This window comes from Chenopodium album, chromosome 5 (genome assembly GCF_948465745.1).
Source record: "Chenopodium album chromosome 5, dcCheAlbu1.1, whole genome shotgun sequence".
Classification (NCBI taxonomy): domain Eukaryota; kingdom Viridiplantae; phylum Streptophyta; class Magnoliopsida; order Caryophyllales; family Amaranthaceae; genus Chenopodium; species Chenopodium album.
Genome location: NC_137838.1, coordinates 3,673,796 through 3,817,974, shown reverse-complemented (window position 1 = coordinate 3,817,974; position 144,179 = coordinate 3,673,796). Strand labels below are relative to the sequence as shown.

At 34.3% G+C, this 144,179-nt stretch overlaps 12 protein-coding genes, 2 long non-coding RNA genes, 2 other non-coding genes and 5 pseudogenes across 17 annotated transcripts in view; 12 read left to right on the top strand and 9 right to left on the bottom strand.

The window, feature by feature from the left end:
- Positions 1 to 330: 330 nt before the first annotated feature.
- On the top strand, positions 331 to 1,807 carry LOC145630101 (membrane-associated kinase regulator 5-like). Its single transcript, XM_081682342.1, has 2 exons — positions 331 to 1,235; positions 1,361 to 1,807. The coding sequence occupies exons 1-2, from the start codon at positions 338 to 340 to the stop codon at positions 1,432 to 1,434; spliced, it is 972 nt and encodes a 323-aa protein (XP_081538468.1). The 5' UTR covers positions 331 to 337; the 3' UTR covers positions 1,435 to 1,807.
- A 10,073-nt stretch (positions 1,808 to 11,880) lies between these two features.
- LOC145631337 (receptor-like protein EIX2) lies at positions 11,881 to 15,488 on the bottom strand. Its single transcript, XM_081683411.1, has 2 exons — positions 12,453 to 15,488; positions 11,881 to 12,196 (listed from the first exon to the last, which is right to left on the bottom strand). Exon 1 carries the CDS (start codon positions 15,486 to 15,488, stop codon positions 12,456 to 12,458), a length of 3,033 nt encoding a protein of 1,010 aa, XP_081539537.1. The 3' UTR covers positions 11,881 to 12,196; positions 12,453 to 12,455.
- Positions 15,489 to 26,018: 10,530 nt separating this feature from the next.
- LOC145630100 (receptor-like protein EIX2) lies at positions 26,019 to 29,488 on the bottom strand. The gene is made up of 2 exons (XM_081682341.1): positions 26,307 to 29,488; positions 26,019 to 26,151 (listed from the first exon to the last, which is right to left on the bottom strand). Exon 1 carries the CDS (start codon positions 29,373 to 29,375, stop codon positions 26,316 to 26,318), a length of 3,060 nt encoding a protein of 1,019 aa, XP_081538467.1. The 5' UTR covers positions 29,376 to 29,488; the 3' UTR covers positions 26,019 to 26,151; positions 26,307 to 26,315.
- Positions 29,489 to 36,774: 7,286 nt separating this feature from the next.
- On the top strand, positions 36,775 to 38,783 carry LOC145630099 (ABC transporter G family member 8 pseudogene; annotated as a pseudogene).
- Positions 38,784 to 43,255: 4,472 nt separating this feature from the next.
- On the top strand, positions 43,256 to 43,328 carry TRNAA-UGC (transfer RNA alanine (anticodon UGC)). The gene has a single exon. It is a non-coding gene; the product is annotated as a tRNA-Ala (tRNA).
- Positions 43,329 to 45,290: 1,962 nt separating this feature from the next.
- On the top strand, positions 45,291 to 45,363 carry TRNAA-UGC (transfer RNA alanine (anticodon UGC)). Its single transcript has one exon. It is a non-coding gene; the product is annotated as a tRNA-Ala (tRNA).
- A 718-nt stretch (positions 45,364 to 46,081) lies between these two features.
- Positions 46,082 to 47,906, bottom strand: LOC145630098 (UDP-glycosyltransferase 88B1 pseudogene; annotated as a pseudogene).
- Positions 47,907 to 64,632: 16,726 nt separating this feature from the next.
- LOC145631336 (UDP-glycosyltransferase 88A1 pseudogene) lies at positions 64,633 to 66,554 on the bottom strand (annotated as a pseudogene).
- A 1,539-nt stretch (positions 66,555 to 68,093) lies between these two features.
- Positions 68,094 to 70,789, bottom strand: LOC145631566 (UDP-glycosyltransferase 88A1 pseudogene; annotated as a pseudogene).
- Positions 70,790 to 70,864: 75 nt separating this feature from the next.
- On the bottom strand, positions 70,865 to 73,503 carry LOC145631564 (UDP-glycosyltransferase 88A1 pseudogene; annotated as a pseudogene).
- A 149-nt stretch (positions 73,504 to 73,652) lies between these two features.
- LOC145631565 (protein SGT1 homolog B-like) lies at positions 73,653 to 78,286 on the bottom strand. Its single transcript, XM_081683674.1, has 10 exons — positions 78,025 to 78,286; positions 77,365 to 77,434; positions 76,799 to 76,923; positions 76,152 to 76,278; positions 75,916 to 76,012; positions 75,765 to 75,830; positions 75,390 to 75,528; positions 74,816 to 74,895; positions 74,151 to 74,255; positions 73,653 to 74,035 (listed from the first exon to the last, which is right to left on the bottom strand). The coding sequence occupies exons 1-10, from the start codon at positions 78,182 to 78,184 to the stop codon at positions 73,928 to 73,930; spliced, it is 1,077 nt and encodes a 358-aa protein (XP_081539800.1). The 5' UTR covers positions 78,185 to 78,286; the 3' UTR covers positions 73,653 to 73,927.
- A 3,223-nt stretch (positions 78,287 to 81,509) lies between these two features.
- LOC145631563 (4-hydroxy-tetrahydrodipicolinate synthase, chloroplastic-like) lies at positions 81,510 to 85,765 on the top strand. The gene is made up of 4 exons (XM_081683673.1): positions 81,510 to 81,718; positions 81,850 to 81,987; positions 82,995 to 83,078; positions 84,601 to 85,765. The coding sequence occupies exons 2-4, from the start codon at positions 81,899 to 81,901 to the stop codon at positions 85,526 to 85,528; spliced, it is 1,101 nt and encodes a 366-aa protein (XP_081539799.1). The 5' UTR covers positions 81,510 to 81,718; positions 81,850 to 81,898; the 3' UTR covers positions 85,529 to 85,765.
- A 651-nt stretch (positions 85,766 to 86,416) lies between these two features.
- On the bottom strand, positions 86,417 to 91,208 carry LOC145631562 (alpha-glucosidase-like). The gene is made up of 6 exons (XM_081683672.1): positions 90,540 to 91,208; positions 89,470 to 90,164; positions 89,044 to 89,274; positions 88,270 to 88,916; positions 87,525 to 87,948; positions 86,417 to 87,279 (listed from the first exon to the last, which is right to left on the bottom strand). The coding sequence occupies exons 1-6, from the start codon at positions 90,791 to 90,793 to the stop codon at positions 86,789 to 86,791; spliced, it is 2,742 nt and encodes a 913-aa protein (XP_081539798.1). The 5' UTR covers positions 90,794 to 91,208; the 3' UTR covers positions 86,417 to 86,788.
- Positions 91,209 to 101,958: 10,750 nt separating this feature from the next.
- Positions 101,959 to 105,551, top strand: LOC145630097 (receptor-like protein EIX2). Of its 2 annotated transcripts, XM_081682339.1 has the most exons (4): positions 101,959 to 102,338; positions 104,160 to 104,934; positions 105,061 to 105,117; positions 105,207 to 105,551. In XM_081682339.1, exons 1-2 carry the CDS (start codon positions 102,023 to 102,025, stop codon positions 104,930 to 104,932), a joined length of 1,089 nt encoding a protein of 362 aa, XP_081538465.1. In that variant the 5' UTR covers positions 101,959 to 102,022; the 3' UTR covers positions 104,933 to 104,934; positions 105,061 to 105,117; positions 105,207 to 105,551. The 2 variants fall into 2 exon arrangements, with proteins under 2 accessions (XP_081538465.1, XP_081538464.1); XM_081682338.1 differs by lacking the exon at positions 101,959 to 102,338 and having other exon boundaries at positions 103,344 to 104,934.
- Positions 105,552 to 110,678: 5,127 nt separating this feature from the next.
- Positions 110,679 to 115,236, top strand: LOC145631335 (receptor-like protein EIX1). Its single transcript, XM_081683410.1, has 3 exons — positions 110,679 to 113,595; positions 113,698 to 113,768; positions 113,909 to 115,236. The coding sequence occupies exon 1, from the start codon at positions 110,679 to 110,681 to the stop codon at positions 112,995 to 112,997; it is 2,319 nt and encodes a 772-aa protein (XP_081539536.1). The 3' UTR covers positions 112,998 to 113,595; positions 113,698 to 113,768; positions 113,909 to 115,236.
- A 3,747-nt stretch (positions 115,237 to 118,983) lies between these two features.
- On the top strand, positions 118,984 to 125,587 carry LOC145631334 (receptor-like protein EIX2). The gene is made up of 4 exons (XM_081683409.1): positions 118,984 to 119,058; positions 120,646 to 120,650; positions 122,900 to 125,504; positions 125,567 to 125,587. The coding sequence occupies exons 1-4, from the start codon at positions 118,984 to 118,986 to the stop codon at positions 125,585 to 125,587; spliced, it is 2,706 nt and encodes a 901-aa protein (XP_081539535.1).
- Positions 125,588 to 125,648: 61 nt separating this feature from the next.
- LOC145630096 (uncharacterized) lies at positions 125,649 to 126,366 on the top strand. The gene is made up of 3 exons (XR_014112007.1): positions 125,649 to 125,890; positions 125,991 to 126,047; positions 126,141 to 126,366. It is a non-coding gene; the product is annotated as an uncharacterized LOC145630096 (long non-coding RNA).
- A 2,847-nt stretch (positions 126,367 to 129,213) lies between these two features.
- On the top strand, positions 129,214 to 131,051 carry LOC145631333 (receptor-like protein EIX2). Its single transcript, XM_081683408.1, has 3 exons — positions 129,214 to 129,290; positions 129,376 to 130,931; positions 131,044 to 131,051. The coding sequence occupies exons 1-3, from the start codon at positions 129,214 to 129,216 to the stop codon at positions 131,049 to 131,051; spliced, it is 1,641 nt and encodes a 546-aa protein (XP_081539534.1).
- On the top strand, positions 131,052 to 132,308 carry LOC145630094 (uncharacterized). Its single transcript, XR_014112005.1, has 3 exons — positions 131,052 to 131,829; positions 131,924 to 131,988; positions 132,079 to 132,308. It is a non-coding gene; the product is annotated as an uncharacterized LOC145630094 (long non-coding RNA).
- Positions 132,309 to 134,496: 2,188 nt separating this feature from the next.
- On the top strand, positions 134,497 to 140,052 carry LOC145630093 (receptor-like protein EIX2). The gene is made up of 5 exons (XM_081682337.1): positions 134,497 to 134,665; positions 135,669 to 135,807; positions 136,966 to 137,219; positions 139,214 to 139,897; positions 139,986 to 140,052. The coding sequence occupies exons 2-4, from the start codon at positions 135,671 to 135,673 to the stop codon at positions 139,492 to 139,494; spliced, it is 672 nt and encodes a 223-aa protein (XP_081538463.1). The 5' UTR covers positions 134,497 to 134,665; positions 135,669 to 135,670; the 3' UTR covers positions 139,495 to 139,897; positions 139,986 to 140,052.
- Positions 140,053 to 143,044: 2,992 nt separating this feature from the next.
- Positions 143,045 to 144,179, bottom strand: part of LOC145631332 (alpha-glucosidase-like) — a 4,785-nt gene continuing 3,650 nt past the window's right edge. Inside the window, exon 6 of the mRNA XM_081683407.1 lies at positions 143,045 to 143,526. Coding sequence (XP_081539533.1) covers positions 143,045 to 143,526 — 482 coding nt within the window. The remainder of the gene's footprint in view (positions 143,527 to 144,179) is intronic.

Here is a 144,179-nt window from a genome sequence, read left to right as displayed (position 1 = left end):
GTGAAACATAACTCTGATGGCACGGTTGAGCGGTTAAAAGCTCGTCTTGTTATATTTGGCAATCATCAGGTTGAAGGTATTGACTACAATGAGACATTTGCCCCGGTTGCTAAAATGGTCACGGTTCGTGCATTCTTAGCTATTGCTGCGGCAAAGAATTGGGAACTCCATCAAATGGACGTTCATAATGCCTTTCTCCATGGTGATCTTGATGAGGAAGTCTATATGAAACCACCCCCGGGCTTCCATACTTCTAGTTCATACCTTGTGAATATCGTAATACATACAGAAAACATTTACTCTAAACTTCTTCTCTAAAGTTTGACAAAAACCTAAAATGGAGGTTTTAACAATGCTCAAATTCTGGAAATCAAACACTTCTAAAGTCGCCGCCGGAACCACCGCTAGCGACGGCGATAGCGCTGAAACAATCGCCGATTCCACCATTTCCGACCATCTCACCGAGCTAAGCGACGACGATGACGACGACTCTTTCTTCGAATTAGAGCTCACTCTACCTTCTTCTGACTCCAAATTTTCTCTCTCCACTCCTTGCTCCAAAGATTCACCAGAAAACTTCTATAATTGTGTAGAAGAGAAGGAATCTGAGAAGAAAGTTAAGTCCAAACCTCAATCTCCGATTTCGATTCTACGCTCAGCTTCTCCGAAGCTTCGAGTGTTTATGTTCGGAAAATTCAATAAGAAATCGAAGCGTGTTGAGGATGTGTTCGAAACGGAGAGTGTTTCTTCGATTTCTTCTCCAAAACGCAGCAATTCAAGCTTATTAACTGTGAAATTCCGAATTGAAGACGGTTCAATCGTTCCGAAGTTCACTCGGAGTGGAAGCAACAACTCAAGCGTTTCCAGCAGTCCGAAGATCGAGAAACAGAGCTCCGACGCTTTCGTAGAAACGTCGAAACGTTTCTCAAAAGACGTCGTTCTAAAATACCTAAATCTGATTAAGCCTAAAACCTCGAAAAAGGTTAGCGACGCCGAGAAATTCGTCGCTTCTCCGACTAGACCGTCGACAACGACGCCAATTCCTTTGATTAAAAAGGAAGAAAAGCAAACCAGTCGATTCAAAGCAAAGAGTAAGCATCTAGGAAAGAGTAAATCATCTTCAGCGATGATCGGAGTTCCGTCGCCGGCGAGTTTTCCGGCGAAAAACGACCATCCTTGCGACGGCATTGAAGGCGCTATTCAACACTGCAAACGATCTCTCACCACTTCTAAAGGTAGGATAGTTTTAATGTAATTTTGAAAATACAATTGTTGATAAAATTAAATTAAGATTAATTAAATGTAATTAGAGTGAGTAATTTGAATTTGAAACTTATGAAATTTGTTAATAATATTGCAGGACATTCGTCGTTATCGAGATGTAGCAGTGATCCATCACATGAGAAGTCAATTCAAGTGTCAGAAAAAATCTGAAGAACAAAAAAAAAAGCTGATGAAATGATTAGATTAGTGGTGATGCCTGTAAACTTTTGTTTGTTTGTTTGTTTGGTTTGAGAGTGAGAAAGAGGCGGGAAAATCTTTCTCCCAAAACATAATTAATTAATTAATTAGGGTTTAATTTAAAATGATAATTAGGAAATACAGTTTGGTGAATTATCTCTGTATTTGAGGGAGAAATTTACAAGGTTTTGTTTGGTGAAATTAGAGAATAGAAGAGTAGTTTGTTAGGAGTGATGATGATGATGACCAGTGGATGAGTGACGAGTGAGCTTAGGTCACTTGAGTCGTCTTGTAAAGCTTTTAACTCTGTTTTGTTAATGATGATCATAATGAGCTTTTGTATATACGAATTATCTCTTATTTTGTTTTGGAAATGGAGCGTCAACTATTCTTTCAAGTCCGTGATACAGCATTGCATTTTAATGAGACATATGACTTGAGTCACAAACTCACACTGCCGAGTACCTTGTATTCATCATACATAAAGATGGGCACGGGCCGTGCCGGCACGCGGGCGGCACGGGCCCGGCACGACTCCGGCACGGCCCGGCACGGGCACGGTGGCCGGCACGGCACGGCACGGCGGCACGCCGGCGTGCCGTGGGCCGTGCCGTGAACAACTTTTTTGGGACCGGCACGGGCACGGCCCGTGGCACGGCGGGCGGCACGGTGGCCGGCACGTGGGCCGGCACGCCGGCACGACCCGCCGGCACGGCACGTGGCACGGCCCGGCACGGCCAGGCACGGCCCGGCACGGCCAGGCACGGCACGGCACGGCACGGCCCGTGCCACTAGCCGTTGGAATATGGCCGTTTATGGCCGTTTTCCAACAGCTATAAACGGCCATATTTTCCACCCCATTTCCCACCCAAATCCCCTATAAATACCTCATATTTTCCTCCAAAATTTTCACAATTCATCAACTCATCTCTTCTCTCTTATTCTCTAATTTTCTTACTCCCAAATTCTCAATTCTCAAATTCCTAAAAAACATACAATCTTCCTCTCTTTTGTGAAAAGAAAAAAAAATTCCTACTCTCTTATAAATTTTACATTTTTACTATTATTACTTGTACTAGTCTACTACAAAAAAAAAAAAAAAAAAAAAAAAAAAATTGTTATATTTACATTCGGGAAATTAAAAATTCGGGAAATTATAAATTTGGGAAAGCATTGAAGCGTCATTGTAAGATCTAACTCAACTTTATTTTAATTTGTTATTGTTATTGTTACTATTATTGTTATTATTATTAATTTATTATCATTATTATTATTATTATTATTATTATTATTATTATTATTATTATTATTATTATTATTATTATTATTATTATTATTGGAACTACTTAATTATATAAAAACTACTTTCTATTTTAATTGTGGGTTATTTGGATTGTTGAAATCTGTCTAAGGCGGGATTTGGGCTCTGGACAACGTCGCTCCTAACCTCTCCTACCTGGGATCTCATTGATCCAAGTAATCTACTATTATTATAATTATTTTTGAAAATTTAATTTATATAAAAACTACTTACTAATTTATTCTCATTGATCTCATTGTTGTTAATTGTTACTTTGTTATTGTTAGTTGTGTTATTATTATTAATTAATCATGGCATCAAACCCGAACGTTTCCTCCTCCTCTAGAAAAGCCAAGTCAACACGTAGGGAATCACCAAACCCAAACACTTCAATGTCCCCCCCTAACATGCCCTTTCCCTCTCCTAACATGCCCTTTCCAAACACTTCCACCCCTTTCTTTCATCCCCAAAACACGGGAGGGCAAGAACAAATGGATGATATGGCTCCTTGGACCCAATTTCAACAAACCCAATTTCAACAATATGAATTTCCTCCTCCTCCTCCTTCCCAAGGTAGCCAAACACAAGCTTGCGGGTCGAGTGAACCATCCACCCATAATCCTAACATATTAGAGTGGTGTACCGAAGAGGATTTTGCTCAAACCAAAAGAAAGAGTGGATGTTGGGTACATTATCAATTAAGTAAAGATGGAAAAAAATGCAAGTGTCGGACTTGTGGTAAAATTTTCTCGGCCGATACCAAGGGAGGGACGGGACACCTTACTAGGCATACAAAAAAATGTGGTGGACCATCTAGTGATCCAACCCAACCTAAAATTTCTCAATTCCACCCACAAGGTTTCATTTACAATTACGAGAGAGATAGGGATGAACTTGGGAGAATGATTGTACATGCAGAACAACCTTTTCTTTTCGCCGAAAATGATGCCTTCAACAACTATATTAACCGAGCACTACAACCAAAACACAAAAAAATCTCCCGAAAAACCGTTCGATCTGCTGCCATGAAGACTTATCTAGAGTACAAATTAAGATTAGTAAATGAATTAGCTAATCTTCCTAGTAGAGTTTCTTTAACCGCCGATGCATGGGATAGTGGGTACCAACTTCATTATTTATGTGTTACTTGTCATTGGTTAGATAATGAGTGGATGTTACAAAAACGCATCATTCATTTCAAAATGCTTGAATACCCTCATACCGGTCTTAACATTTCACATCATTTAATGGAAGCTATTGATGCATATAGTCTTAGGGATAAAATCATGTCTATGACTTTCGATAACGCAACTTCTATGACATATAGTGCGAATTTGGTTAAACCCCAATTAACCGATTTAGTATTAGATGGAGAAGCACTTCATGTTAGATGCATTTGTCATGTTCTTAACTTGTGTGTGAAGGATGGAACACAAGCAATTGGTCCATTTTATCACAAAATACGGAGTGCTATTTGCACTATTAATAGCTCTAACATGAGATGGCAAGAATGGAAAGGTTTTTGCAGGCAACAACGGATTAAAACCATAAAAATAGCACCGGATTGTCCAACTAGGTGGAACTCCACCTATGAAATGTTGAGTCGGGCAATCGAGTACAAGGTTCATTTAACACTTTTTTATAATATGAAATATCCACAAAATGCTTTACTTGAAGATGATTGGGTTAATTGTGAAAAATATATGCAGTTTTTACAATTACTATATGGTATGACACATTGTTTTTCTTCTGTATATAATCCTTGTGCTCATTCTTTTCTTAGCAATGCATGTTTACTTGCACAACTTTTTGCGGAACACCGATCAGAACATGCTTATCGTGGATATCTTCCATCCATGGAGGATAAATGGCGTAAATATTACACCGATATTCCTATGATTTATATTTTTGCTTCCATTTTAGATCCTAGACAAAAATATGATGGCACCTTTTTATTAATTGATATTTATTATAGTAACATGAATTTTGAAGGTGATGTTGAAACTTTTAAGACTAAGGTGACGGATGAGTTTTTTAATTTATATAATGTTTATGAAAGTAAATATGGAACCGTGTCTCGATTTGCCCCTTCTCAAACATCCAAAAATGTAAGTAAACGGGCCAAAGGTTTATTTGCACAAGCTGCTAACTTGATGTCTAAGTATTCAGGTACAGAATCATCATCATCTAGGAGAACTCAAAGCGATGTTTCGGAGTTGCAAATGTACTTAAGTTACGACTTCATGAAAGGCATGGACGATGAAGAGAAGTTTGGCCTCGACATCCTCGATTGGTGGAAATCACAAGTCGTGAAACATCCAATTTTATCGGCAATGGCTCGTGATATTTTTGCTATCCAAGTCTCCTCCGTTGCTTCCGAAAGAGCTTTTAGTGCGTCGGGAAGAGTTCTAGACGATAGAAGAACAAGACTAAAACCCGAAACACTTGAAATGTGTGTTTGCTTCAAGGATTGGTTGGATGCCGAAACTCGTTCTCAAGATCGTACTTATGCACAAAACGACGACGATGAAGGAACGTCGACTTCTTTTAGTTCTCAATCCACTCAATTGGCGGATGAACTTGAACCTCTAGGAGACGAAGACGAAGACGAAGATGAAGACGAAGGCGAAGACGAAGACGACCAATAATAATTACATGATTACATATTTACATTATACACTATTGTATTCTTTTTGTATTATCGAACTTCGTATTCCGTATAATAAATGAAGTTATTCAATATTCATACACTATTGTACGATTTTTAATTATCATTACTTATTTTGTAATTTTGTATTATTGAATTATCGTATATTCGTACCGGCTAGTCGGCTACCGTCATATAATAAAATAAGTTATTCTTCAATTTTTTGTGTTTTCGGATTATCGCACTAGTATTTTTTTTTTATTATATGCATTTTTGTTTTTAATTCGTTTTTTTTTAACATTTATTTTTTTTTTTAAGAAAAAAAAAAAAAAAAAAAAAAATAAAAACGGCACGGTTTGGCCCGCGGCCCGGCACGGCACGGCCCGCTAGGCACGTGGGCCGTGCCGTGCCGTGGGCTGGGGTGTGCCAATCCCAGGCACGGCACGGCACGGCACGCCGCGGAGCCGGCACGGCACGGCACGGCACGGGCACCACCCCGGCACGGCCAGGCACGGCCCGCGGCGGCACGGGCACGGCCCGTGCCCATCTCTGATCATACATGTAGAGTAAATATTTTGAAATTATATCACGAGATACATTAAACAAAATCCACGAGTACAAGTTATAATATACGATCAAAGGAGAACGTGAATGCTATTAAAGTCAAAATGTATTATATAAAAAAATTGAAATACGTATCCTAGTAAATAAATAAGGAAGAATTACGAGCAAGTGAAGAAAGTATAGATAAATTAGTTATGAGTTGAGTTGATGACCACAAGTGATAAAAAGTGGGAGCAACAAACAAATTACCACAAATTGCAAACAAGGCATTAGTTATAATAGTAATACGTGGTCCTCCGTGATATATTCCTTTCTCCATGAGCCTTATTTTGGGTGAATGCCAAGTTATGTATGGGAATTGGGAATGGCAAGCTAAGTTCGTTCAAATGCTTTTCATTATGATTGTTTTTATGCATTTGATGCTTCCATTTATGGATTTTAACTTTACTACTGAACTGAGCTGAGCTGAACTGAACTGAGCTGAGCTGAACTGAACTGAGCTGAGCTGAACTAAACTGAACTGAACTGAACTGAATTGAACTGAAATGAATATTTTATAAGAGAAGGAAATTAGGAGCTGAACTGAAGTGAACTGAACTGAGCTGAGCTGAACTGAACTGAATTGAATTGAATTTCAATGTAAGAGAACAGACCCTTAATATACGAAGGTTATTTAATAGGGAATAATTCATATAAAAATAGTGCAGTTACTCCTTTTAGGATATAATACATGTGTATACTCTTAAGTACTCCGAAAAATATAACACTAAGGGCCTGTTCTCATTGCTTGAACTCTGCTGAACTGAACTGAACTGAATTGAGCTGAACTGAACCGAATTGAACTGAATATTTTATAAGAGAAGGAAATTAGGAGCTGAGTTGAACTTAACTGAACTGAACTGAACTGAGCTGAGCTGAACTGAACTGAACTGAATTTCAACGTAAGAGAACATGCCCTAAGTCGCTAACATAACATGGTATAAGATATATTAATTTTTTCCATTCTTCTTATTGCGTACTATAGTAAGAAGATTTAATATGATTATACAACTTGATTGATATAAATCAGTAAATCACCAATTAAGGTCAATTTGCAATTTATGAATAGTATTATGACTCATAGTGTAATTTTCTTCTTGAAATAGTTTGTACTCTGTACTAAATAATGGTTTTCTTTCTTTTATTTTGTACAATTAATATATGTATTGATTAAATAAAAAGAGGAAATTCCCCAAGTTCTATTGCTGAAATACATTCAATTGTTAAAATAGAACAGATAATTCTTCTTGTATCAATTCTATTACTCCTAATTTCTTTATTGAGCATATATGCCTAAAATAACTTTAAGGGAAAAGCAAATTTTAATTTTTTGGCATGAAAAACAAAAGAAGAGAAAGGGTAAAAGAAAAAGAAAAAGAAAAAAAATAAAGAAACTTGGTCAATCTTTTGGAAACCCACTTTCTAAAGCTCAAAACTCACTCGTTCCAACTTACATCAAATCCTTAATTTTTCCCGTAATATATATATATTTTTTTTCTTTTTCTAAAATATGATAAAATTCTTATTCTTTTTCTCTTTCTTTTACCTTTTCTTTTCCTCCACCATACTTATATTTTAATTGATTTTATTTTTAACGTCAAGCTGGGGTAAAACAACGAAAAAGAAAACATAAAGAAGAGAAAGAATAAATTGAATTTGTTGAAAGTCATACTGTACTCCTGTAGCCTGTTCATGCTTCATGGTCATATCACTCATATGCATAGGCTACATTGCCTACATAGCTAGCCTTGAACTTTCTGATGTAATTGAATCAACTCACTTATGCAAATTTCAATTAATACCGTTTATGTACTCACGTCTCAATATTACGGAGTAATTTTTATGTACTCTACAGAGTTGATTCAATTCCCTCTTATTTGAATTAGGACGTATCTTGCATGATGATATTGTAGAGGTGTTGCCACATTTAATTTCTATTTAGTTTGTTTTGTTTTGTTTACCGAGGCCTAGCCCCTCATTTGCACAAAAAAAGAGTAATTTTTATACTCCATGATATTTATGCTAGGTAATTAATCGGAAAATTTGTGCATTAACAAAAACGTAATACTAGAGAAATGTGTCATTAAAAAGATATTCATATTATTACAAAAAAAAATAAAAAAAAAAAATAAAAAGTTGGTGAATTTTATTGGGCAAGACAAATTTACTCGTAAAGTAGTGTATGTAGCTGTAGATTAAAAAGAGTTAACTGTTAACGGTAACATTATTTAATACGGAGTACGAGTAGCATGGTAAAAAAAAAAAGGGTACATATACGGTAAAATGAAGGTGAGCAGTGGCGGTCAAAGGAGTATTGTATAGTATGTCAGAAGTTCTGAAGAACAGAGTCATGCTGATTGCTGATGGCGTGTAAAGCACGTAATAGCCTTTGATCTCTCTGTGTAATTTCCTGCGCCTACTACACGTACTACCTGCATGCCTACTTAGCTAACTTCATCACTTCCTTGATTCCAATTTTATCACAATCAACCCAGGTTACTACCTCTCCCTTTATCCTTCAACTTTTAATTTTAACATAACAATCATTTTACAAGTACATAGTATTTTTTTAAAAAATTACTTTGGTTTCATTTTATGTTACTCTATTAGGGGTTAGATTCATTGTATACTTATGATCTGTTCTGATTAACTGAACTGTGTTGAATTAAAGCCAACTTATTTGAGCTGGACTGAGCTGAATTGAACTAAATATTTTATGAGAGAAGGAAATTAAGAACTGAACTGAACTGAAAATAAGTTGAAGAGAATAGGACCTTAATTAATTAATACTTCCTTTGTTTAGAAGATTTGGAGATGTTATTAGTAGTTGTTAAAGCAAGATGAAACACAAACTTGTTAACTACTACGAGTACGTTAAATTGTTGATGAACATGAATATTAATGCCAAATTAGATTTGTCTCCTAAGACTTCATCATAAGTGGCATGAATATTTATACAAGGACCATGAAAGTTAGTGAATTCATTTTATATATTGGAGTACTTTGCATCATACATTTTCATACCTTAATTAAGCCATACTTATAGATTTAAAGGAAGTCAATGATAGAATAAAATCTTATGAAAAATTAATGGTAGAAGCTTTAATTTTTGTTTTAAGTGTCCATTAACTCTTAATCAATATACTTCGTTTTATTTCTTCCGTTTTTCAATAAGTGTATCACTGGCACACTCTGCACACATGTCAAACGACTTTCAATATCAAAAGCTTGTGTTGTCTATTACTCCGTAGTAAAAGAATATAAAAGGCTGATATTATAAATACGTAGTATATGAGTTAAGGGCATGTTCTGATTTACTGAATTGACGTGAGCTGAACTGAACTGATTATGAGAAAAGAAAATTAGGAATTGAACTTAACTGAATTGAAATAAAGATGAAGAGATTAGACCCTAAGACTAATGCTATGATATTTTACATAATCAATATTGCATCTATATAAATCAATATTACATAGAAATTTGAATTGGGTTTTATCCAGGTCAGATCGGGTTAGGTTTTCGAGTCAGTTTTTGTCACCTCTAATACTTTGTAATTTTGTATTATGTAGTCAAAGTTAGTATATGCATAATACAAAAGTCAAAATAATGTACTCTGTACACTCCCTCATTTTTAAAGTGATTCACCCATTGAGATTTTTGCACTATTCACCTTACGTCTTTTGACCAATATTAGACAAATACGGAATACAGAGTACATAAGATTTTGACAATTAGTAGATACTTGTTAGAATTGTCTCAATGAATGATTTATGTATCAATATAGATATCCAGTCAAAGTAGAGCGCTCCAATAAAAAAATAGGGATTACTCCATATTAAAAGTACAAGGAGTTTACACACCTATTTTGTGTCAGTGATAATGAGATCACTTTTGCATTCTTAAGCTTAAACATAGTTACTAATTAAAAATTATAAACACAAAATTGAGAGCTTGAGCAAGTAACATGATAATTAAACCAAGTGTCTCACTTAAAGAGGAAAGAAAAAGAATTCTAATTAGATTATTAATCCAAACTATAAGGAAATAGCCAAACATTGAAGAAACTTGGTAGACAACCTCATCATAAAATAAACAATTGATAATAAATTTCTAGTGTATAATGCTATGCATTTAGACAACACATTAATCAAAGACCCAACAAGTGAACAAACCATTATTTTTTTTTACATAAATCAATAGATTTGCTCTGTTTCTTTGATGATTTTGTGTCTACATTTACTACTTAATATATTGTTTAACTAGATTAATATATTGTTTAACTAGATAACAACATTACTATAATTGAATTTGACATTAAATGTAGCCTAACCAACTTTTGACATTAACGAAGTAAAGATGATGATAATCTTGTTAATACTTGGATTAGTGATTACTGATCATAGTAACTTAGGATAAGTTTATATGTCCGAGTCCAATGGATCGATGAAAAGATGATTAATTAATTAAGCTGACTTCCTACTCGAGGTATAATTCAGTTTCGAAAACAACGCAATAGTGTAATGGTATGGCTACCACAAACTAAAAGACGGGTATATTGGATCAAGAGATGTCTGACGATTATAATAAACATTACATATAGTACTTAGGTTTTATTAGTACACTTTCATAATTTTAATAGAGTTGAATACCTTGGTTGTCTGAATTGAGACTATGTTTGACAATACTATGTAAAAAGTGTTTAAAATGTTAACTGCAAAGATCATAATTCAATTGAAACGATGTTTATTAGCAATCATATTTTATTAGTTAGCTGATTGTATGAATCTACTAGCTTTGTTTCAAATTATTCGTTTTATTTTGACTTTTTTTTTGGTAATTTTTTATTTCTCTATTAACATTCATTTAACCAATATAAATAATTTACAGATAAGAAAAAAAACATATAATCATAGAAATGTATTAGTGTATAGTTTTCAACATTTTGTAATTTATAATACTCTGTTAACTTTTAACAATTATTTTTGTAATGTTAAACATCGGTCTGTCATGTGTCATCCTCATTAATCTAATGGCATTCCGTTTTCATCAATATAATACATGAAAAGTATAATACAATAATATATAATGTATGACCTGGGATATCACCCGGGTTAAACACTAATTTTATTGACGCAAAGCTAAACACTAGCTAATCATTAAACTCATGGTCTCTTAATGTTATTTGTAATGTACTTCGTATTTATTAACCATTACATTAATCCAATTAAATTATAAAGTATTTGACGATCTCTAATCTAATATATTATTATATATATAAAGGGGATTTTTTTCCCGAGTTTTTAGAGATTCACGTAGGATTTAATTTTTTCAGTGCGCCACGTAGGATTATAAATTTTAGTGGTAGCCAATTAAATAAGAGATTATTAATTTCTTTTAGAATTAATTAATTCAAATGCTACGTAAGAAAAATTGGCGAATGATATTTTTAAGTTTAAATTAATTAAATATAAAATATTATCTTTTGATATTAGAAATTTTATCTAAATATGTAACAAATTAGCACATAAATACAAAAAAAAAATATTTTAAAAAATTCAAATAAACCGTAAATCGCACGGGCTTCATCGAGTGTAAATCAATAATCAAGATTCAAGAGTCAAGCCACTCAGCCTACACCCACATGATACTAGATATATACCAGCACACACTGCAGTCAGCCCAGCCCAAAGCTGCCTCTTAGATGGAACGAAGGCCAGAAGATTTCCACCTTTGATGATGGAAAATCCTCAAAATATTCTACTGAAATTTCCTGCTTTTGACAAATCTAACATTCTAACTGCTCTCAAGAACAATCAATTTGGCAAAGTGTATAGAATTATAAGTTTATAACAGTAAGATACTAGTAGTATGCAAGTGCAAGTACGATTGATCGATAACTTAAATATTAAAGTATTACAATGGCACCAAAAATTTGATATCGAATACCATCTACATCACTACTCCGTGTGCCTCCTTTATGAAGAAGAAAAACCTGTGTAATTTTGATAAAGTATTATCCTTGCAGTAATATACTTCTAAGAAGCTAGTAAAACTAAAATTAACTACTCTTTATCAAATATTACACTGCTGATTTGCAGATTTAGGCAAGAGTCCAGGTTGCTAAGGCCAATATCTGCTCTACTCATGTACCGGGTCATTTGTGCAATATACACACACCGTATAAGCTGCAAAAGAAAAGGAAATAGCAGAAGATAAGTTAATGCCTCCAATATTAGATACAATCACACAAATATTAGCATATAATTAGATTGTAAGCGGAAATAAGTAATTTACACTTAAGATTATCTATAACAAAAGTAAGCTACACAATATTAATAGAACAGTTCTTGTTAAGCTGAGGACAGAGCTTATGAAGTAATGAGCTCCAAATAATTGATAGTGATTATATAAAATTGAACTTGTAAAAGATAAAAGCCTTACCAATTAACTTCTAAAGTTCCTCAAAACTTTGATTTTGATCAGAGCAACAACTACATAGAGCCTATCTTTCATGTTATCAAAGAACCGGAAATAGGCATGCCTCCACGATGTCTTGATCACCAAACTCCCACAAACTCCCCAAAACCCTACGATAAAGCCAAGCACCACACTGACGTACAGTCCAGGAAAAATATCACTGCTCTCCTTGTGTTGAGTGGTATCTTCATCCATTGCACTATTAGGTGGAACATCGCCAGGGCATTTGGGGAGTGGATCACCACAAAGTCCGGGGTTCCCCATGTATGCTGAAGCATTAAACGATTGTAACTGAGTACCAATTGGAATTCTTCCGCCTAGTTTATTGTTTGACAAATCCAAGATTGCCAAAGAACTTACTTCGGCAAGGCTTGCAGGTATTTTGCCAGACAGTCGGTTGTTTGATAAATCAAGCATCTCTAAAGATGTTAACTCTCCGATTTTAGGAGGAATAATTCCACTCAAATTGTTTCTTGAGAAGTCTAAAGAAAACAGACCTGTTAGAAGTGAAATTCCAGAGGGGATTTGGCCTTCCAGCTTATTGTTCGAAATATCTATGGATTTGACAAGACCCAGAGAGTTGCTAAAGCTTTGTTCTGCTCTTTTCCACATAAGCTTTGCAGAATCCGATGAACCATATATGCCCGCCTTACCAATAACTGGCAAGAGATCTGTTGTGTTGCTCATTGCTGTAAGGTTGTGTATGCATGTTGGAATGGTTCCAGAAATACGATTACTAGAAAGATCCAAGATTTGGAGATGAGAAAGTTTACAAAGACTAGAAGGTAGACCCCCAACAAATTTATTGCTTCTTAGGATCAGAACACCGAGATTTCTTAAACTATTCCCAATCCCACGGGGTATGTATCCTCTCAATGAATTTACAGCTAAATCCAGAATAACCAAAGATGAACAATTCTCTAAAGGCATAGATATTTCTCCAGAAAGCTTATTGTTGCGCAAGTGCAACGCCTGCAGGTTTTTCAGTTCACCAATGGATGCAGGCAAGTTTCCTGATAGACTATTGTTATCCAAGTAAAGAGATGTTAATTGGTCAAAATATGTCCAACAATCTGGAAGCTTCTCTGAAATCATGTTGTTTGAAAGGTCTAAAAAGGTTATATTAGTTTTGGCTTTTGGACACAAGAAAGGTATCAGCTTAGAAAACATATTGTTGTCTAGGTACAACATCGAAGCATTTACCAGAAAGGATGGTACTGCACCACTGAAGTGGTTTGTACTCAAGTTTATTCGAGGGAGGAAATCAAAGGTAATTGATACTTCTGGAAGTGTCCCATAAAGGCTATTGCGAGACATATCCAACAGTTGTAGATTGGATGGCAATGACTCCCAAAAGGAAGCAGGAATAGTGCCTGAAATCCCAGCATTAGATATGTCAAGCCAGGAGAATTTGGTTTGAGTCTGAAGCCACTTTGGGAAATGAGGTCCCAACTTGCAGGAACCCAGGGTTAGGGAGTCGAGTTGAAATGGAGGGATCCAGTTATCACTGACATTCACCACAAGTTCAGCATTTTCTGACAGATACAATGTACGTAATCTTGACAGATTCGACAAGTGGTGTTGAGAAAGAGTGTCTGACAAGGTATTCGAAGAAAGATCTAACTGCTCAAGCTTAGACAATCTTCCAATAGCTGGACTAATGGTGCCATTAAGTTGATTACCATACAGAAGTAACTCCCTTAGCGAAGAGAATGAACTGATCGTATCAGGAATGGAACCCCAAACCATGTTGTTACTCAAATCTAAAGACTCGAGTGTGTGGAGTGCACATACAGATAAGGATTGCATGATGGCAGAGAACTCAAAGGGGAGGTTTTGGCTACTTAAGGCAAGTTCTCGTATGCTGCATAAGTGACCAAGAGATTTTAAAAGAGTAGGGCTGACTTGAAAATAATTCCCAGAGAGATCAAGATGAGTGAGGTTATGACTTGAAATTTTATCAGGTAATGAAATAGAGCCAACGAGTGCATTCCAACTTAACGAGAGATATGAAAGATTAGGCATATCCCAAATCGAGCTTGGAATTTGACCTACTAGCATATTTAATCTCAAATCAAGATATGAAAGAGAGCTCATTCCACCAAAATTAGTTGGAATTTCAGCCAAAATTAAGCAATAAGAGAGGTCAAGGTATACCAAGGTTGTATTAATTTCACTCAAACTAAACAACCACGTGAATATATTAGCACCACCAAAATCATTGCTAGAAAGGCTGATAACGCTAAGTGTGGTAGAGGAATTAGCATATGAAAGTGAGGGAGGATATGTTACAGAAAGCTGACACTCACTCATTCTAAGGACACTTAGATAAGGAAGGTTGTTAACAATATGGAACCAATCAGTGACATTACTAAGATCAATACCACTCAAATTGATGTCATTCAACAATGTTAAATGAGAAAGCCACGACAAGCTTTTCACATAAGGTCGATCATGGGGACTCAGTTCAGAACGACAATTAAGATCAAGAGATCTTAATCCGGAGAGATTCCCAAGCTGATGAGGAACCTCTCCCTTAAAATTAGCATTGGAGAGATTAAGATGCTTTAAATTGGTAAGGGAACCAATAAAGCCGGGTATGGATTGGCGGACAAAGTTATTGAAACTAAGGTCCAAGTACCTCAGATACTTAAGGTCAAGTAAGGAAGCACCAACCGTACCTTTCAGACAACGATCATTAAGGGAATTTGTATGCACCCCACGAAGATTGAGCTCTACGACATGGCCTGTCTGGTTGCTGCAGCGAACACCTTTCCACTGACAGCAATCTTGGTGGAGTTCTTCATGGTCTCCCCAAGAAGACAGCAACCCACAAAGATCAACTTGAATACCGCGTTTAAATTGGAGCAAGGCTCTCCTCTCCTTTTCTAAACATTGGACAGCAGTATTGTCATTCTTAATAATCCCTGCAGCAGCAGGGAATACAAAACATGGTAGCAAAAGCCAAGATAGAACACACAAAAATCGATGGTAAGGCATTTCTGTTTATGGATGGCAGCAGATGATGGATGAAAATCAAAAGGGTTCAATTTGTAAATGAAGACCAGTTAAACTATTGTGTTGGATATATATAGAAACAACAAAATTGTGTAAACACTGTCAATAAGTCAATATGGTTATGCTGTAATAAAAACCATCATTGTGTCAGCACTAATGCACTAGTAATTTAGTAAATCTGGTCCAACTCTAAACTGCATCATCATTCACTAGGTTACTTTGTGGAGATTGAAAAAGTCAGAGAACAAGAATCTCACCAAACCAAATTTAAGTTTTGGAGAACACAACATTGAGGAATCTTCGTGTTATGTACGACTACGCAAATTATCTTTCATTTACCAAATCGCACTTTTCATACTACTCCCTCCGTACCATAATGGACTACTAAAATAAATTAGAGTACTACCTCCGTCTCTAAATTACATTCCTATTTCTTAATTGAGTTAAAATATTGTAACTATTAATTTAAACTTAATACAGTACAAAGTTCAAAATAGAAGTGTGACATATTATTCATTTATTTGGGAACACGACCCTGGGAAGTTAGAAGACTTTGAACCAACTAACACGGTCATAATTCATCATCAACTTGCATAACTTTCCAAATTTAACCATCATATATAATTCACGGACCAACAACATATAATCCAGAAATGTAATTGGAAATTTCCGACCAATTCCCATTGATTTTATTTTATACCAAGTATAATCAAGTTATCTTGATAACAAGAATGGATAGAAAAATGCCAAAAAAAAAAATTTTGAAATTGATCACTGTAATTCAATCAAATTGTTTTGTTTTGAGAATTAATCGAATTAATAAAAGGGGTAAATTAGAATTCCTGACCTGCTGCTGCTATGCATGAACAAATTAACTTCCGTACATCAGAATTGGCAAAAACAGCAACTTTACTGGCCAAATTGGATCTTCAAAATAGCGGTGCAGAACGAAAAACATAAGGATGCCCTTTGAAGCACTAATACCAATAATTGTTACTCACTATCTGTACTTTTTTTAATATGTTGCAAATTAAGTTGATCTAACACTAGATTCCACAAATTCTTATACGAGTAGGTGAGTGTTACCTTGTTAGCGTTACATGGGTTACTTTGTTAATGTTATAAAAATTATTTGGTAAATATAACAGAGTTATTCGGTCTATGTTATTAGGGCTACCTTATTATTTTAGGAGGTATCTACATTCTCCGGTTAGTTTCAAGGATCTACTTGTAATTTCTATTAATTTTATAGCTGTAGCTCAATCGTTGATGAGGAAATATCTCAACCTGCTTGCAAACAGGTGTAGCTTTTTTTTTTAGGGGAAACGTTACTAGGATTATTATTTTATATCAAGTTCCGCTAAGTTTAGTAGACCTTGCGGGAAAACTAGAGTTAAGGCATACAAATTCCGAACAATTACGTGTGTCCCATCTCGCAACAAGATGAGCAAGCGTATTTCCTGCTCTAAAATATATTTATTAAAAATTAATTTATTGCTAGCTTAATTAGGTGGTTAAACTATGTTGAAAAATAAAAGTAGTGGGGTCCATGCAACCTACTCTTGGTAAAACTTGTAGCCTAAAATCATTGTATGTAGAATATATGTTATATATTATACACTTGTACCTTCTCATCATATATTCATATCAAGATACAAATTCTAGTAGCCCATGTCGATGGTCTAATAATTTTCCAATCGATAAGTAGAAAAATAAAACCACCTACGATACGAGTAGTTTAGATAGCTTGTATGAAACAATGAATGTGATGAGCAGGTTAGTCAAGTCTTAAGCGTGTTATTACTAATTCAATGAAAGTGGTGTGTGTGATTTTGATTCTTGCTAAACTATCTCTATCGTAATTGACTACTACTGGGGTAGAGGTGGACTAGAGTCTTCAAAGAATCATAGTACGAGTATTGCATTAATTTCCAATTCAGCCATCATATGAGTCATATCATACGACTAGAATATAATGGTACGGAGATTTGTCAAGGCTGGACTTCAATGGACCCATTTTGAAAATTTTGGCGTAACTTCTACTTGTCCCATATATTTGTCTATTACGTGGTAATGTGGTATGCTAAATAGCTTTAGTTTATACGTCCTCCATTTATAAAATATTGCGTGCCTTATATGTTAAAAATAAATATTTACTTTGTATAAAAGCTTGGTTGATTAAGGGTATGTTCACATTTACTTAATTTCAGTTCAGTTCAGCTTTAATCACTTCAGTTCAGTTCAGCTCTAATCAGTTCAGTTCAATTCAGTAAATGTGAACAGACCCTAAGTTATCCTTACAACCCCACTTCTCTAAGCTATGTCTCTTATAATCAATAATTGTGCACAAATTTGATTTTGTATCTTGAAAAATTGTAGTTATATGAAGGATGAGTATTGTATTATACACTAATACACTTAAGAGTTGGTTTATTTATTTGAAAGCATGAATTTTTCCTATTTGTAATTGCACACAGATAATTGAAAGAATAGATATGTTACTAGAGGATTGAAATAAGTGAAATACTGAAATATCTTTATTAATTTATTATTAGATTATTTCAGTGGCTCAAAGTGAGTACCTTCTTTTGAAGGTAAACAAAGGACCGAAGGAGTCAAGGACTTTAAATTATTTAGTTACGTTTAGAGAAAGACTGCAGTGGTCTTTGGCAGTACGGCAGCATATGTGAAATTTATAAAGGATAAAGATGATTATATTATCATCATTAGCAGTTATTGTTTAGATTAGAGCTGTTAGAAGTTGACCCGATCCGAAATATTGACTCAAATTCGATAATTAATCGACCCATCTAAACCCGAAAAAATGGTGATCCAAACCCGAGTTGAAACTAACCTTAGACCCGAGTTGATCCGAGTATGTGAGACCTGAACTTGAACATGAACTGACCTGGAGATGACCCGACTAGAATGTAACCCGTAAATTATTAACCTGAACCGAACCTGACTTAAACCGAAATTGACCTAAAACTCGTTTTAACCCGTCAAAACCCGAATTTAAGCCGACTTGTTACTAACCTGACCTGAATTTAACTCGACCCGTTCCTAACCTGACCCGAATTTAACCCAACCTATTACAAACTCGACCCGAAATCAACCCGACTTGTTATTGGCCTGACCCAAATTCAACCGGACTTGTTATTGACTCGACCCGAATTTTACAAGACCTATTACTAACCCGACCCAAAAATTCAACCCAATCTGTTACTAACCCGACTCGAAATAAACACGACTTGTTATTGACCCGACCTAAATTCAACCCAAATCGTTCCAGACCCGAATTCAAATCACCTTAAATGCAATTTAGACCACCTTATTATTGTTGATCAAAGCATTTTGTTTAGGGAGACCAAGTCGGTCTAGTCCAGCAAAAGAAAGAAACATCATCCTCAAATTTAAGAGTTAAGTATATATAGTATATATTTGTTGTATGGTCAAACGAGATAATTATCTTCCTAAATTATAGACTATAGTTCTCAAGTATATTGTCATATATTGTTGTAGTCAAAGGAAATATTAGCTTGATAAAAATGATAATTATCTATTTATAGTTAGTTGAACCCGAATATGGCCTGACTTATAAATGACCCGACCTGATTGTAACCTTCGAATTATTGACTTGAACATAGCCCGACTTGAATCCGAGAATGACCCGACTTGGAAATGACCCAACCTAATTATAACCCGCAAATTATTGACTTGAACCAAACCCGACTTGAACCCGAGAATAACCCAACCTAATTATAATCCACAAATTATTGACTTGAACCGAACCCCACTCAAACCCGAGAATGACCTGACCTGATTCTAACTCGCAAATTATGGACTTGAACCAAACCCGAGAATTACCCTAACCCGTTTTAACCCGCGAAAACTCGAATTAAACCCGACTTATTGTTCACCCGACCCGAATGTAACCCGACTTGTTATTAACCCGACCCAAACCCAATATGAAGTATGACCCAACGTGACCTGACTAAAGCGTGACCCAACCCAAACCCGATTCGCATAGGTTATGGAATTACTCCGAATTGACCCAAACCGACCCGAGTTGACCTGATCCACTCTTACCGACCCAAACCCGACCCGTTTACAAGAATTGACATCTCTACCTGAAACCTCCAAAATTTCTCGAAAAGCGTGGATATTAGTCTTCAATTTTGGAAGTTTTTGACTTTGTTTCACCCGGAAATAAAAATTGACGAAATGTTTACCATGGTCCCTAATACCCTTCGGGAGCCTAATTGGCTGGGTGGAACCATCCCATTTGCCTTTAAACGACCAATTTACCGGCTTACAACTTGCACCGATTTCATTAACTCAAGCCTACCACGAACATTTATGACAACATATAATGATCATCATATATGGTTCCAAACGACATCATATGACCCCGAAATTTACCACCTAAAATCACAATGCTTTTCGACACTGGGCCACAAAACATTCGAAATTTCTCAAAAAACGTGGATATTAGCCTTCAATTTTGGAAATTTTCGACTTTTTTTCGCCCAGATACAAAAATTGCCAAAATTTTTACCACGGTCTCTAATACCCTCCGAGAGTCCAACTAGGTGGGTGGAACCATCCAATTTGCTTTTAAACGGCCAATTTATCGGTTTACAACTTGTGCCAGTTTCATTAACTCAAGTCTACCACAAATATTTATGACAACATTTAATGAACATATATGATTCCAAATGACATTATATGACCCCATGATGTATCCCCTATGATCTAAAAACTTTTCGACACCGGGTCCCGAAACCTCCAAAATTTTCTCAAAAAGCATAGATATTAGACTTCAATTTTGGAATTTTTTGATTTTTTTTTTCGTCCGGAAATAAAAATTACCGAAATGTTTACCATTGTCACTAATACCCCCTGGGAGTCCAATAAGGTGGGTGGAAACATCCTATTTGCCTTTAAACGGCCAATTTATCGGTTTACAATTTAGATTGATTTAATTAACTCAAGACTACTACGAACATTTATGACAACAATAATGATCATATATGGTTCCAAACGACATTAGATGACCCCGAGATGTATCCTATAAAATCTCAAAACTTTTCGACACCGGGTCTCGAAACATCCCAAATTTCTCAAAAATCGTGGATTTCAATTTCGGATTTTTTTGAGTTTTTTTCACCCATAAAAAATAATTGCCGAAATGTTTACCATGGTCCCTAATACTCTCCGGGAGTCCAATTGGGTGGCTGGACCCATCCAATTTGCATTTAAATGACCAATTTACCTGTTTACAACTTGCACCGATTTCATTAACTCAAGCTTACCGCAAACATTTATGACAAATAAAAATTTCCGAAATGAACACCACGGTACCTTATATCCTATGGCAGTCCAATTGGGTGGGTGGAACCATCCAATTTGCCTTTAAACGGCCAATTTATCGGTTTACAAATTGCGCCGATTTCATTAACTTAAGTTTACCACAAATATTTATGACAACATTTAATGATCATATATGGTTCCAAACGGCATTATATGACCCCGAGATTTATCCCCTATGATCTAAAGTCTTTTCGATACCGGGCCCCGAAACCTCCAAAATTTCTCAAAAAGCATGGATATTAGACTTCAATTTTGGAATTTTTTGATTTTTTTCGCCCAGAAATAAAAATTGCCGAAATGTTTACCATTGTCACTAGAGCCTACCACGAACATTTACGACAACATATAATGATCATTTTCCAAATGACATTATATGACACCGAAATGTATCTCTAAAATCTTATTTCTTTTCGACACCGGGACCAGAAACTTTCGAAATTTCTAAAAAAGCATGGATATTAGCCTTCAATTTTGGAATTAAAAATTGCCGAAATGTTTACCATGGTCCCTTATACCCCCCGGGAGTCCAATTGGATGGGTGGAATCATCTAATTTTCCTTTAAACGACCAATTTACCTATTTACAACTTGCACCGATTTCATTAACTCAAGCCTACCACGAACATTTATGACAACAAATAATGATCATATATGGGTTCAAACGACATTATATGACCACGAGATATATTCCCTAGAATTTCTAGACTCTTAGACACCAGCCTCGAATACTCCAAAATTTCTGAAAAAGCGTTGATATTAGCCTTCAATTTTTGAGTTATTTTTACTTTTTTTCGCCCGGAAATTAAAATTGCCGAAATGTTTACCATGGTTTCTAATATCCTTTGGGAGTCCAATTGAGAAGCTGGAACCAACCAATTTGCCTTTCAACGGCCAATTTACCGATTCACAACTTGCACCGATTTCATTAATTCAATCCTACCACAAATATTTATGACAACATATAATGATTATATATGGTTTCAAATGTCATTATATGACCGCGAGATGTATCCCCTAAAATCTCGAGTCATTTCGTCAACTGGTTCCGAAACCTCCAAATTTTTCCAAAAAGCAATTTTGGAATTTTTTGATTTTTTTTCACCCGAAAATAAAAATTGATAAAACGTTTACCATAGTCCCTAATACCCTCTGTGAGTCCAATTTGGTGGGTGGAACCATCTAATTTGCCTTTAAAAGGCCAATTTACGGATTTACAACTTCCACCGATTTCATTAACTTAAGCATACCACGATCATTTATGACAACATATAATTATCATATATGGTTCCAAACGTCATTATATGACTTCAAGAAGCATTCCCTAAAATCTCAAGTCTTTTTGACACCGTGACCCGAAACCTTCAAAATTTTCTGAAAAAGCGTGGATAAGCCTTCAATTTTTTACTTTTTGACTTTTTTTCGCCCGCAAATAAAAATGGCTGAAATTTTTTCCATGGTTCCTAATACCCTCCGGGAGTCCAATTGGGTGGGTTGAAATATACAATTTGCCTTTAAACGACCAATTTACCGGTTTACAACTTGCACCGATTTCATTAAATGAAGCCTACCACGAAAATTTTTGACAATATATAATGATCATAAATGGTTCCAAACGACATTATATGACCCCGAGATGTATCCCCCAATTTAAAAGTTTTTCGACACCGGGCCTCGAAACCAGCAAAATTTCTTTAAAACGTGGATCTTAGCCTTCAATTTTGAATTTTTTTTGACTTTCTTCGCCCGAAAAAAAAATCCTCGAAATGTTTACCATGGTCCCTAAAAACCTCCGGGAGTCCAATTGAGTGGGTGGAACCATCCAATTGGCCTTGAAACAGCCAATTTACCGGTATACAACTTGCATCGATTTCATTAACTCAAGCTTACCACGAACATTTATGACAATGTATAATGATTATATATGATTCCAAACGGAATTATATGACTCTGAGATATATTCCTTAAATTTTCGAGGCTTTTCAACACCGGGTCTGAAATCTGCAAAATTTCTCAAAAAGCGTGGATATTAGCCTTTAATTTTGGAATTTTTCGACTTTTTCTCTCCCTGAAATAAATATTGCTGAAATGTTTACAATGGTCACTAACATCCTCCGGGAGTCCAATTGGGTGGGTGGAACCATCCAATTTGCCTTTAAAAGGCCAATTTACGGATTTACAATTTGCACCGATTTCATTAAATAAAGACTACTACGAACATTTATGACTACATATAATGATCACATGTTGTTCCAAACATCATTATATGACTCTGAGATGTATTCCCTAAAATCTCAAGGCTTTTCGATACTGTGCCCCAAAACCTCCAAAATTTCTCAAATGCAAAAAACGTAGATATAAGCCTTCAATTTCGGAATTTTTTTGACTTTTTTCGCCCGCAAATAAAAATTGCCAAATTTTTTTTTTGTGGTCCCTTATACCCTCCGGGAGTCCAATTGGGTGGGTTGAACAATCCAATTTGCCTTTAAATGACCAATTTACCGGTTTACAACTTGCACTGATTTCGTTAAATCAAGCCTACCACGAACATTTATGACAACATATAATGATCATAAATGACTTCAAACAGTATTATATGATCCCGAGATGTATCCCCTAAATTTTCAAGACTTTTCGACACCGGGCCCCGAAATCTCCTAAATTTCTTAAAAAATGTGGATATTAGTCTTCAATTTTGGAATTTTATGATTTTTTTTTCGCTTGGAAATAAAAATTGCCGAAATATTTACCATGGTCCCTAATATCCTTCGGGAGTCCAATTGGGTTGGTGAAACTATCCAATTTCCCTTTAAACGACCAATTTACCGGATTACAACTTGCACTGATTTCATTAATTCAAGCATACTACAAACATTTATGACAACATTTAATGATCATATATGATATGTTTCCAAACGGCATTATATGACCCCAAGATGTATCCCCTAAAATATCAACACTTTTCCATGTCCCCGAAACCTCCAAAAATTTTCAAAAAACGTGGATATTAGCCTTAATTTTGGAATTTTTTGACTTTTTTTTCGTCCAGAATTAGAAATTGCCGAAATGTTTACCATGGTCCGTAATACATTTCGAGAGTCTAATTGGGTGGGTGCAACCATCCAATTTATCTTTAAACGACCTATTTACCGGTTTATAACTTGCACCGATTTCATTAAATCAAGCTTACCACGAACATTTATGATAACATATAATGATCATATATGATTCCAAACTTCATTATATGACCCCGAGATGTATTCCATAAAATCTCCAGGATTTTCGACACCAGGCCCCGAAACCTCCAAAATTTCTCAAAAAGCGGTGCTTTCAATTTTGGAATTTTTTGACTTTTTTTTGTCCGGAAATAAAAATTGCCAAAATGTTTACCATGATCCTTACTACCCTACGGGAGTCCAATTGGGTGTGTGGAACCGTCCAATTTGCTTTTAAGCGGCCAATATACTTGTTTACAACTTGCACCGATTTACTGGTTTACGACGGCCAATTTAATTAACTTGCACCGAACCCGACTTGAACCGAAATTGACCCTAACCCGTTTTAACCCGTCAAAACCTGAATTTAACCTGACTTGTTACTAAACTTACCTGAATTTAGGCCGACCTGTTCCTAACCCGACTCGAATTTAACCCAACCTGTTACAAAGCCGACCCGAAATCAACCCGATTTTTTATTGACTTGGCCCAAATTCAACCTCATTTGTTATTGACCCAACTCGAATTTTACCAGACCTATTACTTACCTGACCCAAAAATTCAACCCGATCTGTTTCTCACCCGACGCGAAATTAACACGACTTGTTATTGACCTGACCTAAATTCAACCCAAATTGTTCCTGACCCGATTTCAAATCACCTTAAATGCAATTTAGACCACCTTATTATTGTTGATCAAAGCATTTTGTCTAGGGAGACCAAGTCGGTCAAGTCTAGCAAAAGAAAGGAACTTCATCCTCAAATTTAAGAGTTAAATATAGTATATATTTGTTGTATGGTCAAAGGAGATAATTATCTTACTAAATTATAGACTATAGTTCCCTATTTTTTTTTTTTTTTTGAGGATAGACTATAGTTCCCTATTATATTGTCATATATGTTATTGTCAAAGAAAATAATTAGCTTGATAAAAATGATAATTATCTATTTATAGTTAGTTGTACCCGAATATGGCCTGACTTATAAATGACCCGACCTAATTGTAACCTGCAAATTACTGACTTGAACATAACCCGACTTGAATCCGAGATTGACCCGACTTGGAAATGACCCAACCTGATTATAATCCACAAATTATTGACTTGAACCGAACCCGACTTAAACCCGAGAATGACCTGACCTGATTCTAACCCGTAAATTATTGACTTGAACCGAACCCGACTCAATTGATACGTACCCAAAAATCCGTAATCAAATTGTAGGTTAGCATTGATATGACTTTTAGTCTTGCAAACTTATTTGATACAAACTCCGTGATAAAACTTTAAATTAGCATTGACATGACTTACTATTAGTCTTGAAAACTTAGTTGATACGAAAGGATAACACCTTAGAAAATGATCCACGAAACATTGATATGGATTGAGAGTTTGAGATCCAAATCCAAACCAACTACCATTCACCCAACTTGAAGAATATACTACCTCGTTCTTATTATGTGCAATAAAGGAATATTTTACGTCACAAAAAAAATATCCATTTGTTGCACATAGTAAGAAACGGAGGTTGTATATAATTTGAAAACCAACCACATTGCTAGGGGCCTTTATTTGCAACCAGATTTAACCCACTATGAAATGCCCATAAACTCTAAAAAAATTAGTCAAATATGCAAAATACGGAGTACATAATAAACGAATTTAAAAAATCACACTTTTTTTTAATAATAAAAAAAGAATAGTTGATTATTTTTTCTAAATGAAATAAATTGGAAATCTGTAAAATATGGAATACATCACACTTTTCAATTCAACTAAAGTTAAAGTTTAGTAAATTAAATCAGACCATCAAATTGATGACCCGAATTTTAAAATTTAGATCAATTCACACTAGATTTTCCAACTACCATATTACTGTATAATAATCAATAATCATACTGCATTACTCTTCATTCCAAAGTATTATTGCAACAAGTTGAAAGGTTTAATGGTCCATATTACATTATAAAGGAAAAGTAATGTATACAACAGCTGATTTTTTATAAAGGTATTATTGTATCAGCTTCTCCTTGACTCTCGAACAGTACACTTCTGCAAATTCCTGCATAAATCACCCAAAATATTATTACATTTTTGCAAATTAACAAATAGAGTTATATGATTATAGCTATAAACAAGTATCATTGCATAGACTTAGTCATTAATACTTTTTTGTACAATGAAATTAAGGTTGATCCTTGACAGTAAAGGCCTTACCTTGGCTATTCAACGACGATGTATCATTACATAGACTCGGTCTCTCATGTAATCTAAGGTTCGGAAAAAGGCAAGTCTCCAAGATTTTTTGATCACTAGAGTTCCACAAACTCCCCAAAAGCCTATAATAAAACCAAGTACCACACTTATATACAATCCTGGATATATATCATCATTATGATCATTCACATCTTGTTGAGCGACATCATCATTTCCGTTCCATGTATTATTGCTAGGTGGTTCATCTCCAGGGCATATCGCGAGTGGAGCTCCACAAAGCCCGGGGTTTCCCATGTATGCTGAGGCATCAAAGCCTTGCAGTAGAGTGCCTGTTGGAATTCTTCCGGACAAGTGGTTGTATGACAAGTTGAGCATTCCTAGAAAATTTAGATTAGCAAAAGTTGCTGGGATCGCGCCAGAAAGATTGTTGCTGGACAAATCAAGCAATTCTAATGCTGTCAAAAGTCCTATCTTGGGAGTAATACTTCCATTCAACTTGTTGCTTGACAAGTCCAATGAAACAAGACCGATGAGACTAGAAATGCCTTCAGGGATACCGCCTTCAAGCATATTGTTAGACATATGAATGAACTTCACTTGTCCTAGAGAATTCCTGAAGATTTGGTCCTTTCCTTTCCACATGACAAATTCTGAATCAAAGTATGTGACGTACTGATATAATATATCAGGCAGGAGATCTGCTGTGCTAGTCATGGCCGTTAAATTGTATATGCATCTTGGGATCTTTCCTGAGAAGTGGTTATGTGAAAGATCCAAGATTTGTAGATGTGAAAGTTGACAAAGGCTTGAAGGCAGAACCCCTGAAAAGCTATTACTTCGAAGGCTGAGAATACCGAGATTTGTTAGATTGTTCCCAATCCTCTGAGGTAGACTGCCAGTAAATGAGTTGTATGCAACGTCTAGGAGAACCAAAGATGTGCAATTCTGTAAGGACATGGGCAGTTCACCCGAAAAGAAGTTGTTTCGCAAGTGCAATGCTTGGAGCTTCTTCAGGGCACCTATAGATGCTGATAACTTTCCAGTTAAGTTATTGTTTTCTAAGCTCAGGATTGATAGCTTGTCGAAGTACATCCAACAATCAGGAAGCTCACCCGATAACAAGTTATTTGAGAGGTCAAGATTAGAGAGGACCATCTTATTTTTTGGACACAAAAAAGAAGATGCATCAGAAAACTTGTTATTATTCAAGGACAATGAGGAAATATTTCCAAGAAATGAAGGGATTGCACCCTCCAAGGAATTTGAGCTCAAGTCTATCTGAGGGAGTTCGCTAAGGGTGATCGACAAATTACTAGGGAGTACCCCATGAATGTTATTGTGAGACATATTTAGGTACTCTAGTTTGGATGACAATGAGCTCCAAAATGAAGCAGGAACAATGTCTGAAATTCCGGCTATTGATATGTCAATCCATGAGATTTGGGTTTGGGTTTGTAACCATTTTGGGAAATGAGGGCCTAATTTGCAAGAGCTTAAGTATATGGTGTCTAGCTGAAATGGGGGAAGCCAATCAACACTAATGTTAACTAACAATCTAGGATTTTCTGACAAGTACAAATTGCGCAAACTTGATAAGTTTGCAAAATGGCTGTCAAAGATAGTACCTATCAAAGAGTTTGTAGAAAGGCGCAAGGTCTCAAGCATAGAAAGTTTTGCAATCCCTTGGCTAATTGTTCCGTTTAGCTGGTTGCCATCGAGATAAAGTTGCCTCAACAAAGAAAATGTTTCGATAGTGTTAGGAATTGACCCCCAAAAATGGTTGTTTTCCAAGCTAAAAAACCTCAGTGACTTGTGAGAACACACAGATAAGATTTGGATGACATCAGTAAGATCTCCTGTGAGATTGTTGTAGCTTAGCTCCAAGAATTGTAAGCTACATAACTTACCAATGGTTTTTGGAACGCGTCCATGAAAGTTATTCCAAGACAAATCGAGGTGAATGAGATGTTTTAGGCTCGAAATCATTTCAGGAATTTGACCTCCAAGTGAGTTACCAGAGACATCGAGGTATGATAAGGATTGCATATTTTTAAAACAACTTGAAATGGAACCACTCAAGTTATTAGCAGAGAGATCAAGATGTGAAAGGGAATGCATATCTCCAAAGTAATTTGGAATATGGCCTTCAAATGCATTAGAAGAGAGGTCAAGATATGAAAGCGAATGCATTTTTCGAAAACCACTTGGGATGGAACCAGGAAGTGAGTTATCACAGAGGTCAAGATGGACTAGGTGAGTACTGACTCCACTCGAGTTGAACAACCATTGAAATATCGAAGGATCACCAAAGCTATTATAAGCAAGACTAAGGAAACGAAGGGTGGATGATGAATTTTTATATGAAAGTGAAGATGGAATTGTTGAAGGAAGATAACAACTATCCATCTTTAAGACCTCTAAGAAAGGGAGGTTTGTAACTATTTGTAACCAGTCTTTTACTTCACTAAGATCGATGTCACTTAAGTTTACGACACTCAATGAAGTAAGACGGGAGAGCCAACCTAAACTTTTGACAACAAGTTTATTATTACTGAGATCAAGAGATGTTAAGTGGGAAAGATTACCAAATTCATGAGGAATCTTCCCTGTAAAGCCGGAATTTGAGAGATTAAGGTGCTCTAAATTGGCAAGGGAACTGATAAATTTAGGGATAGGTTGGCCTAAGAAGTTGTTGAAGCTAAGATCCAAATATTTCAAATGCTTCAATTTAAGGAGGGAAGTAGTCACTCTACCTTCTAGACAATGATGGTCATTACCAGCTTCGACGCCACCAAGATTGATGGCCATGACATGCCCTGTGAAGTTGTTGCAAATAATGCCGCGCCATTTGCAACAACCTCCATCGTCTTCATGCCCTCCCCATGAAGAAAGTATTCCACAATGGTCCTCTTGAATTCCTCGTTTGAACTGAAGTAAGGCTTCTCTTTCCTCACGGATGCACTCGATGTTGTATTGGGTGGCATGACTCAAAATGGCTAGGAAAAGCCACAAAATTGACACAAAACAAAGGTGATGTTGAGATATTTTGATGGGAAGATGGATGATCATGTTGATTTTAGCTAGTTTCAATCTGCTTGATTATGTGGATGAAACTCAATAAGACTTTCTGTTTGAAGAACAATATATATAATGTTTGATCTGTTTATTTGTAGAACACCAAAATCAATGACAAGAGACTTAGAGTACTATATGATGACTTATAGTTTGACTAAAACAGACTAATATGTTTGGGTCTAAAAATTTGAAAAATTCAAAACCTTAAGCACATCTAGAACAGGTGTATTGGTCTTTATTTGATCGAAGTAGGTAAAATTAGAAATTGAATTATATCTACGACACATTAAATTCGACTCACATATACTTTGATAACGTAACGATTAGCTAGCTATGATCTATACATTCGGTCTCCTATAGCTATAGTATTTATGAAACTAGCTAGTGTGAAAGGAATACCATTGCTTTTGACTTGAATATGTAATTAAGGAAATGTCTGAATCTTGAAAATTAATCAAGATGCTGTTTGTATACCTGTTCCTAGTGCTACATTGTACTTGTGTCACATAAAACAGGGGAATAAAACAGGGGAATGTTCAGATTACCAATTACCAACAACATAAAGTCCTAATACAATTGAAACTAGCTAGGAGTCCTGCTCATTGCTGTTTGACCAAGTTGACAATGAATATTTTAGTAATATCAATCTACATACATAAATTTTTTTACTAAAAATATACCATAAAAGATATGTTTACATTGACATGGGTGTTATTAGTCAAAGTGATATACATATTTAAAAATGACGCATTCATGGGAGAGTATGTTGAAGTCTTAGACTCTTTAGTGAAATTAAAATATGTAGAAAACCTTAATTAACATATGTAGAAAAGTACTTCGTATCTAAGAAAAACTAAATCGGTTGACTGTTGAAGTCTTTGTTAGAATTGCCTGTAAGACTTTAACTCTTGGAACGATAAACGTACTAATAAAGCAACTCGTTACTAATAGAGTAAATACTAAGGAAATATGTGTACAATATATATTCCCTTTCTTTGAAGGAATCTTGTACTCTTTAACTCTTAACTAGGACTTTAATATGAGCCTTTTTATTAGTTAGAGTCCTAATTTGAAGGAATCTTGTACTCTTTAAGTCTTATGTCAACGTAGCATTGAAGATGTAACACAAACGTAAATTTGATACGATATTTTGGAAACAAGAAAATTCAAATTCCTACATCAAAGTAAGATATTTATGTGCTACTGAATATTCAGATCAAAATTTTAAGCTGATATGAGTCTTTTACGAGTTACGTGTTACAACACATAAATGTATCGTATTTAATCTATTTTGATGCACAATATGATTCATATTATGAAAGTTATATGGAGTTTAAGTGCTTTTCGACGACAAGCTAAGCGTGTTAAACGATGGACATACATACCGTTTTAAATTAGTTATTTCTAATTGTTACTTGTTAGTGTTGGGTGGGTGAAACCATCCAATTTGTCTTTAAACGACCAATTTACCGATTTACAACTTACACTGATTTCATTAACTCAAGCCCACCACCAACATTTATGACAACTAATAATGATCATATATTGTTCCAAACGACAATATATGACCCCGAGATGTATCCCCTATAATTTCAAGACTTTTCGTCATCGGGACCCGAAACCTCCAAATTTTCTCAAAAAGTGTGGATATTTACCTTCAATTTTGGAATTTTTTTGACTTTTTCCGTCTGGAAATAAAAATTGACGAAAGGTTTACCACGGTCCCTTATACCCTCTAGGAGTCCAACTGGGTGGGTGGCCTGGAACCATCCAATTTACCTTTAAACGACCAATTTACTGAATTACAACTTGCACCGATTTCATAAATATATTCAAACCTACCATGAACATTTTTGATAACATATAATAATCATATATGGTTCCAAACGGCATTATATGACCCCGAGATAATCCCCTAAAATCTAAAGTCTTTTCAACACCGAGTTCTGAAACCTCAAAAATTTGTCAAAAAGCGTGGATATTCGCCTTTAATTTTGGAATTTTTTGTCTTTTATTCCCCTTAATAAAAATTGCCGAAATGTTTACCATGTTCCCTAATACCCTCCGGTAGTCCAATTGGGTAGGTGGAATCATCCAATTTGTCTTTAAACGACCAATTTATCGGTTTACAACTTGCACCACCGATTACATTTACTAGAGTCTACCACAAACATTTATGACAACATATAATAGTCATTTGTGGTTCCAAACATCATTATATGACACTGAAATGTATCTCTAAAATAATCTTATTTCTTTCTGACACCGGTACCCGAAACCTTCAAAGTTTCTAAAAAAGCATGGATATTAGCCTTCAATTTCGGAATTAAAAATTGCCGAAATGTTTACCATGGTCCCTAATACCCCCCGGGAGTCCAATTGAGTGGGAGGAACCATCCAATATTCCCTTAAACGACCAGTTTACCGGTTTACAACTTGCACCGATTTCATTAACTCAAGCCTACAACGAACATTTATGACAACAAATAATGATCATATATGAGTCCAAACGACATTATAGGACCATGAGATATATTCCCTAGAATTTCTAGACTTTTAGACACCGGCCCTCTGAAAACTCCAAAATTTCTGAAAAAACGTATCATTAGCCTTCAATTTTTGAATTTTTTGACTTTTTTCGCTCGGAAATAAAAATTTCCAAAATGTTTACCATAGTCCCTAATACCCTCCGAGAGTCCAATTGGGTAGTTGGAACAAATCAATTTGCCTTTAAACGACCAATTTACCGATTTATAACTTGCACCAATTTCATTAATTCAAGAATACCACGAACATTTATGACAACATATAATGATTATATTTGGTTCCAAACGACATTATATGACCCCGAGATGTGCCCTCTAAAATCTGAGTCTTTACGTCAATGGGTTTCGAAACCTCCAAAATTTCTCAAAAAGCGTGGATATTAGACTTTAATTTTGGAATTTTTTGGTTTTTTTCGCTCAGAAATAAAAATTGACAAAACATTTACCATGGTCCCTAATACTTTCCGACGGTCCAATTGGGTGAGTGGAACTTTCCAATTTGCCTTTACACGATCAATTTACCGGTATAAAAGTTGCACCGATTTCATTAACTCAAGCCTACCACCAACATTTATGACAACGAATAATGATCATATATTGTTCCAAACGGCATTATATGACCCCGAGATATATCCCCTAGAATTTCAAGACTTTTCGACACCAAGCCCCAAAACCTCCAAAATTTCTCAATAGTGTGGATATTAGACTTTAATTTTGGAATTTTTTTTACTTTTTTCCGCCCGGAAATAAAAATTGCCGAATCGCTTACCATGGTCCCTAATACCCACCAGGAGTCCAATTGGGTGGATGGAACCATCCAATTTGCCTTTAAATGGCCAATTTACCGGTATACAACTTGCATCGATTTTATTAACTCAAGCCTACCACAAACATTTATGACAACATAATGATTATATATGATTCCAAAATAGCATTATATGACCCCGAGATGTATTCCTTAAATTTTCAAGGCTTTTCGACACCGTGTCTCGTAATCTCCAAAATTTCTCAAAAAGCGTGGATATTAGCCTTCAATTTTGGACTATTTTGACTTTTTTTCACCCGAAAGTAAATGTTGCCGAAATGTTTACCATGGTCACTAATACCTTCTGGGAGTCTAATTGGGTGGGTGGAACAATCCAATTTACCTTTAAAAGGCCAATTTACTGATTTACAACTTGCACTGATTTCATTAACTCAAGCCTACCACGAATATTTATGACCACATATAATGATCATATATGGTACCAAACGTCATTATATGACGCCGATATGTATTTCCTGAAATATCAAGGCTTTTCGACATCGTGACCCGAAAGCTCCAAAATTTCTCAAAAAGAGTGGATATAAGCCTTCAATTTTTGAATTTTTTGACTTTTTTTGGCCCTCATAAAAAAATTTCCGAAATTCATACCATGATTCCTAATACCCTCCGGGAGTCTAATTGAGTGGGTTAAAATATCCAATTTGCCTTTAAATGACCAATTTACCGGTTTACAATTTGCACCGATTTCATTAACTCAAGCCTACCACGAACATTTATGACAACAAATAATGATCATATATGGTTCCAAACGACATTATATGACCACGAGATATATTCCCTAGAATTTCTAGACTTTTATACACCGGCCCGTAAAACTCTAAAATTTCTGAAAAAGCGTGGATATTAGCCTTTAATTTTTGAATTTTTTGACTTTTTTTCGTCCGGAAATAAAAATTGCCGAAATTTTTACCATTGTCCCTAATACCCTCCGAGAGTCCAATTTGGTAGGTGGAACAAACCAATTTGCTTTTAAACGACCAATTTACCGATTTACAACTTGCACCGATTTCATTAATTCAAGAATACCACGAACATTTATGACAACATATAATGATTATATATGGTTCTAAACGGCATTATATGATCCCAAGATGTGTCTCTAAAATCTCGAGTTTTTACGTCAACGGGTCTCGAAACCTCCAAAATTTCTCAAAAATCGTGGAAATTAGACTTCAATTTTGGAATTTTTGATTTTTTTTTCTCGGAATTAAAAATTGACGAAACGTTTACCATGGTCCCTAATACTTTCCGACAATCCAATTGGGTGGGTGGAACTATCCAATTTGCCTTTAAACGACCAATTTATCGGTTTACAACTTGCACAGATTTCATTAACTCAAGCCTACCACCAACATTTATGACAACGAATAATGATCATATATTGTTCCAAATGGCACTATATGACCCCGAGATATATCCTCTAGAATTATATGACCACGAGATGTATTCCTCTAGATCATATTAGAAAGTTATCAACAACAAAAGATAAAAAAAATATAGAAAAATTATTAAAACCACCGTACAACGCACGGGTACTAATCTAGTTTGTTATATAAAAAAAATGGTAAATTACTTATTTCACCTAATATGAATTAGAAAAAAATTAATTATCACCACTGTAAACGCACATGTACTTATCTAGTAATTTAATACGGAGTATGTGTCAATGATGTGAAATATAATATATGTGTGGTTTAACGTAATTTGTTATTTTATGAATAATTTTAATGTAATTTTTTAAATTTTGTTGGAACTAATGTATAAAATAAAAAAAAATACGAACCCATTTATAATTTATTGCAGAGAATTCATAATTGTGTTTATGATGCTGAGGATGTTATTGATGGTTAGGCATACGAACTATTAAAGCGGAAGTGTTGGATAAAGAATCGGCAAAAATAAAAGGATATTCTCATTGATCCGCCAACGTATGGCGAGAAAATTCCGACAATGAAGAAGTTTGATGAACAATAAATTGGAATCAAACCCCTTGATGTTGCAGCTAAGACAAGTCAGAGGCAGAGGTCCGACACAATACTGATTAGCCCAAGGAATTTTGTTGGAAATATGAAATTGATCGGAAGAAATCAAGACATTTCTCAAGTGGTCGGTTTTTGTTGCAATTCAAGCAATGACAATGTCAATCTCATTGTTATAGGTATTGTGGGTTTGGGAGGCCTAAACCCCTCTTTATAATATATCTAATTAAGTTTTAGGTTTTTGCTTAATAGTGCATTTTTTTTTTTCTGGTTTTGATGTATTTATGTTAATCATATCTCATAAATAAAGTTGTATTTATGTTAATCATATCTCATAGATAAAGTTGTATTTATGTTAATCAATTTGGATCAGTATATTGTATTTATGTTAATCAATTTGGTAGCTAATGAGGAGGCAGTTAGGGTGGCTGAGGAGAGAGTAATGGCCGGAAGGTGACAGTGAGAGTGGCTGATCTCACTAACGAAAATAATAACTGAAAATGTTATGTAGTAGCGAAATTTGGATTATGGGATTTTACGTGGTATCAAAATAAAATAAAATTTTAAATGGGTAGCACAAGTGAAATATAGGTGTTTGAATGGTAGCAAAAGTGAAATTTTTTTGTAAATTATTATTAATAGAACAATATTTTAGTGTATTTAGTCATTAACTTAAATTAAAAGTGTAAATACATGAGTAAGAGATACATGCAATGACAGATACGATGATCATGATGGAAATAAATTTTTTTGAAAATTTTAAGATAATAATTAGCCAAATTTTATAATTCGTAACTTTTTAAAAAAAGTTGAATTTCAAACCTCTACTAGCTAGTTATACGAGCTAAAAGTTTAAAAAGAAAGGCATATTTTTCAAGATTTTACTCTCTTTGTCCCTTATTATTAGTCCCTTATAGCTTAATTTAAGTCCCAAAATGACATTCTCATTTGTCTTTTCCAACTACTATTATTATTATTATTATTACTTTTTTAAGGAAATCCAACTACTATTATTATTACTCCCTTCATCCTTTATTGATAGTCTTTTATGGCTAATTTTAAATGTCAAAATGATAGTCTCATTTGCTTTTTTCAAGTACAACTAATATTAATCTTTTACTAAAATTCTCTCAAATTTGCAACAATAATTGTGCAAATTTAACTTAGCTTTCTCATGTAAAATTTGCCTTTTCAAATCATGTACTTTTATTCCTTTCTCTCTTTACTTTTTTTTGCATATCCAATATAAATTTACCTTTTTAATGAACTTTTACTACTACTTAGTTATGTTTATTTATTTTTGTGAAAATTGCCCATAAGGGACTATCAATAAAGGATATGGGAGTAATTTTTTACCAAAATTTCCTTCAATTTGCAATAACATTTGTGCAAATTTAGCTTTTCTATGTAAATTTTTTATTCTATTTCCAAATACTTGTATTACTTAATCTCTCTACTTTTTTGCTTAACCCGTATAAATTTACCTTTTCAATGTACATTTACTACTTCTTATTTGATTTTCTTAATTCCCGTGAAATTTCACCATAAGAGGCTATCAATAAGGGACGGAGAAAGTATTGCCTCCGTTACATATTATTTGCAACGACTAGACATTTTTCCTCTCTACTTTATGTCAAAGCATTGCAAATAATATGTAACGGAGGTAGTATATACTTTTAGAAACGTGGAGCGTCACTTTTAAACTTTTGATCTTAAGTTTGGAAGGTTTAAAAGTGTTATTTCAATTCTTTTTGTTTTTATGGGATTTTTAAGTAAGGTAATATTTCTTATAATTCACTTGTACAAGGTTTTCGGGTTATGGTTAGATTTTATTATTATTTTCTATTTTTTTTACGGGATAGATTAATTATTTAACTTAGGAGAAAGCTTCGTAAAAAGTTAGTTTTAGTAAACAGTATTCGTTCCATGCCAAAAAATAAAATCACATGAAACTCTCCACATCCAACCCCACTCCACTAGTCCACTTGGCCTCTTTAAAAATCTCAAATGCAAGCCAATTAATAAGCTAATCTTAAGACACCCTCATTTTCACAATCATTTACACAACTCATTCCTCCAATTCCATGGAGCATCATAATAACCTCACTCCATCCTCTCCCCCATCACCACCACCCTCGCCACCACCGCCGCCACGAAAAACCTACAAACTAACAGCCACATCCATCTCCTACTCTAAAACCACCACAAACAACTCCACTACTTCTTCTTACACACCAACCTTCCTCTTCAAAGATTGCACCTCCACTCTACCTACCTACATTCTCCAAGACATCTCATTAACCGCCTTCCCTTCCCAAATACTCGCAATAGTCGGCCCAAGTGGTGCAGGCAAATCCACCCTCCTCGACATCCTAGCAGCTCGAACCTCCCCCACCTCCGGCACCCTCTTCCTCAACTCCCACCCCATCTCCCCTTCCTCCTACCGTAAACTCTCCGCCTACGTACCTCAACACGACGCATGTCTCTCCCTTTTAACCGTCTCTGAAACCTTCGCCTTCACCGCCCGCCTCCTCCACCCTACCTCCACCTCAAAAGAAATTTCCGACGTAGTTTCAACTCTCCTAGGAGAGCTTCGTCTACGACATTTATCAAACACTTGGTGTACAAAAAATCTTTCCGGAGGCGAACAACGAAGGGTCTCGATAGGCCTTAGTTTACTACATGATCCCGGTATCCTCCTCCTCGACGAACCCACTTCAGGCCTCGACAGTGGATCAGCCTTCAATGTCATGCAAACCCTTAAATCGATCTCGATATCGAGACATCGAACCGTCGTTGTATCGATCCATCAACCTAGCTTTAAGATCCTCTCTACTATTGATCAAATTCTTTTATTATCTAAAGGAAGAGTTCTTCATCATGGAAGTTTATCTTCCTTACAAAATCACCTTAATTTTCATGGTTTTAATGTTCCTCCTCAACTCAATGCCCTAGAATATGCCATGGAAATATTAAACCAACTACCCGTTCCTCCATCTCCTACTCATAACACAAATGATAATCGTCGCGATACGATTGAGATTAAAGAGAAGATTAAGTATAAGAGTTCAAGGGTTCATGAGATTATCACACTTTCTAGAAGATTTTGGAAGATTATATATAGGACAAAACAACTTCTTTTGACAAATACATTAGAAGCACTTATTGTTGGTCTTGTTTTAGGGACAATTTACATTAATATTGGGTATAACAAAGAAGGGATTCAAAAAAGATTAGGTCTTTTTGCATTTACACTCACATTTTTACTATCTTCAACAACAGAAACCCTACCAATTTTTATTAATGAAAGGCCAATCTTATTAAGGGAAACTTCTAGTGGGGTTTATAGAGTGTCATCTTATCTTATAGCAAATACCCTTGTTTTTCTTCCTTATTTGCTAGTCATTTCTATAATCTACGCGTTTTCGGTGTACTTCCTAGTAGGCCTATGTGCTACATGGTTGTCGTTCGGGTACTTTGTGCTAGTGATTTGGGTAATTGTACTTATGGCTAACTCGTTCGTACTCTTCCTTAGCTCGGTTGCACCAACGTACATAGCCGGGACGTCGTTGGTGACCGTGATCCTGGCCGGGTTTTTTCTCTTCTCAGGGTACTTCATTGGTAAGGAGAGTATGCCTAAGTATTGGGTTTACATGCAATACTTGTCAATGTACAAGTATGCCCTTGATGCATTGCTTATAAATGAGTATTCATGTCTTGTTACAAAGTGTTTGGTGTGGTATGAAGAGAGTAAGAGTTGTATGGTAACAGGACATGATGTGTTGGTAAAAAGAGGGTTACATGAAGGGCAAAGATGGAATAATGTTTATGTTTTAGTTGGGTTCTTTGTGCTCTATAGAGTGCTTTGTTTGTTGGTTTTAATTAGGAGGGTATCAAGGTCCAAAAAGTAATGAATTTAATTTAATGATCAATTGTAAAAATAATGTTTGTTCTAAGTTGTACAAACAATGCAATGTTACAATTATTGTAATTTGTTGAATATATAAGTTCAGTTATCTTATTTCTCTTTCAATAGTAGTACATACATTATTGATTAGATTCGTTACATATATACATCCATGAGCATAAAATAAGACGTGGGACATTCATTGTTATATTCTGTTGTTTAATTTCACTTTCCCTCAGTGAATGTATGTATCGTATTTGAGATATGATTCCTCCAAAATGATCTTTTATGATTGTCCTTAACTTCTTATCTAGCCAATGGTAAAATTATAGGTGTATATAAGAAATAATGGGGCTTTAGCAATAAGAATCCTAGGGAAAATGACGCCTTTAATTTAGAGACTGAATGCGTATTATAACTTTCTAAAATATTAATTCACAATATAATACTACAATAATATGCATGCATCATTTAAATTGAACTTGTGATATTAAGCACATATAAAACATTATATCAACTAATAATGATCATTTTATGATTTAACAAATTATTTGTAATGAGATTCACTAGGACCTGTAAAATTTCTATTTAATAACAATATTTTGACAAGCTACTCCATATAAATACGGAGAATTAAAGTTATTATAAACATTAATTAATTAAATTTCTAATGAGATTGCGATGAGTTTTTTATGTTTTGGTTCTTTTCCACAAAGCTTGTTGGGTTCGACGGACATTGATCTTATATAATATTTACTGTCGGTTTCATAAAAATAAAATACGGAGAATTAAAAGTTGTTCAAAAAATTATTACTTGTATGAGTGGTATGGAACATATTTTTTTGTAAGCCTCGTATCGAACATACTTTTCAACGAAAAAAATAGAAATAAAGATTTCAATTATTGGATGGGTCGCATAATCACATGCCATGGAGAGAATCTTGGTTCGTTGTTATGAAAGCAAGAAATTGGAAATTCAGCAAAATATATGAAATAGGAAATTAAAAAGATGTCACGGGTCCTTATCAAATATATCCAAAATAAAAACAGTATAAACCTCCAAAATTGCTTGTCAATTTTTATTCGTCATTTAATTTAAACGTCTTGTCTCTATCAAAAAAACAAAATAAAAAAGTCTTAAAAAAAATACTCGTTATAATAATGGAGTTCCCCATTACTTTTGTTTAGCTAACTAAGCGCACCCTGTTTGGTTGCACATGAATTTATAGGGAAAAAAAACTCACGGGATGTAAATCTAAATCACCAACTACCACACGTGAACTTAGATCGTTACATAAAAATTAAAACGAGTAAACTTTGCCTTAAATTACAGAATGTTGTGTTTGTAATGTTTACGGAATATAACAGTAGATTACTTACTTGTATGGTATAGAAAAAGAGTGATTCTAATTGTTAGATGTTATATTTCGTATGTTCGAAATGATGAACTTCTTCTAGTGCATGTGTGCAACGGTTGCACTTAGGCGATCATAAGGTTTAATCATCTACGCTTGTATAATGGTTGTTTGGGAGTATTGAGAAGCTTGGAAGAGGCCATTTATTTTTGTAGAACCACAGGCCCGGTTCTTAGTTATATACGTAGTTTAAAACAAAAGAGAAAATTAAATAGTTATCTTAGGCGTTTATTCTGATTCATTGTTTTTTACTCCATACAAGTTTATGTGCCGTGATTTAAATTTAGATAATGGATGGAATTTATAATATATAGTGAGTATTGTCTTTGCTTGTTAGTTTATGTATAGACAATAACAATAAAATAAACCAACAAAATGAGTTACATTGAGTGATGCATGTAAAGAGTCACAAATGGAATAAATTTTTTTTTTTTATAGCACACAAATGGAATAATCTAATATATATAAATAAAGTAGGCATTTTTGGAGAGCATTGGATGTGCCACATAAGAAAAGGTATATTTTCGACCAATTAAAAATTAGTTTTCTATTTTATTTTAGAATTAAAAAAATCACTCGCCACCTAAACAAAAGTGACGAATGAAATTTTAAATTTTTGCAAATGTATATGAAAATTCGTGCATCGCACGCCACATAAGCAAAAATAATATTTCGACCAATGAAAAATTAGATTTATATAATAATTTAGAATTTAAATTTTCAGTCGCCATTTAAGAAAAAATTAACAAATAGAAATTAAAAAATATATTTTGATTTAATGATTTTAGCTAACTATCTGATGAATGAGATAATAATTATTTCAATTTATAAATTCAAGTTCTATATACGTAAAATTTGAATAAGAATAAAACTTATAATGCAAGAAAAAAATTAAGAGATCACCAAAAAAATATTTATATACAAAATGTATATAAAAATTCGTATTTAAGAAAAAATTAACAAATGAAATTTGAGAATTGAAAACAAAAAATAGTAATTTAAGATTTAAATTATAAAAAAAAACAAAAATTATATTTTATATTATCTTTTACATTAGGATTTATATTATTTTAACAAAAAATTAGAAATTAAAAAATATATTTTGATTTAATGATTTTATCTAACTATCCGATGAATGAGATAATATTTATTTCAATTTATAAATTCAAGTTTTATATATGTAAAATTTGAATAAGAATAATTTAAAACTTAACAAAATATTTTACCTTAAAAAAATACTCCGTATACAAAATGAAATATTTAAAAACCGTGCATCGCACGGGCTTACTAGCATAGATTACAAAATTGAGGAATAATCCCTTTTTTCTGTAAAAAAAAACACACCTTTGAAGATCTAGGGCTTAAATGGGCCTAAAAGAAGAAGAAAAAAGGTAAGACAGCTAAAGTCAAACTCTTAACAAATGCGTTGAAGCTGGGCATTTTATTCGATTTTTAGCTCTTAGACAAAAAAATATACAAAATGATATATTTAAAAACCGTGCATCGCACGGGCTTACATCTAGTATATATATATAAAGGGGAGTTTTTTTCCCGAGTTTTTAGAGAGTCACGTAGGATCTAATTTTCTCAGCGCGCCATGTAGGATTATGAATCTTAGTAGTAGCCAATTAAATAAGAGATTATTAATTTCTTTTAAAATTAAATAATTTAAATGCCATGTAAGCAAAATTGGCGAATGAGATTTTTAAGTTTAAATTAATTAAATATTATATATTATCTTTTAATATTAGGAATTTTATCTAAATATATAACAAATTTTAGGCTCATAAATACAAAAAAAAAACATTATTTAAAAAAATCAAACAAATTATTAATTTCTTTTACAATTAAAGAATTCAAATGCCACGTAAGCAAAATTGGAAAATGAGATTTTAAAATTTAAATTAATTAAATACAAAATATTATCTTTTAAGATTAGGAATTTTATCTAATATTTTAAAACTAATATAATAACAATTTTAATCACATAAATATGAAAAATATTTTTTGATAAAAAAATACTAACTAACCGTGCATCGCACGGGCTTAATCTTACTTTTAAAAACAATATGTAAGGAAAAATGCCTATTTTATTTGTGTATATATTAGTGAAAAAAAAAATACTTATAAGCAAAAGTGACGAATAGGATTTAAGAATTTTGACACATAGGTATTGAATAATTAAAATTTAAATTACTTTTAAAAACCAATAATTATCTTTTCTAAAAATTAAAAAAAAAAAAAAAAAAATTAAGTAATAATTATCTTTTTTTACATGCAAATTTTGTAATATCTTTTTACACATATGGATGCAAATTTTTGATGGAAAATTCTACGTATCTTTAATCCCTCCCTAACAAATATTATAAAAGTTCGATTTTAATAATGTACTCATCAACACGAATAAAACTAAATCTTATATGACTGATTTCCCATAATTTTTAATAGTTAACCGATTATAAATGAGACTAACATTTTAAACAGAACGAGTATATTAAATAAATGCATAGGCAAAAGACTTATTTTGATCAATAAAAAACGAGATTTGTCATTTCTTTTTTTGAATTAAAAAATTATATTGTCACATAAGCAAATTAGTGAATAAGGTTTGAAATTTTAAATTCAAGCGTCATGTAAAATAAATAAAACAACAAAAGATAACTTTAGTGTTAAAATTAAAATTATCTTATGATATTAGGAATTTTATCCATATATCTAATGAATGATCTTCATAAATATACAAAATTTTTAATTAAATAGAATGATATACAAAATTTTATCCATATATCTAATGAATGCATCGCACGGGCTTACATCTAGTAATCCTTATTCCATTAACAATATCAATCAAGAGAAAAAAGCATGTCAAAATAAATTAATTAATTAAAAGTAAGTAAGCTTCTCCATATTAACACTGTAACTAAGCAGTAAAACCTATTGTGTACAGTGTGCTATTTTTGTTTTTGGTTCAAGAAACTCTACTGTGTGTATAATACACACTTGCATTTATATATATATAGAATTTTAGAATAACTTTTTTTATCCTACAAATTGAATTCTATAAAACTCTATCCTACGTGGCGCGACACTTGGCAAAAAGTTGGAACGCCAAATGTCGTTGTCTCGTCGTCTTATATATATATATAAAATTAAAAGAACGAAGTTATTTATAAATAACGATTAGGTTTTTGTAACATCATTGGGGATGTAGCTCAAATGGTAGAGCGCTCGCTTTGCATGCGAGAGGCACGGGGTTCGATCCCCCGCATCTCCATTTTTTTTGGTTGATTTCAATATGATAATCTGATGATATTCAGCATATAGTTCACTACTTACAGGAAATTAATTAAATAGTTGTACTGTAATCTTATAGAATAGTAAAGTTTTTTTTTTTTTTTTTTTTTTTTTGAATAGTTGTAGAATAGTAAAGTTGACATGGATCATAGTTGATAAATTAATGATTGAATTAGGTAATCTTTCCCAAAAAAAATAAAAATTTCCCTAAGAGAATTGCTATTGATGATGTTTCTCATTAAGTTTTTCAGACATCTAACATAAGTTGCATCATTTAGCAGCGAACATTAGGAACACTAAAAATACAACATAAGAAACAATAGAAAGAGAAGCTATGGAAGATCGAGTTGGCTGCAACAATAAGTTGAGAGAAAGGGAAAACATGTCAATACATAATAAAATGTTTATACGTAAAAGTAACATTAATTATTATTGTTATCATGAAAAGAGAAACAAGACTTTCAACATGGACCGAAAACAAACCTAAATGAGTAAATGGGTTGTCCACTTGAACAAATTCATGCCCTCTTGAGTTACAAAAGCCGTTCTTTTGTGCTCAAACACATCAATATTTTCATAGCAATTGTGGACTAATATGAAGTAATAGTTACAAAACTTGTCTCTGGTAGGAGACATATCAATAACAAAACCAATGCTGCTAGGTGCTAGCCTTCTACCACCATAAAGTGTTGAGTTTTGACAAAAAAAAATCTATTATAGCTGTAATTGGTTATTGATTTTTGAAATTTTAAATTGATGAATTGAGTGCTTAAAATTATGATTAGTCGTTGTTTACATACTGTTTTGAATCTAATCAGTAATTAGGTAAGGATTTACTCTCGAGGGATAATAATTACGGAGTATTCCGGTGTAGATTTAGGTTTATACCCATTTGGACAAAATTTATTTATTTTTTTTAAAAGGGCCAATTTGGAAAAATATAAATATTAAATATGTTTTTGTTTTTAAGGATTAAAAATGAAGGACTCCACTGAACCGGCACCTCTCACGGGTCATCACTTAAAAGTAGAGGGGGGAGGTAGGAGAATCCCCTACTTGACTACTTCCAAACCTTTTTAGTTAGTGGGGCTTGAACTTGGTCACAAGGTGAGTTTCCCACCAATTCTAGTTATTCCACCAAGCATGCTTGGTATATAAATGCTAAATATGTACAGCCCCGTTCCTAGAAATTTATGGGCCCTAGGCATAATGTAAGAAAAGGACCCCTTACGTAAACAAATTTTGCGTAAGTCTCCATACACAATACTGGAGTAATAACTTTGCGTAATATTTCGGTAATTGAATAAATATGAAACGGTGTAATTGAAAAGATTAATATTTTGAAACAGATACTCATAAAATTGGTAGATTAGAAGAAGAAGAAGAAGAGGTTATATTGCATAATTATCTCCACCTAATTGACATCTAAGTAATTTAATATTAATTGCTAACTAAATGCATTTATTATCTTTTTTAAAAGTAGCTTATTTTTTAACAAGTAAAAACTATAGTTTAGACAGTTTAAATTCTACAGCTATGCAAATTGATTTTTTTTTTTGAATTTTTGGGCCCCTTTCTGACGTGGGCCTTAGGCGGTCGCACTCGAGGCCTACCCCTCCGGGCCGGCCCTGAATATGTACTCGCCATCCATGATAAGTACACATATAGGTATAAAACTACTACGCATAAATATTTTTGTGGGTGCGGGTGTGGGGTGCGTGGGCACCGCACCCACTCCCAATTGCCATCCCTGGTCTGTAAACACCCTTTTCAAAAAAAAAAAATGAACACAGTGTGAGTAGCAATGCAGCATGCACTGATTCATTTTCTCAAGCTTTGTATAAAGTGGAGTATCATAAGCCAACCGGCCCAACTTTATGTCCTCTTTTTTTTTAAGACAAAATTTGTACTATTCTATAAAATCAATTGAAAGAACAGAACAGGGGATGTAGCTCAAATGGTAGAGCGCTCGCTTTGCATGCGAGAGGCACGGGGTTCGATCCCCCGCATCTCCAATTTTTTATTTTATTTTATTATTTTTTTTTTCTTATTATTATTATTTTTTCTTATACTATGGCAGAATTGAGATTGCATTGGGTTGCAATGTTGTTTAAGATTTTATTTTTTTACCTTCCTCATCAGATTTGATACTGTTAATCCATCGGAACATCAATTTATAAATTTTCAACTTTGAGCTAATTAAATATTTAATGATGTCGTAATGAGTTTTGTAACCTTCATCTATAAATATTGTACGTATGATAATCATGCAATTTAATTAAATCTCACGGTATAACACGGCAAAGTAGGCAAGTTTTAGAAGTATCTAGTACAGTGGCTAGATCTTAAATATTATTAAGAGGGAAAAAAAAAAAAAAAAAAAAACTAATTCCACGGTCCCATCACAATTTAATTAAATCTCACGGTATAACACGGCAAAGTAGTCAAGTTTTAGAAGTATCTAGTACAGTGGCTAGATCTTAAATATTATTAAGAGGAAAAAAAAAAAAAAAAACTACTTCCACGGTCCGTCACAATTGATTTCTACGTCACAATTAATGTACTACATATAAAGCATGTTTCACCATCAACACAATATCTCACTAATTCAAAATTATGAGATATATTATTATTTGACCAACACCGCAATGATTAGCTGAATAGCTTGCAATGTTGCACAAAGAAAAGGAACACTCATCAAGACCTTAAAACAACTGCTAGTAATAACAAAACAAAATCAAAACAAATAGTTTGATCACGTTCATACATATTTAAGATCACACAAAAGTTTAATAAAGCTAAGCATGACAAATAGAACGTACATTACAATCTATCAAGCTCCACCATGCAATGTTATCATACATTACACATTACTGGAATATTGACCTTTCTTCATTGTTTCCATGATTCCATTAATGTAGTCAATGCTACATTTGAGGAGCCTCCTTCTTTGAGTACATCCCTAGCCTTGTCTTTCAAATCCAACACTCGGTTTTTTATAAGATTCCTTTCTTCAGAGTGCACAATTTGCTTGACTCGTTTCTCAATCTCACTCGAACTTACAAATAGGTCTTTAGACTCGTTCATTGGTAACGCAATCCCTATTTCATCCACAAGAACTATCCTATTAAACCTTTGTTCAGCATATAGTGGCCACGCCACTATAGGAACTCCAGCATCAATAGCCTCTAAAGTCGAGTTCCATCCACAATGACTCACAAACCCGGCTATTGAATCATGACCTAACACGTCAATTTGTGGTGCCCATGACTTGACCACATAACCCTTTTCCTTATTCCTCTCTATAAACCCTTCAGGTAGGATCGAGTCCAAATCCGGCTCGGGTGGCTTAAAAAATGCATCACTTTTTTCCTCACGACGTGGGGCCCGAACCACCCACAAAAACCTAACCCCACTCCTCTCTAACCCAAAAGCCATCTCCCACAATTGTTCCTTAGAAAAAACACCCCTACTCCCAAAACTCAAGTAAACCACACTTTGACTAGGTTGTGTGTCTAGCCATTTTAGACACTCATGCCTCGGTTCACCATTATTTTTCGAACCGTCGCCACGGTTAGCAATCAACGGCCCAATACAATAAACAGGTGGAACTGAAGTATCAAGAAGACAAGTCCCCTGTTTTAAGGCCTTAACAGCTCTAACCTCCAATGACTCGAAAGTATTGATGATAATTCCATCAGCTTTAGGCAATGTTTCAGCTAATTTAACAAATTCACGATAACTTCCGCCACGATCAAGCATTGGCTGAATCATACAATTAGCTGGAACAGAGTACAACCCAGGAATCTCAAGAGTAATGTCAAGATCCCTGAAAGAAGCAGAGGAAATTTTGTCGAATACTGGGAAGTTAAGAAAGAAAGTAAGAGAAGAAGCGCTAGAAGTGAAGAAAAAGTAAGTGGGTATTTTCAGAGATTGAGAAACTTCAACAGCAGGGTAACAGAAGAAGTCAAGAATGAAGGCTGAAACAGGGGAAAGTGAATTGAGAGATTCTAACACATTGGGATTATTACTACGAAAGATTTCGAATTTCAAATGCTCTAAATTCTGGTATTTTAAAGGGTCACCAAGAGCAAGAGGAACAGAAGGAAGAGAAAGAAATTTGATTGAAGGAAAAGAGGAAGAAACAGAGGACATGTAAGAGGAATATGAACCAGTTATAAAGGGGAAATCTAAGATGAGAATAGTAATGGAGGAAATAGAAGATGAGTGATATAAGAGAATCTTTCCAAGCTCAACCATGGAGATTAAGTGGCCAATGCCAGGTGATGGGTAGAGTACAATGTTCTCCATTGTTGTAAAAACACAAAGGAGTTTTGAATGAAGAAGAAGAGAAGAATTAGGAAATGTCTTATGATAATATGTAGTGTGCTATTTAAAGGAAGAAGGTATGTGTTTTTGTGGTAGTAGTAGCATCACCAATTAAACATCAACGGATTTACTTTATCTTGATAAGTTGCACGAGTAATTGATATTTTTTTCTGGAAAGCGATATTTTTTAAGGTGCTCCATCCTTTTCGAGAGATGATAGTTTTTCCTCCTTATTTGATGATTAAATGAAAAACAATTATAAAAATAAAAATAATTTTTTTTTTTTAGTGTATATATGTTAAAATTGTTACGTTTTATTTCATATTCCATCTAGTACGGGATATATATAATGTACATTTTCTAAGGTTCCATCAATGGATAAGACCAAATACCCAACTCTAGAATATTCTAGATTGTACATGGGATAATAGTCATCCATATTTAGATATTATCATAACACTCCCCCTTGGATGACTATATATTGAATAAAACAATAACTAACATTTACTACAAAACCTGTACAAAATAATACAATAATGCGCATAAGATGCTGCCTCGTTAAAAACCTTACCAGGAAAACCCAGTGGGAAAAAACCATGGTTAAGGAAAAAAGAGTGCAGCGCGCATTAACTCCCCCTCATGACTACATCACTTGAGATCTTTAAGACGATGCAATCCAATGCCGTAAGCTAACTTTTTGAATGTTGCTGTCGGAAGAGCCTTAGTAAATAAGTCTGCTAAATTCTCACTTGAACGAATCTGCAATACATTTATATCTCCATTCTTCTGAAGATCATGAGTGAAGAAAAATTTGGGTAAGATGTGCTTTGTTCTGTCGCCTTTGATGTATCCTTCCTTAAGTTGAGCAATACAAGCAGCGTTATCCTCATATAAAGTTGTTGGTGCCTCTTTCCCAGATGATAAACCACAAATTTCTTTTATATGTTGAACTACCGACCTTAACCATACACATTCACGACTAGCCTCGTGAATTGCTAAAATCTCATAATGATTGGAAGAAGTAGCTGCAATGGTTTGTTTCATGGAACGCCAAGAAATGGCAGTACCACCATATGTGAACACATATCCAGTTTGTGACCGACCATTATGAGGATCAGATAAATAACCTGCATCTGCAAAACCAATCAAATTTTCTTTGGACAACTTTGGGAAAAATAAACCCATATCCTTCATACCTTGAAGGTAACGAAGTAAATGTTTAATCCCATTCCAATGCCTTCGAGTTGGACATGAACTAAACCTTGCTAATAAATTAACTGAAAATGATATATCAGGTCGTGTATGACTTACAAGGTACATTAGTGCTCCAATTGCACTAAGATACGGTACTTCAGGACCAAGAATTTCTTCATCATTTTCCCGAGGTCGGAATGGATCTTTCTCTACTTCAAGTGATCTTACAACCATAGGGCTGCTCAATGGATGTGTTGTATCCAAAGAAAATCTTTTAAGAACCTTTTCTATGTATGTTGATTGATGCACAAGGATTCCATTCTCTAGGTGCTCTATTTGTAACCCCAAGCAGAATTTTGTCTTTCCTAGATCTTTCATTTCGAACTCTTTCTTTAAATAATTGACAGTCACTGAAATCTCTTCAGGAGTTCCAATGATATTCAAATCATCAACATACACTGCAATTATAACAAATCCTGATCCAAATTTCTTTATAAAAATACATGGGCTGATAGGATCATTCTTGTAACCTTCTTTCAACAAATACTCACTTAGACGGTTATATCACATACACCCAGATTGTTTCAATCCATAAAGAGATTTGTTCAATTTAATACAGAAATGTTCTCGAGAACTAGATTTTGCTGCTTCCGGCAGCTTGAATCCTTCTGGGAGCTTCATGTAAATGTCATTATCCAGTGGGCCATATAAATAAGCTGTGACTACATCCATCAAACGTAAGTCAAGTCCTTCTCTTATTGCCAGACTAATCAAAAATCTAAAAGTAGTTGCATCCACCACAGGAGAATATGTCTCCTCATAATCAATATCAGGTCTTTGTGAGAATCCTTGTGCAACTAAGCGTGCCTTATATCTTACAACTTCACCCTTTTCATTTCTCTTTCGCACAAAGACCCATTTATATCCCACTGGCTTTACACCTTCAGGTGTACGGACTACTGGTCCGAATACTTCTCTTTTTCCAAGAGATTTTAATTCTGCTTCAATTGCTTCTTTCCATTTTGGCCAATCATTTCTTTGTCTACATTCTTCAATAGATTTTGGTTCATGATCCTCATTATTATCCATAACATCTAATGCTACATTGCATGCAAAAACATCATCGACGTCGATTTGATTTCGGTTCCATGTAATTCCAGACATGATATAATTTATTGAAATTTCTTCATTATCAGGTACCTGAATTTCTTCTTGTATCATGTCTAAAGTCTCTTCTGGAGATCCTTCGGAAATTGTTTCTTCAATTTGACCATCATCAATCAATGCTCCTTTTCTTTTCCGAGGATTCTTATCTTTGGAACCTATTGGTCTTCCACGTTTTTGGCGTGGTTTAGACTCATTAGCAATTTTATTTTGTCCTTCCGGGACATCTATTTTAAATGGAGCATTAACAGCTGGAATATGCGACTTGGTCACTCTTTTTGGGTCAGCAAACGAGTCTGGCAATTGATTCGCTAAACTTTGTAAATGAATTATCTTTTGAACTTCCAGTTCACATTGTTTAGTTCGAGGATCAAGATAGGATAATGATGATTCATTCCATTTAATTTCATTTTCCAGCTCTCTCTTTTCTCCCCCTAATCTTGGGAAAAGTGACTCGTTAAAATGACAATCTGCAAAACAAGCCGTAAATAAATCCCCTGTTGTAGGCTCAAGATATTTAATTATTGACAGGGATTCAAACCCAACATATATCCCCATCCTCCTTTGAGGACCCATCTTAGTGCGTTGTGGTGGAGCTATTGGAACATAAACCGCACATCCAAAAATTCTTAGATGGGAAATATTTGGTTCCTGACCATAAACCAATTGTAATGGGGAGAACTTGTGATAACTTGTTGGCCTAATGCGAATTAGTGTTGTTGCATGTAATATAGCATGTCCCCAAGCAGAAATTGGGAGATTGGATTTCATAAGCAATGGTCTAGCAATTAACTGAATACGTTTTATTTATGACTCTGCTAGACCGTTTTGTATATGAACATGTGCTACAGGATGTTCAACATTTATCCCAATTGACATGCAATAATCATTAAAAGCTTGAGATGTAAATTCACCAGCATTGTCAAGCCGAATAGTCTTAATGGGAGTATCTGGAAAATGTGCCCGTAACTTAATCAATTGGGCAAGTAGTCTCGCAAACGCCAGGTTACGAGTTGATAACAAAGACACATGTGACCATCTAGTTGATGCATCAATTAAAACCATAAAATATCTAAATGGTCCACATGGGGGATGTATGGGCCCACAAATATCTCCTTGTATACGTTCCAGAAAACTAATTGATTCAAAATTAATTTTAGCTGGTGATGGGCGAATAATCAACTTGCCTTCCGAGCAAGCAGCACATGAAAAATTATTATGAAGAATCTGCTGGCTCTTCAAAGAATGTCCACATGAATTCGTAATTATTTTTCGCATCATTATTGAACCGGGATGGCCTAACCGGTCATGCCAAACAACAAAATCATTAGTAAACTTCTGGTTTACTATAGCATGAGCTTCAATAACATTGATTTTTGTGTAGTACAAACCACTAGAGAATGTAGGTATTTTCTCCAAAACATGTTTTGAGCCTTGAGTTATATTTGTGATTTGAAGGAATTCGTTATTTTCTTCATTGATTGTCTCAATATGATAACCATTATTGCGAATATCCTTAAAACTTAATAAATTTCTTTGAGACAATGGGGAGTATAAAGCATCAATTATTTTAATTTCAGTTCCCCAAGGCAACTTTATAGTGGCTCTTCCGGAGCCCTCAATGATATTTGTACTACCCGATATGGTACTTACATTAATCCTTTTCATCATCAAATGAGAGAAATATTTTTTATTTTTAAGTATTGTATGTGTAGTTGCACTGTCAGCAAGACATAATTATTCACCATTCATAGCAAATTGAACTTGAGTAATATCCATGTTCTTCATGAAATAAAATACATGTCAAAATATTAAGCATAAAAATAAAGATGATAAAACAAATAAATCAATAAAAACACTCAAATAGTTCATAAATTTATAAAGCAAAAATCCTTATTACAACGAAAGAAATAAACTTAAATAAATTACTAGAATAAGCAAACATAAGTCTAATACTTAAAACTGACATAATACAATATAATTTTAATTATTCCCTTTTGGGGCAGTGAAGAAATCGACAACTTCTAAATGAGTTGTACTGTCAAAATCAAAATTATTCCCTTCCGGGGAAGTAAGGAAATCACCAACATCAAATTGATTGGCATTGCCAAAATCAAAATCACCTTCACCATCTTCAAGAACAAGGTTTGCCTCAACTTTCTTTCCTTTCTTCAATGATTCTTGGTAAAGTTCAATAAGATGCTTTGGAGTTCTACAAACCCGAGACCAATGACCTTTTCCTCCACAACGGTAACATATATTGTTATCACTTTTCTCTTTTTCATCCCTACGTTCCCACTTCTGGTGGGAATGTGAGTTTGTGAAATGACCTCCACGACCTCTACCATATCCACGTCCACGACCCCGGCCGCGCCATTGGCCACGACCACGACCTCTACCTCGACCACTACTGCTGGAATGGTCCCTGTTTTTAGTTTCTTTCCCGTTATGGGTTGTCACATTCGCTTCAGGGAATGGAGTAAAGTCAGTAGGACGTGATTCATGATTTTTCATTAACAACTCGTTATTTAGCTCAGCCACAAGAAGACAGGATATTAATTCAGAATATTTTTTAAAACCTTTTTCTCTATATTGTATCTGCAGGACAATATTATTAGCATGGAAAGTGGAGTATGTCTTTTCAAGCATTTCTGCATCAATAATATTTTCTCCACATAATTTCAATTGAGAAGTTATTTTAAACATAGCTGAGTTATATTCACTAACAGATTTAAAATCTTGCAATCTCAAATTTAACCATTCATAACGAGCTCTAGGGAGTATCACTGTTTTTTGGTGGTCATACCTTTCTCAAATTTAGATTACTCCAAAGGATTTGTGGGTCTTTCACAGTTAAATATTCATTTTTGAGCCCTTCATGGAGGTGATGGCGAAGAAAAATCATGACTTTAGCCTTATCTTGAGGTGTTGCCTTATTAGCCTCTTTTATTGTTTCACCAAGCCCTTTAGCATATAGGTGTATTTCAGCATCTAACACCCATGATAAATAATTCTTTCCGGTAATATCAAGGGCCACAAATTCGAGCTAGGTTCGACATTTTTCACTATACAAAATAATATGATAAGTATATATAAATAGTATTCAAAAATATGTATTAAACGTTATAATCATGCATAAATAAACCTGATACAAATCATGCATAAATAAGAACGTAATAGAAGGGGAGAATGTTAGCATGGAGAAAAATAAAAATGGAACCTTAAATTATATATCATGCTCTGTATTCGTTATATATGTTGATATTCCAATAAATAAGCATGCAAAAGTAGATAAATGTTAAATTATAATTGTTATGGGCTGCGATCATACTTACATGATAATAATAATATGGATTCTAGATAAATGTTTGGTAATCCTACTCAGTTGACTAGCAATGGTGCTGATAACGTGTTAAATATGGAATAGAAAATAAAGAGAGATGAGGGAAGATTGTTACGTTTTATTTCATATTCCATCTAGTACGGGATATATATAATGTACATTTTCTAAGGTTCCATCAATGGATAAGACCAAATACCCAACTCTAAAATATTCTAGATTGTACATGGGATAATAGTCATCCATATTTAGATATTATCATAACAATATAACAAATTTTAATTTTTTGGGGTTTTTAACCACCTTATTTTTGTGAAAAATCCACCAAATAAGGAATTTTAAAAAGAAAAATAAGAAGAAATTTCTTACAAGGAGGTGTGCTTATTACAATAGTGAGATTCGTTATTAATTATGAAATTTTTTTTTTTTTTTTTTGAAAAGCTTATTAATTATGAACTTGTAGAAAGCAAATATGAACTTATTAATTATGAACTTTAATGAAAACACCATTTGTATATAAGTATGGAATGTGATAAGAAAATAAATTTAAGGTCTCGTTTGGTTTGAATTAAAATGTTTTTATGGAAAGGAAATTATTTTCAATGAAAAATTGCATCTATAATAGTGGAAAACATTTTACTTTTTTTTTTTTATTATTATTATTCTTTTTACAAAGAAAACATTTTACTTCATCAAACAAAGGAAGCCATAATTTTCTCCCTTTATCTTATCTCCTTTTAACTTTCCTTTATCCATCCCCACATTTCCGCTCCTATTTTAATTTCTCTTTACATTTTCTTGTAAAAACCAAACAAAGAAAAACTATTTTACAAGCTAAGTGTGATTTTTCTTGAAAATATGTTTTCCATTGAAAATGTAGTACATCAAAGCAAACGGGCCTAAAAATAATTCACTTTAAGTCATTCCCTTTTTTAAAAAAAAAAAATGGTTTCCCATAAATTATTCTCTTTAATTTAAATTTCACAATCACTTTTTTTTTTATTTTAATTAATTAATTTATTTATTAATTTATTTATTTATTTATTTATTTATTATTATTATTATTATTATTATTTTTATAAAATCAAAAAACATACAAATTAAATCAATTTACAAGAAATTGGTGGGGAGCCGAGATACAATTTATTATTATTATTATTATTATTATTATTATTATTATTATTATTATTATTATTATTATTATTATTATTATTATTATTATTATTATCATCATCATCATCATCATCATCACCATCATCATCATCATCATTAAGTCGTATAAAAGTGTTGAAAAAAGGGAGTCATATCTTAAAGATAAGGGTATTTTAGGAATTTTTTCACAGGTACAACCAATTATAATATTTTATGTTTGTTTATTATTCTATGTTTTACAAAATAAGAAAATATTTTTCTCTTCTGTTTATTATAATTCTGTTTTATGGTGTCATGTTAAGCAAGATGGGAATGTTGTTGCCCATAATTTAGCTCGTTTTATTGTCTTATGGCTAGAGCTGTCAAAAGTTGACTCGACCCGAAATACCGACTCAAACCCGATTATTAACCGATCCATCTGAAACCGACAAAATGGTGACCCAAAGGAGTTGACCCGAGTATGTGAGATCCGAACATGAACTGACCAGGAGGTGACCCGACCCGAATGTAACCCGTAAATTATTGACCTAAACCGAACCCGACTTGACCCGAAATTGACCCAAACGAATTTTAACCCGTAAAAACCCAATTTTAACCCGATTTGTTACTAACCTGACCTGATTCAACCTGACCCGTTCCTAACCCGACCCGAATTTAACCCAGCCTGTTAAATACCCGACCCGAAATCAACTCGACTTGTTATTGACCTGATCCAAATTTAAACCGACTTGTTATTGACCCGACCCGAATTTTACCAGACCTATTACTAACTCGACCCAAAAGTTCAACCCGATCTGTTACTAACCCGACTCGAAATCAACACGAATTGTTATTGACCCGACCTAAATTCAACCCAAATTGTTCCTGACCCGATTTCAAATCATCTTAAATGCAATTTAGACCATCTTATTATTGTTGATCAAACCATTTTATCTAGGGATACCATGTCAGTCCAGGCCAGCAAAAGAAAGGAGCTTCATCCTCAAATTTAAGAGTTAAATATAGTATATATTTGTTGTATGGTCAAAGGAGATAATTATCTTCATAAATTATAAAGTATAGTTCCCTAGTATATTGCCATATATATTACAGTCAAAAGAAATAATTAGCTTGATAAAAATGATAATAATATATTTATAGTTAGTTGAACCCGATTATGACCTAGGTTGGAAATGACCCGGCCTGATTGTAACCTGCAAATTATTGACTTGAACATAACCCGACTTAACTCCGAGAATGACCCGACTTGGAAATAACCCGACTTAACTCCGAGAATGACCCGACTTGGAAATAACCCAACCTAATTATAACCCGCAAACTATTGACTTGAACCGAACTCGACTAAAACCCGAGAATGACCCGACTTGAATGACCCAACCTGATTATAACCTGCAAATTATTGACTTGAACCGAACCCGACTCAAACACGAGAATGACCCGACCTAATTCTAACCCGCAAATTATTGACTTGAACCGAACCCAACTCGAACCCGAGAATTACCCTAACCCGTGAAAACCCGAATTAAACCCGACCTATTATTCACCCGACCCGAACATAATCCGATCTGTTATTAACCCGACCTAAACCCGATAAGAAATATGACCCGACGTGACCCAACCCAATCATGACCCAACCCAAATCGGACCCGCATAGGTTATGGAATTAATCCGAATTGACCCAACTAGAATTGACCCAACCCACTCTTACCAACCCAAACCCGACCCGTTTACCATGGACCTAATACCCTTCGGGAGTCCGATTGGCTGGGTGGAACCATCCAATTTGCTTTTAAACGACCAATTTACCGGTTTACAACTTGCACTGATTTCATTAACTCAAACTTACCATGAACATTTATGAAGACATATAATGATCATATATGGATCCAAACGACATTATAAAACCCCAAAATGTATCCCCTAAAATCTCTATGCTTTTCGACACCAGGCCCCAAAACATTCGAAATTTCTCAAAAAACATGGATAATTAGCCTTCAATTTTGGAATTTTTTGACTTTTTTTCGCCCGGATATAAAAATTGCTGAAATACTTACCATAGTCCCAAATACCTTCCAGGAGTCCAATTGGGTGGGTGGAACCATCCAATTTGCCTTTCAACGACCAATGTACCGGTTTACAACTTGCACCGATTTCATTAAATCAAGCCTACAATGAACATTTATGACAACAAATAATGATCACATATGGTTCCAAACGAAATTATATGACCCCGAGATGTATTCCATAGAATTTTGAGACTTTTAGACACCAGGCCCAGAAGACTCTAAAATTTCTCAAAAAGCGTGAATATAAGCCTTCAATTTTTGAATTTTTTTGACTTTTTTTCGCCCGTAAATAAAAGTTGCCGAAATGTTTACCATGGTCCCTAATATCTTTTAGTAGTCCGATTGTGTGGGTGGAACCATCCAATTTGCCTTTAAACGGCCTATTTACCGGTTTACAACTTGCACCGATTTCATTAAATAAAGCTTACCACGAACATTTATGACAACATATAATGATCATATATGGTTCCAAACGGTATTATATGACCCCGAGATTAAATCCTAAAATTTCAAGTCGTTTAGATACCGGGCCTCGAAATCTCCAAAATTTCTCAACAAACATGGATCTTAAACTTTAATTTTGGAATTTTTTGAATTTTTTTTCCCCCGCAAATAGAAATTGCCGAACCACATTCCTTAATACCCTTCGGGAGGCCAATTAGATGGGTGAAACCATCCAATTTTCCTGTAAATGGCCAATTTACTGGTTTACAACTTGCACCGATTTAATTAATTCAAGCCTACCACGAACATTTATGACAACATATAATGATCATATACGGTTCCAAACGGAATTATATGACCCTTGGATGTATCCCCTAATTCTTAAGGCATTTTGACACCACGTCCCGAAACCTCCAAAATTACTCAAAAAGCGTGGATATTAGCCTTCAAATTTGGAATTTTTTTACTTCTTTTCACCCGAAAATAAAAAAATTCCGAAATTTTTACCATGGTCCCTAATAACCTCCGGGCGTCCAATTGGGTGGGTGGAACTATCCAATTTGCCTTTAACGACCAATTTACCGGTTTACAACTTGCACAGATTTCATTAAATAAAGCATACCGCAAACATTTATGATAATATATAATGATCATATATGGTTCCAAACGGCATTATATGACCCCAAGAAGTATTTCCTAGAATTTCAATACTTTTCGACACTGGGCCCCGAAACCTCCAAAATTTTGCAAAATGCATGGATATTAGACTTCAATTTTGGTATTTTTTGACTTTTTTTCGCCCGGAAATATAAATTGCCTAAATATTTACAATGGTCCCTAATACCCTTCGGAAAACACCTGGCTGGGTGGAACCATCCAAATTTTCCTTTAAACAGCCAATTTACCGGTTTGCAACTTTCACCAATTTCATTAACTCAAGCCTACCACGTATATTTATGAAAACAAATAACGATCATATATGGTTCCAAATGACATTATATGACCCCGAAATTTGTTCCCTAACATTTCAAGACTTTTCGACTCCAGACCCCGAAACCTCCAAAATTTCTCAAAAAACATGGATATTGGACTTCAATTTTGGAATTTTTAACTTTTTTTTTGCCCGAAAATTAAATAGCTGAAATGTTTACCATGGTTGCTAATACGCTCTGGGAGTCCAATTGGGTGGGTGAAACCATCCAATTTGCCTTTAAACGGCCAATTTACCGATTTACAACTTGCATCGATTTCATTAACTCAAGCCTACCACAAACATCTATGACAACAAATAATGATCATATATGGTTCCAAACGACATTAAATGACCTCGAGATGTATCCCTTAGAATTTCAAGACTTTTCGACTACGGGCCTCGAAACCTTCGAAATTTCTAAAAAATCATGGATAGTAGCCTTCAATTTTGGTATTTTTTTTTACTTTTTTCGCACGAAAATAAAATTTGTTAAAATGTTTACCATGGTCCCTAAATACCCCGCGGGAGTGCAATTGGCTGGGTATAATCATCCAGTTCGCCTTTAAACGACCAATTTACCGGTTTACAACTTACACCGATTTCATTAACTCAAACCTACCACGAACATTTATGACAACATATAATGATCATATATGGTTCCAATAGGCATTAAATGACCTTAAGATGTATCATCTAGAATTTCAAAAAATTTCGACACCGGACCTCGAATCCTCAAAAAATTTTCAAAAAACGTGGATATTAGCCTTCAATTTTTGAATTTTTTGACTTTTTTTCGCCCAGAAATAAAAATTACCGAAATATTTACCATGGTCCCTAATATCGTTCGAAAGTCCCATTGGATAGGTGGAACCATCCAATTTGCCTTTAAACGACCAATTTACCGGTTTACAACTTGCACCGATTTAATTAACTCAAGCCTACCACGAACATTTAAGACAACAAATAATGATCATATATGGTTCCAAATAGAGTTATATGAACCCGAGATATATCCCCTATAATTTCAAGACTTTTCGATATCGGGACCCGAAACCTCCAAAATTTCTCAAAAAACGTGGATATTAGTCTTCAATTTTGGAAATTTTTGACTTTTTTTTTATGCCCGAAAATAAAAATTGTCTAAATTTTTACCATGGTCCCTAATACCCTCCGGGAATCCAATTGGGCTGGCGGAACCATCCAATTTTCCTTTAGACGGCCAATTTAATTAACGGTTACAACCTGCACAAATTTCGTTAACTTAAGCTTATTACGAACATTTATGTCAACGTATGATGATCATTTATGGTTTCAAACGACATTTTATGACCCCGAGATGTATCCCCTAAAATATTAATACTTTTCTAAACCGGGCTCCGAAACCTCCAAAATTTCTCAATAAGCGTAGATATTAACCTTTAATTTTGAATTTTTTTTTTTCGCCGGAAATTAAAATTATCGAAATGTTTACCATAGTCCCTAATACCCTCCGGGAGTCCAGTTGGGTGGGTGGAACCATCCAATTTGCCTTTAAACGATCAATTTACCGGTTTACAACTTGAACGAATTTCATTAACTCAAGCCTACCACGAACATTTATGACAACAAATAATGATCATATATGGTTCCAAACGGCATTATATGAGTATATGACCCCGAGATGTATCCAATAGAATTTCAAGATTTTTCGACACCGGGCCCCGAAACCTCCAAAATTTCTCAAAAAAGTGTTGATATTAGCTTTCAATTTTGGAGTTTTTTTGACTTTTTTTCGCCCGAAAATAAAAATTACCGAAATGTTTACCATTGTCCCTAATACTCTCCAAGAGTCCAATTGGGTGTGTGGAACCGTTCAATTTGCCTTTAAACGGCCAATTTACCGGTTTACAACTTACTCCGATTTACCGGTTTACAACGGCCAAAATTATTAACTTGAACCGAAACTCAATTGAACCGAAATTGACCCATACCCGTTTTAACCTGTCAAAACCCGAATTTAACCCGACTTGTTACTGACCTGACCTGAATTCAACCCGACCCGTTCCTAACCCGACCCGAATTTAACCCAACCTGTTACAAACCGGACCCAAAATCAACCCGACTTGTTATTGACCTGATCAAAATTCAACCCGACTTGTTATTGACCCGACCCGAATTTTACCATACCTATTACTTACCCAACCCAAAAATTCAACCCGATCTGTTACTAATTCGACTCGAAATTAACACGATTTGTTATTGATCGACCCGACCTAAATTAAACCCAAATTGTTGATCAAAGCATTTTGTCTTGGGAGACCAAGTCAGTCCAGGCCAGCAAAAGAAAGGAGCATCATCCTCAAATTTAAGAGTTAAATATAGTATATATTTGTTGTATGGTCAAAGGAGATAATTATCTTCCTAAATTATAGACTATAGTTCCCTAGTATATTGCCATATATATTATAGTCAAAGGAAATAATTAGCTTGATAAAAATGATAATTATTTATTTATAGTTAGTTGAACCCGAATATGACCTGACTTGGAAATGACCCGACCTGATTGTAACCTGCAAATTATTGACTTGAACATAACCTGACTTGAATCCGAGAATGACCCAACTTGGAAATGACCCAACCTTATTATAACCCGCAAATTATTGACTTGAACAGAATCCGACTTGAACCCGAGAATGACCCGACTTGAAAATGACCCGACCTGATTATAATTTGCAAATTATTGGCTTGAACCGAACCCGACTCAAACCCGAGAATGACCCGACCTGATTCTAACTCGCAAATTATTGACTTGAACCGAACCCGACTAGAACCCGAGAATTACCATAACTTGTTTTAACCCGTGAAAATCAGAATGTAACCGACCTGTCATTAACCTCGACCTAAACCCGATAAGAAGTATGACCCGACGTGACCTGACTCAAGCATGACCCAATCCAAACCCAACTTGTATAGGTTATGGAATTAATCTGAATTGTCCCAACATGAGTGACCCAACCCATTCTTACCTGACCCAAACCCGACCCGTTTACCCGAATTGACAGCTCTATTTATGGTGTTGAACAATTATGGGAGATCCGATGTCTTTTTGAGGTTTCTCTATATGTTTTGATGGACAAATTATCAATTTAAGATTTTAAGGCACCCATTGCGTGGTTTTTTTTTTTTTTTTTTTTTTTTTTAAAAAAAACAAATTAGATTTAATTTATATAAAAGAGCAAACATGTCCTAACTGTTTTGATCATATGGGGGTTAGAGGTGAGAATATTTCCAAATTTTGTAAAGGTAGGATTTTTTTGAGTAGAAGTGTTTCTTTCAATTTTTCCTAATTATTATATGCCTATCATTTTTTTTCATGTCAAATTTGATTAAAATGTGTGATTTTAGAAAATAAGTTGTACTTTCATTAATGCTAATTTTTTATATAATTACTTTCTCTGTTCCAAATTAGATGATACAATTGGACTTTATACATTATTCATATAATTTTTCTTTGAATTTGTTTTGTGATTTTGTATTGAGAAAAATAATTATGATGTGAGGACTTGTTAGATTCGTATCAACATCTACTGTTTAAATATTCTATTTTTATAATTTTTGTTAATATGTAATCAAGGATATTTACATTAGAAAGTATGCATTGACGAATTTGACTAAATGAAACATGTCATCTAATATGAAATGGATGGATATTTTAAAAAGAAATACTTCTATTATTTACAAATAAATTAGAATTCCGATTATCTAGTTATTTGGTAGAGCAAGCTCCTTCCGTTCAATTACTTGGGAGAGCAAAGCCCAAACACCACATCTTTTACATAATGATATATGATTGACCAAAACAACTCACTTTTGGCATTACTTTAATTATGCCCCCTTATGTGTTAATCGTGGAAGGGGACAAAAAAACAAAAAAAAACAAAAAAAAAACAAAAAACACTTAATATTGCCATAACAACAATTGCATGATACAAAACATTATTGTTTTTTTAACAACGTAGTAATTGAGACTTCTAGAAAGATTTCACAAGTAATTTTAAGGTTGGCGCACCATCATACATAACATTGTATTATCTTCAATGTTTCCATGATTCTACCAATGCAGTTTATGCAACCTCAGACAATTTACCTTTATTTAGTGCAATCTTAGTCATATTCCTCACTTCAAGCATACGTTTTATAACATCTTATTCTAAAATTTGCTTAACGCACTTTTCAATCTCACTCCAACTAACAAACTAATCTTCATTTGCATTCATCGGTAATGCAATTCCTATCTCTTCCAAATTGTAAATCTTAATAAAACTTTGCTCGGCATAAAGAGGCCACGCCACCATAGACACTCCAGCATCCAATGCCTCTAAAGTCGAGTTCCACCCACAATGACTTGCACACCCACCGATTCATGACCCAACACTGCAGTCTGTGGGACCTACAACTTATAATTAGCTACATAACCCCTATCCTTAGTTGATCCAATTTTTTTTTTGGAAGGTTTGAGTCCTTTGAATCTGGTGGCTTAGAGAACTTGGAACACTTCTCTTCAATATGAGGGGCCTGAACACTGAACACTGCACAAGTGCACATACAAAAATCTTGTTGAAACCCATTGTAGCCCACTTATGAGTGTCTCACATTGGAGAAAGAGGAGAGATAATTTCACTTTATAAGGTAGAGGAGTACCTCATACTATTGCCAATTGGTTTTAGTATGGAAGCTCCAAAACCTTGTTTGTGGACCAAACTCTCCTCCTCCTTGTTTGGGTTGCCCAGACCCATTTTATATTGTTTCGAAATTTAACAAATCTCACCCCACTCCTCTCTAACCCCAAAAGCTATCTCCAATATTTGCTCAAATTGCTCCTTATAAAACACACCTCTTATTAAAGGTATTGGTTCGACTGTCAACTCAGCAAGGAGAGCGCAGTCAGCAGAATCCAGCTCAGCTACCTAGATTCTGTTATAAAAACCTTCCTGAATTTCGGGATAGTTAGTTATAGATATTTTAAGTTAGATATTTTTATTTTATGTATCTTCTTACTGAAGCTACTAGATTATATGGTGATGTATAAATACTCTTATTTGGCATGTAATAACATCATCTACATCATAATAAAATTTTCCTCATTTTTTCTCTTGTTTTTCTTTCAATTTTTCACAATTTCTCTGAAATTATAACATGTACTTCCAAACTCGGATGATTTACCAAAATATGGTTCATTTGAAACTTATTCACCATTTTGCGTCAATACAAAACTTTTTTACAAAATTGCTATCCACATAGGCTCAGAAATACGTTTGGATGAATTTAATTATTATTAAAGACAAACTGCTACTTCAGATAGCGGTTTTCCGTAATACTCTACATAACAAGCTGCTCTATTGCAAATACATTTAAAAAAACACACACACACATACTGACATACACACCACAACAACCCTCTCTATTTCCACTAGACCACCATGCACATCACGTCGCCGATCATCATCCACTTTGCATCCTCCTGCACACCAGCGGCCAACCCATCTAGCGTAGCCACCACCAATTGATGAACATAACGGTTCTTTGATACTTAATTACCCCCAAATTAATAAGGTATTTAGCCCTATTTTTTCCTTCTTAATTCAATTAGTTGTTAAATTTAATTAAGCTATTGCCACATAATGTCAAAATCAATATAATAAACTCAATTTTCTTTGGAAATTAAATTCTGTGCTGTTTGGTTTCGTATACAAGATTGATTTTGCTTTGGTTGCTTTTGAGTATAAGCATTGACTAAAGTAGCAGTTTTAGTACATAAGTTTAGTTTTAGTACATAAGTTTGGTTTTAGTACATAAGTTTGGTTTTAGTACAAAAACCGTACCTCTACCTCATGTAGCAGCTTTGAGCTGAATTTTTGTAAAGAAAATAACAAAGTTATCTGAGCCTATGTGGACAACAATTTCGTAAATAAGTTTTATACCAATGCAAAATTGTAAATAAGTTTTAAATAAACCATACTATTGTAAATCGTTCCCAAAACCCGAAGTACACAACTACATTTATATTTACAACTACATTTAAATTTCGACCATCAACTACATTAATATTTCAACCAATTGTTTAACGTACTACATATGTTTCAATTATTTACAACAATGTGATACCCGTATTTAGGTAAATTTGTTTATAAATGATAATGTAGAGAGAAAAATAAAGTTATATGTGATGAAAAGCGAGAATTAGAAAGAAATGACATGTAAAAAAGGAAGGACTAATACTCTTTATTTGTTGCAAATAATTTATAAGCAGTATTCATTTATGATAAATGTTGCTAATAAACTAAAACGGAAGTAGTTTAAATCAGATTATTTTCTCCTTTTTTAATACCCTTTTAAATTAGATTATTTTCTCTTTTTTTTTTTATTTATCTTATTAAAACTTAACTGTAATTATTATTAAATCTAAACGAAAATAAGGTGAATAGGTCGAACAGACCCTATATGATTTTTACTAATACAATCTTTCAGTAACTATCTTAGCGGTCAAACATTTACAATTGTGTTTGAATGGAAGGAAAAGGGAAAGGAATGAAAGAGATTGAAGGAAGAGAAGGGAGAGAGTTCCAATATTGGCAACATCCAAGATCACTCCATTATTTCTAACAATTTGAGAATTCCAGAACAATTGCACAAGTAATTAAGCTTATTAGAGATTCAACAGAAGTAAAGCCTAGAAATTGTAATGTCAGCATAGCAACTTACATAAGACATAACATTGTACAATCTTCAATGTACCCATGATTCCATTAACGTAGTTAATGCAACATTAGACGATTGTCCTTCATTGAGAGCAATCTTACCCTTCTCCCTCATTTCGAGCATTTGTTTTCTTACAACATCTCCTTCCGAGCCTAAAATTTGCTTAACTCGCTTCTCAATCTCACTCGAACTCACAAACCAATCTTCATTTTCATCCATCGGTAAAGCAATCCCTATCTCCTCCACAATCAAAATCTTATTAAACCTTTGCTCGGCATAAAGAGGCCATGCCACCATAGGCACCCCAGCATCTACTGCCTCTAAAGTCGAGTTCCGCCCACAATGACTAACAAACCCACCCACCGATTCATGACCCAAAATCGCAATTTGCGGGACCCACGACTTAGCTACATGACCCCTATCTTTGGTCCGATCCAAAAACCCTACTGGAAGGATCCAGTCTAGATCCGGATCCGGTGGGTCAGAGAACTTGGCACCCTTTTCTTCACTAGGAGGAGCCCTAACGGTCCACAAAAATCTCACCCCACTCCTTTCTAAACCAAAAGCTATCTCCAATATTTGCTCCTTAGAAAACAAACCTCTACTCCCAAACCCCAAGTACACAACACTTTTACTAGGTTGCGAATCAAGCCACTTCAGACATTCATGCCTCTCTTCACCACTGTTCTCTGCACCGCCGCCACGGTTAGCAAACAAAGGCCCAATACAATAAACAGGAGGGATTTGAGTACCAGGAAGACAAGTCCCCTGTTTCAAACCCTTAACAGCTTTAACCTCTAGTGACTCGAAGGTATTAACAATAATCCCATCAGACTTGAGCATAGTTTCAGCAATTTTAATAAACTCATAATAACTCACACCTCGATCAAGCATAGGCTCGAGCATATAATCAGCAGGAACAGAAAACAACCCTGGAATCTCAAAAGAAGTCTTAAGATTCCTGTAAGAATCAGTGGCTATTTTGTCGAAAACCGGTAAGTTCAGACATAATGCTAGAGCAGAAGCTCCATAAGTGTAGAAATAGTAAGTGGGTATTTTAAGTGATTGAGAAACTTCAAGAGCAGGGTAACAAAAGAAGTCAAGAATGAAGGCTGAAACAGGGGAAGAGATAGAAATTGATTCAAGAGATTGCTTGACATTGTTGCTATTACTACGAAGAAATTCGAAGATAATTTGTTCATAATCTTCGTAATTTGATGGATCACCAAGTAGTAGGGGAACAGAAGGCAGAGAAAGGAAGGTGATCGAAGGGAACGAAGCCAAAACAGAGGAAATGTAAGATGAATATGAGCCAGTTAAGAAGGGGAAGTTAACAATGAGAATGGTAATGGAGGAGATAGAAGAAGAGTTAGATAATAGAAGTTTTCCGAGCTCAACCATGGAGATTAAATGGCCGATTCCTGGTGATGGGTAAAGACGTAAAGTACTATTTTCTCCATTGTTTTAGGAGTTTGATCTTTGGGATTTTTTTTTTTTTTTTTTTTTTTTTTTTTTTTTTTTTTTTTTTTTAAGGAAGATGAAATGTGAGAATTGAAACAAGAAAACTAAGTGAATTTATACAACTCTCTGAAGCAAATGTGTAATTGTCTAAGGGTTGTGGAAATGTGGACTCGTGGTTGACATTTTATTTTAGTAAATTGAAGTTGATTAATGGGATACGGTGTTGAGAGAAAATGTTAGTGATATCTTAGAAAGTGGAATGCTAAATACCGCCGTTTAAATTTATCGCCACCGCCATCATTTTGAGTAAACTGACAATTTTGCCCTTACTAAACCCAAACCCATCTTTGACCCTTATTTTTTTTCTCTCTCCTCAAACACCAACCACTCACCTTTTTTACCACACAACCACATATTTGGGGTTTACCGGTAAGAATTTGGCGACGAGCTCATGCAGTGGTGGTGGCGTGATCTCAAGCGGTGGAGGCGGCACGGACTTAGACATCGGCGGCGGCGACAGCTACGGCGGAAAGAAGGTAAGTAGTTTCCGATTAGTTTTTTTTTATGAAATAAGTGGGTGGTAACCGGAGGTGAAAACCGGTAACCGGCGACCAAATCCGGTTGACCGCACCGGTAATCGGTTTTCACCTCCGGTTACCGGTGGTGGGCAACCGGTTTTCACCTCCGGTTACCGGCCACACCATATTAATTTTTTTAAAGAAAATTGAGCAAATTTTGAATTAGGCTCCAATTACCGTCCATGATAACCGGTTTTGGCCTCCGGTTACCGTGGAGCTCCGATTGATCCTTGATTCTTTTTTCATCAAGCCACCTCGATCACTATCCCTTTCTCGTCGACTTTTGTCGTCGTTGTGGATGTGCGGTGTAGAAGGTGGTGGTTGATACAGTTGTGGTTGATGGACTAATGTTACAAAATGAAAATGGGGAAAAAAAATTAAGGGCAAGATTGTAATTTGCTTGAAATGATGGCGGTGGCGATAAATTTGGACGGCGATATTTAACACCCCTTAGAAATTGTAGTAGTCAAGATGTGATAATCCAGGACTCTTACAATGAAATCGCGGCCAATCATCATACAATTGCTTTGATATTTTTGATTGCCAAAATTTAGTGCACATTGCTAATGTACTACTTCGTCTGTCCCTTAATATAAAGCTTTTTTTTCTAGTATTTATTACTCACATTATAAAGAGAAAGATACTTTTAATTTAGGGACAAAAGGTGTACTAGCTTGAGCTTATATGTATATGATATTTTTTTTCCCTTAAGGAAATGTATATGATTAGATGTTAAGTGTAAAAAATATACATCATCTATAGGTAAATAATTGATCGTTGAAACTTGACACACATAACAATACACTAGTCTGATCTTGAATGTTTACCATAAGTTTTAGATAGGTAACAAATAGTGGAAAGCATTAAACCGTCTAACCAAATACTTAGTAACAATAATTATTTAATTGAATTTGTTTTCAACCCAAACACATTCTTACTAAGCGTGCTCTTAAATTATTAACAAAAACTACTCTTTCTCACATACTATCGCTTTTATTGTTTCACTAACATTACAACATTTTCATATATGCACGTGTTTTCTCTTTCTTTCTCCTCATCACATGGTCCCTATATTTAATCCCCTCAATCTTTCTTATTCTTAAAATACATGTCCGACTTAAAAAAAAAAAAAATGTCCATCCCCTTGTTGCAATATTTGGAGAACGGGAAAATATAACGATTTAACGAATTTCATAAAAGAAAGTATTTCCATGAAAAGTAACTTCTTACTGAAAATAAATTCCCATGTAAAACAAATGAGGCCAAAGATACAGTATAACATACAAGTAATTAAGTTTTGGAAGTGAACAAATTTACAAAGCCGCCCCAACTGTGGCTCCATTAGATCTTGTACAGTTGTACAGTTATTATACATTAAACAAGTCCATTATTCTGAAATACAGGTATGAAATACTTGCATTTTTAAAAGTTCCGACTCATTCTTTACCCTCTTGTTTTTAGGTTAAGTATATACGAGTAATTTATAAGGAATTACATTAGGAATTCCCCCTCGTGAGGAGGGTTTCCTAATGTTTATTTCTTCTTACCTTCTAAAAAAAAAAATTTAGAATCAAAAGGAATATATTATTCTGCAATGACTTTCGTGGCTTATAAAACCATTGATCTTTTAGAGAAACGACAAACCTTAATATAATACTCTATACTTTGTCGCACTTTAGTAGTCATCGGTTCATCACATACTTAGGCCTTAGGGTAAGACCATAAGAAACACTGAAACAGACTTAGTCATCGGTTCATCACATACCCATTACCAAGGGAGTATGTAGTTGTAGATTTTCACTTTTGCTAATGTTAAACATGTTTTGGCAATCCTGTAGTCCTGTACCATTCAATTTTTTGGCAGCGCAGGCCCCGAACACCACACTTCTACTCAATTATTGCCCAAAAACCGCAATATAATTCACAAATCGCATTAAAAACTCAGAAATAGCTTCCAATATAGGCAACATCCAAGATCACTCCATTATTTCTAACAAATTGAGAATTGAACATTGAGAATTCCAGAACAATTGCACAAGTAATTAAGCTTATTAAAGATTCAACACGAGTAAAGCCTAGAAATTGTATTGTCAGCATAGCAACTTACATAACATTGCACAATCTTCATTCTTCAATGTATCCATGATTCCATTAATGCAGTTAATGCAACATTAGACGACTGTCCTTCATTGAGAGCAATCTTACCCTTCTCCCTCATTTCGAGCATTTGTTTTCTTACAACATCTCCTTCCGAGCCTAAAATTTGCTTGACTCGCTTCTCAATCTCACTCGAACTCACAAACCAATCTTCATTTTCATCCATTGGTAATGCAATCCCTATCTCCTCCACAATTAGAATCTTATTAAACCTTTGCTCGGCATAAAGAGGCCACGCCACCATAGGCACCCCAGCATCCACTGCCTCTAAAGTCGAGTTCCACCCACAATGACTAACAAACCCACCCACTGACTCATGACCCAACACTGCAATCTGTGGAACCCACGACTTAGCTACATGACCCCTATCTTTAGTCCGATCCAAAAACCCTTCTGGAAGAATCAAGTCTAGATCTGGATCCAGTGGCTGAGACAAATTGGCACCCTTCTCTTCACTAGGAGGGGCCCGAACCGTCCACAAAAACCTCACCCCACTCCTTTCTAACCCTAAAGCTATCTCCCATATTTGTTCCTTAGAAAACATACCTCTACTCCCAAACCCCAAGTACACAACACTTCTACTAGGCTGCGAATCAAGCCACTTCAGACATTCATGCCTCTCTTCACTATTATTCTCCGCACCCCCGCCACGGTTAGCAAACAATGGCCCAATACAATAAACAGGAGGAATTTGTGTACCAGGAAGACAAGTTCCCTGTTTCAAACCCTTAACAGCTTTAACCTCCAACGACTCGAAAGTATTAACGATAATCCCATCAGACTTAGGCATAGTTTCAGCCATTTTAACAAACTCATAATAACTCGCACCTCGATCAAGCATAGGCTCGAGCATATGACTAGCAGGAACAGAGAACAATCCAGGAATCTCAAACGAAGCCGAATCCTTAAGATTCCTGTAAGAATCAGTGGCAATTTTATCGAAGACCGGGAAATTAAGAAAGAAAGCTAGAGCAGAAGCACCAGAAGTGAAGAAAAAGTAAGTGGGTATTTTAAGTGATTGAGAAACTTCAACAGCAGAGTAACAAAAAAAGTCAATAATGAAGGCTGAAACAGGGGAAGAGATAGAAATCGATTCAAGGGATTGTTTGACGTTGTTGCTATTACTCTGAAGAAATTCATAAAGAATATGTTCAAAATTTTCGTAATTTATTGGATCACCAAGTAGTAGAGAAACTGAAGGCAGAGAAAGGAAGTTGATTGAAGGAAAAGAAGCCGAAACAGAGGAGATGTAGGATGAATATGAACTACTAACTGAAGGGAAGTTTGCAATGAGAATAGTAATGGAGATAGAAGAAGAGTGAGATAATAGAAGTTTTCCGAGCTCGACCATGGAGATTAAATGGCCGATTCCTGGTGATGGGTAAAGTACTATTTTCTCCATTGTTGGAAAAACAGAGGAATTTGAAGTTTTGTTTTTTTTAGAAGATGAATGAAAACAAGAAAACTACACAATTGACTGTAATTTAAGCATGTTATTATCTGCTTTTCAAAAAAAAAAAAAAAGCATGTTATTATCTGAACCAAATCGTGAACTCGTGGCTCACGTTTTTTTGTGAATTGAACTTAAATAAATGGAGATTGGAGGTGTACAAGAAAATCTTAGTGAAAATCTTTGAGATTTCAGTAGTTAAGATGGTGATGTAATCCATGACCATTACAATGAAATCGTGGCCAACATACAACTACTTTCTCAATTTTAAATTCACCAGTCACTATTAAACTACTTCCTCTTACTACCAAATAAATGAAACGGACTAATTAAATTTAACATACATGTGACTCACACTAATTTGACGTTAGATATATACCAAACTACATTCAATATACTACCTCCGTAAAGGTTATGTGCAACGATTTGACATAAAACAGAGAGGAAAAATGTCTAATCGTTGCACATAACCTGTAACGGAGACAATAAGTTGTATCATTATAAGGTGTTAAAATAATGTTAACTTTTGATCTAAAGATTAATACTAATAGCTCTTATAATAATTAACAGAAACATCAAGCCTACATCCTCATTTTTTTAATTGATTTATTTGACTTTTAACCTTACTCACACACCTCACTTTGGCCATTATTTACTATTAATGAAAATCATAGCTACATAATCGTTAAATGCGTCTCGATATAAATTTTTCAAATATATAATTTTTGAAGTTATAGATCCTTGTATATAAGGTTTTGTATTGAAATATGTGTAAAGTTAAAATGGAACAATTACTAATAAACCAAGTACAGTAGTAATTTAAAATTTTAAGTACCTTACTTGTCCAGCATCTAGAGTGTTATTAAGTACTTGTTATATACTCCGTAGTAAGGATTATGCTAGAGTTAAACTAGGCACTTTGTAAAATTAGTGAGAACAGGTTTTTGATTTTTTTTTTTTTTTTTGTTTTTTTTAAAAAAAAAAGTGTGTTAACTTCAGAAATCATAGTTCATAAGATAGCTTCCTATGCACAAATGATTGTCTAAACAAACACTAAAGACTATTAATTTAAATGCTGGCACAGCTTCTTACATTACACATTAATACAGTACTATCTTCAATGCTTCCATGATTCTATTAATGCAGTTAATGCAACCTCTGACGATTCTCCTTCATTTAGTGCGACCTTAGCCTTATTTCTCAATTCGAGCATACGTTTCCTTACTACATCCCCTTCCTCCGATCCCAAAATTTGCTTGACTCGCTTCTCAACCTCACTTGAGCTCACAAACCAATCTTCATTTTCATCCATCGGTAATGCAATCCCTATCTCCTCCACAATCAAAATCTTAATAAACCTTTGCTCGGCATAAAGAGACCACGCCACCATAGGCACCCCAGCATTCACCGCCTCTAAAGTCGAGTTCCACCCACAATGACTCACAAACCCACCCACAGATTCATGACCCAACACCGCAATCTGTGGGACCCACGACTTAGCTACATGACCCCTATTTTTAGTACGTTCCAAAAACCCTTCCGGGAGGATTGAGTCCAAATCCGGATCCGGTGGCGGAGTAAACTTAGCACCCTTCTCATTACCAGGAGGGGCCCGAACAGTCCACAGAAATCTCACCCCACTCCTCTCTAACCCAAAAGTTATCTCCCATATTTGCTCCTTAGAAAACACACCTCTACTCCCAAACCCCAAGTACACCACACTCCGACTAGGTTGTGAATCGAGCCATTTCAGACACTCATGCCTCTCTTCACCATTGTTCTCCACACCGCCATCACGATTAGCAAACAAAGGCCCAATACAATAAACAGGAGGAATTTGAGTACCAGGAAGACAAGTCCCCTGTTTCAAACCCTTAACAGCTTTAACTTCTAATGATTCGAAAGTATTAATGATAATCCCATCAGACTTGGGCATAGTTTCAGCCAAATTAATAAACTCATAGTAGCTCACACCTCGATCAAGCATAGGCTCGATCATATGACTAGCAGGAACAGAGAACAACCCAGGAATCTCAAAAGAAGTCGAAGCCTTAAGACTCCCGTAAGAATCAGTGGCAATTTTGTCGAACTCCGGGAAGTTAAGAAAGAACGCTAGAGTAGAAGCACTCGAAGTAAAGAAAAAGTAAGTGGGTATTTTAAGTGATTGAGAAACTTCAACAGCAGGGTAACAAAAGAAGTCAAGAATGAAGGCTGAAACAGGGGAGGATACAGATATCAATTCAAGGAATTGCTGGACATTGTGGTTATTACTACGAAGAGCTTCATACAAGATATGTTCAAAGTCTTCGTAATTTGAAGGTTCACCTAGGAGAAGAGGAACAGAAGGAAGAGAAAGGAAGGTGATAGAAGGGAACGAATTTGAAACAGAGGAAATGTATGATGAATATGAGCCAGTTAAGAAGGGGAAGTTTGCAATGAGTATGGTAATGGAAGAGATAGAAGATGAGTGAGATAAAAGGAGTTTTCCAAGCTCAACCATGGAGATTAAATGGCCGATTCCTGGTGATGGATAAAGTACTATTTTCTCCATTATTAAAAAAAAAAAACAGAGGAATTTGAGGTTCTGAATTGGGAAGATGAAATGAAATGTGTGATTAAAACAAGAAATTGATTGTTTTATAAAGGGAATAACTACAGTAATGATAGAATCAAAGAACAACACCTTGCAAAATTAGTGAGATACAACTTATCTTAATTTTTTTCTCTTTTTAGTATGTTTAAGACAATTTCAATGCATAAGTTTGTGAACCGTGGTATGCACTACTTTTTTTTTTGTTTTTTTTTTTTTTTTTTTTTTTTTTTTTTTTTTTTTTACCATTATGGCATTATTAGATCGAAAGAATAAAAAACATAAAAATAATTATGATAATTTTCTGTCATGTTCCATCTTAAGGTAAAACAACAGTGACTACAGTGCTACTAATTCTTGACTAACCATTGAGCAAGTGTAAACAAGTAGAAAGTAAACAAATTGGAAAAGTTATACGAAGCATTTCTCTTGATTGTTAAAAGTTATACTTTCCCTAAATACTACTGGTATATGGTTTTTAAATCAATATATCATTGTACTATTGTAGATGTTTATGACTAATTATAAACCACGTTCATTCCCTTCCAAAAAACATAAGTTAGGAATGAAGGGCACAATATTATTTCCACAATAAATTTAGTTGTTTATAAAAACAATGACCGTTTAAAGGAAATGGCAAACCTTAATACTTAACGCTATGTTGAGAATTTAGAGAGAATATAACTTTAATTTGCTGACAATTAAAGATAACCATTTTCTAGACTAAGCATCTTTGAAATATAAAGATTATCCTCAGCTATTTCACAAAATAACAGACTAAAGGTTTTGAAGCTCAATAATAGCTTTTAACTGAGACAACAAAACAAAATCAAGAGACCTCGACTTCAATGAGTACGATTAGCCACCCAACATGTAGTCTGGAAAAATAAAAGACAATAGCAGGCCAAAAAACTGCACAAGATTAAATGTAAGATAGAAAGACTTAGTATTCCCATTTCTTCATCTCCATGCCATCAGGAGGGGTTCCATCAACCTTCTTTGCGCCCACATCCTTCCAGTTTGTTGACAGCACTGTTCCATTTGACTCCACCTGTGAATGATAGAACAAGCAATCAATTTTCCAGAAACTATAGAATCCATTTGCAGAAGCAAACCACGTCACTCAACAGATCGGAATCAATATTTATAGAAGTTCAAAGTCTTACAAAGGATTTCTGCATAGCTCTTCTAGTGTCCTCATCAGCATCTCGATATATGTCCTGGAAAAATTTGTTCAAAGCTGCATCACCATCCAATTTTTCATCCTTCTCCTGCAAGATGAGACCCAGCTTCTACTAAGTGACAATTCAAGAAAGTAAATATATATATATATATATATATATATATATATATATATATATATATATATATATATATATATATATATATATATATATTTTTTTTTTTTTTTTTTTTTTTTTTTTGGAATGTAGAGAGAGCCACTAAACTAGTTGGCATCCACAAGTATATCTCTCTTAATAAGGGTACATTTGGTTTAGTTTTTGTGAGGCAACAGAACAGACAAAGAAAATAAATAACACACCAGATAACGCACAGCCGGGTAGCTATTCATACAAGTAGAGAACATGAATACAGGTGGATTCGAATGGAACTCTATTTATTTCCCCAGTTTATGTTTCAATCCACACCTTCACAAAATAATTAAAAAAAGAGAGAGAGCACATGCAAAAGGAAAGAGTAAAAAGGTCCCAATTTCTCATTCTTTTTCCTATTTATCTGTAGAAATCCTTCACAAAGAGCATAGGTGGCCGTACAAAAGCAGATGTTCATTAGGATAATCCAACATTAAGTATGAACTATGAAAACGTACCTCTTTCTTCACCTGAGCTTCCAACTTGTCCCAGTCCACTCCCCTGTGTTTTGAGGATGGGTAAGATGGCCTCTGTGCAGCTGCAATATTTCATAAATTAACATAATTAGAGTTCAGTTACTTGTACACAAACTACTATTAGCAAACGCAAAACATATTTTCTTAGATCAGCAAGTTAAATAGAGTACTATGGCAAGCAGAGAGCATTTCCTTTCTACTCTTCAGATAGTATAAATAACATTCATTCAAATTTGATATTAGCGCATAACTTAATCACAGTCCGGAATAATTTCTAGTAAACCTCACTTTAATCTCCATTTCCATACTCACCCCAGAAAAACACGGGGGAGTAAGATAGCAGCACTTTCAGCATTCTACAGAAATGCTCCTAACATTATAATGGACTTGAGAAGAGGTTCATCCACAGCACAATTGACACAAAAGGCTGGATCCAGGCAAAGTTTGACTACTAATCAATTCAACCATTGACAGAAATATGATACAGGAACAAAACAACAATATTCTAGAATCTAGATAGCTGCCAAAAATCTGATAAGCAACACTATCCACTTACGAGTTGAAATGTTTATCTTTTGGGGAACAACAACATCCTTGACATATTCCAAAGACGTCCATTGAATTGGTTCAGCTTTTGCAAGACGGATTTCAATTTTTGTGGACAAGACATCATATCTGCATTTGGCTGGAATTATCTGCCAGGATACAACATGCAATACAACCCCAGTTAGAATATTTCAATAAGCACATTGCTTAAGATACAATTGCTCAAAAGAAAAGCATTTGTTTCCATCTTTCATCACAGCCATAATTCTAGAAGATTTAAATCGTCCTTGGCCAATAACTTTCCAGAACCTCATATTCTCTGATTTAAGGCAGCATCAAAATCACAAAGAGAAATAAGAAGATAGCTTCAAAGTATGTGATTTACCTTTCCAAATAAGCGAGGTTGAAGATGATATGGTTCTTCACCAGGAAGATCAATGGTAACACTCAGCTGAAATGCAAATGAATATTGTAAAAGTCTCATATAAACACCCCCAAAGAATTACTATGTTTCAATTGAATACAGAAAGACTCACAATTTGTTCACCAAAGTCAACGGCAACATCTTTGGCTGGTATACCCTTTGCAAAAACAGTTACTACTACTTCCTCAGGCTTCTGATAGAATTCATGCCTGTAACATGCAGTTCATAAGGACAACCAAATTACTCTCTAACGTCCAAAAGAATAGTCAATTGGAAGGAAGAAAAATTAAAAATGAATAAATAAATAAATAAATCTTGAAAAAGAAAGCTTAAGGAACCAAAAAGGACCTGAATTTTGGTTTTGATACTGGCAATGCAGTTGTTGGACTAGAATGTCCATCAACGGCAGGAGCACTGGCTGCTTGTGCATTGGTAGTATTTTCGACTGAAGGTTTTGAAAAACTGGCATTCTCTTCTGCAAGTAGCCATGAAGCACCCAAGAGTCACAAGACATAACATAGAGGTTTGTAAATTGGCTCTAAAAAAATTACTCATTCTACAAAGTTAGAATATGATATCTAAGCCAGCAGCACCATGCATGGAAACTTTTACGAACTATCAAGACTTGTAATCAAGGAGAAAACATGAGTGGAATAAAGATGTATAAGATAGAAATTTGAAAGGGAAAAAAAAACACAAGAAAAGCAATTCAACAATTTTGCTGAGCAACTTTCATGATCAATAACAGCACAATCACAAAGGGAGGTATTGAGAATTATTAAAAAAAATTGAAGAATAGTAAATACAATTTACCGGGGGAGGGTGGGGGGGGGGGGGGTTAAACATAAACAAAATACTTCATACCCACAATTGGAAACATGTGCTTTTGGGAAACAGAATAAACGGGAATGTCAATATTGTAGGGCTGGATTAAGCAGAAATTCAATGCTTTGTTACAGAACCTAGATAAGAAATGCAAAACATATTAGCTATACCTGCAATACACTCATCACATTCCATGATAAAATTTTTAAATCTTGAATCTTCAGGAGCTAAGCCAGCCCCAGCTTGGAAGGCTGTCTTGGCAGTCTGATATTCCTCAAGCTTCATACACGCAGTTCTGAAAAGATAAGATCAAACCATGAGAATCAAAACACAATATCATAAAAAAAATTAGACAGAATTTTCAGGAAATAATATTAAGTAATCTAATGAATAATACACAGAAACTAATTGTCAGTACTAGCAAGAAACCATTGTCACAATAGAGCCATAACAGTCAAACAATTTTGAAAAAGCCCGACCCCTAATACATCAAAACTCATCTCGTACATCCTATATCTCTCTTAATCTCTTTATGCCGCAATATGGTCTACAAAAAGTATGTCTATGCCCTAACGCGTCAAATTTCTTTAAGTACATGCTGAATCTCTCTTTATGACACAAGACCCAAAATATGTTTTCATGGAAAGTTAATAAGCATCTATAACAATGAAGATAGAAAACAAGAGATAATAAGGTAAAACTGTTGCAATTCAGTAAAAGAAAATCGAGAACGAACCCTTTCCGTAAGTAAGCCTTAGCCATTGAAGAATCCAACTGGATGGCTTTGTTTGCATCAGCAACAGCCTCTGTACATATAAACAATAACCAATTAATCAATTAATAAAAATTAACTAATTTCCAATACATAAAAATAGGCTCAAAGTTTAATTAAATCGCAATCAATATGTACTTTTATAGTATAGTAGTAATAAGTAAGAATTCAATCATATTCAATAGCAAACCCGGTCAACTAAAAGAATCACATAACACAATCCACGTTTTTCGTTTCTGAAAATTGAAGAAAGATATCAGCAAGAAACACAGGTCAATTTGATCATACTAAAATAAGTCAACAATTAACAAGAAAACAGGAACAATTAAGCATTGTAACGAGAAATAAATATCAAAATTCACGAATTAGTACTTTACAACAAAAGTTGACCACAAATTCAAAAATCCAATTAAAAACCCTAGAATTGAACAATTAACCAGCAAAATTCATCAAAATTTTTATAAATCAAAACTTTTTAAATACAGCAACAATACGATGAACAGTAAACACTATACTGTATCACTTAACTGATAATTTTTTTAAAATAAAATTATTCAAACAAAACAATTGAAAACAAATCTGCCATGTATAAACGATGAAATCGAAGAGAGAGAAAAGGCAAACCAGTGAAGTTAGAGAGTTTGATGTTGGCTTGAGCACGGTCGGCAAAAAGTTCGGCGTTATTAGGGTTCAAATCAATGGCTTGAGAGTAGAGTTCGACGGCTAATTCGAAGTGGTCGTCGATGAAAGCTTCCTTAGCCTTGGTCTCGAGATCCGTCGCCATTGTTGAATAGTCTTCGACCTTCGGAACTCTCTGGAAGGTTGAGAGGAGAGGAGAGAGAAAGAAAGAGAAAGAGAGAGTTTGAGAGGCGATTGACTTGACTTAAAATTGTGGATTGATAAATTAAAGAGGAGAGGGTACTATGGGTATTTATAATATTGTAAACCTGCCTTTTGTAAGTTTTTGCCAGGAAATTTAGAGGGGATTAACTAATTAATTTTAGGAAATTGCTTTGTTTTGTACAAAAATAAGGAAAGTCTTATGTCTCACGATTAGATAAGAAGTTTGATTAAAGTATTATTTGACCTAATTTGAGTGTAATTATTTCTTCTTCCATCCCTTAACTATTAGGACAATTTACTTTTTACAATATGATTTAAAACGAAAATATTACTTTAATGTTGTACTTTAAAACTATGTAAAAAGATGATATTTAAAAGATTGGTGTACCTTGTATACTTTAATCAAATCTAATTCTCCGTAATAGCTTCTTTTAGCACAAATTGTACATGGTTAAGAAAAAAATGTATATCAACTTCTTTTAATGGTTTTGGAGTTTTTGTTAAATTCATCTCGATATACAGCTTCACAATATCAAATTATAATTCAAAATATTTTTAACTTTTATATAATTTAAGATAAGATATTTGTGGGTTAAATTGTGTTCTTGAAAGCGTAATATTATAGTTTTCTAATGGGTTTTATAATATAGTATATTAAAGGCATTGTTGGCCTAAAGAGTAGACTACGGAGTACTAAATACCGCCATAAAACCAATGATTATAGTTATAAAATAATTTTTTTTTCAAAAACAAAAAAAAAAAAAAAAAAAAAAAAAAAAAAAAAAACTAATTTAGAAACCAAATAAATCTCAACTTTGATATGAAAAGGGAAAAAGAAAAAACAATAGGAGTATTTTGAACAAATCAAGATAGATAATAATTATTGCATGATTTGCATCCACCAAGTTTTATGTGGTTTGATCCTTGCTAGAGAGTTGCAACCTTTAATTTAGTATTAAAAATCATATCATATGTTGTCTTTTATTCATTTGTTTTTTTGTTAGATGATTTTACAGCAATTGTTTGAAAAATAATTGCCATATTGTTTTAACTGATATATAATATGATCGGTTCATTTTATTTTAGATTTGATTAAAATTTCCAAAATTTATATTACATTGTAGATATTATAAGACTAATTGTGGCTATTTTATAACGATAGATCAAAAATTTGTTGATAATACTATTTAATACCATTAATAAAGTAATATAATTGATTATTTGAAGAAAAAAATATGTCAATTATGAATTATATAATCATTAAAATATTATGATAGTCATATTTCAAACGACTATGGTAAAATTTTCATTTTTGGCTTAAATAAAATTGATTTAAACTATCTTAACTTATCGACATATTAATATTTTCTTAACTTATTTTTAACTGATTTTAGTTTTTCTCTTTAAATGCAACCCGTTAGTACATCAAAGTTAAGAAAGGTAATTTTCCAATCCTTGATCTACATAGTGTATTTTAAACTGTTGATGTTGCATGAGACACGACCAATACTTTGTTTTTCATTTTGATTCTCTGTTATAACTATCCTTTTGAATCTAGGTAGAGTGTTCATAAAATAACTATCCTTTTGAATCTAGGTAGAGTGTTCATAAAATAACTAAGATTTTATTACATGCTTGTTATTTTAAGTAAGAATCTGAAAACACAAAAAATTATGAAAAGGTAGATACTCTAATGTGGCTTTTTAGCTGTAATAAAAAAGAAACGAAATATGCTTTAGAATTGCCATTACAAGCATTCTGATTGCAAGAAAAGTTAAATTCTAGACTTCTACCAATAGCACATAACTTGCCCTCTCTTTTCTCATAACAATTATTCCTTCCCACTTTTATTCATGAAGATCCCAAAGCCCATAAAGAAGTTCCTTTGGCCTATCCTTTTAGGAATATAAGAGAGTAAATCATTGTTATACACTTTTATCACATAGATCATGTGATACAATTATATAATTATACAATTATTTTAATGATATTTCAAGATAGAATTATGTAAAAAATTAACATTTGAATATAATCTTATTAGGGAGTTTAAAGTGTTTTATTACTCGTAAGTCTTAAGTCTTACGTGTATTAAAATGTTGTGTTGTTATTGTGTATCTAGTAAATAATCAAACAGTCTTTAAATAATATAATGAGATTTTATGAGTTTATGATGTTGAACCTTTACTCAAAATTTAACATATACCCTCCTCCTTCACTTCCTTCCATGATGGCTAGTTAGCTACCCAAACCTCTTTTCATCCTTAATTACTTTTTTACTCCCTTAGCTCTTAAATACTGTAAAAAGATTACTTAGGATACATGTTAGTGCACAAGCTAACTTTGGCTATATACGAAGTATATGTACACTGTACACACACACAATAATGTGTTACAAAAATTATATAAAAATTGAAAATATACATTGAGTTTAACACAACAAATTATTATACATTGTTAACCGATTTCTTTATTTAGTAAACATTTGAGTCAAAAGTTAATACTCTCCATATTCCATAATTAATATAATTTAACTTTCTTACTATTCATATATATATATATATGGAGCTAGTATGAGCTTTGATTATATGGAGTAGTTTATTTGTACTAATGTACTTTAAAAATAGATGTTAACTACCCTAAAATTCAATAATTATAGATATCACTATCTATTAACATTTTTTGTCAGGTGGCCCTCTTGTTTGAACGTCAAACTTTAATTTAACATATTTCATATCCATAGTTCAATTGTAATTTGAATTTTGGTAGCCCTTATAAAACCTTAACATAATCTATTTTTTCTAAAATTTATAAATTTTGAGATTATTTTTCTAGTAATAAGGTAAACAACCAAATCTTTCGTGTTTTAATTATCTTCTTAAATGCAAGCAAACTCTAAAGTCAGTACTCTACAAATTCAAGCTACCAAAAGCTCTAAAAATGAGATATATTTACCCCGTAAAACTGAGCTCAAATGGTTAAGTACACCATATTTTATAACTTTCTTCAATTTCTACTAAAACTCCGCACATGGAGAAATTGAAGTATTTAAAAACGAAGGGTGAAACCTGTTTATATTTACTGAACTGATTGAAGTTGAAATAAACTAAATTGAATTGAAATGAACTGAGATGAGATGAATATTTTATGAGAGAAGGAAATTAAAAAGCTGAAATGAAATTAAGCTGAAGTGAACTTACTCCTTAATCCATAAAATCGAGCTCGAATAGTTAACGAGCCAATTCGTCTCATAGGCCGCATTTGGACGCATTATACACACACGAAGACCCCTTAGGGTCCTAGACACACATCTTGAGTTCTGCTGGTGCATCACTGCAGTTTCAGTGTCCCTTCCACAAAACCCTCTCATTTCCAACTTCGAAGCATCCAACCACATTTTCCTTACAAACGCCACCATTTTGGAAATTTAGGGCACTGAAATCGACGAGAAACTGCTGAAGAACATCACCTTATCTAGGTAACAAGCTCAATCTCTCTCATATTCCAAAACCCTAATTTCATCAAATTGCCACTATTTTGATATTTGTAATTCAAATTTGATTTATTGGTACCGAATTGATTAATTTTTGCTCGATTTTTTATTTTCAGGGTTCGGGTTTAGTGTAATTTTTTTGGATTTGAGCTATTTGGTATTGAAATGTCTACTTTAACGAGTCACAAATTGTGCTTGAAAGATTCCATTACTTTCAGCCGTCCTCGCTCTGCTTCTCCATATGCCTGTAACAGGTACCATTTTAAAATTATTTCGATTTTTTGCTATAATGTTTATATTTATATGTTGAATATAGTGTTTATTGTTTGAGGTTTAGGAGTTTGTTTTCTTGTCAGTAATTTTTGTTTATCGTTTAATTATAAAACTATTGTTGTCCTTGGAAATGATTATTTCGTATCATAGATAGATGCCGGTGACTGGTGATAGACTACATTAGGCTTTCTTTCGGAGTTCGATTGCTATTAGCTTGGGCACCTTGATTTATGAACTTGAAACTGGGGTTCCCTTTCCCATTTTTGGGTTAGGTGTCATGTTTTGTGTTAATGATCAATATGGACCTTAGGCCTTTAGGAGATTGAGAGCATGAGGGACTTTCCCCAACTTTTTTTGGGTAAGATTATGGTTTTTGGTGGCCATTGGAGATGAGGATGACGGACAACGGGACATTTAGCAAGTGATATGGAAACATGTCAAGAGCATGATTTATAGCCTTCAATAATGGGTTTGTATGGGAGATTTTGTTTTGGTGGCTTATTTTAGATGGTCCTTTTTCGAATGCAGTTGTCATTGGAGGTTACTAAATATCCTGAAGATTCCCCCTATAGCTCAGGCAAGACTTCTCATTGGTGCTAGGAATGGGTCCATTGTGATCTCCGAGCTCTAAACTTCGGGAGTGTAGATTTTAATTTATACATCCCATGTGTTTCCAGGAATTATAATTTTTTTTGTGGAAATTGTGAGGGGCTTTTTAGCTTGTTTGGGAATAGAGATTTCTTTTACCTTGACTGAAATGTGTCGAATACATGAAACATGGAACTTTATTAATCCAAGGTAATAAGAATGCCAAGTTTAGGTCTTTATAGTGTGTAGATTGGGACCTTACCGTTTTATGCTTGGTATTTTTATGATATGAGATTATGAGCCCAAGATTCTGTTCTCTAGATTTTTTTCCCTGCTTGTAATAAAATGTTTGTTCATCATCCAACCGTTTGTCCTTTCTTTTTTCTTTTTTCCCTTGCAGAGTGTATTTTAGGTGGAGGTCCCCGCAAGCTGCTGCCGTTGCTAATTTCCATCTCCCTATGCGTAGTTATGAAGTTAAGAACAGGTAATATATCATTTTTAGTTGTAAGGGTATGTCTTGCTAAGTCTTGCCAGATAGCCTTTTTTAAAAATTTCTGAGTTTTGATTACATGTACATCTCTATTCAAGCATGTGATTCATTGAGTCTATCAGCAAGGCACAACCTAACTCTAATACATACCTCCCTCTGTTTTGAAGAAGTCAGTCAGGTATGAAATGTTTTGGAGCTTTTGGTGCACCCAGAACATGTCCCAAGTATGCTGGGCAAATTTGGTTTTACACATAATGATCTTACAACAGTCCTTGTGCATCGTTGCAAGGTCTAAGTTAGAATTTATGGGGCTTTTGTTTTAATCAATTAAGATGTATTGTCTTGTCTATCTTTTCAAAAGTACTAATAGCTTGTTTCCAAGCAACATACTTTAAGAATCTAGGGGCATATAATTTGAGAGATTGTTGATGTTCATTTGATTGGAGGTTTTAATCGTTACCTAAAGTTGTTTGATTATGGTAAATAGTGTGCCAGACTGCCAGCTAGCTTGTTTCTGATGACAATGTGGCCTGGATGTTATTCAAATTAGCTGTACAGTAGTTTAACGTTTTTGGCTGAGATAATGGGGGATTGATTTTCAAAGGAGGAAAAAAAAAAAAACTCTGTACCTGCTTGATAAGCAGTGATGGGCTGAAACAGAAAAGAAGAGTCGAAAGTAGGCTTTAAGTAATTTTTATCCTACTCTGGCCCACCATATTAATGACTAGATATTTGTAATTAGTTGGCTAGCACTCGTTAGACGGAACTGTGCAATCCTTGCTGTTGAGTCATTCATTTCTCCTGAGAAAAATGTTTTCCGGGTTACTGCGATGTAGCTCTTGTTGTCGTATAGATAATAAGATGATCTTTCGATTTGCTGAAGTAGGAGCTGGCTATCCTCAGATCATAGGACACCAGGAAAGCCAATTGCTGTTCTGTATTATTGAGTTCAATAGGCAATTGCCCCAATGAACTCTGGCATGACCAACTGTTCTAGCCCTATATGCCCATTAGTCTCCTCCTGTCTTAATTTACTCGCTTAAGTGGATGCCCAGTATCAGCTTAGTTTACTTTGCAAATGAATTTGACTTTTGTATATGCTTAATAATGTTCTTGTTATGTGGTAAAGAATCAGAACTTGATAGGATTTGGGCTAGATATATACATTTCAGTGAGGCTGGATTTTAGTGAGATACAAACATGAAGATAAACCATAAACTTAATCTTTGCTGCATGTACTGATGAATGATGAGGACAATGTTATTAAATCTGTGCTGCATGTGATGATGAATGATGAGGACATGTTACTTTTAATAAAAAGAAAAAGAAAGAGAAACAATGTGTATTTTTAAAAGCTGTGAGGTTATTGTCTCATTTTGTATCTAAAGAAGTAAATGACTATAATTACAGCATTTTCATACTCCTTCCCTTTTTACCCTTGTGAACTACAATTAAACTTTTGGATAGCTGTTGTAGTGTAGATGTATTATAATGTTAAGTTTGGTTTTAATTTCAGGACAAATGTGGATGACATTAAGGCCTTGAGACTCATTACTGCCATTAAAACCCCATATCTACCAGATGGAAGATTTGATCTTGAGGCTTATGATGCATTAGTGAACATGCAGATCAATGGGGGTGCTGAAGCTGTTATTGTTGGTGGTACAACCGGTGAAGGGCAGTTAATGAGCTGGGACGAGCACATTATGCTTATTGGTCATACTGTCAACTGTTTTGGCAGTAGAATCAAAGTGATAGGGAACACTGGCAGCAACTCAACGCGAGAAGCAATACATGCTACTGAACAGGGGTTTGCTGTTGGAATGCACGCTGCACTTCACATCAATCCTTACTATGGCAAGACTTCCAAGGAGGGTATGATTGCTCATTTTGAAAGTGTGCTCTCTATGGGGCCAGCCATTGTATACAACGTACCATCTAGAACAAGTCAAGATATTCCTCCTCAGGTGATGCATTCTCTAGCACAGAGTACTAACTTTGCTGGTGTTAAAGAATGTGTAGGTCACGAAAGAATTAAGCAATACACAGATAATAAGATTGTGGTTTGGAGTGGAAATGATGATCAGTGCCATGATTCTCGGTGGTTATATGGGGCTACTGGAGTTGTATCTGTTACTAGTAACTTAATTCCTGGCTTAATTGGGCAACTAATGTTCAAAGGGAAGAATTCATCACTTAATGCCAAGCTTATGCCTTTAATCGAGTGGCTTTTTCAGGAGCCGAACCCTATTGGCTTGAATACAGCTTTAGCTCAACTTGGAGTAGCAAGGCCAGTATTCCGCCTTCCCTATGTACCTCTTCCGCTGGAAAAGAGAATTGAATTTGTTCGTATAGTGAAGGAAATTGGGCGAGAGAACTTTGTTGGTGACAAAGATGTCCAGGTCCTTGATGATGATGATTTTATCTTGCTGGGTCGGTACTAAACTCTTTGATGTTTGTAGCAGTGCATTGTTGGTAGAATCAGGAAATGTGTGTGGAAATGGGGTTTTAGGAATATCAGCATTCTGTTTCTTCTTTCTGCTTGTTTCAGAGTTTGCTTCACTACGCTGTTAATGGTTTTTCTGTAACTTATGTAATGAGTGTCAGAATGGTAGGGGTAGATACCAAAGTTTTGTTCTTTATATTTGACTAATTTACGAGATTTTGGCATTTGCGCTTCACTGCTCCCTTCAACTTATTCCATCCCTTGGGTCTGTGGGCATGTACAACAGCACAAGCGCTGAATTCCTCCTATGCTAATAAGATATTGCTGCAAGGATACCAGTATGTCTTCTCTTACTGATTCTTTAATAGTCCAATACTCTTGAGTACTTGTATGAATTTACTAGTTTGCCACATTATCTATTCTCATATTAGTGTCTTAAGGTTAAACGAACCTATATCAAAAAGTTATTTACATTAATATGCAAAAATCACAATATAGTGCATAATTGCATTGTTTTTTTTGGACAAACATGTATATTATGAAAATGAAATGGCTAGATAATTTGAATTGGGAGGGGATAAAGGATATTGAGGTTAACGCTGGCAGGCGTGGCTCCTGGGTGGGGGTGGGTTGGCGGAGGGCGGGAGAATGTTGCTGCATTCAGGGCAATATGTTAAGGTTTTGTCTAGTTTGTGTTGGTGGCTTAATTTAAGCTGGTGCAACATAGGCGCCTGTAGGGCTGTAGCAGCTACCTCAAAACTGCATCCTTTCAAATTTGATTATGCTTAGAGTGGGGTGATAGTGGACACTGGCAAGTGACCCAAGTTGAGCTAGGTGTGTAAGGATGAGCTGTATTAGAAAAAAAAAAAATGAAGAAAAGGATAAGCTAGGAAAAAAAAAAATAATATTATCCATTTAACTACCTGGGAATCTGGCTAAATAAAAAAATACTTGTAATACAGTATAATTCTTTTTGTCCTTTTCTTTTTTGAAGCTTATTCATCTTGTCCTTCCCAGCTATATATATTTCTTTCTAAATCCCTTTTCTTTTTGAATTTGTGGATAATTTCTAGCCTTGATTTGCTCATTTTATTTTTTGTTGATATAAAAAGTGTTGGAATTGAGCGAATTGCCACATTAATTACTAGTAGATTGTATCTTCAGCTAGAATTGGTTATTGATATCATTGCTGATCAGTGATCACAAATTCACAATTCATAATACATGGTATTCTATTTTATTTTAACATCCAGCGAACTTAAGTAGGTTTCTTGTATCCTTTTGTTCCTTCATACTCTAACTCCAATCTGAAGTCTTGTCCTATGGGCATCCCTAGATCAGAAATTTCTGAGACAACAAAACCCCCCTGGTTGTCGGAACTCGATCTTAGTCGTAACCCTTTGTTTTTCTTTGTTACTCCAGCACCCATCTGTACTGTATATTCCTTTACCTTAACTCTTCTTTTGAGACCTAGAATGGTTATTTTATCCAAGACCAATCTCTGGCTCATTGCATATCCACTATGCACAACTTGGGATGAGATTGTGCCATTGTTTGTCCCTGATTCTGCTAAAAAGCTCACCAAGCTCCATCTTTCACTCTCGCCTCCCATATTCATTTCAACCCCGTCATCTAAGAAAAGCTCCCCGGTGCTGGCTGCATGATCGCTCATAACTACCAGGAGATGGAAAGGTGTGCTCCGTGCAGCTTGAGTTGTCATGGCTTCTCCTTGCATAGCCACAATATTACCTGATATAGATCACAGGGAAAATAGGTTAGGTAGAGGAAAATCTGATCAACCTGTCCCAAACCCCCACAAATCTATATATGATGATCTCGAAAATACACAGAAGTTGGTACAAAAGGACATTTTAGAATTGAAAATTAGATTGACCTATCCAAACATAACTCGACCGACTCAGTCACATATGGAATTTACAGACCCTGTTAATAGTTGGGGGATTCATACTGATCCTGAGTTTCAGTCATATTACCTTCATGGATGTGAACATTGATATCGTTAGGAGGTGCACTGAGATTAATATTGCTTCCTGATGATACACTCACTGAAGAAGTGTAGTTGAAAAGATTGAACCAGTTTCCTCTTGGGAAATATGCATTAACAGATACTGCTCCAGGTTCTAGAACAGGCGAAACCATGATTCCTCTTCCGATGAGGAACTGTGAGCTAATTCCATAAGTTGCGATGTCCTCTGGAAAGGTAAAGAACAGAGGTCGCGCAATTGGGGTTCCGCTCAAGTTGGCCTCATACATCAATGTGTAGAAGTAGGGGAGGAGCTGGTAGCGGAGTCCCAACACTTTCCTTGCTGTAGTGGCAACTGATTCCCATCTATAGAGCTCCTGATAAGTAGAATCACGAGTTGAATGATCCCTCGAAAAGGGGTAGAAGGCTCCCAGCTGCATTTAAACAAACACTTCTTATAAGTAACCTAGTTGGCTAACACTACAATATGAAGTTAAGAATACAATGCAGAATACTAGCTTCATTCCTTCAATAAAAACCCATTATCTGGTCATACTAGCTGTCTAGCCCCAATCCGAACTTTTTACCCCTTATCTGAACTTAATTGAGATGTGTGAATTTTATTGGTGTAGCAATTAGAACTTATTGAATATTATTGTATCAACTTCCTAGCCCTTATGTGAGCTTTAGTATTGAAAGTGAAAAGAATAAAATCTCTGACATACTCTGAAGATCCAAAAGTATCAGTGATATACCTGTATCCATCGACGACAAAGCTCTTCTGTTGTATTTTCAGCAAAACCACATATATCTGCTCCAATCATTGGCATCCCAAATAGTCCAAAGCTTAACATAGTTGGAATAGAATACCTCAAATCATCCCATCTCGCGGCATTATCTCCAGTCCAGTGTGCAGTATACTTCCCAGAGCCAGCAAATGTTGACCTCGAAAGTAGAAATGGCCTTTCCTTGCTGGTTGTAACGAGTGCTTCACGAGTGGCTTGAGATTCAAGAAAACCATAGAGGTTATGAACATTATAGTCCGTAACATTACCATAATGCATAGCTGTTGCTGGAATAGTCTTGCTTATAATGGGTACGCGACCTCCAGAATTATTGATCTTATATGGTGGATCATCAAGGGAAGACCCAGGGGTTGGTGCAGAAGTTATAAAGTTCGAAGCTTCATTCATGTCAATCCAGATGCCATCAAATGGAATAATATCTCGAAACCTCTTAATCTCATCAATCCAGAAATTTTTTGCAGCAGGATTCAGAAAATCAGGGAAGTAAACTGGTCCTGGCCAAACAGTTCCTAGGTAAGGCTTACCATCGCGCTTGATGAAGACATCAGCTTGCATCCCTCTGATGAGAGTTCCGTATGACTTATTTGTATTGATCCCTGTCATAAAAAACAGAACAAAACTTGGCAGATTAAAAGCTTGTGGAAGACCTGTAAACTTTCAGACAACAAAGATTCTGATAAAATCAGTCTGCTGCTGAAGTGCTGAGTTTGTCAGTTGAATTACCAGGATCCAAGATTGGAACATATCTTTGGCCGTTCTTGTGGAGTTTACTAACAAATTGCTGCATCTTGTCCTGAGGGAAGTTTACAGGATCTAGCGTAAAATCTTTGTAGGCGTCCATGTAATCTATATCAGTCCACATTACATCCAAAGGGATCTTAGCTTCTGCATACTTATCTACCACGGAATTGATCTCGTTTACATCATGATAACCCCACCGGCATTGGTGAAAACCTGAAATGTGAGAAGATTGCAAATATGTATGCTTAGTTCCCTTCAATTCATTTGCTGTTGTCAGAACTCAGAAGCAAAGTAGAGTTTGGAAGATTATAAAGTCACATTATCAAATATCATAGCAAACCTTTCATTACAGACGATGTACGTAATATACAAGAATAAGCAAGAATTTTGGATGAGTGAATGGATTACCGAAAGCCCAATAAGGCATTGGAGCAGGGCGGCCGATGAGTTTAGTGTACTGATCCACAACCGCGGCTGGTGTTGGACCAGCAAAGACGTAAAGGTCAATAATACCTCCAATCACCTTGTAAGTAATTCTATCACCAGTGTACTCAACATCCATCCCATTGCTATTCATCAGGAAAACTCCATGTGTGGAACCTACTGCCGGTGAAGACCGAACATCCATATAAAATGGGTGAGACCCATACAAGTTAAGGTCCCTATTGAAGCTAGCAATGTCTGCATTCCAGAGAGTGAGAGTCTGGCTATGAGCCAGCTGAAAGTCAGGCTTAGTGTGCTCTCCAAGACCATAGAGGTGAGCCTGTTGGGCTGGGAGGGAGGAGGAGAGTTGGAGGTACTGATCCTTGAAGACGAGGAAGGTGTTGGGATTGGATTGGATGGGAGTGGTGTCGAAGAGGATGTCGTGGTTGGATTTACGGGAGACTGAAAAACCGAAGGGGGAGGAGTGGGAAAGAGTGAAGGTAAGGTCTGAGTGAGGGTGGGAGAGGACTGTGATGTTGGATTGGTTTTGGTGTTGAAGGGTGGAAAATAGCGGTGGAGATGTTGGAGGGGGTGGGCGTGGGACGACGTCGTTGGGGATCTCCCATCTATGGTTGTTCGCGTCAGTGATTCGGATCCTCAAGGTGTCATCCTCCTCTAAGCTGCAAGGTGAGTTTGGGAGGTTAGCTTAGCCTGGAATCAGAACAAGCTGATATAAGAAATTATACAGTATATATTGTTGTGAAAATGTATAATTAATATTAATACTAATATAATGAATATAATTGGAATGAAATAAAATAATCAATCGAATAAATGAGTGCTACGTGTATTTTATTGCATATTATAAAGAAGAATTTCACATTTATATACTAACAACGACTTGAGTGTTACTCTATATTTGTTATTTTCGCTCTTACTGATTAAAAATTAGGAGCGTTGCATTTTAATTTCCTAGAGGATTAGTGGCTCTATTTTATTATAAATGGTTGCAATAGATTAATAAAAAAAAGAACAGAAAAAATAGGTCTGAATACCTGGCAGTGAGGCCAAGTAACTTAACATCAGTGCCATAAACAGAGGAATTTCTGATAAGCTGCAACAAAGCACTCAATGACTTTCCAGAAGTATCATCAACCTTTGCATACTTAACCTCATATCCATACCCTATCATTTCATCATTTTTATGTTCTGATGCAGTTGCTCCTACGACCGTCATGCTCAACACTAGCAGTAACACTACTGCTAGTGTCGAGCAGGCGAGTTGCGGCGACACCTTAGACCGTGCCATATGCCTATTTGGCTGCTCCCTTCCTCTACGATGAATATATCTAGTTTTGGAGAACAGAAAGACCAATACTGAATGATTCTTTCTGAAAACAAAGTAAATTTATAAGGAGTTGTGCTAATACAATTGGTAACAACTACTGTATGAACTATCTAGTCACAAATTTCAAGAATTGGCCCTCATTTCAAGCTTATTTTCACAAAAACAATAATAATCGAGATACAACAAAAGCCACCATATCATCAGATCATAGTCATCAGATATGGGTACTTTTTGGATTTACTATAATTAAATTGATGAATAAATAAGCAATCTGTTTTAAAAAAAGTACTCTACTATAATTAGCTGAATGAACAATAAACAATTTTAGCCATATTCAGAAAATGACAAGATAAAAGTAAATATTGTTATGGTTTGTTATAACTTTAATACAATTGTGATGATGCAAAGTTATTGAGTTATTTAATTATTTATAATTCTAATTTAATTGAAAAAAAGTACTAGTAAATGGCTTGTCTGGTCAACTTTGAGTGCAAATTCCAATTGGTGATAAGCTCTTTTGACTACTACGCACAACACCCAATTAAATAGCAACACATGTCACAGATTGGCCCACAAGCCCACTAATATCAATGGTATCCAATAGGCCCAATGGATTTTTTTTTTTTTTTTTTTTTTTTTTTTTTTTTTTTTTTTTTTTTTGGTAATTGGCATGCTTAATGGACCATAGACCCACAAATCCACAATGTGGTAGTGAAAGAATAGCGGGAACCCAGCACTATAAGAGTCTGTTCTTATACGATTATTTCAGTTCAGTTCAGCTCCTAATTTTCTTCTCTTATAAAATATTCATTTTAGTTCAGCTCAGTTCTAAAAAGTTCAGTTCAGTTCAATTCAGTTCAGCTGATTTCAGTCAATGAGAACAAGCCCTAAGTCTATAATCGATTGGGAATTTACTAATTTAGGCTTAAGGCCAAGAAAAACTATCATCAGACCAGTTAATAAATTCTAGAATTGGTTAAACAAACCATATCAAATTAAAGTTGGGTTGCGTTAAGCAGTTTTATTTTTCACAATAAAATTTTTCTTAAAAAAAAAAAAAACCTTCATATAACTATGGTATTAGAATTGAAAATTTCTATTTCTAACATCATGGTTTTATATACACTTTTAATACCTCCTACCTTAAAAAATGTGAAGACATAAAATTTTGCTTGTAAACCTTTAATTAGCTTAGTCCCTTTATGTTTGCCCCAACCTTAAATTAGTTTCTATAGTGTACTTACTTCATCACTTATTAATATTTTGATAGAAAATAATAGTGGGTCCAAAATACCCTTTTTGAAAGGAAAATAGTGGTCCTTATATAATGTGAAGTAAAATAAAAACTTCATCTCAAAAAGAAAAGTAGAGCAAAAATTAAGGACGGAGGGAATAGCAGGATAAGTCTCATATATACCTTATATCATTCAATTTTAAAAAAGATTTATTACAATTTTACTTCCACATCCACAAATTAATAATAATGATTCAAGAAATCTGACAACTTTTTCATAATTTCATAAAAAATACACCATAGGATTTGCTTTAAAAGTGATAAACAAATGACATTATTATATATATATATATATCTATTAATTCGTATAAGATTACAATTTCCAACCACACCATTCTTGCTAAAGGGATGCAAATATCTTCTCCCTAATACTTACTCGTACTACATAATAGCATGAAGATCTCACATGCATGTAATAATCAAAATCAGAAATGTGACACAACTTAACTTATTATTGATGAATATATATACATATGATGATTTTAATATAAACCCAATATAGCAAACAACAATAAAACTTACTTGGAAATGGATCGCCTTGAAGAAAACCTCGTTTCGACGAAAATGTCATATATAGAATACTGCTGTTGTATGTGTAATTGCTACGTACAGTTGCTAGGCTGCTTATATAGTAGGAAAAGGGACGCAAGTAAAGCCCACGGTATTGAAATACATTGTTGCTTGATATCGTACAAATGGAGTAGTGGTATTTAGGTGCGTATGTATTTAGGTTGGAAGAAATCGAAATTGGCCTCTAGTGATTAGTGAAGCTGGAAATGTGTAAAGCATTCTACAATGGAGTGCAAGCAATGTCTCGATCAGTAAATGGGATATGCCAAGATTAAATCCCAAAATCTGTATAAAAGCATTTTTTTTTTATTTTGGAATATTTCAAAATAACCTTCCGTCTCATATCTATGTACCATTTTATATACTTCTTTCCCTTTTCAATATACTTGTTTGATCATGAATAACTGTGTCAATGTATTACTAATAATAAAATGAAATTAATATTTGGAAATTTATCAGAAAAATCTTTTTAAGTGGTTAATTTAGTTACAAAGGTCCTTATATAAAAAAGTGACAAATAAGGTTATTTTATCACACTTAGGTTATGGTCGTTTGACCGAATTCCGGTCATTGACTTATTATTATTATTATTATTATTATTATTTTTTATTTATTTATTTTTTTTTAAATTTCGGCCAAATCAACCTTCAAAAATTTCTCTCTTTTCTCCTTTTCCCTCCAACTCAACTCTTATTTCTCCTTTATCCCTCCTCTCTGCGAACCCTAATTATTAAGAAACATCAATTCAACAATATTCGAATTTAGTCCGTCCCATTAAAATTAAAGAAATTTGAATCACATATTCACATCAAGTGAAAACTTTGTTGTTAATATAATGTGGGTTGAATATAATAATCCCGAAAAAGTGGGAAAAGAATTTTTAAAAAAGAATTTTTAAATGTATTTTTGGTTGGAAAAAAAGTCACTGACCGGAATCCGGTTAAAGGACCCTATTTACAACTCACTTGTGATAAAAGGACCTTATTTGCCGCAATTTTTTTTAATACAAAGACCTTTACCATAAAGTCGACCTCTTAAAATGACCTTTTTGACCATTTTTCCTTAATATTTCACGAAATATATATTTAAATGAAGATAACAATATTTATATTGAGAATAATTTACGGTTAAAATTTAAAATTTGACCTTCAATGGAGAAGCATGCATACCATTAGACTATTAGAGGATTGGAAGAAAGTCTGATTATTCTTTACATTAGTAGTCCTTCTCATCATGTAAAATTTATATTTTTGCTCTTTTTAGACGGTATTTTTTAATTTATAATAGCATTAAGTGAGATATAATCTTTACAAATATTGTTAACTTAAGAATTCTGTAGTGGATACAATCATCAATTAACCTATACTAAAAGCGAATCTACAATAACACTTGTCACAATGTCATTAATAATTTTCCCTCCTTTTTGCACTTTTTTTTTTTTTTTTTTTTTTTTTTTTTTTTTTTTTTGCCAAATTTTAATGACTTCCATTTTATAAGCTACAATAATACTTATTTCTATTTTGAAAACATATCTAATCCAATCATACTCAATTAATATATATATTTTTTAACATATATTCTATATACTATTAATCTTTTCGTTACAAATTTACAAACATAGATTAAAAATAAGGTATTGAAATATATCATTGTCCAAGATTATTATAATATTAAGGAGTATCAATTTTTTCCTCCAAGGGGTGTCCGTTCGGTTTTCGGTTTGGATTTAGTCCAAATCCGATCCAATCCGAAATATAATTCGGTTTTCAATTTTCCAATCCGATCCGATCCGAATTTCTCTCTTGATCCAATCCGATCCGAATTTCTCTCTTGATCCAATCCGATCCAATCCGAATTAAAATTCGGTTATTTGGATCCGATCTGAAAATCCGAATTATAATACATTATTTTTTAGCGTCTAATACAATTATAAAAATAAAGCTTTACTATAAATAAAAGTCTTCAAAATCACGATTAAAATAAATAGTTCAACGTCAATTCAGTCATTAATTAATTAATACAAAGTCTCTCTAATTTATTTTATGTAGTAGTAAGTATTTGAGCTAAACTTCAAAATATACAGAAATCCATATTTATACAAGCTTAATTTTATAATTCGGATTTCGGTTTGAATTGGATCCAATTAGGGTCAATCCAATCCAATCCGAAAATTCGAATTTCCAAAAAATCTCAATCTTATCCGATCCGATTTAAAGTTTGGATCCGATCCGAATTGATAATTCGGTTTGGATTGGATTGGATTTCGGTTTTTATCCGAATTATGGACACCCCTAATCATTTGGCAATAAAATTTATTTTAATTAAAAATAGAAAAATCAGTTTGGTAGCGTAATTTGTATGAATCTTAAAATTATACACAACGTCTATACAAACAACTGAACAAAATTATTTTATTATATTATACTCCCTCCGTTTTTTATAGACTAGAATTGGATTTGCACATTTGCCGAGACACAACTTTAATTATCAACATATTTTATTAGAGATTATTAAATATATATATATATATATATATATATATATATATATATATATATATATATATAAGCAGACAATATGACAAATCCAACAACATATTATATTATCATATTTATATTGTATATTGATAAAATAAATTAAGTAAATGATGACACATGAATAGTGTAAAATATTTTTGTAATACCCCTAATTTTTGGAAATATTTTCTTAATTAGTAATTTCTTTAATTAATTGAAATAATTAAATATTTCTAAATTATGATCTTGGTCGGTCCATACTTTATTAATTACCGTTATATTCCGTTTTTAATTTTATTTTCCGGATTTTATCTTAATAATACTCAACAACTTTAGCTTAATTATTATCTCATGAATTACAACAAATCTTAGTTTTGATATTATCTATATATTTTAACTTGATTTAATTATCAAATCTAATTATTTTATTTATTTAAGAATGATTTTCGTTTTTTATTTAGAAAAAAAAAAAAAAAAAAAAAAGAAATGAAAGGGCCGTGAGTTTTGAGTAGTTATGAAGCCATTGTTATCATTATCCTATTTTAAATTAAATCCCTTAATTTCTCTTAATTTATCTTAACCATATTAGCATCTATCCTACTTCCATCCCTAATCATTTCCATTGTATTTTCCCACATGAATTAACCTAGACTAAATTTTACTCATATTCATTTAACAAACTTACATTTATCATGTTCCCATACTTATCTCAACCCTCCTTTAACTCTATCTTACTACCCCTTAAACACTATAAATAGACCCTCAACACTTCACAAATTCCTCACACCAAAAATCAGAAAACTCTTTTCTCTACTCTCAATCTCAAGCCCTCCTCTATTCCTTTCTTGTGCTCAACCAAACCACCATTTCTCCCAACCATACACTACTCTTCTCTCGTCAACAACTTGTGCTGACCCATATTAATATCGTTGCCGCAAGCTAAGGTGCTACGCACCCTTCTACTTATTATAACTTGATTTTTTTTTATGTATCCATAATACTACTATTTTTTTTTTTTACTACTACCCTAAAGATAATACTATTATACTTTTATTAATGTTATAGTTTTAATGTACAAATTATACGTACTAAGAATCATCATTTTAAAGGATTGGTTTATAAGTTAATAGTTTGGTAGTTCATGCACTAGTGGAGTATTATTTATAGTTTTGTGTTAATTTTGTTAACCTTATATTAATTAAGGTTATTTTAATTGTGTAGGAGGAGTCCCTCGATCGTGGTCAAGTTTAGTGATCGTACCTTAATTGTTCTCGTGATCAAGGTACGTATAGGTGGCTAGGCCCTTGATACAATGCGTGTTTTGGTAAATGTTTGTTTGGATGATTGTTTGAGTAAACATATGAATTTTTAAGTTAACGATTTTCATAATAAGTTGAAATATATAATTTCACGATTTAACGGTTTAATCTTTAAAAGTGTTGATCTATTTAATAAAAGTTGTTGATTTATAAATTACTTGATTCAATTAATTTGCAGCTCATTATGGGCCTGAGTATTTGGTATTTTAATTGTCCCTCTACCCGGGACTGGTTAAGTAAGACCATGAGCTTTGTATGATCTGGTCTTTCCTCGAGTATAGTATAACTTGCTTGGGGGGTGTGCACACTTAGGTGAGGAAAATTGGTTTAGGAATATATCAAAAATTGAGAAGTTTATAAATTGAAAATCTATTGGTTTGGAAAGCTTTTATTGATGAATATTACTACCCTTGGAAGGTTTAATTATTTTTGGAAAGTTTAATTTTGGAAATTGACTTGTGACAATTAAATTTAATGGGTTATTTCAAAAGTATGTTTGTCTAATAAAAGTATTTACATGCCTTGCACTTACACGTACTTAGCGTTTTTGCTAATCTGTTTTCCTTTTTGTTTTGGTTTCAGGTGTGAAGTTGTTCGTGCGCATACTAGAGTCGGGATTGGGATCACATAGTTAGGAATTAATTTTATTTATGGACAAGTTTTTATTAGTTTATTTTGAAACAGTTATTATGGTTACTCCTATTATTAATAAAAGTTAGTTATTTTTCCGCTGCAATTTGAGTAATTAATTAAGCCTTACGTTTTCACGTGGCGGTAATACGCCCAAGTCTATCTCTACAGTATTTGTATACGTATAAATATAGTATTTACGTAGAGGGAGATTTGGGGGTGTTACAATTTTAACTCAACATATATTGAAAACTTCAATCTAATTACTCTACACATTTTATGCAATATGATTATTAAAATTAAAATAAAAACCGCTACTACTCACTATGAATATATTTTTTAAAAATTGATTACGGAATACTAATTATCCTAAAGTAATATAAAATCAACTAAATTTTCATTTAATGTCGGTCAAAGTGTGTCAACAAAAATATAAGGACGAATGTATATGAGTTCGTATATGGGTACTAACTTTTTTTTTAAAGACATATACGGGTACTAACCTAAGCTTATAATTTCATTTTCTTATATTAAACCTAATAGCTTCTAAATTTCTATTACTAAATTATTTTTTTATAAAATAATTCAAAATAATAACCTTTACGCATTTGGTATAAATTAAAATTCAAGTTATTTGTCTCAAATATTTTTTTTTGAATAAATTATTGTTAATTTAACAACCAAACTTATTCCCCTCAGAAGAAAATCTTTATAATTTTTATTGTAAAGTTAATTATAATCGTGCATGGCATGAAACTTAACCTAGTTTCAAAGTAAAGACTTTTTATTTGTTATATACACTTTACTTGAAGATGATAAAAATAATGGTAATTAACTAATCATACTAATCACATGGAGACATTATCTACCAATTCAATCTGGCATATTTTACCGATTAAACAAATGCTCATTGTATATTGGTAAATGGTAATAAACTAATAAAGTAATAATACAACCCTGATGCTTACATATACTACGTATAATCCATTTTTGTTTTTTTTAATTGGAATTGATTTAGGAATGCATGGGAGGTTTAACTAATGTTTGTTTTTATTTTTATTTATTTATGGAATCTTTAACTTAAAATTTTTTCTCTAGGTCCTTAATTGAGGTACCACAATTTTGCGTTAGTGGTTGTGTACTTGTAAGAGTGAGTTAGGAATAAGCTTGATAGCTAGTACTCCATTATGTACATGTGTTCATTGGAAGTTCGAAACATCTATACTATATATTAAAAGGCGTTCCTATAGAATTTAGGTGGCACGTGGCGATCTCCTCAAGGCATTCCTAAAGAAGTTTAGGTGTCACGTGGCGCTTTCCTCATTTAATCTAATTTTCACTCCATGTCTAAAAACATGGTTCTTATAAGATTTGAACCAACAACCTCAAGTTTAAATTTCAACGTGTTAGCCACTAAGCTAATACCATATTACATGTCATTCAATCAAAAATAAATATTAATAAAGATTTTTATCATAAATATAATGCAGTAACTCGGGGCATTGCCCGGGCCTAACACTAGTTACATTTGAAAAGAAAAGTCAGTAAGTCATGAACCAAAACAAACGGTGAGAAGACTTTGAAATTCAATGTTGTCATGAACCAAATCAAACGGCAAGACGACTTTGAAAAGTCAGTAGGCACACACATCATAGGATTAGACCAGTCAATCGGGTCGGAGTCGGGCCACTTCGGGTCATGGTCATTTTGGTCGGGTCACTTTAGATCACAGGCCAAGAATTGTTCAATTCTAATTTAATTAAATTTTGCCTACTTTTTAAAAATACTTGATTTTTCAAACTTCTTTGGTATTTATTTTCAAATGCAGTAGTCAAACATTTTCACCGGGATGCCCCAATTTCTCATACTTCCTCCTTGTTTTTTTAATTGTTACACTTTGACCGGCACAGAGTTTTAGGCAATTTAATTGACTTAAATAAAATAAGAGGTAAGTGGGGTAGTTGGAGTATTAAAAAATTGTAAAAGAAAGATAGTGAGGTTAATAATTTATTAAAAAGTAATGAATGTGAGAGGAAAGATATAATAAAAAAGTAGTAGTGGATTTGGGTGGGGACCATGAGAGAAGAGATATATAATATTTTAATGTAACTTTTTGCCAAAAAAGGAAGTGTAACACTTAAAAAAACACGGCCGGAAATGAAAAGTGTAACACTTAAAAAAACACGGAAAGAGTAGTGAGAAACAAAACAAAATTTGTTTCTTTGTTAGGAATATTAGGAAAATATTTATCTCATATCTTTTACATATTTATCGTATATTTAGTTTCCTAGTTTATAGGTATAATTATCTTGAGATATCTTTTGATATTCCTTAGGAAACTATGTACTATATATGATGAATGAATGAATGAGGGTCTCTAAACTATCTCTTGGAAAACCAAAAAGCAGAAAACTGTAGCTACTAATTCTGCAGATGCGGATTATCGCTCTATGGCCATTATTACTCATGAGTTGAAGTAGTCTTGGCAAACAGGTCATTCGGGTCGGGTTCGGGTCGGGTCAAGTTCGGGTCATCAAATGTTCGGGTCGGGTTCGGGTCGAGTCGGGTCGACTCAGGTTTCGAGTCAAATTCAGATCAGCACTTCGGGTCAAGTTCGGGTCAGGTCAAGTTCGGGTCGGGTTAAGTTCGGGTCGAGTCTTTTCGGGTCGGGTCAATATTTAAGCTCAATTTTCGGGTCAATTTTGAGTCGGGTCAATTTCGGGTCGAGTCAACTCAGGTTGGGTCTATTCGGGTCAAGTTTGTGTTGGGTCACCAAAATAAATTCACTTAAAAAAAAATAGTTGGAAAAATAAAGTAAAATCGTTAAAAAAAAAAAATCGTGAGTACCTATTACTTAGAAAATAAAGAAGCCTTAAAACAAGTAGTTCACCATTTCATCCTATTCTCTTATTATTTGGGTCAATTCGGGTTAAAATTGGGTCGGGTCACTTCGGGTTTCGGGTCATTTCGGGTCGGGTCAAGTTCGGGTCAGGTCATTCGAGTCGGGTCATTTCGGGTCATCGGGTCATGTTCGGGTCAACTCCATTTCGGGTCGGGTTCAGGTCGAGTCAGGTTAGTTCGAGTTCGGGTCATTTTCGGGTCAATGATTTCGGGTCAACTTCAGGTTACGGGTCGGGTCATTCGGGTCGGGTCAATCGGGTCGGGTCAGGATTGCCAGGTCTAAGTTGAAGTGGTTAAAAGGGCTCCTTAAAAGCTTGGGTGTGCAACATCCTAAGACTATCAAACTATTTTGTGATAGTCAGTCTGCTTTGCACATTGCAAAGAATCCGGTTTTCCATGAACGAACAAAGCATATTGAAGTTGACTGTCACTTCGTTCGAGATGCTATTACAGAAGGGTTAATCAATCCATCCTATGTTCCTGCCTATGAGCAATTGGCCGACATTTTCACAAAAGCACTCGGCAAATCGCAGTTTGATCTTTTTCTTAGCAAAGTTGGGCATCTTCAATCCATCCGCTCCAACTTGAGGGGGGGGGGGGGAGGTGTTAGGAATATTAGGAAAATATTTATCTCATATCTGTTACATATTTATCGTATATTTAGTTTCCTAGTTTATAGGTATAATTATCTTGGAGATTTCTTTTGATATTCCTTAGGAAACTATGTACTATATATGATGAATGAATGAATGAGGGTCTCTAAGCTTTGAGCCCTAATCAATTTAACATTCTTACATGACATTTTCATAAATAAACCAACAACTTTATTCAATTGTGGATCCACAATAATGAAAAAGTTGTTAATTTATTTACGAAAATGCCCCAAAAGGAAACAAATTTTGTTTCTCAATGAAAAACAGGGATTTTTCATGTTCACCAATGTTATTTTTAGCCATAATATATCTAATACACTATATCTAATACACTCCCACAGTCCCACTTGTCCCTAATATTTTGCGTCATTGTCAATTTTTGGGTCAAAGTTTAATTGCTTTTGACTATACACACACAACTCTACCCCAATTTAAGTCGACTAAATTAGCACTGTCAGTGGGCCATAATTAGGAAGTTTCAGTAGCTTGATCCTCGTTAGATGAACACCAAAGGGTCAAAGACTAATTTTTTTAAAACAAGTTAGTTCACATTTATAAATTATTCTTAACACTAAATTAATTTACTACTGCGTATAACTCTTGTTGCAGTATATCTACATAGAACCATAACTCCATAATTTCTCATAGCCAGGACGACATGATGCACAATACTGCCTCATCCATATTACGAAGTAACAGTTATTGGTTAAATGTATAATGTGTATAATGTACATGTACATCTGTTTTATTAAATGCAAAACTTGTTAAATTAGCCTTCTTTTAAGTGCAACTCTTCTAATTTAAATTGGTTCTCTACACTTTTTAATAATTCTCTCCTTCATATAAACTATTGATTTACTTTCTCTTTTATAATCTTTAATTCCCTAATAAACCACATTTACATACGAAGTGTGATTTTGTATAACTTTCAACTCAAAGTATATATACATTAGATTTCGTGCCTTGTAATAAAGCATTAATTAAGTTTTGACACTAATATTTGGGCCATTAAGACAAGAAAAAAAAATCTTCTGGATGTTTGTATCATGCATGAATAATATTTTCTTAAAAATGAAAGAAACACTTTTACGCTGTGTATTTTTAGACTTTTCAAGATTCATTAAATGTTGACTTTGAGCGTGACACAATGAGTTCCCATTCAAGGGATGATATACGAACTCTACTCGTATAAAAAAGATCACTTTATGTTTTTCATCCGTTAATCCCCTTCCTTTTCTTTTAAAATTATCAAGTTAATCCCCTTCCTTTTCTTTTAAAATTATCAAAAACAAAAGTGCAATTCAACAATGAAAACGCCACAATATTTTATTATAATATACATGATCATACTTTGTTGGCTTGTGTTGCTATGCTACTCCAGTCATGTTGTCGAGACTGGCTATGGTGAGCATAGTAGCATCAAGTGTATCGACCGTGAGAGAAAAGCTCTGCTTCGATTTAAGGAAGGAATTGAATCTGATTATTGTGGCCTTCTCTCTTCCTGGGGAGTCATAGAAGACTGCTGCAATTGGCGCGGCGTCCGCTGCAGCAATCGCACTGGCCATGTTATCATGCTTCATCTTCAAGCTGATAGAAAATATGAATACATGTTCTGTTTGGAAGGTAAGTTGGATCCCTCCATATTTGAGTTAACTCATTTGAAGTATTTGAAACTCAGTAACATTGATTTCAACCAGACTATACCTAAATCCATTGATTCACTCATAAATTTAGAACACCTCAGTATCTCTAAAACTGGCTTTTTTGGTGAAATTCCTCCCCAACTTGGAAACCTTTCCAAATTAGCATATCTTGATCTCAGTTCTAATCTTGGGTATTACCTTCTCACTGCTAAAAGCTTGCAGTGGCTGTCCCATCTTACATTGTTGAGAGAAATCCACCTTAGTAAAAGTAATCTTAGTGAAGCCACCGATTGGTTCCAAACCATCAACAATCTTCCTTCCCTTAGAAAACTTTACTTGGATGATTGTGAGCTTCCTGCTGCTACAATTTCATCATCATCACTTTCATACATCAATTCCTCATCCTCTCTTCGTGTTGTAAGCCTTTCGAAAAATCTTTTCAGTGACTCTTCGATATTCAAGTGGTTGTTCAATTTAAGTAGAAATGGTGACCAACTTGAATATCTTGACCTTTCTTGGAACTCACTTTCAGGGCCTATTCCAAATTCAATTGGGAAGTACATGCAGTCCCTTTCATATCTTGGCCTCTCTGGTAATCAATTTGAAGGTTCCATTCCTATTACTTTTTCAAACTTGAGGGCCTTGAGAATACTCTCATTCTTTGGCAATAAACTTAATGGCCCCCTTTTAAATGCCTTCCAAGCTCTATCACGTGGGTGTGCGAACAAGTCACGTCTGGAGCATCTGGATTTGAGTATGAATCAATTCTGGGGCTCTATTCCGAACTTGATTAATACTTTTTCATCAATTAAAGAATTACATCTTTCTCATAATAATCTGAATGGAACAATCAGTCAAGGTATTGGGCAACTTGCTATGCTTGAGATTTTGGATGTTTCTTTTAATTCCTTAAAAGCTACTCTCAACCACAATCACTTCTTTAATCTCTCACGGTTGAGAACATTAGACTTATCAGATAATTCGGCACTGGTGCTTGACATCAATCAAAATTGGATTCCCTGCTTTCAGTTGAACTTTATAAATTTGAGATCTTGCAAGTTGGGCCCTTCCTTCCCAAAATGGCTTATAACTCAAACTAATTTCTCCTACCTTGATATATCCAGTGCTCAAATTTCTGGTGAACTTCCTCTTGCCTTTTGGACAAAATCATTGTCGTCCAATCTAAGATATGTAAACATGTCTCACAATATGATTCATGGGGTGCTCCCTAATTTATCAACATCCTTTGAGACCCTCAAAGTTATTGACTTGAGCTCAAACTACTTTGAGGGATCAATCTCATCTTTTGTTGGAGATAAAAATGTTCGGTCAATACGTCTGAACGATAACATGTTTTCGGATGCCTCTCTGCTATTGTGTCCAAGAATAGCTAATTCAATGCTTTTAGAGATTGATCTATCAAACAACTTGTTGTGTGGAAAGCTTCCAAACTGTTTGATGAAAATGGATCAACTCGAATATTTGAACTTGGAAAACAATAAATTCTCTGGAAAAATACCAACATCCATTGGTGACCTAACACAACTCCAATATTTACACTTGCAAAATAATAGCTTTTCAGGAGAGTTCCCTGTTTCAATGTTGAACTGTACAAGCTTAATATTTCTAGATGTTGGGTATAATACTTTAACTGGCTATATACCACCAAGCATTGGAAGTGCTTTTCCATATCTCGCTTTTCTTAACTTACGTCGTAACAAGTTTTTTGGAAAATTGCCTTTAAGCCTTTGTCAATTATCCTATCTTCACATGTTGGATGTTGCCATGAACCGCATATCAGGCACTATTCCAAATTGCTTATATAATTTTACAGCCATGATGAACGTGTCATCATACGAATTAGAAGTGTCTCAAGCTATTGACGTTGGTGAAGATGATCACTTCATTGGGTTGTTGAAGGAAGCTGCAATAATTGAGTGGAAAAGAGTAGAGCAAAGATTTGGAGAAAAATTATTAGGACTAGTGAATTATATTGATATGTCAAATAATGAGCTAGAAGGAGAAATTCCAGATGTAATCTCAAATCTTACCAAGTTACTGTCCCTCGATTTATCAAGGAACAAGTTGTCCGGAAGAATTCCGTCAAACATTGGGCAGCTTACTTCATTAGAACTTCTGGATTTATCAAACAATCACCTGTCTGGAGTTATACCTGCAAGCCTTGCCGATGTGAGTTTTCTTGGAACCTTAGATTTGTCGAACAACAACTTGTCTGGGAGGATTCCATTCGGCACTCAACTGCAAGGCTTTGATCCTTCATCGTACATGGGAAACCCGTTGCTTTGTGGGGAACCACTTCAAAAATGTGCCGGTGATGAATCACCCACAGGAGGAAATATCATCCATCAAGAGGAGCATGGACATGATAATTTTTATCTAGGGCTGTGCATCAGCGTGGTGCTCGGATTTATTGTTGGATTTTGGGGAGTTTGCGGAACTTTAGTGGTGAAAAGATCATGGAGACATGCTTTTTTCAGCTTCTTTGGCGACATCAAAGACAAGATTTATGTCATGGTGGTTGTGAATGTAGCCAAAATTTGGAGAAAAGATTGAAGGTATAGTACTTTTTATTGTTTCATATTTTCACTATTGGTACATTACTAACTCAGCCAAGCAATGAATATTCAGTTTCCGTCTTCTTTTTTTTTTTTTTTTTTTTTTTTTTTTTTTTTTTTGTACAGGAGAATTCTTTATCTGGTGCATTATGTTGTTCATCATTTTCATCCTATATTTATTAGGTAATGTTATTACTTATCTTTTCCCTGACTAATAATTCTATTATCAGTTTATGGCCTAATCAATTTTCTTCTCCTGTCTAATTTGGCAGTGTCATTCTCGTATTTGTTGGGCTTCCGATCAGTGGCTTGAACAAGAAAAGACCATTGTTTACATTGTGTTGTAACAAGTCGATAATAATTATATGTACTTTATGTAGCTGTTGTGTGCAAGTAGAATGTGTAAGTGTTGCACTTATTAGAGGGCTATGTCTATGTGTATGCTCTTGTAATAAACAGTACTTTCTAAGTTTCTATCTCTGTTTTCCAGTGGCTTAGCCCACAATCTAGCGAGTTTAAGGTTAACTTGTCTGCATACTTTATAAATGTTAAGGCTAGTTACAATCTACTTGAACTAGTATGCATCTATAAAAATGAATTTTTAAGTTCGCTTCAAATCTAGCCTTTTTATAGTGTCTCAGCTCCTACATCAGTACATCTTAAACAAACAATAATTCTAAACTCATTCGTATACAACAATATTAAACAAATGCTCATTATATGGAGGTAATAATACTACCCTTATGCTTACATATTACTCCGTATAAACTTTTTAATTTGGAGTTGATTTAGAAATGTATGATAGCGGTTTAACTAATGTTTGATTTTTATTTTTATTTTTATTTTTTGAAAAGGGAGGAGAGTGAGTCATGAACCAAAATAAACGATAAGAAGACTTTGGAATTATTGTTGTAATGAACCAAAACAAACGGTAAGACGACTTTGAAAAGTCAGTAGTCACACACCACAAGGGCACAAGATGGAATGATGGATATATGATTGTTACGATACTACTTCTCTTGTGTGAGTTTATTTATACGTTCAAATCAAAGGAACTACGGAGTATTGGTTTAATTTATTTTGTTTGGCAAACTAGATTATGAATATTATTAACTCTACCCTGTAAATGATCAACTAGCCTAGTTGATTAAAGTTTTGAGGGTGTTAATCAAGATATAAAATTTAATGCAGTCTACAACTCTACATCAATTGCTTTTGCAACTCTCTTTACAACACCAAAAAAAAATTAATTTAAGAATTTAAGACTCTACCCCAGTCTTAAGTCTTGACTAAAATAGCACTCTTATTAGTGGACCATAATTAGGAAATTTCAGTAGCTTGATCCTCGTTAGATCAACACCAAAGGGTCAAAGACTATTATTTTCTTAACCAAGTTAGTTGACATTTATAAACCTAACACTAATATAAATTAATGTACTACAACTCTTGTTGCAATTTATCTAAATAAGGCCCCGTTTACTTCATCTTAAAAAAAATAATATTAAGTAAAAATAAGTTTAGTTCAATAAAATTAATTTCAGTTCATTAAATGTAATATATATATATATATGGTTACCTGATGCTATGGAGGGGCCTACTCCTATTTCAGCTCTCATCCATGCTGCTACCATGGTCGCCGCGGGAATTTTTTTAGTTGCTCGACTGCTGCCTCTTTTCCTAATTCTACCTTCCATAATGTATGGAATTTAGTTGCTCGACTGCTGCCTCTTTTCCTAATGTTGGAATTATATATATATATAATATATATATATAGATGAAACTAATAAGATATTTAATAAGATTTACGGCTAAAATTTAATGTTTGACCTTCAAAATTAAAGAGAAACGTTACAACTGTTAGAGGATTGGAAGAATTTCTGATTATTGCTTTACGCATTAACGCATACATTAGTAGTTCATCTCATCATGTAAAATTCATTTTTCATTTTTTGCTTTTATGGAGCATTTTTATTGTTATTATTATTATTTTTTTTTTATAAAAAACATTAAGTGAGCTAGGGTAATGCTAGAGCCACATATAAGCATTTGATATACTTCCTTTTTTAGTACTACGTATTAAGTTGGAAATTTATCGACAATTTACGAATAAATCGGTGTAATAAATGTTTATTTATTGTCTATTCTTTCTACTTTTAGCTTTTTATATGCAGCCTATAGGATTCTTTTTTTTTTTTTTTTTTTTTTTTTTTTTAGGGCTGCATATATCATTTTTCCATTTTTTTTTTTACAAATATTGTTTTCTTGAGGATTCTGTATGTAGTTGATAAGCACCCTTAAGGATCGGAGATACAATTTCAAAGTAAAGACTTGTTAGACTTTACTTGAAGATAAATAGTAATGGTATTCATTAATTACGGACATTATTATAATTATGCCAAATCAGATGGAGACATAATCTACCAATTTGGCATAATTTACGGACTAAACAAATGCTCATTAATATACAAAGGTAACTTGTTTAAAAAAAAATATATACAAAGGTAACTAATAATACAACCCTTATGCTTACATATAATACATTTTTAAAACTGGAATTGATTTAGCAAGGGGCTTGTTAAATATTGCCCTCAAATCTCCAAGTAACGCCCACAAAATATAATTAAATTTACAAACTTACTCTTATGTATTAGCACAATTGTTTTTAGTTAGAAAAATTTGTCAGGAAAGACCTTTTAAAGTGACCTTTTTGTTCAGAAAAACCTTTTAAAATTTTTTTTGCCAAGGCAAACCAGTTTACAAATTTTTTTTGTTGAGGACAGCCAACACCCACTTTCCGTCGTTGACTGTCCATTCTCCGGCGTTGACCACGTTTTTTACCCCATGCACATGACCCCTTCATTCCTAATTACACCCCTTTTTGCCTGACAAATTTTCCTTTTAGTTAATACCATTTCCAATCACTTTCATCAACATCCCATTTCACTCCACTCCATTAACTTTCACCAACACCACCACCACCACCACCACCACCTTCCTTTACTTACAAATCACCACCACTCAACCTTTGTTAATGTAGTACTGTAGTTAATTAGGACAGTTAGTTATTGGTAATTTGGTAATAGGTGTTCTTAATTGATCTTCATATATATCAATTGCTCTTAATTCTGGCTCTTAATCACCACCATGTGTCAATTTTCTCCGATATTCAACCATTTTTTCTTTTATAAGTTATGGAATCCTTCAGTTCAGCAATTTCTTCTTTTTTTCTATTATTTTTTCTTATTTTTTTTTTCTTCCGGTTATTCGTTTGCTGGAATTTGTTACAAAATGATGAATTTTCTGGGTTCATTTACTGGATTTTAGTAGAAAACGACCCTTTTTTCCGAAATCTCTGGGTGGAAACGCCCAAAAATTTCGAACCACCGTCCAAGATTCGATTTTTTTAGGCGTTTCCTACTCTGATGTGCGAAAAAAATAGGCGTTTTGGCTAGAATGTTTTTTTACGCCCAAAATTTATGTTAGTTTGTAGTTAGTATTGTTATTACAGTTTTATTATTGTTAGTAATAATATGAGAAGAAGACGACAATGAAGAAGGTGGTAATTGTGGTGGAGGTGGTGGTTGTTGCCAAGAACCAAAGCTGCAGCTCGGCGCTCAGGCATGTATGAAATCAATAAAATTAAAGCATATAAATTTTCCATCATTAGGCTTTGTTAATAATAATATTATTGTTTTTGTTGGTCAATAGTCATTAGTGGCTGGTGACCGGAGAGGACTATCAAAATATTTGAGGTAATTTGATGAGTTATATAACAAGGGTGGGAACGTATTTTTAAGTTATAAATGCGGGCGTTATTTGAAGATTCGAGGGCGCGTTCAGCATGAAAGCGGTAATGTTTGATTTTTTTTTTTTATTTTTTTATTTTTGGAATAAGGTTTAACTTCAAATTTATTATCTTTTAGGCCAGGCCAGGCCCTTAATTGAAATATACCACAATTTTGCCATAGTGACTGTGCATTTGTGCATTTGTAAGAATGAGTTAGGAATAAGCTTGATTGCTAGTACAGTAGTACTACATTATGTACGTGCTCATTGGAACATTACATTTGAAAAGTCATGAACCAAAACAAACGGTAAGAAGAATTTGAAATCAATGTTGTCATAAACCATGGTAAACGGTAAGACGACTTTGAAAAGTCAGTAGTCACACAACACAGGATGGATAGATGGATGATTGTTTCGAGCATGATTGTCTAGTGTGACTTTATAGATACGTTCAAATCAAAGGAACTTTCCGAGTCTTGGTTGATTTTGTATGGCAAGCTAGACTTCGGATATTATTAAGACTCTTTTATGTGAATGATAAAAAATTCAAGATCAATTATCCTAATTGATTAGTGTTTTGAGTGTGGTACTCAAGATATATGATCAAAGTCTGTCTACATCATCACTTGTCTTTGTAACTATCTTTACAAATAATAATAATAAATAAATAAATAAATACGTAATAAATAAATAAATAGATGATAGAACCATGACTCCAAAGCTAAGGACAACATGATGCACAATACTATCTCATCCATATAATAGTTATTTTAGTGTTTAGAGAGCCATAAGGGCGGGTAATGATAATCGATTATAAAATCTATTAGAATTGAGAGGGAGAAACTTTAATCACTTGAGATCTTTCACTCTCATCTATATAATAGCCAGTTATTGGTTAAATTTATTATGTACATTTGTTTTATTATTAAATGCAAAACTTGTTAAATTAGGCATTCTTTTAAGTGCAACTCCTCTAAAATGGTTTCTCTACACTTTATAAATTCTCTCTCTAATTCTATTCATGGTTCTCAATCTTACTTTTATATCATTTCATTCGTCTCATATCACGTATTTTATACCGTATAAATTAGTCATATATAAACATGATACTTGTATTAAATGTTATATAACTCTAGGTCTCTAGGACTATCTATTCAGAAGCCTAGAACCATAAATCCATGATACCTTATCACAAGGACTGCATACATATATGATACTTGTATAATGTTCCCTCATGGTCAATACAACAATTAGTGCATGGTTACTAGTTAAAATATATTACCTCTGTTTTATTGAGTGAAACACTTTTTAAAATTGACTTTTTTGTTAGTAAAACTCTTGTAATAAAATAATGACAATTATCTACACTTTTGTTTATTATATCTCTCTCTATAGTTATTCTCAGTACTCTTAGTTTTATGTTACTCCCTTCGTTATACATCATTTATTTTACATAAATTATTCACGTATTTTTTTCCTATAGTTTTTAATTCCCCAACGAACAATATTAATCTCAACCCAAACTATTAAGACTTCGTACGTTCACATTGTTGTACAAAAGAGTGAATGGAGTTTTAATTTAGCTTTGAGACGATATTTTGGGTCATTGAAGACCAGAAACCAATTTTTGGATGTTTGTCTTGTATATGCATGAATATTCCATAGAAAAAACGAGGGAAACATCTTTGCACGGTCATTAGACTTTCCAAGGATCACTAATATTGTGGACCATACGCTGACTAGTTGTGTTTACAACCTTGGTTCTTTGCTAGAACTAAAGTGACACAACCAACAACTCGTATAAAAAAGATTTCATGTATGTGATATATTGTTAACACACTTCAACTTGATGTTTTTCATCCATTCATCCCCTCTCTTATATAACCTTGAAATAAAATTGATACTAAAGTCCAATTCTAGCACCAAAACGCTACAATACCTTATTATTTACTTGTATAATGTCTATGACCATACTTTGTTGGCTTGTGTTGCTATGCTACTCCAGTCAAGTTGTTGCTGGAGTCGAGACTGGCTATGGAGAGCATAATAGCATCAAGTGTATCGACCGCGAGAGAAAAGCTTTGCTTCGATTCAAGGAAGGAATTGAATCTGATAAGTGTGGGCTTCTATCTTCATGGGGAGACATAGAAGATTGCTGCCAATGGGGTGGCATTCGCTGCAGCAATCGTACCGGCCATGTCATCATGCTTCATCTTCAAGGTGGGATGGATGATGCCAATGAGTACATAGGTTGTCTGGAAGGTAAGTTGGACCGTTCCCTGTTTGAGCTAACTCATTTGAAATATTTGGACGTTAGTAATAATGGTTTCTTCCATTCTATACCAAATTCCATAGATTCCCTCACTGAGTTAGAGTACCTCAATTTATCTAACGGTGGCTTTTTTGGTGAAATTCCTCCCCAACTCGGAAACCTTTCCAAATTAGCATCTCTTGATCTCAGTTTTAATTCTGGTACTGTAGATTTTTATGGAATTGTTAACAGCCTCACTGCTAAAAGCTTGCGGTGGTTGTCTGGTCTAACATTGCTGAGAGAACTCCACCTTAAATCAAACAATCTTAGTGAAGCCACCGATTGGGTCCAAACAATCAACAAACTTCCTTCCCTAAGAAAACTTTACTTGGATTCTTGTCAGCTACCTGCTACATTTTCATCATCATCACTTTCATACATCAATTCCTCATCCTCTCTTCGTGTCGTTAGCCTTTCTACTAATAATTTAAACAACACTTCGATATTCAATTGGTTGTTCAATTTGAGTAGAAATGGTAACCAACTTGAATATCTTGACCTTTCTATTAACTTCTTTTCAGGGCCTCTTCCAAGTTCAATTGGGAAGTACATGCACTCCCTTTCATATCTTGACCTCTTTGATAATCAATTTGAAGGTTCCATTCCTATTACCTTTTCAAACTTGAGGGCCTTGAGGATACTCTCATTATGTGACAATAACCTTGATGGCCCCCTTTTAAATGCCTTCCAAGCTCTATCATGTGGGTGTGCGAACAAGTCACGTCTGGAGTATCTGGATTTGAGTGTGAATCAATTCTGGGGCTCTATTCCGAACATGATTAGTACTTTTTCATCAATCAAAGAATTATACCTTTTTAATAATCATCTGAATGGAACAATCAGTCAAAGTATTGGACAACTTTCTATGCTTGAGATTTTGGATGTTTCTTTTAATTCCTTAAAAGCTACTCTCAACCACAATCACTTCTTTAATCTCTCACGGTTGCTAACATTAGCCTTGTCAGACAACCCGGCACTAGTGCTTGACATCAATCAAAATTGGATTCCCTGCTTTCATTTGAACGTTATACGTTTAAGATCTTGCAAGTTGGGCCCTTCCTTCCCGAATTGGCTTCTAACTCAGGCTAATTTCTCCTACCTTGATATATCCACTACTGAAATTTCTGGTGAACTTCCTTCTGTCTTTTGGACAATATCGTTGTCGTCCAACCTGAATTACCTAGACATGTCTCACAATATGATTCATGGGGTGCTCCCTAATTTGACAACATCCTTTGACAACCTCGAAGCTATTGACTTGAGCTCAAACTACTTCGAGGGATCAATCCCATCTTTTGTTGGAGATAAAAATGTTAAGATAGTAAGCCTGAATGATAACATGTTTTCTGATGCCACTCAACTACTGTGTCCAAGAACAGCTAATTCTGAGCTAGAAGAGCTTGATCTATCAAACAACTTGTTGTCTGGAAAGCTTCCAAACTGTTTCATGAAAATGGATCAACTCAGATATTTGCGCTTGGAAAACAATAAATTCTCTGGAAATATACCAACATCCATTGGTGACCTAACACGACTCCAATATTTGCACTTTCAAAATAATAGTTTTTCAGGAGAGCTCCCTTTTGCACTGTTGAACTGTAAATCCTTAGAATTTCTAGATCTTGGGTATAATTATTTAACTGGATATATACCACCAGGCATCGGAAGTGCTTTTCCATATCTCGCTTTTCTGAACTTACGTGGTAACAAGTTATTTGGAAAATTGCCTTTAAACCTTTGTCAATTATCCAATCTTCACATGTTGGATGTTTCCATGAACCGCATATCAGGCACTATTCCAAATTGCTTATATAATTTTACAGCGATGATGAACGCGTCACATAAATTACAATCTGACAAGATAGGTCTTATCAATGTTGGTGGACATAAGATCTTTCTTTTCTTGAATAAAGAAGCTGCAATAATTGAGTGGAAAAGAGAAGAGCAAAGATTTGGAGAATATTAGAATTATTGAATTATATTGATTTGTCGAATAATGAGCTAGAAGGAGAAATCCCTGACGGAATCTCAAATCTTACTAAGTTACTGTCCCTCGATTTATCAAGGAACAAGTTGACCGGAAGAATTCCGTCAAATATTGGGCAGCTTACTTCATTAGAATTTCTGGATTTATCAAACAATCACCTGTCTGGAGTTATACCTGCAAGCCTTGCCGATGTGAGTTTTCTTGGAACCTTAGATTTGTCGAACAACAACTTGTCTGGGAGGATTCCACTCAGCACTCAGTTGCAAGGCTTTGATCCTTCATCGTACATGGGAAACCCATTACTTTGTGGAAAACCACTTCAAAAATGTGCCGGTGATGAACCACCCTCGGGAAGAAATATCAGCCATCAAGAGGAGCATGGACATGATAATTTTTATCTAGGGCTATGCATCAGCGTGGTGCTCGGATTTATTGTTGGATTTTGGGGAGTTTGCGGGTCTTTAGTGGTGAAAAGATCATGGAGACATGCAATTTTCAGCTTCTTTGGTGACATCAAAGACAAGATTTATGTCATTGTGGCTGTGAAATTAGCCAGGCTTTGGAGGAAACCTTGAAGGTACTTTTTTCATATATCTTGTATTTGTTACAGTATGAATTATTAATTCAGCTAAGCAATAAAAAAACATAGACAATTTATTTGTCTTATTTATTTGTGCAGGTTTCTCTTAAGAGATGGAGTGCATTGCACTGTACTTCAAATAGCATTTATGTCACACATATATCTAATAGGTAATGTTAATTTATAAGGATTTGTCATAAACTCGTAACTTGTCCCCTGACTTGTTATATTTGATATACTTAGTTGTAATATTAGTTTTTTGCATTCTGAAAGTTTTTCTTCTTCTTTTGGTTTATGCTTGGTTATGCAGTATTGATGAATAAGTCAGAGCTTTGGATCAGAAAGCTTGATCGAGTGAGAAGGATTGATGTCTACTGTTACACATATACACTATTTAGATCCATATATCTTGAAAAGAATATTGCTTAATTATTAATCGTTCTAATTGAACGCCTATTTACCTTTTTTTTTTATACCAAAATTACTAATTGTGCTGCGCAACATTTCACTCAAGTATTGTGTGTATGAGCTCAGGTTTCTTTGGAGTGCCTCCTACTCTAGTTGTACAAGTTAATTAAAATTATCATGAATATGTATTTGAAAGTTCATAATAATTGTTTAAATATGTATTACTCTAGCTGTACAGGTTAAGAGTAATACATATTCAAACTCTTATTTTGAACTTTCAAATATTTGATTGAAATGTTATAGTGAAGACAAGTTAATTAATTTCCTTCAAACAAAGAAAAAAAAAATAAAAAAAATAAAGACATGTTAATTAAAATTATCATCAAACTTGTTTCAAAAAAAAAAAAAAAAAAAAAAAAAAAAAAAAAATCTTTTCAAACTAGCACTATAATTTATAAGTTCAAAAAAAGAATGATGAAAATGGATATATTTCCATTTTCACAATTAGTTGCATTTCTAGATTATTGGTTTATACACAACATAATATTCAAACGTTGGACAAATCCCTAACATAAAAATACACTTCTTCCGTTTGACTTTTACCATTAAAATCTTTAGTTTGTATTGTTAAAATTTATAAAAAAAAAATTGACATATGATATGAATTGCAATAAATCTAACAATATTTTACACGATAATTTACTACTCCGTATCTTATATAAATAAATAGTAATTACAAAATAGGGTTAAAATTCTATAAGCTTGACCACATATAATTACAATAATGGAGGATGTAGCTAGTACTTTAAAGAATGGTTTCTAATCTTTGATCTCCTTGATTACTTCTTATTTAGAGTTGAGAGTTCAATAATGCCTAGTAAATTGGCTTAAAGTTACAGTAGAGTAGCAATTGGTATTACATACACCTTGGTGCACCTACAAATAGGTGCACCAAGCCCAAATAATAGCCCAGTAGCTATATTCACCCAAAAAACATGCCCAATACATACCAGCTCAATACTATTCAGATTTTTATTAAGAAATTTTTTTTTCCTCCTCTCTCAACCCCCATATAAATTTTTTAATTTGTTTGAAAAATTATGTTTCATCTCATAATTTCAAAATCTTTTCTCATTTATTTATTTATTTATTTTAATTTTCTCTCTCCTCTTTCCATTTTTCTCTCTCTAAAAAACTGTTTTACTGCCATGGATAAAAACAAATAACAATTCTAAAAGGTGAACATTACTTAAATTTCTGTAAATTTGCTAATATAATTCAACAAATTTCAAAATTCATGAACATACTTGTCGTTTTAATTTTTTTTTCTTTCAATTTATTTTTTGTAGAAAATCAAAACTATGTTCTCCTACTAATGAAGATGAAGAAGTGTACTTAATTTATTACTCAAAATCCCAATTTTATCTTAAATTTTCATTTTTGGAATTGAATACTAAATTAAACCCTAAATTTTTTTTAATAGTCCAATTAGTCAAATGTTCAACTCAGAACACCAAAAAAGAAGAAGTTAGATGATATACCTAAAGGAAGTCCAATTGTTTGTCAAAAAATATTGGAAGAATTAGACAAAGAAATATCATAAAATCCAATTAACAGGTATATTTATGTTCATATAGTTTATGTTTGATGTTCATATACGTTGTGCTTTATGTCCATATATTATGTGCTTTATGAAGTAATAATTTGTTTAGAAATTCAATTAATTACGTTCGTATAATGTAATAATTTGTTTAGATATTATTTATTTGCTCACTTTGCTGTTTGATTTTTAATTATCAGATCGACCAAGTACTGAACAACCACAAGAAACTTATGAACAACACACAATAACCACTGAACAACCCCCACAAACCACTTACTTGCCCTCACAAACCACTAATCAGCTCCCAGAAACATCTGATCTACTCCCATAAAATACTGATCAGCCCCAAAAAACACTAATCAGCCCCACAAAACATTGAATAGCCCCTACAGACATTTGAACTACCCCCCACAAAACACTGATCAGCCCCCAAAGATATCAGAACTACACCCACAAAATATTAAACAACCTTAATTAACTTCTGAAAATCCCCTAGAAACCAATGAAAAGCCCTCTGAAATCATTGAAAAGCCACCAGAAAACACAGATAACCCACCAGAATCCGGTGAAAAGCCCCAAGAAACAAGTGAAAAGCACCTAGAAACCTTTGAATCCTCCACCAAAAACCTCCGAACCCCCTTCAAAAACCACTGAACCCCCCTTTAAAGACCACCTCTGAATGGCCTTTTAAAAAACCTAAAGGAAAAAAATACCTACAACAAGTAGAGTAATAAGAAGTAAAAGCTCCCAAGAAGCAGGTTAGATTGAAGAAGCACCAGAAGTTCAGGAATCAACAAACGTTCAGGAATGAACCCCTTACAAAAACTTCTGAACCCCCCTATAAAAACTTTTGAACCCCAACCACAAACCATTGAATACCCTATAAAAATTCCTAAACCCCAACCACGAACCATTAAATACCCTACAAAAACCTTTGAACCCCTACAAAAACTTCTTAACCCCAACCACGAACCATTAAACACCCTACAAAAACCTTTGAACCACCTACAAAAACTTCTGAACCTCAACCACAAACCATTGAACACCCTACAAAAACATTTGAACCCCTACAAAAACTTCTGAACCCCAACCACAAACCACTGAACACCCTACAAAAACTTCTAAACTCCCCTACAAAAACTTTTGAGCCGCAACCACAAACCACTAAACACCCTACAAAAACTTCTGAACCCGAACCACAAACCAATGAACACCCCACAAAAAATTTTAAACCCCCTACAAAAACTTCTGAATCCTAACCACAAATCACTAAACACCCTACAAAACTTCCGAACCCCAACCACAAACCACTTAACACCCTAAAAAACCTCTGAAACTAACCCCTACCAAATTATTTGAACCCCAACCACAAACCACTGAACACCCTACATAAACTTCTGAACCCCAACCACAAACCACTAAAACACCCTTCCAAAACTTCTTGACCTGAAGACACTACTCAGATGTTGCTCAGCCTTCATACTTTCCTTATAAACAACTTCATATGTTCTAACTGCAATAAACAAACATAGTTTATAATAATCATTACTGGAGTTCAAAAATAAAACAACAAAGTTCAAGTATTGGAAAAAAATGTTCATAATTACGTTTACAATTATTTTCTAAAAAGCATATATACATACTCAGAAAATTATGTAAAATGGAAGATTCATTATAGTAACCTAAATGTTCATAAAAATAGAAACAATGTTCATAATATGATACTGCTAATAACAATTTTGATAATAAATACAATGGAAAGTGCGTTACTCAAATTATATGAAAAAAATATTCAAAAACATGGTATAAACAAATTATATTCATAAAATACAAATTAAAGTATCAATTCAACAATTAAATTATAAATGATACTGAAAATCATATAAAAAAAATTTAGCAATTAAAATCAAAATTCAAATTCAACACACTTTCAACAGCTTACATAACATTGAATATATGAATATCTTTCAAATAATCAATCTAAATCAGTTGTTCATAAAAAAAAAAAAAACATGCACATGTTCAAATATCTAACATAATAGGTTTATAATTACAAAACATAAAAAAGTTTTAAAAATTCATAACTAGAAAACATAATAAATTTTCATATGCAAAGAATCAAATGTTCAGATATATAGATTATAAAGTATAGAACACCAATTTTTTAAAAATGATTACAAAATACACAGATCTAAAAAAAGTTCATAAGAAATGTATCACATGTTCAAAATTATAATTAAGATGTTCATAAATCCAAAAATATTTGTCAGTAAAAATATATCTTTATAGAAAACGTATCCTACGTTCAGATTTTTAACTTAAAATGTTCAAAAGACCAAAATGTAACAAAAAACAGATCTATTAATAATAGAATACACAAATATCACTAACAAAAAAAATTAAAATAATATAAAATCTACATATTTCGAAATTCAAACCTAGCCATAGTGATTTAGACAATGGAATTTCATTGGAAAATAATCTACTCCGTCGTCTTAAACACCTTCTCCTCGTCAAATCCGCCATTTTAAACTTCACTTCTCTGCAAAAACTCCATTAACAAAGCTTCAAATTGAAGGTTGAAGAAAACGAATTTTGAAATTATGGTGATCAACAATGGTGATGAAGAAATTAAATCAACAACAATAATGAATGAATTTAAGAAAAAGAAAAATAGAGGTGAGGGAAATTAATTAGAAATTATGAATTGTAAGAGGAAAAGATGAATGATCTCGATCTATAGTGATGAATGAATGAATTTAAGAGAGAGAAAAATAGAGGAGAGAGAAGATAGAGGAGAGAGAAATCAGAAATTAAAAAAAGTGTGAGGGAGGAGAAGAGAGGAGAGAGAAAATACTGATATACTCCGTATAATAATGTTGGCAGTGATGATAACTTGTAAATTATTACTGGTGATGCACACAGTTTAACATGCATGTTATAATTTGCCGTAGAGTAGACTGTCCAAAGAATGGTGATTTGGTGATTAGCTCTTTTTAGTTTTGAGTGCCTAAATAAAAGCCTAATGAAAAAGTGCAGCCCACAAGCCCAATAATATCAATAATATGAATGAATAATTTAAACGTCGACTTCCACCACCGGACTCTCCCTGCGACCTTACCCTTACCCTTCCACCGCGCAACAATGGCGGAATACGACTTAACACCTCGAATTTCATCTCGTGTTTCCATTGCTGGAGTTCCTTCAGAACGCCAATTGTACTTGATCTAGTTCCCCAAGGTAATTTTCTCTTTCCTAGGGTTTATGTGTTGATTGAAATTGTTAGTTTCTGTGAACTAGGGTTTTGCTTTTGTTTGATTTCAGTGTAGAGATGGTGGAAACTGGAAAGGAGAGTTGAGTTTGTTGCCAGATTAATGTCGTTGGAGGATATTTCAGAAATTGCGTCTGATAAACAGTATAATCTTCATATGCTTGATGATCGTCATCAGGTTTGCAAATTTTTGTTTTGAATGATTTCTTTATCATTCAAATTATTGTCGTCTATTGTTACATTTTGTTTAATTTCATTGAATTGAATAGTGCTTCTAGTTGCTTTGGTAGTTTAAAGTCAGTAAGTCATGAATCAAAACAAACGGTAAGATGACAATGTTGTCATGAACCAAATCAAACGGTAAGATGACTTTGAAAAGTTAGTAGTCACACACACCATACGATTAGACTAGTCAATCAGGTCGGAATTGGGTCACTTTGGGTCATGAGTCATTTAGATCGGGTCAATTTGACTCACGGGTCGGAATGGTTCAATCCTAATTTAATTATATTTTGACTAATTTTTAAAAATATTAGATTTTTCAAACTTCTTTGGTATTTATTTTTCAAATGTAGTAGTCAAACTTTCTCACCAATACTCATATTTAACCATTAAATATCTGATACACTCCTACTTGTCCCAAATATTTTGCCTCATTGTCTATTTTTGGGTCAAAGTTTAATTGCTTTGACTATAATGTTCAATACACACACAACTCTACCCCAATCTTTTTAGCACCGTCCGTGGGCCATAATGAGGAAATTTCAGTAGCTTGATCATCGTTAGACCATCATCACTCATAGTATAAAAATTTATACCACCCCTCTCTCTCTCTCTCACTTTTTCACTCCTCCACATCATATATACCACAATACAATATACTTTCTCTAAAATCACCCCACCCATGGTATAAAAAAAGTTTACCAACACACTTTCTCTCTCCTATATGTATGAATTATACATTTAATTAAATTATAATTATATTTTATTTTATGTTGAAAATAACTAATTACTATTTATAAAGTTAATTAAATAAAAATAAGCAATTTAGGTAGAAAAAAGTGAATTCAAAAATATATTAAACTATATCAATATGGGTGTCTATGTCACTATGTGTATGTCTTGAAAAATTATGAACAATGGTAATTTTTTCATAAATTTTGACTTTATTATTTTTTCTTAAAATGCAATTGAAAATAAATAAATAAAAGATGTATGACAACCAAGCCACATGGCGTGACCTAGTTGGTTCATGTTTCACGTGGAACAAAGCAAAGGTTTACAATGGGATGGTATATACCATTTGATGGTATAGTTTTATGCCACCAAGGTAGTAAAAATTTGTAACTTTTGGATGAATATTTACACCGTGGTATAAAATTATACCACGAGTGTTGATGCTCTTAGATGAACACCAAAGGGTCAAAGACTAATTTTTTTAAAACAAGTTACTTCACATTTATAAATTATTCTTAACACTAAATTAATTTACTACTACGTGTAATTCTTGTTGCAGTATATAGAACCATAACTCCATAATTTCTCATTGCCAGGACGGCATGATGCACAATACTGCCTCATCCATATTACGGAGTAACAGTTATTGGTTAAATGTATAATGTACATGTACATGTCTGTTTTATTAAATGCAAAACTTGTTGAATTAGCCTTCTTTTAAGTGCAACTCTTCTAATTTAAATTGGTTCTCTACACTTTTTTAATAATTCTCTTCTCTAATTTTATGCATGGTTATTGGGCACATCAGGTCAGGTTTGATGTAGGTCGGGTAAAAAAGGGTCACATTTTGTAGAGCAATCGTAAGCCGTAGGTTAATAGTGGGTCGATAATGGACGGACTAACATACTTTCAATTAAATAAAATACTAAACAAAGCGATTATCAAGTATAAATGAATACAAATATATATTTATGTAATTTTTTTTTTTTACGATCTATATATTTTGGCCTTATATTAACTCTAGGGTGGTACTAAACTACGTCCGGTATTTACCGGGTAACGCCCGTATTTTTATATGAGCTTCCTTAAGTAACCCTTTAAATAACTCTTCAATCTTCTCTCTCTTACTTTCACTTTTACTTTTTTCTCTCTCCACCTTAAGAATTTCATCCACAAACACCACCAAACCACCACATTTCCATCACCACCAAGCAAAGCCACCACAATTTCGTCGCCACCAAGGGTTGCAATCGGCTACAAGGGACGATATCAAGAAATCGGAAAGATAAGGGGGTTGGCGTCAGGTATATGTTTTACTTTTTTTTTTTCTTTTTTTTTTATTTTTTTTATTTCAGTCGTTTCAGACGAACGCCTAGAATTTTAGAATGTTCCACGGAAGGAACACCTAAAATTTTAGAATCTCCCCCGGAACATTCTAAAATTTCAGGCGTTTCCCCCCAGAACATTCTAAAATTTCAGGTGTTCCCCCCCTTGAACGCCTGAAATTTTAGAATGTTCCAAGGGTGATTCTAAAATTTCAGGCGTTCCTTCTATGATTACGAAATAAAAAAATAAATAAAAAGACAAAAATTCAGAGCACTCACCGACTCCGTATGCTCCAACGATCTTTCCAGTGGCGTCATTGCTTCCTTAAACTCGTCCATTCATCGTTTGCGCTAATTGGTGTAGAGTAAAGCAAATTTTTTTAAAAAATATATGACGTGGTGGTTGTTCGTAGGAGATGGTTGTTTGGTGGTTGGTAGGGTAACAAGTTAGATAGTGGTTAAAGAAAATGAAAGTGGAATAGGGTACATTTTATTAGGGGGGTATATTTGTAAAGTCATGTTAAAATACGGGCGTTACCCAGTAAATACCGGACGTGGTTTAGCAATTCACTAACTGTATCCAATAAGGTCCATGTCTAAAAGCCATATAACTTTGGTCCGTCATTGGGCTACCCAACCCAATAACCAAGTCTACTATTCAATCTTACATAGTTACATTTATACTTGGTATCATTTTATTCGTCTCACATCACTCACTCTTTATATAAACTATTGACTTACTTTCTCTTTTATGATCTTTAATTCCCTAATAAACCACATTTACATACGAAGTGTGACTTGTACTCCCTCCGTCCCCTATTGATGGTCACTTTTGCTAAAAATCACGGGAATTAAGGAGAAATAAAGAAAGTACATTAAAAAAATAAATTTACATTGGGTATGCAAAAAAGTAGAGAAAGAAAGTAATTAAAGTACATGGAAAAGTTAAATTTGCACAAATATTTTTGCAAATGTTAGAAAATTTTGGTAAAAAAATAATATTAATGTTACTTGAAAAAAGCAAATGTGACTAGGGCCTGTTCATATTTACTGAACAGAGCTGAACTGAACTGAACTGATTGGAACTGAACTGAACTGAACTGAATTGAGCTGAAATGAATGTTTTATGCGAGAGGGAAATTAAGAGCTGAACTGAACTGAACTGAACTGATTGGAGCTGAACTGAACTGAACTGAACTGAAATTAAGTAAATGTGAACAGACCCTAACATTTTGAGTTACAAAAAATGGCAAAAGTGACCATCAATAGGGGACGGAGGGAGTATAATTTTCAACTCAAAGTATACATTAGATTTCGTGCCTTGTAATAAAGCATTAATTAAGTTTTGACACTAATATTTGGGCCATTAAGGACAAGAAAAAAATCTTCTGGATGTTTGTACCATGCATGAATATTTCCTTAGAAAATGGGAGAAACACTTTTTTGCTGTGTATTTTTAGACTTTTCAAGATTCATTAAATGTTTACTTTGAGCGTGACACAATCAGCTCCCATTCAAGGGATGATATATGAACTCTACTCGTATAAAAAAGATCTTATGTAATATAATATTCACACATACAATTCTACTACTTTATGTTTTTCATCCGTTAATCCCCTCCCTTATCCTTTAAATTTATCATAAACAAAAGTGCAATTCAACCATGAAAACGCCACAATATTTTATTATAATGTACATGATCATACTTTGTTGGCTTGTGTTGCTATGCTACTCCAGTCATGTTGTCGAAACTGGCTATGGAGAGCATAGTAGCATCAAGTGTATCGACCGCGAGAGAAAAGCTTTGCTACGATTCAAGCAAGGAATTGCATCTGATAACTGTGGGCTTCTCTCGTCATGGGGAGTCACAGAAGATTGCTGCCAATGGCGTGGCATTCGTTGCAGCAATCGTACTGGCCATGTCATCATGCTTCATCTTCAAGGCCGGAATGATGTCAAGCGTGGAAATGAGTATGTGCGTTGTCTGGATGGTAAGTTGGATCCTTCCCTCTTTGAGCTAACTCATTTGAAACATTTGGACCTTAGTCTTAATAATTATTTTGTCCAGGCCATACCCAGTTCCATTGATTCCCTCACTGAGTTAGAGCACCTCAATTTATCTAATGCTGGCTTTTTTGGCGAAATTCCTCCTCAGCTTGGAAACCTTTCCAAATTAGCTTCTCTCGATCTCAGTTATGCTCAATTTTCCGGTTATTCCATGTTCACTTCTAAAAGCTTGCAGTGGCTGTCCCATCTCACACTATTGAGAGAAATCTATCTTAGTAGTAGTATTCTTATGAAAGCAACTGACTGGTTCCAAACCATCATCAAACTTCCTTCCCTAAGGATCCTTTACTTGGATTATTGTTACCTTCCAGTTGCATTTCCATTATCATCACATTCATACATCAATTCCTCATCCTCTCTTCGTGTTGTTAGCCTTCGTTATAATTCTTTTAATGACACTTCGATATTCGAGTGGTTTTTCAATTTGAGTAGACACGGTAACCAATTTAAACATCTTGACCTTTCTGGAAACTTACTATCAGGGCCTATTCCAAGTTCATTTGGGAAGTACATGCACTCCCTTTCTTATCTTGACCTTTCTAGAAACTCACTATCAGGGCCTCTTCCAAGTTCATTTGGGAATTACATGCACTCCCTTTCCTATCTTGACCTCTCATCTAATCAATTTGGAGGCTCCATTCCTATCAGTTTTTCAAACTTAAGGGCACTTAGAGTTCTCTTGCTCTCGTACAATAAACTTCATGGCCCCATTTCAATTGAAATTGGTAATTTATGTAATTTGCAAAGGCTCGACATGTCTATTAACAACCTTGGTGATGATGTATCTAATGTTTTTCAAGCTCTATCAAGTGGGTGTGCGAACAAACCACTTTTGGAGTATCTGGATTTGAGTATGAATCAGTTCTGGGGCTCTATTCCGAACATGATCACTACTTTTTCTTCAATCAGAGAATTACATCTTAATGGGAATCATCTAAATGGAACTATAAGTCAAGGTATTGGGAAACTTTCTATGCTTGAGATTTTGGATGTTTCTTATAATTCCTTAAAAGCTACTCTCAACCACAATCACTTCTTAAATCTCTCACGATTGCGCCAGTTGTACTTGTCAGATAACTCGGCACTGGTTGTAAGTATCAATGATGATTGGATTCCTCCTTTTCAACTAAATCTCATAAGTTTAAGATCTTGCAAGTTGGGCCCTTCCTTCCCAAACTGGCTCCTACATCAATCCCATTTCTCCGCTCTAGACATATCTAATGCAAAAATTTCTGGTGAAGTTCCTCTTGCCTTTTGGAAGAAATTAGCATTGTCGTCCGATCTATTATATTTAAACATGTCTCACAATAATTTTCATGGGGTGCTCCCTGATTTGTCAACGTCATTGGAAAGTTATGTGATTGACTTGAGTTCAAACTACTTTGAGGGTTCAATCCCATCAATTTTTCTTGGAGGTAACAAAACTAACTCAATATACCTGAACGATAACATGTTTTCGGATGCCACTCAACTATTGTGTCCAAGTGTAGCTGATTCGATGATACAAGAACTTTATTTATCAAACTTGTTGTCCGGAAGGCTTCCAAATTGTTTGATGAAAATGGATCAACTCGTAAAGTTGCACTTGGAAAGCAATAATTTCTCTGGAATTATACCAATATCCATTGGTGACCTAACACAACTCCAATATTTGCACTTGCAAAATAACAGCTTTTCAGGAGAGGTCCCTGTGTCAATGTTGAACTGTACAAAATTAGTTTATCTAGATCTTGGGTATAATTCTTTGACTGGATTTATACCACCAAGCATCGGAAACGCTTTTACAGGTCTCAGTTTTCTTAACTTACGTAGAAACAAGTTTTTTGGAAAACTGCCTTTAAGCCTTTGTCAATTATCCAAACTTCACATGTTGGATGTTGCTTTGAACCACATATCTGGCGCTATTCCAAATTGCATTTATAATCTTACAGCGATGAATGTGTCAAATAAACTATCACATGACTTTTTTGACTGGGAGATTGAAATTAGCAATTCTACATTTGAGGAAACAGCAATAATTGAGTGGAAAAAAGAAGAGCAGAGATTTAAACAAAGCTTATTAGAATTAGTGAATTATATTGATTTGTCATATAATGAGCTAGAAGGAGAAATCCCGGATGGAATATCAAATCTTACCAAGTTAATGTCACTCAATTTAGCAAGAAACAAGTTGACCGGAAGCATTCCATCAAATATTGGGCAGCTTACTTCATTAGAACTTCTGGATTTATCAAACAATCACCTCTCTGGTGCTATACCCACAAGTCTTGCCGATGTGAGTTTTCTTGGAACCTTAGATTTGTCGAACAACAACTTGTCCGGGAGGATTCCACTCAGCACTCAATTGCAAGGCTTTGATCCTTCATCATACATGGGAAACCCATTGCTTTGTGGGGCACCCCTTCAAAAGTGTGCCGGTGATGAAATGCCCACGGGAAGAAATATCAGCCATCAAGAGGAGCATGGACATGATAATTTTTATCTAGGGCTGTGCATCAGCGTGGTGCTCGGATTTATTGTTGGATTTTGGGGAGTTTGCGGGACTTTAGTGGTGAATAGATCATGGAGACACGCCTTTTTCCGCTTCTTTGATGACATCAAAGACAAGACTTATGTCATGGTGGTTGTGAATGTAGCCAGAATTTGGAGGAAAGATTGAAGGTATATTACTTTTTATTGTTTCATATTTTCACTGTTGGTACATTACTAATTCAGCTAAGCAATGAATATTCAATTTCTGTCTTATTTTTTTTTTGTACAGGAGAATTCTTTATCTGGTGCATTATGATGTTCATCATTTTCATCCTATATTTATTAGGTAATGTTATTACTTATCTTTTCCCTGACTAATAATTCTATTACTTAACAGTTTATGGCCTAATCAATTTTCTTCTCCTGTCCAATTTGGCAGCGTCATTCTCGGATTTGTTGGGCTTCTGATCAGTGGCTTGAACAAGAAAAGACCATTGTTTACGTTGTGTAACAAGTCGATAATAGTTATATGTACAATGTACTTTATGACTTTATGTAGCTGTTGTGTGCAAGTAGAATGTGCAAGTGTTGTACTTATTAGAGGGCTATGTATGCTCTTGTAATAAACAGAACTTTCTAAGTTTCTATCTCTGTTTTCCAGTGGCTTAGCCCACAATCTAGCGAGTTTAAGGTTAACTTGTCAGCATACTTTATAAATGTTAAGGCGAGTTTAAGGTTAATTTTCCAGCTTATAATTTATAAATTTTACTGCTAGTTACAATCCACTTGACTTAGTACACATTTTTCAAAATTAGGTGTATGTTTAGTTAGTGCCTCTAGATTTTAAACAAACAATAATTCCGGAAAAAAAAAAGTGGTTCCAAACTAAAAGTGACAGAAGTTTATTACAATTTCTGCATCTTGTCCAGAGGAAGATTCCGTGCACCAACTTGCTTCCCCTATCAGCCTATCTCCAAAATATGAAGGAAACAACCACTTATATTCATTAAGGTTAATAGCTATGCATCGTAATTCCACTTATTTGGGTAATTAAGGGTTAATTAAGGCTATATAGTTCAACTTACAACTTAAAATAAAATCAAGTAAGCTCATAATTCAGTGAATAGAATGTACTCTGAGTTCATACATCATTGTACTTTGTTACTATGGATTGTGGACAAACGTCAACCATTGTTAACATAAAATTTGAAAATGTGTAAAATTCAATCTCGTGCCCAAGAACAACATTCAGCTTATTTACAATAGATTACTTTTTGAGCATGTATATAAACTAAGGACATATATTGTGCACCTTATTTTACTTATTTCATTAAATTCAGGTCCATATAAAGTTAGTTAAGTTTATAGAAGCTACCAACTTACCAAGTTCAATACTAATTTACTATGGAGTATGTACCAACAATTATCAGCATAAAAAAAAATTGATAAAATGTGTGAAATTCACACTAAACTATACGAAGTACAAATTAAAAAAAAAAAAAAAAAAAAAAAAAAAAAAAAAAAAAAAAAAAAAAAAGCACAAAAATTGTATAATCAACAGACACTTTAGAACTATGTATGTGAAGTGAATGTTTCTCAATATAGTGGTATAGTGCCATGGCTCTCTATGTGCCTGAAAATTCAGTAGTTTTATCCCCAAAATAAACTTGTAATTAACTTTATCTTGTGGGAATAAAACATGTAACTAATATCTTGTGGGTATCTTAATGCTATTCAAACAATTCTGGTAAGAAAAGAGACCGTCTGTATCTTGTGGGTATCTTAATGCTATTCAAACAGACGGTATGATGAGATAGATAGATGACAGAGAGAAATGAATGTAAAATTGTGGACAAATGATCAAATTCAAAATAATTTTCATTTTCAAAAAAAAAAAATCCCATAACAAACTGGTCGGATTTGACCCTAAATTTACGGGTTAAATTGGATTTCCAGTCAAACAAAAAAAAAAGTTTCAAGACACAGACAACTCTACCCCAATCCACAACTCTTAGTGGGCCATAATTAGGAAATACACACACAATTACCCCAATCTTAAGTCTGGACTAAAATAGCACTCTGAGTGGACCATATATAATTAGGAAATTTCAGTAGCTTGATCCTCGTTCGATGAACACCAAAGGGTGAAAGACTATTTTTATTTAACTAAGTTTAATTCACATTTATAAATTATTCCTAACACTAAATTAGTGTATTACTACCTACTACGGTTACTCTTGTTGCAGTTTATCTACATAGATGATAGAACCATGACTCCAAAGCTAAGGACAGCATGATGCACAATACTATCCACTAGTAGAATAAATGTGATGGGAAGCGGTTATAGGCAAGCGGTTTACAAAATCCGCTTCCCATTAGATTAATAAAAAAAAAAAAAAAAAAAAAGGAATTGTAATGGCCAGCGGTTTTGAACCGCTTCCCATAATGTTTTTTCTACTAGTGATCCCATCCATATAACAGTTATTTTGATGTTTAAAGAGCCATAAGGTCGAGTAATGAGAATCGATCCCAAAATCTATTAGAACTGAGAGGGAAATTTTAATCACTTTAGCTATCCTTTACTCTCATCTATATAATAGCCAATTATTGATTAAATTTATTATTTATATTTGTTTTATTAAATGCAAAACTTGTTAAATTAGGCCTTCTTTTAAGTGCAACTCCTCTAAAATGGTTTCTCTACACTTTTTAAATTCTCTGCCTCTAATTCTATGCATGGTTCTCAATCTTACTTTTAAACGGAGTATCGTTTATTTCATTCGTCTCATATCACTTATATTATACCGTATAAATTATTGACTTACTTTCTCTTTATAATCTTTAATTCCCTAACAAATCACATTTACATATGTATTATTTTGCATCAATTTCATCTCGAAGTATTAGGTAGAATCCGTGCCTTGTAAAAAAGAGTCTATTAATTTAGCTTTGACACTAAAATTTGGGCCATTAAATACATGAGAAAATTCTTCTGGATGTTTGTAGGGTATCATGTTTGAATATTTCATAGAAAATGAGAGCCGGATTCATATTTGCATTGTGTATCATTAGACTTGTTCAAGGATCATTAAATGTTGTGGTCCGTACCCTGGCTAATTGCATGTTACCTTTGAGCGTGACGAGACTAAGGATGATGACCTCTACTCGTATAAAAAAGATCTCATGTAATGTAATATAATATTCACACATATAATTTAACTACTTTATGTTTTTCATCCGTTAATCCCCTTACTTTTCTTTTAAAATTATCAAAAACAAAAGTGCAATTCAACCATGAAAACGTTACAATACCTTATCATACTTTGTTGGCTTTTTCTGTTATGCTACTCGAATCATGCTATTGCAGGAGCTGCTGAGACCGACTTTGGAGAGCAAAGTAGCATCTAGTGTATCGACCGTGAGAGAAAAGCTTTGCTTCGATTCAAGCAAGGAATTGTATCTGATAACTGTGGGCTTCTCTCTTCATGGGGAGACATAGAAGATTGCTGCCAATGGCGTGGCATTCGCTGCAGCAATCGTACTGGCCATGTCATCATGCTTCATCTTCACGGATATTTTGTCCGATATGGTGAGTATATAATTTGTGTGGAAGGTAAGTTAGACACTTCCCTCTTTGAGCTAACTCATTTGAAATATTTGGACCTTAGTTTCAGTGGTTTCCACCAGCAGCCTATACCTAGTTCCACTGATTCCCTCACTGAGTTAGAGCACCTCAATTTAGCTAATGCTGGCTTTTTTGGTGAAATTCCTTCCCAACTCGGAAACCTTTCCAAATTAGCATCTCTTGATCTCAGTTTAAATCCCGAGCTCACTGCAAAAAGCTTGCACTGGCTGTCCAATCTTACGTTGTTGAGAGAAATCAACCTGAGTCATAGTAATCTTAGTGAATCCACCGACTGGTTCCAAACCATCAACAAACTTCCTTCCCTAAGAAAACTTAACTTGGATAAGTGTGAGCTACCTGCTACATTTTCATCATCATCACTTTCACACATCAATTCCTCATCCTCTCTTCGCGTCGCTAGCCTTTCTGGTAACTATTTCAACAACACTTCGATATTCGAGTGGTTGTTCAATTTGAGTAGAAATGGTAACCAACTTGAATATCTTGACCTTTCTGCAAACTCACTTTCAGGGCCTCTTCCAAGCTCATTTGGGAAGTACATGAATTCCCTTTCATATCTTGACCTTTCTGCTAACTCATTTTCTGGGCTTATTCCAAGTCCATTTGGGAAGTACATGCACTCCCTCTCATATCTTGACCTTTCTTATAATCAATTTAATGGCCCCATTTCCAAAATCGTCAAATCTTTATACAACTTGCAAACACTCAATTTAGGATCTAATGACCTTGCTGATGATATGTCCCTTGTTTTTCAAGCACTATCAACCGGGTTTGCAAACAATCCACTTTTGGAGTATTTAAATTTTGTAAATAATCAGTTTTGGGGTTCGATATCGAACACGATTACTACTTTTTCTTCACTAAGAGAATTAGTTCTAAACACGAATCAACTTAATGGCACGATAAGTCCAGGTATTGGGCAACTTTCTATGCTTGAGATTTTGGATGTTAATAATAATTCCTTGAAAGCTACGCTCACACATAATCACTTCTTAAATCTTTCACGGTTGCGTAAACTAGACTTATCAGAAAACACAAAACTAGTGCTTGACATCAGTGATAATTGGATTCCATCCTTCCTACTTAATTTTTTAAGTTTGAGCTCTTGCAAGTTGTTGGCCCCTTCTTTTCCAAAGTGGCTTCTAACTCAAACTAATATCTCACACCTTGATATATCCAATGCTCAAATTTCTGGTGAACTTCCTCCTGCCTTTTGGACTGAGTCGTTATTGTACAATATAAAGGATTTAAACATGTCTCACAATAAGATTCATGGGATGCTCCCTAATTTGTCAACATCCTTTGACGTCCTCGAGGTGATTGACTTGAGTTCAAATCGTTTTGAGGGATCAATTCCATTAAATTTTGGAGATAGCCTTTATGGATTATACCTGAATGACAACATGTTTTCGAATGCCACTCAAATATTGTGTCCAAGAATAGATTATATGCTACTCTTTGTTCTTGATCTATCAAACAACTTGTTATCTGGAAAGCTTCCAAATTGTTTTATGAAAATGAGTTCACTCGAATATTTGCACTTGGAAAACAATAAACTCTCTGGAAATATACCAACATCCATTGGTGACCTAACACGAGTCAAATATTTACACTTGCAACATAATAGCTTTTCAGGAGAGCTCCCAGTGTCATTGTTGAACTGTACGGACTTAGTTTATCTAGATCTTGGGTTTAGTTCTTTGACTGGATATATACCACCAAGCATCGGAAACGCTTTTACAGATCTCGGTTTTCTTGACTTACGCGGAAACAAGTTTTTTGGAAAACTGCCTTTAAGCCTTTGTCAATTATCCAACCTTCACATGTTGGATGTTGCTATGCACCACATATCAGGCACTATTCCAAATTGCATATATAATCTTACAGCAATGAAAAGCATGTCAAACGAACTTTTTGTCTCCGCAATTGGTGATGGGGAGTCTGATATCTCGTATAACGAAGCTGCAATGATTGAGTGGAAAAGAGAAGAGCAAAGATTCAAAGACACTTCATTAGAACTAGTGAATTATATTGATTTGTCAAATAATGAGCTAGAAGGAGAAATCCCAGATGGAATGTCAAATCTTAGTAAGTTAGTGTCCTTGGATTTATCAAGAAACAAGTTGACTGGAAGCATTCCATCAAGTATTGGGCAGCTTGCTTCATTAGAACTTCTGGATTTATCAAACAATCACCTGTCTGGAGTTATACCTATAAGCCTTGCTGATGTTAGTTCTCTGGCAATCTTGGATTTGTCAAACAACAACTTCTCAGGGAGAATTCCACTCGGAACTCAGCTACGAGGTTTTGATCCTTCATCGTACATGGGAAACCCATTACTTTGCGGGGCACCACTTTGCGGGACTTTGGTGCTGAAAAGATCATGGAGACATGCTTTTTTCAGCTTCTTTGGTGACATCAAAGACAAGATTTATGTCATGGTGGTTGTGAACGTAGCCAGAATTTGGAGGAAAGATTGAAGGTAGTTCTTAAATTTATTATTGCTTCAATGTTACATTATTAAATCAACTAAGCAAAGATTATTCAATTTCTGCTTTCTTATTTTTATTGTGCAGGTGGGTGCCTGACTTCTTTTTCTGGTGCATTCTCCAACTAGAATTTTCATCCTATTTATTATAAGGTAATGTCATCTATTAGTAAACCTTTCTCTGACTAATTATATTTATGTTTTACAGCTTAATCATTTTTCTTCTCTTGTCTGATTTGGCAGTTTGATATGTATATGTCGAGCTTTGGAGCAGTGGCTTGAACAAGAAATTAAGGATCGTTGTTTATGTTTCTTTTACTAAATCAATAATTATATGTTGTGTGTAATAAGTAGAATGTGCAATTGTTGCACTCATTAAAGAGCTATTATCTTGTAATAAACAGTACTTATATCTCTGTTTTTCCAGTGGTTTAGCCACACTTTAATGAATTTAAGGTTTACTTTTCAGCTTATAATAATTTAAAAACATGAATATAAATTGACAGGTCGACAATATCTCATTACTCTCTGACACCACAAATTCCCCATTATCAGAAGTTAATTGTAGTCCCATTCTTTCAATCTTCCTTACTCCTACAGCTCCGATCCATGTACTGTGGAGTGAGGACGTTAATGTGATCTGGAGGTGCTCTGAGAGTAACATATGTTCCCTTAGATACACTCACTGAATTAGAGTAGTTCAATCCATCAAACCAGTTTTCTACTGCTTATTTCACCAGTTTCTTGCATACATATAATTGCAATTGTATCAGAATGTTTGAACAAAATGTAAATCTTTAATTTACACAAGTACAATCTAAAAAATCATATTTCGTACATGTATTCATCTATCCAGTAATAACTAAATCAAACTATTTTAAACAATCTTTTTCTTTACATACCGTCAATAATCAATCAATATCTAATTTATATTACTTCCTTTTGTTTTCCCTCCCATGCCAATAACTCTCTCTACTCTTGCATTATAAATAATGGCAACAATTACCGCGGTCAGTCTTATTGATTCAATTACCGCGGGTGTTTAGCTGTTAATGAAGGATGTGTAAACACAATTACCGCGGTCAGTCTTATCGATTCAAAGCAGGTGATTTAACTAACTCAATATGTACAATGCTGGAAGCTCAAAATTTGTTGCAAATTACTTGGCCAAAGACTAAAGAGTTAGCTAAGATACAAAAAATAGTGTCTTTTAATTTTTGAGTATCTTAACAAAAGCCAGATGAAATAGTGCAGCCCACAAGCCCAATTATCATTGGTCTTTAACAGGCCCAATACCTAATAATATTAATAATCAATGAATAAAATTTAATACTTAACAATAAAATCTCGTGTTTCCAATTTCCATTGCTGGAGTTTCTTCAAGAACGCGAAGTGTACTCTGATGCTCAACTCTTCAACAACAAAACCAACATCAAGGGTTTTTGTTTTGATTAAAATTGTTTGTTTCTGTGAACTAGGGTTTTGCTTTTGTTTGATTTCAGTGTAGAGATGGTGGAAAGGAGAGTTGAGGTTGTTGCCAGATTGAATTCGTTGGAGGAAAGTTCAGGAATTGCGTTTTGATTAACAGTATAATCTTCATATGCTTAATGATCGTTATCAGGTTTGCAATTTTTCGTTTTAAGGATTTGTAAATCATTTAATTATTGTCGTTTATAGTTATATTCTGTTTAATTTGATTAAATTCGATGGTGAATTGGTGATTCTAGTTGTATTGGTAGTTTAATTATGTGATTCGTTCTGTTCAAATGCTTCTCTTCTTTTAGAATAATGAATTTTGCATGTTTATTAATGCTTTTAGCGCTTATTATAATTTTTGTTGTAATTTTAGATTTCTTTCATGAGCACAATAATATAGTAGTTACAAACATTGTTTCGACTTTTGATATACAAGCATCATTTGACTTAACTTGTTTTGGGACTGCTCACTGCTCACTGCTCTTATTTAGTTGTTTATGTAATGTTCGAACGTCTCATTTTCTGCTCTTTTTGATTTTCAGGTCATAATAAATGATCCGTGGCCTGGAAAACAAGTTGAGGAAGGCAGTTATACTATTATTCCACTAAGCGACGAGTTTCTTGAAAATTCCCGTGTTTTTATTTGTGAAACCTATTGCAGGATACATTAGTGCATTGACATGGGGTATGTTTATGTTATATGATCTTGTGTACTTTGTTTCGGTGAATAAAGATAATCTTATGGCAATAACTGTTTGATTTGGTTTCTGTAGTCTATTTTAGTTAACCAACTATGATGTCTCTCGCTTGCCTCCCCTGTAAATCTTCCTTTGCCACTGGTATTCCTGGTGAACTTGCAGTCAAATATTGCTGTAATACATGGTGAACTAGTGTGATTTAGATGTGCTGTGCAATTATCAAGTAATAATATGAAGTTCTTGCTGAAGAGTTTTGTTCAGTTATTCCTTTTTGCTTGAAGTATATGGACTACAATAGATCTTGTAAAATTCAAACTCTATATTCTGAGTAAATCTGTATTTTCCAGGGTACGTGCTCAGAATGAACCTGAGTAACGAGGAAGCAGAGAGGTGGATTATGACGCTCATACACACTTCTAAACTCGATGCCAAGATCGACTCTAAGTTAGGCACCATAGTAATGGAGCCCAATTACACTAACGTATAAGAAATACTTTTCCTTGTTAATTCTGAGCTTTTCCTTTCATTTCCCTTTCCTTTTGTGTTGCAGTTTACCTGGTTCTTTGCTTATCCTTCCAGGTATGAGCAACTCATTGATCACACTAAAGCATTGTCGAGGCGAACATACAAATTAGTGGGTCAACAACTTGAGAAAGGTTAGGCACAACCAGCTAGGTAGTTTTCAACAGGGGAGCTGCTGTGGGTGTTTGTACTTTAAGTTTCTGTTGTGATCCTTGATTTTTTTCAGGTCAAAAGTTCATTTAGGTCTCATAGGTTTGTGCATTGATTCCCTGTATTAGCAACACCTGCTTAAACTTGGAGAATCCAAAATTTCTGCAGGAAAGGTTGGGCTGATTTAGTTAAGTTTGATCTCTTTTGGTCAGTGTAAAATGTTTACTGCAATTTGTTGGCTGATACAAATAGTTTACAGTTGTGAATACCTTGACTTACATTACAATAGATATAGGGTATAAAGAAGGAAAGACACCAAACACTATAAGCCCAATGTTAACATATGTACCGTGATTCTTTTATTGATTATACTGTATTAATTGTATACCATTGTTTTAAGGGGGTGTTTAACATTCATACTAATCTGGCAAATTGGATTTTTTTTTTTTTTTTAATATATTTTTTTTACTGTGGATGTAATGTCTGTTATTGACTAATGCTGTCTATGTTATGCCATATACTGCAATGCATTAGTTGTTTGTTGGCTTTGCAATGAGTTACACAACAACCAAAAAAAAAAAAAAAAAAAAAAAAAAAAAAAAAAAAAAAAAAAAAAAAAAACCTTTTTAGATCATTATATAGTACTCCGTAGTAATTTGTGCTTGATTTATAATTTGTACTTCGGATTTATTAATCAAGCAAGTATAGTGGAGGTGGTGAAGAATTCACCTCAAAATCATAAGTTAAAAATTCACCATTTGCCTTATGTATTTAGGGATTACTTTTAAATATCATATGAATTGAGAGTTACTTATAATCATGTTTAGTGTTGCCAACATATTGAAAAAGATTGATTATTATTTAGTACTTTTATTATTTAGGAATTACTCATTTGAATACCGTGTATAAGTCAAAGTGATGCATTTAAATTGTTGATAATTTATTTGCTCACTCATCGATCCTCTACCTTCTTCTCTCAAATTCCAGCAATGGCTTCAGTCAATCAACCACATGATTTTTTTATCTCCTCACCATTATTGCTGCGTCCGCCACCCACATCGTCGAGATCCATTCTTCAGACCATCTCTCAACTCAACTCCTTTAAATTAGCTGTCCAACTTTGCTGGTTTGCTCTCTCCCTCCATTACTTCATACCTTCATTGTATGATTTTAATTGTCAATCTGTAAATTTAGTTTTTTCAGCAATTGAGGATTTGTGCTTTTGTTGGATGGTTTGGATTTGGAAGATTTTAGATTTCAACAATATATGAACTGAACATATAGACCTCATTGTACTTACCAGTCCAGTCTTGATTTCACAACTTTGATTTTCCCATTTATTTAAGCCCAATTTGACTCGATCAAAATCAAGGAGAAGAGAAAACACTTAATGTAGTATGATAAATGTATAACAATTGAGCTCAGTAAATTGCGTTGCTGTCAGTTGAAAAGATCCCAGAAACAAATACAAACATCAACAATTGTAAACGCTTTTTTTTTTTAATTGCCAAGTTTGTAGCGTTAAAGTCAGAAGTCAAATTAAATAAAGTATCTTTTACAGCCCCTGATGATAACAACTTCACTTTGAGAACATTCACATTTCAGTGTCTTAGAGGACCTACGTGAAATATGATTTACAATGTTGTCTGTTGAACCCACTTTGATATTTCGTTGCCATCCTAAAACCCACTTTGATTTTTTTTTTTTTTTTAATCTGTCCCTAACTCCTGTCAAATGGCTATGAAAACTGAAGAAATCCGAATTCAAGACTTGTTGATTCAACTAGGGAAAAAAGTGTCTAGAAGTGAATCATTTGAAGGCCGGAATTCAAAGGCTTTTGCAAATAGTACATAGTAACATAGGTGGGAAAGTATGGACTATTGGAGTATTTTGGGAAAATGTCATCGACCACACAATGTCACACATAACTTATGATTTGCATTTTACTGTATAGCAGAAGATTTTGATTAGGATGCATCATGTATACATATGTAAAAGTTGAAGATACTTGAGCGATAAATAGTTGTAGGACTTGTAGTAGTTGTCCCAATTGTTGATTCTTGGGTATGATTTGCTCATCTTATAAGTTATAAATTTTACCATGACAATTAATACTTTGTAGTTCTACTTGAAGTAATAGTGTCTCAAAAAAAAAAAAAAAAGAAGAAGAAGAATAGTGTGTTTTTCTGCAACCAAATCTAGCAAAAACTTCTACCATGAAGATATCCCATCACCTTTTTTGCATGCTCTTACTTTGTTGGCTTGTGCTGCTATGCTACTTCAGTTATGCTGCTGCTGAAGATGGGACTAGCTTTGGTGCCCACAGTAACACCAGGTGCATTGATCACGAGAAGGAGGCCCTGCTTCAATTCAAGCAAGGCATTGAATCTGATAATTGTGGGCTTCTCTCTTCTTGGGGAGACATAGAAGACTGCTGCCAGTGGCGTGGGATTCGCTGCAGCAACCATACCGGCCATGTCATTATGCTTCATCTTCAAGGTTACAAAGATGAATTTGGGTTCCATCCTTGTCTGATAGGTAAGTTGGATCCTTCCCTCTTTGAGCTAAAGCATTTGAAATATTTGGACCTCAGTTACAACAGTTTTTACCAGACCATACCCAATTCTATTGAGTCCCTTGTTGATTTAGAGCACCTCAATTTCTCCGGTGCTGGTTTTTTTGGTGAAATTCCTCCTCAACTCGGAAATCTTTCTAATCTAGCATCTCTTGATCTTAGCTCTGTTTTTTATTCTGAATACAGGCTCACTGCTAAAAGCTTGCAGTGGCTGTCCCATCTCACATTGTTGAGAGAACTCTACCTTGGTTGGAATGATCTTACTGAAGCCACAGACTTGTTCCAAACATTGACCAAGATTCCTTCCCTAAGGGTCCTTTACTTAGATAATTGTTGTCAACCTCCATCATCATCACTTTCATACATCAACTCCTCCACCTCTCTTCGAGTCATTAACCTTTCTGCTAATAATTACGACACTTCAATATTCCAGTGGTTGTTTAATTTGAGTAGAAATGGTAACCACATTGAATATCTTGACCTTTCTAATAACTTACTTTCAGGGCCTCTTCCAAGTTCATTTGGGAAGTACATGCACTCCCTTACATATCTTGACCTTTCTCACAATAATTTTGAAGGTCCTATTCCTGACACTTTCTCTAACTTAAGTTCTCTTCAAGTTCTCTCTCTCAATTACAACAATTTACATGGCCCCATTTCCGATAGTTTATCGAACCTTCGGTCTCTTAGAAAACTTTCTTTGTCCTACAATAAACTTTACGGGTCAATTTCCAAAAGCCTCAATAACTTATGCAACTTGCAGGAACTCTACTTAGATGAAAATAGCTTTGTTGACAATTTGTCTGATGTCTTCCAAGCTCTATCAAGGGGGTGTGCGGACAAGCCACTTTTGGAGTATTTAGGTTTGGGCATGAATCAGTTCTGGGGTTCTATTCCAGACATAATCATCATTTTTCCTTCAATGAGAGAATTACATCTAGAAGAGAATCACCTGAATGGCACAGTAAGTCAAGGTATTGGGCTACTGTCTATGCTTGAGATTCTGGATGTTTCTAATAACTCCTTAAAAACTACCCTCAACCACAATCACTTCTTAAATCTTTCAAGATTGCGGAAGTTGTATTTGTCAGATAACTCAGCACTAGTGTTCAACATCAAAGCCGATTGGATCCCTCCATTTCAACTAGATATCATACATTTGAGCTCTTGCAAATTGGGCCCTTCCTTCCCAAAGTGGCTTCTAACTCAAACCAACTTTTCCGAACTTGCTATATCCAATGCTCAAATTTCAGGCAGTATTCCTGCTGCGTTTTGGTTTAATTCATTGTCGACCAATGTAAGGTATTTGAACTTATCTCACAATAAAATTAATGGACAACTGCCAAAATTGTCAACTACTCTTCATGACCTTGAATATGTCGACTTGAGTTCAAACTACTTTGAAGGTTCTATACCTTCATTCCTTGGAGCATCTGCTATCATTCTATACCTAAATGATAACATGTTTTCAGATGCCACTCATCTGTTGTGCCCGAAAACTCACTCTGATATACTCAATCTTCATCTTTCAAACAACTTCTTGTCAGGACAGTTACCAGACTGATGAAATTTGTTTACCTTCAGAGTCTGCATTTGGAAGACAATAATTTCTCTGGAAATATACCAACATCCATTGGTTCCCTCGGTGACCTTATATATTTAATTTTGCGAAATAATAGCTTTTCTGGTGAGCTCCCTGCCTCATTAGAGAACTGTATGGGATTGGAAATTCTAGATATTGGATATAATTCGCTAACTGGGTATATACCCTCAGGCATTGGAACTTCTTTTCCACATCTTGGTCTTCTTAATCTACGAAGAAACAAGTTTTATGGAAGACTGCCTTTAAGCCTTTGCCAACTGTCCAAGCTCCAGATATTGGATCTTGCTATCAACCATATCTCAGGTACTATTCCGAAATGCATATATAATCTTACGTCAATGATCCAATGGCCAGGTACCCACATGGTGATGGGTGTTGATGACACTTTAATTATTGAGTGGAAAAGAGCCCAACAAAGGTTTAAAAGTAATCTGGCACTAGTTATGTCCATGGATCTCTCATGCAATAACTTGGAAGGAAGTATCCCTGATGGTATTTCAAGTCTCAAAGGATTGATCTCCCTGGACTTGTCTAGAAACAAATTGATGGGAAGAATCCATCAAATATTGGGCAGCTTACATCATTACAATTTCTTGATCTATCACATAACCATTTGTCCGGAGGTATACCCATGAGCCTGTCCGAAGTGAGTTTTTTGGAAATCTTGGATTTGTCAGACAACAACTTATCTGGGGTGATTCCACTTGGAACTCAGCTACGAGGCTTTGATCCTTCATCATACGGAGGAAACCCATTACTGTGTGGGGCACCACTTCGAGATTGTAGAAGATATGAAGCACCGGCCAAGACATTATCCGAAGAAAATGATCAGGATGAGCATGGAAACTATGATTTTTATCTAGGGTTGTACATAAGCATGGTGCTTGGATTTATTATAGGATTCTGGGGAGTTTGCGGTTCTTTAGTAGTGAAAAGATCATGGAGACATGCTTTTTTCAGGTTCTTTGATGACTTGAAAGACAGGATTTATGTCATGGTAGTTGTGAATGTGGCCAGAATTTGGAGGAAAGATTAAAGGTAGTTGATTGTTCTTAGGTTACAGTCTAGTTATTACATTATTGATTGGTTCAGCTAAGCTAAAGAATTTGTCTTTGTTTTTGTGCAGATGCTTTGCTGCTCCTTATTGTGCATTTGTTCCCTAAAATTTAGTTAGGTTACAGCCTGCTTATTGGGTAATTTGATAAACTATCATTTCCCTGACTAATTTTATGTGAAATTGTACTTGTATTTTGTAGAACTAATTATCTTCTATTCTTCTTTTTTCCAATTTGACAGTGTCTGCTCTCTGTGTCGACGATCAGTTGCTTGCACTGACCTGGTTTGGACCGACGTCTAAGTTACAAGCAATAAATTAGGATGAATTTTTTTTTGACGAAAAATTAAGATGAATGTTAGGCTCTCTTGTTAGACTGACATTTTGTCATTATATTTGGCAGTTTGTTTCCTTGCAACTTTAAATTTTTTATTTTTCTTTTGTATTTTATTTTCTACATATCCTTTGTGTTTCAATGCCGGATTAGATTGGATGAATTGCTTATGTTTTTTCCTACTCCTGGCATTTTTATTTGACAAAATTCTTCTAATTTGCAAATTTGTTCAAGAGCTCCAACTTTGTCAATAGTTGTAACAGTTATATCAATAGTAATTAGAAAAGAATAATTTTATTTACATACGATAAATCCATCAGCAATAACAGATGAATACATGCATTACAGAGTAGGGGTGCTCATAAACGGGTACCCGGGTTTTCGGGTACCCGAAAGTGCGGGTACCCGGAAGTATGGGTAGTTATTCTATCGGCCCATTACCCGACCCGCTAAAAGCGGGTACCCGCTTATCGGGTACCCGTTTTTACCGGGTACCCTCCTCGGGTACCCTAAATTCTAATATATATATGTTTGTCTTTTATAAAAAAAAAAAAAAAAACTTTAATAATATGGACTTAAACGGTTAAACCTGCTGATTTTATTAAAAAAAATTAACTTTTTTCATTAAAAAAAAAAGTGATGTTTTTATCTATTAAAAATTTAAAAGAACCTGCTGATTTTTGTTTCAAAAAAAAAAAAGAACCTGCTGATTTTTGTTTCAAAAAAAAAAAAAAAAAGAACCTGCTGATCTACTTCACAGTGAACCTGCTTCCACCACAAACTAGCAAAATCACATTCTGCTTCCACCAAAAAAATAACCTGATGGCTGCTTCAAATCCCTGCAATTCTTCTTATATGGGGTTGTACACCTGTTTTAGTACAAATATTCTCATAACTCAAACAAATTCTGATTCAAAGTACAAAATGCAAACCAAAGTTCAAAGTGTCCAGAATGCACTAGCCATAGTCAGAGAGTTTAAAGAGTCTACATCAAATTAAAACAACAAATTACAAAGTCCAAACAATGTCTCTAAGCCACAAATCAAACTAAATGGGAGAGGGGATAATTTTAATCACTTGTGACATCCGAAGCTTCAATAGTTTCATCAATGATAATTGTTGGTTGCTCCGATGCCAAGTCTTTAATCCCTACAAAAGATAAATCATTAAAAAAAACATGAATCAATTGTAGAATATCACAAAGGATAAAAAGCAAGTAATAAATTAAGTTATAATCACCTTCTTCTTCCATATTCTCCAACTCAAGCAAGCTTTCCTCAATAGCAATAGGGGTATTAGAATGACGCATCCAATCTTGGCCACAAACAAGAGCTTCCACCATTTTAGAACTTAGAGAAGTGCGAAAGGAATCCAAGACACGGCCCCCCGTGCTAAAAGCGGACTCCGAAGCAACGGAAGAAACCGGAATTGCTAGAATGTCACGAGCCATTGTCATAAGAATTGGATATGTTTTTCCTTGTGCACTCCACCATGCCAAAATATCAAAATCTCCATTATTAGGCTCTAGTTTATCCCCTAAATACTTCTCTAATTCGGTGATTCCTTTGGAAGCATCTTCATTACCACTCTCCCTCACAAAGCTATTCCTCAATCGAGATGCATTAAGAAGACCCCTTTGTTGTTCCATCTCACCCCTTTCACCATGAATAATAGGCACACTAGAAGAAGATGGTTTCACTTTGTTTGCATAAAAATCAAATAATGAGTTCAATGCATCTTGAATACGTTGGCATAAAATAAAAGAATTGCTAACATCATAGGAACTACGCACAACATACTCCGTATACTTCATCTTATTCCTTGGATCAAGAACCAAGGCAATAAACATCAAAATGTTAATATTACGAACATTTGACCAATACTTATCAAATTTCAACTTCATTTGTTTTGCCATTTTCCTCACATCCTCATTCGGGTCATTAGAATAGTTATCTATGGTGTACCCAATATCATAAATCTCTTCCACAAAAGTATTACCCGTCACATAACGAGAACCAGACAACTTCAATGTGGCATCATAAAAGATTTCAAGAAAAGGCAAAAAACTTTCAATTTTGTCCCAATCCTCATCATCGGGAGCACTCCCCACCGGTTGCTTCATAAGCTCTCTAGTGTAAGGAGAGAACTTAGTTTTCATATTTTTAAAGGCTTTTCTGAACACTAATGCAGTTTTAAGCATCAAGTAGGTGGAATTCCACCTTGTTTCAATATCCAAACAAACAAGGCCTTTACAAGTGATGTTCTCTTCTTGTACACAAGACTTGAACTTTAACAACCTAGAAGGAGAAGACCTCACATATTTCACAGCAGCACGTCTTTGAGAACAGAAACATTCACATCTTTCAAGCCATCTTTAACAACCAAATTCAATATGTGTGCAGCACATCTCATATGCAAACACTCACAATTCAACACATTCCCATCCCAAAGGTTAAAGATTTTTTTCAAGTACTTTATAGCTAAATCATTTGAGCTAGCATTGTCAACCGTAACAGTCAAAACCCTCTTCAAATTCCATTCTAACAAACACTTTTCAACAGATTTACCAATAAGCTCCCCAGAATGACCAGCAACAGGACAAAAGTTAATGATTCTCTTATGCAAATTCCATTCATCATCAATAAAATGAGCAGTAAGGCACATATATGACAAATTTTGAGCAGAAGTCCATGTATCCTACATGCATTACAGATCCCTCACCAACATACAAATGGTAATGCACTCACCACATGGAAGAGGATTCTTTTATTTGAATTACGTGGAAGAAAGTTGGTGTTTAACATGTAGAGATTACTCCGAGATTCAAGCTGAACTCCAACTCAAAGTCATGTCCAAGCACCACGCTCAGGCCTGACACTTCAACAATAACGAATTGGCCACTGTTGTCCGGAGTTATTGTTAGCTTAGTTCTATGGCCGTTAACTGCTCCGACTCCACTTCGTAACAAACACTTCCTTACATCCATTCCACTTCTCAATCCCAAGATTGTTACCTTATTTATGATCCATTTTTGTCCTAGTGCGAATTCCCTGTTTATTACCTGTGACTTGATAGTTGCACTTTCTCCCGACAATTCAGCAGAAAATTTTACAAAACTCCACTTTCCTCCCTTTGCACCCATGGTCACTTCAACACCATCATCCAAGAAAAGATCTCCCGAGGTGGCCTCACGTTCACTCAAGACCACCAAGAGATGAAATGGTGTCTTGCGCGCTGCTTCAGTTGTCATGGCTTCCCCTTGCATTGCAAGAATGTTACCTATAACAACAAGTCAATAATATATGAAAATGGGTTTCAATACTTAAAAAGATGACTTAAATGTGTAATTCAGGTGTCATTTATGAATTTTGGGGTGACTAGAGCCTTGATAAACTCAAAACAGCTTAGTTTCAAAGGATAGAAAGTATACATATATACTAGAATCAGGCCGGCCCGGAGGGGTAGGCCTCGAGTGCGACCGCCTAGGGCCCACGCCAGAAAGGGGCCCAAAAATTCAAAAAAAAAAATCAATTTGCATAGCTGTAGAATTTAAACTGTCTAAACTGTAGTTTTTACTCATTAAAAAATAAGCTACTTTTAAAAAAGATAATAAATGCATTTAGTTAGCAATTAATATTAAATTACTTAGATGTCAATTAGGTGGAGATAATTATGCAATATAACCTCTTCTTCTTCTTCTTCTAATCTTCCGATTTTATGAGTATCTGTTTCAAAATATTAATCTTTTCAATTACACCGTTTCATATTTATTCAATTACCGAAATATTATGCAAAGTTATTACTCCAGTATTGTGTATGGAGACTTATTATTCAAATAATTTAAGTTATTTTCATTGTCTTATATTTAAAGCTATTGCGTGTAAAAAAATTTGTTTACGTAAGGGGCCCTCTTCTTACGTTATGCCTAGGGC

Coding starts and splice junctions, on each gene's coding strand:
- LOC145630101 (XM_081682342.1), top strand. CDS start 338: ATGGAGGTTTTAACAATGCTCAAATTCTGGAAATCAAACACTTCTAAA. Junction 1,236..1,360: donor ATCTCTCACCACTTCTAAAG/GTAGGATAGTTT, acceptor ATAATATTGCAG/GACATTCGTCGTTATCGAGA.
- LOC145631337 (XM_081683411.1), bottom strand. CDS start 15,488: ATGCCTTACCATCGATTTTTGTGTGTTCTATCTTGGCTTTTGCTACCA.
- LOC145630100 (XM_081682341.1), bottom strand. CDS start 29,375: ATGATCATCCATCTTCCCATCAAAATATCTCAACATCACCTTTGTTTT.
- LOC145631565 (XM_081683674.1), bottom strand. CDS start 78,184: ATGGCGACGGATCTCGAGACCAAGGCTAAGGAAGCTTTCATCGACGAC. Junction 75,831..75,915: donor TTGACTTTGGTGAACAAATT/GTGAGTCTTTCT, acceptor TTTGCATTTCAG/CTGAGTGTTACCATTGATCT. Junction 74,896..75,389: donor AAAGATAAACATTTCAACTC/GTAAGTGGATAG, acceptor GAAATATTGCAG/CTGCACAGAGGCCATCTTAC.
- LOC145631563 (XM_081683673.1), top strand. CDS start 81,899: ATGTCTACTTTAACGAGTCACAAATTGTGCTTGAAAGATTCCATTACT. Junction 81,988..82,994: donor TCTCCATATGCCTGTAACAG/GTACCATTTTAA, acceptor TTTCCCTTGCAG/AGTGTATTTTAGGTGGAGGT. Junction 83,079..84,600: donor AGTTATGAAGTTAAGAACAG/GTAATATATCAT, acceptor TTTTAATTTCAG/GACAAATGTGGATGACATTA.
- LOC145631562 (XM_081683672.1), bottom strand. CDS start 90,793: ATGGCACGGTCTAAGGTGTCGCCGCAACTCGCCTGCTCGACACTAGCA. Junction 90,165..90,539: donor TTACTTGGCCTCACTGCCAG/GTATTCAGACCT, acceptor CTCACCTTGCAG/CTTAGAGGAGGATGACACCT. Junction 88,917..89,043: donor TGTTCCAATCTTGGATCCTG/GTAATTCAACTG, acceptor TTTTTATGACAG/GGATCAATACAAATAAGTCA.
- LOC145630097 (XM_081682338.1), top strand. CDS start 103,556: ATGTCTCACAATATGATTCATGGGGTGCTCCCTAATTTATCAACATCC.
- LOC145631335 (XM_081683410.1), top strand. CDS start 110,679: ATGTCTATGACCATACTTTGTTGGCTTGTGTTGCTATGCTACTCCAGT.
- LOC145631334 (XM_081683409.1), top strand. CDS start 118,984: ATGTCGTTGGAGGATATTTCAGAAATTGCGTCTGATAAACAGTATAAT. Junction 125,505..125,566: donor TACCCACAAGTCTTGCCGAT/GTGAGTTTTCTT, acceptor GATTCCACTCAG/CACTCAATTGCAAGGCTTTG.
- LOC145631333 (XM_081683408.1), top strand. CDS start 129,214: ATGGCGTGGCATTCGCTGCAGCAATCGTACTGGCCATGTCATCATGCT. Junction 129,291..129,375: donor CGGATATTTTGTCCGATATG/GTGAGTATATAA, acceptor CCTTAGTTTCAG/TGGTTTCCACCAGCAGCCTA.
- LOC145630093 (XM_081682337.1), top strand. CDS start 135,671: ATGGCTTCAGTCAATCAACCACATGATTTTTTTATCTCCTCACCATTA. Junction 135,808..136,965: donor TTAGCTGTCCAACTTTGCTG/GTTTGCTCTCTC, acceptor ATGCTACTTCAG/TTATGCTGCTGCTGAAGATG. Junction 137,220..139,213: donor GTTCCATCCTTGTCTGATAG/GTAAGTTGGATC, acceptor TCCAATGGCCAG/GTACCCACATGGTGATGGGT.